We start from the raw sequence: 143,763 nt of genomic DNA, 5'->3' as shown, positions 1-143,763 counted from the left end.
AGACACAAAAGGTCACATGTTATATGATTCCATCTGTATGAACTATCCAAAAAAGATATATCCAGAGATAGATCACAAAGTGATGGCTGCCAGGGGCTGGAGAGAGGAAGGAACGTGGAGAAAATGCTTAATGGATGGGGGTCTGTTTAGGAGTGACGGACATGTTTTGGAACGACATAGAGATGGTGGTTGCACAACATTGTGAATGTACTAAACGCCACTGAATTGTGTGAATTCTCTTTAACATGCTACTTTTTAAACATTTCTTAAACAAAAACCAATAGACGCCATATGTAATCAAGATTTAGACGTGAATTGCCAATTAGTTAGGCTGTAATTAAGCTTTGTGATAACTAACACGATTTATTTTCTCCAGAAACCTTGATGGAAAGACTTACAAAAGATTAAATCCACAGTGGATGACAGTCGTCACTGCTAAAATATCATTGTCATTAACATAACAAGCAAAATTGCACATTTGTTTGCAGTTTGCAGATGGAACAAATATTGTCAAAAGAATAGTGAGGATTTGTTGGTGCTGAATCTCTGCCACATTTATATGGGGAAGCTTTGAAGCACCTTTATCTTTTTACAAAAAAAAATTGCTTTTTGATTTAACATTGCTACCATAACAAGTGGGAATTTCTCCTGCTTTAATCTTAGCCAAAGATAAGAATTATATCTAAGTGATAATGAATGAGAGCTATTTGGAAACATAAATATAAATATCCTGCAGCTTGTGGTCCAGTCCTTTTTTTTCAGCAGTTTATGCATTTGGCTTCTCCAGCTTATATTTATATTCTGCCTTTGAAGATAGCACCTGAATCTTTGCTTCACATATTGCAATGCTCTGAAGTATTGGAAAAGCTGGAAGATATGATTTCTGTGGTTTTAGTTTTATGTTTGTTTGAATGCAAATCCAAATGACATGGAAACATCACAAGCATTTTTGCAATCTGCATTTTCCATTATCTTTAACAACAAAAAAAATCAAACACTCGTTTCTTCCCTTGGATTTCAATAAAGAAAAGCAAGTAGGATTTGGGAGTCTGAGGACCTGGTTTGGCCCTTTATAAACTTACACCACAGCACACATGGTGGGTAGCTCTAATTAGTATCATTATCAAAACAAAAAAAAACCCAGAAGTATGAAAGAGAAGGGAAGCACATGAGAAAGAAAGGAGAAAGAGAAAAATAGAAAAAGGAAAGAAGCATATGAGGAAAGATAGAAAAGGATTTCAAGAGAATCATTGGTCACATATTCTGAAATGCAATGCCAGATTTCTAAATCTTTGTCCTGGTTATTCCTCTCATTTTACTGTGATGTTCCATTTCTTTGCTGTTTTCCCTCTTTAGGGATGTTAAAATGTCTCATCTCTTTCCATCTCTTCTTAAGTAGTGCCATATGAATACACAGCATTCATTAATGGGATAAAGGGACCGAAAACCAGTGATGTGAACAAGACTTGTGAGCCAAATTTTAACTAGATCTGAACATAATGGAACTCTTGTTCACGCTCAAAAACCAGGAAATAACGATTTCTCCTGGTGAATCTTTCCTCAGACTACTAAAGTAATAATACATGATCACCAGAGAGAGTTCAGAAACATAAGAAAGTACTAGAAAAAAAATTAAAATCGTATTAAACATCCCCACCCAGAGTTAACAGTTAACATTTTGTTTTACCTTCCAGTCTTTTTTACTAGCCTGTGGTCTCCATCTGTAGTATAATAATGTCTTCTGATTTTTTAGTTTTCATTATTTCATGAACATTTGCCATGTCATTATTTTTTTCCAAAAAGCCATTTGAGCTGTGCAGCTTTACCTTAGTTTGTTTAACATTAATGAAACAGTAAAGATAAGCCTTCTACCCTAACCAGTACCCCACCCCAAACACTTCCCCTAGGAATCAGACCATCGGACCATAGCTGTAAAACACATGCACGATGCAGAAGGTAAGTGGGCTTTGGGCTTAAGTGCTTTCATAGTTTTACAAGTAAAGCTTAAAGGTGTATCCGGAAAATCAAAGACATTGGAAGAGACTGACAAATCATGCTGCCTCGATTCCAAGTATTTTTTTAGTCTTTATAATAATACACTTGTCATTTCCACATCAATTTCATACCACATAAAGGTAAAAAAGGCTCTTTTCCCCCCAAATCCTTCTTAGACTTGAGTTTGTTACTTGTTTTAGAGGAAGCAAGGCCATGTCCTCCTGATACAAAGAGATCGTTCTGGCCACAGACACGATCAGGCCTTGACTTTTCCTTAGTCAAGGAGGCAATTTGCCAACAAAATGAACTAAGTCATGTCTCAGTCAGCTGCAAGTCAAATGTTTTCCTGAAATTTGATCCCACTTATGCCAGATCTGAAATGAAAACTGAAAATTAAGATGAAAGCTGAGACAGGGGCCACCTTGAGATTGCGCTGTCTTGTTTATTTCAAACAAGAAAGCGCACACTTCCTTTTTAAATCCCTGGAGACAAAAATTAGGGAGGCGCATATTAAATATTGCAACTCCCTTAAATATTTTAATCTCCTCATAAAATACTAGGCACTAAATAAATATTTGGGGGCAAATGAGCGAAGAAATAAATAAATGTTAGCATTTAATAATGTAGAGATCAGAAACCAGAGAACAGGAGTTGCCCATGTTGTGGAAAAAGGTGACGATAGAAAGAGATGACGATACGAACACGTCTGAGTCCTGCCACCGCTGTTTGCTCGTTTCGTGCTTCTGCAAGTCACTCTGAACGTTTTTTCTGCATGGGGAAAAAAAATACATCTCTGAGTCTTAATTTCCCCATCTATAAAATTACCTTATAACAGTTTGTCTTCACAGATGCAGCAATCAGTTGACATAGCAAGGACTGTTCATATACGTTATAAATGAAGAGTAAATGGACTTTGGAGACCAACAGAGCTCAGACCACATTCAGTTCTTCATTTTTAGCTGTATTGCCTTGGGCAAATTACTCAAATTCAATAAGCTTGTTTCCTCACCAATGAAATTGGGTAATATAAATTTAGGAAACTGCATGTTCTAATATGTCTAACATGCATAGCAGAGGCCTGGCTTCTCAGGCAATACTCAGATGAAAATAACATCCTCATCTCTCATAAAGGTATTCTTTTATCATAATTTAGCATGGTAATATTTATGCTATTGTACTGAATATTTTCTTTGTATTGAATTCTATTAGCCCTTGTTGGAGACTATAAGTTAGAAATTAAAAGACATTGAGTTTTAGCCCTCACCAGTGGGGCTCAATTGGTAAAAGTAAGGTCCCAAAGACCAAAGGTCACAGTTTTGATTCCCGTTCAGGGCACATACCCAAGTTGCACGTTTGATCCCCAGTTGGGGCACGTATGGGAAGGCAACCAATCAGCTTCTCTCTCTCTCCCCTCCCCACCCCTACCCTTCACCTCTCTCTAAAAATAATTTTTAAAAAACTTCCTCAGTTTAGAATTAAAAAAAAAATACATTGAGTTTTAGGCTTTTTCCAACATGACATGTCACTGATTAATGCAAATATTTAGAGTTTAGAAAGCTCCAGAAAAATTACAACTTCATTTAGAAAACAAGAGAACCTGCCACATAGTTATGACTTGTACCTATTATAACTATTTTGTCACAATTATCCTATCAATATTTTTGCTTTTTAAAAGGGAACTAGATATTGTGGTTTTATTGTACTCTTCTGATAATCACTTTTTATTGTGTTATTCCATTTCAAAGGATATTTTACTGCATTTCAAACACATTAAAAATAGATAAGCCTGGCTCCATGAGATGGGTTAGCTTTAATATCTTAAATATGCATTTTTATAGTCAGCTCACAGTCATTTTTATCCTCCAAACCCAACATGAAAATTAAGCAATTGTTTTAACCCAGTGTTCACAGATAGTAAAGAGAGCTTCCAACCTTCATTTTATACTTTTAAACACATTTTTTTAACACCTCCAAAATCTTAGGTTAAACCATTTGGATACTTGTGCATATTGGTTTCAAATATTTGGGCCTTGGGCGCTGTTTATCACTACAAATTTCTTCTCTGTCATGTGTGAAGCACAAGGGAGAATAAGCATCTTACTCCCTTGTTTTAAAAACCAGTCTCAGGGTAGATCCACTTCAAAAGCTTGAGGTTCAACTTTGAAGTTTCCTCTGCTTCAAAAGCTTTGCCTTGAAGTGCGTTATGGAGAGAAAAGCACACCAAGACATGCTGAATTTTAAAGCTTACTGAGAATTACTTCCTGTGGTGAAAAAGAAAAGCAAAATAATAAATGAGAAAAAGTCAGTCTAAAAGAAAACTTATAAAGATATAGAAATCAAATTTTCTTTTACTAAAAAAATGTATATTTTGGAAAAGTTTTAGCATTCTTTTTGTTCATCGTTTATCCTATAACAACTTTCAACCACAAAATACAAGTTAATCATTCTACAGAAGACAATACTGTAAACCGTTTGAGTATTCTTAAAATTCCTAATAAAATTTAAAACGGCATTAAAAAGAGAACACCACATAGAGCCAAGGATAAAAAGAGGAGGGCTATTTGTCTTCATCATGTAAAAATAATTTAAAGTGTTATTTTGTGAAATTAGGAACAGAAGAAAGGTAGTATAAAAGATATATGCCATTTTTTTTTTATTTAGAAGTTACACTTAAACTATGTAATTCCCTTAAAGACAGGGGTGTTTGTGTGTTTTGGTTGCTGGTATGTCTCTTTCACTAAAGTAATGCCAGCTTCACTGTAGGTGCTGGAAAAACAGTTGCTAAATGTTTGAGTCTCTAATAAACCAGAAAGGCTATAGATAAAAAAAAAAATAGAGAACTGTTTCAGGAACAAAACATGACAGTGTATTTAATTCATAGATCATTAAAATCTAGAGCTAGAAGGAGTCTTCAGAAATTTCCCTGGCCCGTGTGGCTCAGCTGGTTGGAGCATGGTCCTGGACACTGGAAGACTGCAGGTCTGCTCTGGGCACACACCTAGGCTGCAGCTGCGATCCCTGGTTTGGGTGCGTGGGGAAGGCAGCCAATTGATTTTTTCTCCCTCCCATGGATGTTTCTCTCTCTCCCTTCTCCCCACCCTTCCTACCCCCTTCCTTTCTCTCTAAAAGCAATGGGGAAAACAATGTCCTCAGAGAGAATAGAAAACTACATAAACTATATAAAGATATTCCCTAGATCTTTGTTCCTCTGTTTCTCAGAGTGTGGTTCGGCAGCATGGACACCACCTGAGAGTTTGTTAGACAAGCGGATTCTCAGAGGCCACCAGAGGTGCTGACTCAGAATGTGCATCTAATGAAACCCCTCAGTGATTCACACTCGAATAACTTTCACAAGCCCGAACTTAGATGACTCAGGTGCTCACGCAGAAGTCCTCTGGACCCAGGAGGCAAGTCTGGTAACCTACGGCAGGATGGGATAAAAACGAGAGGCTTCAGGGAAACTGATACCACAGCTGATATTAATTTAAAAAAAAAAGTGGATCTAAGACTGAACAAAGAGTCAACAAAATATGGCTGAAGACCAAGTACACATACTTCCCATTCAGATAGGTTTCTTAGAAGTCCAAAAAGGTAGTAAGTACCTTGTGGTTCTTTGGACTGTCCTTGTGGGTTATAGAGCCTCAGAAGTGGAGCTACAGTGTAAGAGAAGGGTGGTGAGGTTGGATGGCAAAAAGAAAGGAGAGTGGGAGGGAAGGGGAAAGAAGGAGTAGAGGGAGAACAGAAGGAAGGAGTGAAAGGATCCGGAACTGTGTGAGAAGACCAAATGACAACCTCAGAAGCAGAAGAAAAAAATAAACAAGTTCTATTAAAGATCTACTACGTGACAGAAATTGAACAAGATGCATTGCATGCATTATACGATTAAATCCCATAAGACAGGCATTATTATTTGGATTTTCAGATGAAAAGAAAAACTGAGGCTCAGAGAACAAAAAACATGAACAGTCATTTCAAAGGAATCACGTATGACCAGTACATATAAAGGTCTCAGGTTCATGACAAATCAGGGAAATGCAAATCGAGACCACAAGCAATCTCATTTTGTAACTATTTGATTGATAAAAATGAAGAAGTCTGACCACATCAAGTGACGCAGCAAATGTGGATTAACCGACTCTATACCTCACTAATAAAAGTATAAATTGGCATAATAACTTTGGAAAAAAAATTTAGCATTATGTTTTAATGTTGAAAATATGCATACCTTTCAACCTAGCAATTCCATTCTTAGACATATACATTTAGAGATAATCTTGCATATGTGATCAAGAAGACATTAAAAAGAATTTTCATAGCAGCATGACATAAAAATAGCAAAAAACAGGAAAGAACTAAAATATATATTGACTGAAGAGGAGGTAGATAAATTGTAGTCCCCCCTTATGTGTGAGGGATATGTTGCAAGACTCCCATTTGATGCTTAAAATTGTGGATACTACTGAACGCTACATATGTTATGCCTTTTCCTACGCATATATACCCATGCAAAAGTTTAATTTCTCAGTTAAGCACAGTAAGAGATTAACAACAATAAAAAATAATAAAAGACAAGGATTATAATGATATAACATAATAAAAGTCATGTGAATGTGGTCTCTCTCTCTCAAAATATCTTACTGTGCTGCACCTACCCTCCTTTGTCTTGTGATGATGTGTGGACCATGCGTAACTAAGACCATGGAAAGTGAAACCACATATAAGTGGACACCATGGTATATTCACATGATGGAATAATATATAGCAATGAAAATAAATTAAAGCCACATTTGGCAATACAGCTGAATCTTTGTGATATTATAGTGAGAGAAATGAACAAGTCTTAAAAGACAACACGTAATATAAAACCTTGGTGTTAAAGTTCCAAAGCAACCAAAGTAAGTAAAATATTGAAGCAAATGTGAAAAAAAATAAGGCAAGGGCATGATACACACAAAATGCAAGACAGCAGTAACAGGAAGAGTAGAAGCCGATGGCGAGAAGGCAAAGGAGCACAGACGGAGATGCAAGTAGTATGCAGGAGATGCAGGAGATGGCCCCCGAACTGCATCATAGATTCAAGGGTATCACTTATATCACAAAATAAATAAATCCAAAGGCCAATAACTAGACTATATCATGAGTAAGGGTGATGACTAACTCAGCACTGCATGTGGGACATCCAAATTCAGGAAGGAAGGGAGGGAGGGAGGGAGGGAGGGAGGAAGGGAGGGAAGGAGGGAGGGAGGGAGGGAGGGAAGGAAGGGAGGGACGGAAGGGAGGGAAGGAGGGAGGGAGGGAGGGACGGAAGGGAGGGAAGGAGGGAGGGAGGGAGGGAGGAAGGAAAGAAGGAAGGAAAGAAGGAAGGGAGGAAGGAAGGGAGGGAGGAAGGAAGGAAGGAAGGAAGGAAGGAAGGAAGGAAGGAAGGAAGGAAGGAAGGAGGGAAGGAATTGGAAAAAACGTCAAATCTTTTTGGCCAGGTTGCAAAAGTAAAACTTTTTGAGAAGATTATCACATCATACCATCATATAATGTAATCAAAAATACTGTATTAAAATTATTTGATTTATTTTTACTATAAGAATGAGTACATGTGTGCATTTAAAACCAGAATTTTGTTAATTTCCAGATAAAGTAAATTATGAAATTAATCATTTTAATTTTGGGACTCAAAATTTTTTTCCTTACATATTTCCTTACTATATTTTCTGTTCAAATAATATTACTTTATGTGGTGTTTCCTAGAATCAATAATTTTAAGCTACTATGGCTCTTCCATGTTAGAAAGAGTTCCCTTATATTAGGCCAAAATCTTCCAATTTGTAATTCCTCTGTTGACTTCAGTTCTGTCTTCTGAACCACGTCCCTACTTCTTAGAAACCACTTAACCCTATATCCTCCTTTTCAAATTCTCCTCGGAGCATGCCAGCCCTCAACGGTTGCCGTCTTTTAGGAGTCCCCGACTCCCTTGGTATGTTGACATTAACACACATACTTTAAAATTTTAATTGAATTTTATAGGCTCATTCTTGGCCACCTCAACTATATTATAAGCTACTTGAAGGCCCTAATTTTCCATGCTTTATATCCCATAATATTAGAGATTTGGGGGTATCCTGTACTATCCCCAAAAAGGAAACACTTTCTACCATCTAAGCCTTTCCCAGGAGAAAATAGACACTGGGAATCATATAGAGATATAAAAATCAATTTCCTTAATAATGATCTAAGAATAAAAGAAAGAGAGAGAGAGAGAAAGGGAGGATATGAGGGAGGGAGAGAGGGTGGGAGGGAGGAAAGAGCAAAGACTGACAAAGCTAGGCTAGAGATTGCAGTTAGAACTTAAGGCCCCTGTCAGACTTTGCCTCCTCTATCCCTAGTCCCTTACGAAGCCCCTTCCAGGGGCCTATGATATGGAGAATTGTCATGTAGGCCTATTTTGCATGAACACAGGCCACAGGCATTTCCCAAGAGAGGAATTTCCCATTGTCAGGCAGTGGCACTGACCAATAAAATTGGTTAATCCAAAGAGAAAGAAACTGAAGTGTTTACTCCACTAGTCCCCACCCAGTGGGAAAGGAGGAGCAGCACTCACCTGTGCTAAAAATACAAGGGAGACTATGGGCATCCTCTCTTCAATGGATGAATGAACTGAAAATGCTCGTGAGATAAAAAGTAAACTGTTTGTTATGAGACATGCCCCCATACAGACAGAAGCAAACAGAAATATTCAGATGCCTATGACCTCTATATGCAGCCTTATTGGTTCCTTGGACAACAGCTGAAGCGTAAGATGTTTTACGCTGGGCCGTCATTCTCTATAGGTACAATATTACAAACTGAGTTGTCATGTCTGGAAACACATTTCATACCCAAAGAAAGAAAAGTAAAGCACAAATATATGAGCTTTACAAACAACAAAGTACTACATATAAATGTTTGTTTTGGCCGGGGGTGGCGGGGGGCAGTTTCTCTAACTCATTTGGACTAGGTGAGCTTCTTTCAAATATGTGTCCGAGGATGTGTCTCTCTTCCAATCCTTCTCCCTGCATCAAACAAAGACATTCTTCTTTCTCCCAAGGAACTTGGATCTGTGCTCAAAATTGAGGTCATCTGCTCCACAATTATTATTGCCGATGCAGTGTGCATGAATGTATACAGAAGTTTCTGTACAGTAAATGGGAAGAGGGTGGAAAGTGAAGGGGAGGAGAGATCACAGTTTCCATTGTGACTTTTTCACTGTGGCCAATAGATGTCACAGAACAGCCATTCATCCTGGGTCACCGTCTTTAGGCTGTCATCATAAATAACGGTCAGGATCAGGAGAGTAAATAGCACAGAAGCAGCAACGGAGGGACTGTTCGATCAAACTATTTATGGACGTCTTGAGCCAGTAATTGATTTAAGATGTGCCTGTTATTTATATCTTAGTCTCTGCTTTTTAAAATTAACTGAGAAATTTTTAAATGGAAATGTATTCATATTTATGCTTCCCGGGGACCCACATAGTGACACTTAGTTCATCATTTCTAGCAAAATGATTAAACCCGTGATAATCTATTTAAGGTAGAGAGGAGTTTCAAATATCTTTGACAGGCAGCGAAACAACCATACGTGTGAAGCTATGGGATATTAAAATAAGAAATGGTAGCATGTATAGTTCTGTATAAGTCATTTAACTTCATTGGGTTGGGCAAACAGATATAGAGCTGGAATCAGCACTGTGTCATTATTTTCCCAGCCCTTTACAGCTTTATGGCATGCTTCCCCATAATGAAAGGAGAGAGAAAGTTGCTCAATGACTAGCTTGATATATGATCTGCATCAAAAGTAAGAATATAATCATCAACTTGCAAGTCTTAAGCTTTTTGTTTGTTCGATGGACCTCTTCAGCTGGGAGATTTATAGGATATGACTTTCTTGAGAGGATAATTCTTTACAGCCTGGTACAAAGAAAATCAATAATTATAGCCAACAATGACAACGATGCTATGTAAACATCAATTTTGTAATCTTCTACTGAGAATTACTAGTTCTATCATAAAAATGCATTAAGCCCTTACAGAGGTATAAAGTATCTTGGTAGATATGGTAAGGAGAGACAGTCTCAGTGAACTTACAGACTGGGCCGGAGGTGATAATAAAAAAGCATGACAGCTGACATGTCTGGAAGCAAAAAGATATTCTAAGAAATAACACCTGGGTTAAAGAAGAAATTTCAAGGGAAATTGTTATGTGCAGAAAGTAACAATGATTTGAAACAACTTCTGGGAGAAATGAAAGAAGAAAGTGCCAAAGCAGAGCTGCATTTGAACATCAAGAAGACAAAAATCTTGACTACGGAAGAAATATACAACATTAGCATAGACAATGAAGACACCTGAATTGTTCGACTTTGTTGACTCTGGGTCAATCATCAATTCAAATGGAGACTGCAGCTGGGAACGCCACAGAAAGCTGAGACTCCGAAGAGCAGCAAAGGGAGAATCAGGAAAGCTGACCAAGAGCAAAAATGCATCATTAGAGACCGAGGCTAAGATCATCCACACCCTCATATTCCAATCACTGTGTACAGATGTGAAAGTTTATCAGTGCAGAAAGCTGATAGGAAAAAAAATGGATTCATTTGAAAGATGGTGTTGGAGGAGAGAGCTCTATGGATACCCCAGACTGTCCGAAAGATGAACAAATGGGTCCTAGAGCAAATGAACCCTGAAACACCTCTGGAGGCAAAATGACAAAACTGCAGCTGTCCTCCTTTGGGCACATCATGAGAAGGCAGGGTTCTTTAGAAAAGACAATAATGATGGGTAAAATAGAAGGCGATAGGGAAAGAGGAAGACCAACTATGAGATGGGTTGACTCCATAAAAGAAACCATAAGCAGGAGTCAGCGGGAGCTGAGCAGGCTGCTGAGGACAAGGACACGGTGGGCCTCACTGGTTCATAGGGTCACCAGGGGGCAGAGCGACTCAGCAGCTCGTAACACACACAGGAACTGAACAATGATAAGACACTGCACGGCAATATTTGCAGAACACCCACGAGAGCCAGCTTTCAAGAGAAATTTTATAGTTAAAATAAGAAAAATAAATAAACTGCATGCTCAACATGAGAAGATAGAAAGAATGACCAGAACAAGCCAAAAAGTGCAAGAAGGAAGAAGTTAATAGCTACATGGGATCAGTGAATTATAAAAACAAAAGAATCAAAAAAATGATAAAAACAAATTTAGATTCTTTGGAAAGTTTAATAAGGTGAAAAATCTTCTATCAACAAGATGGGGAAAAAGAAGAGCTGAATAAAGAAAATTTTAATAGAAAGAAGAAATAACAAAAGGTATCTCAAAGTATCAAAAGATACTTTAAAATTATAAAAAGATAACATGAAAAAATATACACTAATATGTCTGTTAATCTAGAAAAGTAGACACAATTTTTGGAAAGCTATAAAATGCTAAAATTGGAAGAAATAAAAATCTTGAACAGACAAGGAAGATTGAACCAGAGAATTCCACCCAACTTTAGAGTAAAAGATGACTTCTATATTATAAAATTATTCCAAAAAACAGCACAAGAGAAATAGTCTACTTTGTCTTATGAAGTTAATCTTGATTCCAAATTGGAATTTTAACAACAGGAAGAAATAAAGAGAAAATGTATATATAATTTATATAGATATTTATATGGATATATATTTCACTTAAGAATATAGATGTAAAACATCCTAAATAAAATATTATGTCTATATAATTTATGTGGATATTTATATCAATACATATTTCACTTAAGAATATAGATACAAAACATTAACTGAATATTAAAATATTAACTGAATCCAAAGTTTTCTTTAAAATATAGTAATACATCATGATCAAATGGAGCTTATTACAAAAACACAGAGTTAAATCTCAGAAAATCAATGTGATTCACCACATTAATAGACTCTGGAGTAAAAAAAAAAAAATCACATAATTATCATGATAAACCCAGGAAACGTTCTAATACAATTTAATAAATTAATTTATAATTATTGGAAATTGGCAAAAGAATAAAATTCCCTTGACTTTACAAAGGCTATTTACCAAAATGTCAGTAAATATCATGGTAAAGAGGAACTTTGTTCGAATTCTCTTTAAGACAAGAAGCAAGACAAGAATGTCCTTAGCATGGTGGAGGAGGCTTTGTATGCCCAGTGACTAGAACAGTGTCTGGCATAGAGCAGATGCTCCGTCAGCATTTGTAGGACCAGTGGCTGTTGATACTGTGAAGTCCTGGGCAACACACTGGGATAAGCGCGGAGAGGAGTTCTCACCATGATTGGGAAGGGAAATACAGACTAGCATTATTTCTGTATGATTTGATCCTCTACATAGAAAACTCAAGCAAATCAATCCAACAGTCAAACCTAGTTATTTAAAAGAACTAATCAGAAAATTCAGCAAGTTATTTACACACAAGACCCATCTACATAAATTAAGTGTTCCCCTGTGCCAGCAATATCCAATTAAGAAATACATTGGAAAATAAGCTATATAGCAATTAAAGCTTTTGTTCAGCTACACATTCCAGAAAAACTCTGTATATAACAATTTAAACAAATAGGAGTTTAATTTTCTCACTATCTGAAGGTAAATGGCTGCTTGCAATCATTCAGTCATGGGTACAATAATGTTGTGAAGATTGTTTTGGCAACACTCTTTATCTTTTCCATTTTGGGTGCAAGATGGCCACTGTGGCTTCAGGCATTATATCCACATTTAAAGGAGAGTGAAAGGGGAAAGGTTGTGCCAGGTGCATCCACCTTGTCTTTCAGGAAAGCAAAATTTTTTCATGGGAACCCTCCCCACAGCTTAAATTTCATTGTCACAACTGTTATTATAGGACCATCCCTAACTAACAAGGACAAGGGACATTTATCCCTAGAGAAGAAGTAAACAAAGGTCTAGTAGCTATACACAGGGATGTTTAGGGACAGCAAGGAGGAAAGCTAAAGGTGTGTGATACAGAGCTCAGTCTTGTCTATAAAATTAAAGCCAAGGTTATTTGTTGAGAGAGAGGTGGATATAGATTAGTTGAAAACATTTAAAAGGCAGAAGGTTTTGAAATCTAATTGTCTACAATGTTTCATGAGCCCTAAAATATTTTTAAATAAATATCCTATATAGAAAAACATTAAGTGGGGGACTGAAAGCCAACCAAGTGGTTATGTTGCAATTTGCTAAACCAATCTTGCAAACGACCACTTGATTCATTTAATATGCAGCATGGATACTGCAGTTCGTAGACCTGTTATCTGGCCAGCCCAAGGCAGTTTGCACTGCTAGGGGGAGGAATGATCAGTAAGATGATACATATTTGCATTTATTTTGACTTATTTTGCACTTATTTTGCACTTATTTCTTAGGTGCCACAAGGATGTGACACCTAAAAAATAAACCAGAAATCTGTCCTCCAGAAAACTGTGCAACCAATTTCATGTTTATCTAAAATTATAATATATATTCAAATCTTAGTAACGATGGCCCTTTCTACATTTCCTTTAATATCCACGTGAGTTTAACTATTTTCTGGTACCCCAACTGGAAGCAGAGGACATCTCTGAAATGAATGTGATACAGCTTCAAAGGGATTCATATTGTGGAAGAATCAGGTTAACTTGACTTTTTTGAAGATTTGTCATAACATTTTTTCTTCTCGTACTCTTTTTGTACACAGACAATATCCGCAGCCTGGTGTGAGGTTACAATCTTGTACCTGATAGATACGCGGGAGTGAAATGTGCACAGCGCATGGACACTGAGTTGCAATCTGCACACAGTACAGGGACACCTAATGCACAAATAATCTGGATCCTTCACAAGGTCTCAATTAGTATAGAACTGATGTTTTCAGTGGTTGTTTAAATTTTAATTGGAAATGACATAGAGCAGCACTAAATAGTCTTTTAAGGAAAAATAAGGTGAAATCTTTTAAAGATCAGTTCATCTTTTTTGGCAGAAAGAAATCTTGTAGAAAGCAAAGGGCACCTGCAATGAGCCTGCCTCCCCCTCCTAGTTTGACTTCAGAAGTGGTCTCCTTTTTCTTTCTTTTTTTTTTTTTTGTTTACCCTTTTGAAAATTTTTTACTGTTATTCTATTACAGTTGTCCCGTTTCCCCTCCCCCCCTTTTTCCCTCCTGCACCCTGCCCACCTCCCACTCCCACAGAATTGTTCTCCTTTTAAACAGCGTCCCTTCCATGAGCGTTGATTTTCAACTGGTTGCTGTCTGGATCTTCTCGTAAAAGTCAGCATCAGACAATACCTCAGAGTCACTCAGAGTGAGACAAGGAGATAAACGCAACTCCTTTCCATAGGACATTGTGGCATATGTCTTTGGGATTTATAACTGTGTGTTAAATTTTTCATTTACTCTGTGCAGTCATTTTTCTCCATATACACTCCCTAGTGGACAAGGAAAGCTCCCTGCAAACCACTCCCACAGTCTGTATGGCTTCGTGTCTTCTTTGTTTTCCCCCTTCAACTAGGGTGAGCATAGGCAATGATTGAACGCTGCCAAAGAAACAACGTGACTGCTTTCCTTGTACCTCCCCGTTGTGCAGAGCCAGCGCGCCATAGTCAGGAGCAGTTTGTCGTCTCTGATGGACTTACTAAAACACCAAAGATATTGTACTGGGCAAAGAAGAGCTAACAGAAGTTTAGATCCAGGAGGTTGTATGATTTTTATTTAATTTTATTTTAGTGTATTTTATAGTATTTTATTTTAATCATCACCCAAGGATATGTTTTTATTGATTTGAGGGAGGAAGGGTGGGGGAGAGAAAGACATCGATGTGGGGGAGAGAAAGACATCGATGTGAGGGAGAAACGTTGATCAGTTGCCCCCCATATGCTCTCTGACCGGGTATTGAACCACAAAACCCAGGCATGTGCCCTCCCCAGAAATCAAACCCACAACCTTTCGGTGGGATGACACTCCAGCCCACGGAGCCACCCTGCCAGGGCAGCTGTGTGATTTCTAAAACTTACATGAGCTGCTTGTGCCACCAACTAGAACTACTCCTTTTAAAACCCTGCTATATTTCAAATAGAGAGCTGTGGTTTTGCTCCTCAGTGGAGTGTGTTAGTTCATAAATCCAAACCAGTTTCCAAATGATACAAGTACAGCCCACAGACCTGTCTATATCAGGTGGGGTGTCGGGGGGGTGGTGCAGAACAGAGCTTTCCGGGAATTGCTTTATAAAGCAGCAAACAAATACAATATGTCACACACCGGGATAGAAATAGATATGAGGCACTGCTCCCTTTACTGTACTTCTGTATCTTTCCATGATTACTTTTTTCAATTATCACGTTATTTTTTTTTCCTGTTGTTTTAGTATCTATTGCAGATCTGTGTCATCCTGGGAATGGCTGGTTCCTCTTCCTCTACCAGGAGTGTTCAACCTTTTGGCATCTCTGGGACACACTGCAAGAAGAAGAGTTGTCTTGCTCACATGTTAAATACATTGTAACATGTAATCACAAAAAAAAATCTCATAATGTTTTAAGTAAACTTAGGACTTTGGGTTGGGTCGCATTCATAGCCATCCTGGGAAGCATGCGGCCGGTGGCCACCCCTGCTAGACTGATCCAGACTCACCTCAGTGCACCTGTAAACACATCTACACAGAGGTGTTGGTGAGGGTGGGTGAGGGTGAAGTTTAAGAGTTGCTCAGCTTTTTGAAAGTTGCTCTCCTGCTATACAAAAGAGTTGCCTTCCTTGTTTCCTTTGTCACGTGATTCAGCACGCTACACCTTCTCTCCCCAACCTCATCCCTACGCACCCACCACAGTGAGAGCCGTCTGCGATTTTACTATTTAAAAACATCTTGTCCAATACATGTGGTCTGAATTTGACCTACAAAAATCGCAATTCCATATGGTTCCAACCTAAAAGCTCTGTTCAAACCCCACCTTCCAGTACAGTGAAATACAGTTAGTTCAAGAAACATTATTCGGCCTGTCAAATATTACATTACCATCACTTTTCCACAATTCAATAATTAATAGCATTGCATTACTTTTTTTTTTTGCTTACATCATGACATAAAGACATTTGGTAGCATTTCAGATTCTATCATTTGAGAAGAGAATTTTCCAGCCAGCTGTGGCTCATTTTGTTATTTTTCGCACCCAAAATTACATTAGCAACTGTCTCAGGAAATAGACAGGTAGGGGCAGATATAAATCAAACCCGTTTTCCTGATACTTCATAGTTGGGTAACTTTTTATTATGAACAAGGTTGAAATGAGGTTTAGTAGATTAATCCAGTGCCTATGTCCCCTTCCTTGGAGAAAACTGAATGCCAATTGCAGATATAATGGTGAAATAGATATCTACATTATCATCCATAAAATTTCCCAAATCTTCCAAGACCATTTTCATCCAGTCAAATAAAGTATATGTGATTATGTGGGGCCAGTGACACAAACCCAAGCAATGTAATCCTCTGAAATACTTCTCTGAGGAAACAAGCTATGCTGCAAACTCTCCAGAGCATTGTGTTGCAAAATTAATAGCCCATATAAAAAGCCCAGAAGAGGCTGCAGGCATCTTGGGAAACAGGAAAAGTAAGCCACTACCCTAAAAGGAAACATATTTAGACAATATTTCTTTCTTTATGTGGGGCCCAGTAATTTGGTGCCTTTAGTAAATTATAGCATGGTTCTCTTACACGCTAAAAAGATCACTTAATTCTCACTAAGACCATTTATCTTACCTAAATTTCCAAAATTACTCTGCACCTGTGAAAGGAACTCTTATCTACATACTTCCAGTGCTTTAATTTTATGCCTTTTTTGTGAGTTTCACAAAAATAACAAAAACAAAAAACAAAACCACTCTCTGCATCTCCAGTTTTAAAAGAATCTCTGGTAGCTCTATGATAGCCATGTAAATTGATAATTGCCATTTAGTTTATAAATATTTTCTTTTTTTTACAACTAGAGACATCACAGTAGGATGAAAAAACTGCTGGAGTTAACGTATATTTTTGTAGTTTCTTCTAACTACAGGAAACCATAAACTGATTCATATTTTACCAAATTTTTTCCATCAAGGCTTTTATATTTTGAACCATAACATTTGTAGCACTTCTATAATGTTGCTTCAAATTGAACTTGATATCAAATTTCATGTATCAGTTTTAGCCAGTCATATTTCTATGTTCATTGTCTTATGTTTGGTTTATAGAACAACCCAGGAGTTCTTTAAGGAGAAAATGGCTAAACAAACCGTGACACATCCAGTCCATGAAATACTGCTCAGCAATCGAAAAGCACAATCTGTTAATACACACAACCACCTAGGTGAGTATGCAGAGAATATGGTGAGTTCTTCTTTGTAAGTCTCAAGAGATTACAGGCCATAAGATATCACTTCTATAACATCCTTGAGGTGATAAAGTTAATAGAGAAAAAGATCAGTCCTTGTAAGAGGTTAAGAAGGGGGTGGATGGTACATGGAAGGCAGATGTGGTTATAAAGGTAACCTGGGGGTTTCTTGTGATGATGGAAATAGCACGGATTTTGACCGCATCAATATCCTGTCTTATATTTTACTACATTTTTGTACTATAGTTTTGCAAAATGTTACTATTGAGAGAAAATGGGTAAAAGAGGTATCATATTTCTCTGTATTATTTGTTACAACTGCAAGTGTGTCTACAACTACTGTGTTTTGTCATGTATAATGAGCATTGTTTGCCCAAATTTTTGAGGGGGAAAATAAGGATGTGCTTTATACATGGATAGTCCCTGAAATATGTTGTATCCGTTATGTTTTGTAATTATGTGTTACATAAAATTTCTTGTACCATAATATGTTCAAAACTAAATGCTAAAATTCCTTTATAATACAAAAAATAAATATCTAAACACAAATAAATAAATAAATAAGTTGAAAAATTTAAATGAAAGATTTTTTTTCCTTGAAGTTTGGGCCAAAGCGTGGGTGCACATTATACATGGAAGAGCGTTATACATGGTGAAATACGGTACCTCAAAATAAAAAGTTTATAAAGAAAAAAACACACTGAGAAATCAATTTTTAGAGTCAGTTCTGGCAGTTTTTTCTTTGTAGTTCTGGTGTTTGTGTCTGCTTGGGAAAACTCCCCTCTTCCCTTGTCAGGATTTAGAAAAGTCTTCCTCTGTCTAATACTTAGATAGTTTTATTTTGAAACTACGTAACTTCTCTCTGTTTGGATGTTCTAAAACCTGGCCCTCTATGGCCCTCCTCCTTCTGAATCATACCCCAGGCTGTGTGATAAAACACCAGATGCACAGACGGTCTTCTCGCAGCACCTGGCACCTTACCTACAGTCTCTGAGACAAGGGACAATATTGGCGCATTTATATTCTTTCTTAAACGCCATAAATAATGCCTTTGACAACTATGGTGGTTTTTATAAGTTCTTGAAGGAAATTGCTATTAAAATACTTCATTTTTCTAATGTACTAGAAGTGTTTTCATAAGCAAAACCTAAACCCTTTATGAGGAAGTTAGTTGCCAGTCCTAAGAGTAGACCAGTCAGCCTTGAAGCCTGAAGCTCTGCGGCTCCATCATCCTGGGTCAGTTTGCCCTGTGCAGTGGTGCACGTACACCCAACTCTAACAGCACCACGAGCGTGGGCTACACGCTGCACAAACGTGGACGGCAGCTCTTTGAAGTCAGCCAGGTCACCCCTGGGTCCGTTCCCTCTCTGACAGTTATAATACCAGGTGCTACAGACTATGACTCTGCCACAGAAGGAAAGCTTTGGGGAGAAGGGAGGAAGGTTTCCTAGGAAAGGCAACAAGAAAGGCTTGTGGAGAGGAGTGTGGCTGAGTGAACCTCCTTCCAAATCAGCCTGGGCAGGCATCTCACTGTACTGAGAGAGGGAAAGAAAGATCGCTTTCTCTACCACCTTCCCCTTCCCCCGAGTTCTTACTCTCCGAATCTAAGTGGGACCCCCCCGCCATGACCAAATGCAGAAAAAGAGAAAGGGGAGGACAGGAAACAGACCCAGGGCAGAAAGGCTGCCGCAGGGCTTGTCCTGCCTGGCCCTGGGGCTCCCTGACATTTGGAACTCAGTTTCTCTGACTTCCACAGCCAACATTGCAGAAGCGCAGCCTGTGGAGATCAAAGCAAATCCAATAACCCCAGGCTTCTGGTAACTGCAGAAACAAGAAACACGTGATTGTCATGAGCACACTGGTGACCACAGAGTTGGAGTCCTGCTAAATATGTGACTTAGATTTCTATGAGCAGTGGCAAAAACAAACAAAACAAAAAACAAAAATAAACTAAACTTGAGCTTAATTATTAATTACCTTGAGGAAACAAGAAAATGACATCGCATCAAGGATACATAACCAAAGAGAGTATAAATTGAACCAAGAGAATGTCCTCAGGATGTTTAATTGTGAAGACTGATTATAGTGGAACTGCCAAGAGCTCCTGGGATACAGCAAGCCCAGCCTATTCTAAACAGAGACAATCAGGTCGGTAGAATGGCTTTTCTCAACTTCATTTGCCCCCTGTTAAAAAGGACTGGGTACCCAATTTAAACAAAGAAATGAAAGTAAATGAAAGAAATTCTTAATGAAAATCTCGCTTTTTCATCCAGGTTATCATAGCACTAATGAGACATGTATTTCTCCTGTAATTTAAACATATCTTTTCCAGTAAACAAGATGCTGAGAATCTTCCGTTCATGTTTTACAGATTTTAAATCGAGGCTTATTTGTGCGAGGAGAGTATTTCAGAGGTTGCGTTTGATTGAAATGCCACCTGCACCTTTGATTTAGAACCTGCCTTCAGGACTCGGAGTTCAGAGCGCCTTCACTGGGAGGTGCCGGTATGTCTGTGGATCCAGAGATTGCTGGGGTTCAAACCACGCCGCGGGCCTGCAGCCTTGTTTATGCTCCCTACCAGAACTATCCGCAGTGAAGGTGATTTGAAATAAACAAGGGGTAGAAATATTTTTCAATTTTATACTGAGATGGGGGTGGGGACTTGGTTTCCTCCTACAGGGGGGTTCTGTCCAATCATCACATGCTAGTCACAACACTGATTGCAAAAATCATAGTCTCCCTGTGGAATGACTCCAAGTCGGCCTCCAAAGCAGAGTCCTTGTCGCCTGTTCTCCTCTGGTTTTAGTTACTATGATAGCAACAATATTAAGAATAGCTGCCCTTTTTGAGCATTGATGATATGCCAAACACTATCACATATACACAACCATGGAATCCTCACCCTGAGAGGTTACTATTATTATATCATTTGAAATGTAAAGAAATTGTGCCTTGGAGAAATTGAACAATTCCCCAGTATCACAGAGTCCTTTTGTGAAAGAGGCAAGAGCTAATTCTGATCATCAGCCTCCAAAGTCTGTGCTTAAGGACTAAGCGAGACTGCTCTTCTTTTTTTTTTTAATTAATTTTTTTAAATTCTCACTTTTTTTTTTAATTTTAGAGAAAGAAGAAGGGAGAGAGAAACATTGTTGTGAGAAAGAAACATGCCTCTCATACACACCCCGACCAGGGATCAAACCTGCAACCTTTTGGTGTAAAGGACAACGCTCCAGACAACTGGGCCACCCAGCCAGGACTAGACGGCTCTTCTCAATGTTCTGTCCCCAGCCTGTATATTGCAGGGACTAGGGACCACCTCTCAGATGCAGGACTTGAGAGATGACGCCACATTCCCTGAAACACACCACACTGGAGAGTTTTCCTAGACCGTAGCAAAAAGATTACTTTTTCTCAACTGAATGTTCTCTAAGCACACCTCCCTTGCTATTTAGACAATGCTTCTCTCATGTTAGTAGTCACCACAAACATGTTTAAAGTACTTGTTATGTGTACTTGTCTAAACATGTTATTTGTATTAATTTGGAAAATATCACCTAAGAACTGATACCACTGTTGTCCCAACTATACAGCTGAGGAAAGGAACTTTCCCAAGCGCCCTGGCTAGGAAGCAGCACAGCCAATATTCACAGAAGGCAACGTGGCATCAAACTGCACTGTTGGTCCCCTGACGTGTCTGAGTGGGAGCTGCACACTGCATATTCCATACTACGCGCCAAGGAGGCTGCCGTGAACCGAGGCAACTGAGCAACTGTCCTGGACGGAGCTAACAGTCTGGAGTGGGGGATAGAAATCAATCACATCAGTACGTGGTTGTGATTATCACCTGTCATAATACACGAAGGAAAGGAAGAGGGAGCTGAGAGAGTGCAACCGGGGCTGTGTCCGCCTGGGCAGGCAAAGCAAGTCTCTGTGGGAAGCTGCGTCTAAGCTGAGACCTGACACGAGGAGGGAGGGAACTGGGGACGTGAAGGCTCCGAGCCCAGAAGGAGGCAGCAGGTGAGGCCAGGGAAACTCAGGGGCCGTCCTGACAAGCCCGACTCATTCCTAATCACTTTCAAGGATGGAACGTGCCCCACTATGGCTTATTCCACCTGTTCATCCTCCCCATAGGCTGACAACAAAATACTAGATCCCACAGGACTCGCAAGGAGGTGACCCAGACACCTGTTTGTCAATCTCTAATCTGTCACCAATCCTGGAGGTACAACAGTTTCTCTGGAAAAGCTATCATTATGCTCTGCGTCCACTCCCGTGCCCTGTCTCTCTCACAAAAGGAAGAAGAGGGGTGTCTTATCCCCACACTTCAAGCTCTTGTGTGGGGCTCCTGGCAGCTACTCAGTGCACTGCTGTCCGGCTCAGCTGAAATATCTAAAGGCGAGAGGCCAGGGCTCAGCCGTGCCGTGGAGCAGCATTGCAGCATTCAGAGGAAGCGGGCTGCTCTTCCACATAGGCAAGGATGTAGCAGAGGTTCCCGTCCACCACACGTGGGTCTCATGGGAGCCAGGCTGGAGCCGGCTTCAAAGAGACATTGCTCAAGAGGTTTGCCAGAGAGAGTCTTGTGGGGTGGAGGCCCCATGCCAGGGGCTGAGAGTTTGAGCTGCTGAGCGAGCAGCCCATCCCACATCACAGGACTGGCCACGGGGGCTTCCCACGGGGGAGTGTCCTGGAAGCCGCCACATGGATCCCGAGGGAAAGGCCTGTCTGGCTTCATGAACAGGCAGATCATAAACATACCGGTCTCTGAGTGCTGTGTGTTTTCTTAACTTCTTCCCAATTCAGAAAGCGTCAGAAGCCTGGGATAGGGAGCAGGGCTTGGAAAAGTGGGAAAGGTGGGGATAGGGACAGAAGCATCCACTCACCCTCCCAAGTGAAGGATTTAGAAAGTGGGGATGGGCCCTGTCTGAGTGGCTCAGTTGGTTGGAGCGTCATCCCATACACCGAAAGGCTGAGGGTTCGATCCCTGGTCAGAGCACATACTTAGTTGCCAGTCCGATCCCCAGTAGGGGCACATGTGGGAGGCAACCTATTTATGTCTCTCTCTCTCTCCCCCCTGCCCCGTTCCCCATTCCTCTCTCTCTCAAATCAATATCCTCAGGTTAGAATTTTAAAAAAGAGAAATTGGGGACTGGGAACACTTTAAATCTGAGTGAAGTTCTGAGTTTTAGTAGTGCATAAAACTGGGTCACAGTAAGCCTTGAAATGAGACTGTCCGTGTGACAGTGTCCCAGGGCGGGAGGTCGTGGTGGCCAATGGTGGCCGTGGGGGAGGTGAGGAGTGGTCAGATTCCGAAGTTATTCTGAAAGAGACTTTCCTAACTGGTAGATTTGCGATGTGAGAAAAAGAAGTTCAGGTTGAGTCCAAGGTTTTTGGCCTAAGCAGGTGATTTTTTGGAACTACTAAAAACTGACACGGGCAGGCTTTTGGTGGCACAGATTTTGGGTTGTAGGGCAGCTTTGGACCCTTAACTGCGAGGTGTCCGTGGGCTCAAGCAGAAGGGCCGCCGCGGAGATGATTGGGTCCGCAGGTCCGGAGCCCAAGGAGGAGGTCTGGGCCAGAGCTGCAAACCTGGCCGCAGAAGCCAAGAGCTGCCTGTCCCTGCTGTGTAACGAGGGCCCTGGGAGAGGAGAAGGAGCAGCCCGTCGGTAGCTGCTATGAATGAACCATGAAATGTCCAGAGGCTGAGTGAAAAAGGGGAAAAGTTAATAAATTTGCATAAATCCAGAATAAAATCCAGAATTTCTGCCAAATCTCATTATTCAAAGAAATCCTTCCTTTCTGTTACATATGTGTGTATACACACACACACATACACTTGGGTAATTTAGAAAGTTTTTCTTCAATTAACAGTTATTTTTTTAAAAGATGTCCTGGGTCTTTTTGTGTAGGTTTTTGTCAAATTTCTAAATATGAGAAATACCATATATTTTCCATATGCAGAAGAAGGGCAGAAAGCCTAGGGTGAGGGCAGCTTCAAAATGTGCTAGAACCTCTCTACTCTCAAAAAAAAATTTCTCCCATTAAACCTCTCCCTGTTGTTTCATCTAGCCACCGTTCCTCTCAGTTGACATTGCACTCTGTCAATTACAAAACCGGCCGGCCGGCCTCGGGAAGGTACGCAGCCCCCAGCCGGCTGTCTTCCTGGGGCACACACAGGGCGCCCTCAGACAGCCAGCCTGTCTTACCAGGACAGCCTCTCCGTCATACCACCTAATAAGCTTTCATTAGAGCCCAGTCAGCTCTGTAGCTCTTGGCAACACAACCAGAACAACATTTTTCTGGTACAGAAAAAGAAATAAATGTCCAAATCACTGTTATCAGTGAAGCCAGATATAGTGACTTTTCTCCCTCAGGAGTTGGGGCGAAGTCCTTCTCTGGTGATGTCTTTCAAATTTGAGCACCACCTATCTGTTAAATACAGACAAAGTGATTTTTTAGGGGAGAGCGTTGATCTCTCTAAGCCAACCAGTCAGTTAAGAATACTTGTGGAGTCCCCTCTGTCGGGAAAGTGTTATTTAGTTATCCATAATTTAAGGACTCAGAGTTGCATTCCTGCCATTGTTCCTTGGCGAACCCTCTAACCACAATAAAAAGGAAAATTTCGTCTCTGTCCCTGTAGCCCAGACAAAGAAAATTGCAGCTAGAGGTCAAAGGGGCAAACGAAATGTCACCCTGACCCAAAGGTTTGGGAGGAATATAAAAATTCCATTATGATAAACCGAGGGGTCAAACTGCTAGGTCCATTTCTGGGCTGATGTTGTTCCCCAGAAGGATGGGGCCCAACACGCAGGAAGGATAGACAGTCTGTTCATCTGAACCCCAGACTGGAGGCAGAGAGACAAGCGAGACTATTCTGTCCTTAGCAGTCCTATAGCTCTGAGACAGTGAGTAATTGGGGTCCAGGAAACAATGAAGCAAGTACCAAAAAGTTATAGAAATGAGAATGCACATAGTCAAAGGAAACATTGGTAATATCTTTAAACTCAGAGGGTTTAGCTTTGACCTAGAGGCAGTGGAAGAATTGGTTTCAAGTCAGGCTGGAAGGATTGTTTATTTTGTCTTGCTCGAGTCAGAACTAATGAATCTAATGACTTTAAATGTTCCTAAATTATTCCCCAGGCTTGGTTAGGTTTTACATTCAGGCCACAGTTTAGATAGCAAATGCTTATTTATTTAGTATTCAATCAACCCAGCTCTCAGCTTGCCAGCACCGTGGCCCTCCATTGCAGTTTGTATTCCCATCTCTAAAACATTTCCAAATTACAACATCCTTTTAGAATTATCAAAGCACAGTTTCAGTGTTAACTATACTGACTTCTTTTCCCTTTTCATTTACTTGGTTTTTTAGGCATATGTAGTATCTCTCTGTTGACTGGAACCTTCTGCTGACTAGAATAGCTCCTTCCCCAGAACAGGGCTGCCCAGTAGAACTCTCTGCATTGATGAACACGTTCCGTGTCTGCACCGTCCAGTACAGTAGCTACCAGCCACATGTGACTGTCGGGCACTTAATATATGGCTAGCATGTCTAAGGAACTGAATTTTTAATTTAACAATTTTAATTAATTTAATTTAAACTTGATTTTATTTTATTTTAGGTCTAATTTATTTTTCTAAATAATTTTTTTCAATTACAGTTCACATAAAATATTATATTACTTTCAGGTATACAACCTAATAATTAGACATTTATATAACTTGCAAAGTGATCACCTCAATAAATTTAGTACCCGCCAACATCATACATAGAATATTATTGACTATCTTCTTTATGCTGTACTTTACACTTCCATGACTATTCTGTAGCTACCAATTTGTACTTCTTAATTCCTTCCCCTTCTTCACCCATTCCCCTAACCCCTTCTCATCTGGCAACTGTCAGAATGTTCTCTGCGTCTATGAGTCAGTTATTGTTCTGCTTGGATCATTTATTTTCATTTTTAGATTCCACATGTAAGTGAAATCAAAGAGCCACATGAGACTAGTGGCTACCAAATTATTGGACAGTGCTGCTCTAGAAAAACAGGGAAGGTACTATATATTGTTAGCCTATAAACAAATACTGCCTTTGTGTGCAAATGTATCTGCAAAACACAGTGGTTCTTTCCATACTGCAAGTAGAAGAAACATCTTTTTTTATATGGCTTGTGTTGGGCCATAGGTAAGCCTGCTGTGGGAATGTTGACAAAGTACGGAGTATTAGCTTCCTAGGGCTGCCACACCAAAAATGGAGAACTTAAAACAATGCAAATGTATTGTCTCACAGTTTGGAAGGCTAGAAGTTCAAAGTCAAGATGTCAGCAGTGCCACACTCTTTTGGACAGCTCTCAAGAAGAATCCTGCCTGGCCTCTTCTAGCTTCTGGCTTTTGCCAGCAATCTTTAGAATTTCTTGGCATGTAGATGCACCACTCGAGTTATATGGCTGTCTTCCCCTGCGTGTCTTCACATCGTTTGTCCTCTGGGTCTGTCTGTATGTCCAAATTTCCCCTTTTTAGAAAGACACTAGTCATATGGATTAGGTCAACTCTAGTGACCTCATTTTCCGTTGATCACCTCTGTAAAGGCCAATTTTTATATAAAGTCACATTCAGAGATGCCAAGGGTTAGGACTACAACATATCTTTTTTGGAGGGATACCACTCAACACACAACATTCCATATAGCGATAATTTCCTTGTATAGAGAAGTAGGCAGATTGCTGGAAGCTGACATGGCCCCTCTCCCATTCTAATCCTAAAGGCAGCAGGACCAGGTCAGAGGTCCATGTAGACAGCGTTGACCATACAACTCTGAGCAGAAGGTGTAGAGAGGCCTCATCCACTCATGGTTAACCCCCGCCCTGGTATGTTCTTTGCTTGGATTGGCAGTAAGCTGAGGAGCAAGGAACTTTGAATGGAACCAAACCAGCCTCTCTGGTCTAGCCTGCACAGTGCTGCTTTCAAAACTCACCACGACTCACAGCCTCTCCTGTAGGTGAAGGAAAACGTTTCTTTAAAAAAAATTAAGAAGTGCTCTTGCCCTTCTCTCTTTTTGCTTTCCCCTATTTTCCTCTACTAAGTCAGTCTGAAGTGTCTACTGGTTCTTTTTGTCAAGTAGCATCCTTCCACTACTGGACATGGTATTTCATGTTCATCCAGACCTTGGGAAATTTGTTAACATTATTACCAGCCAAGGGTACCAGTCTCCCCCAGATGAAGTGTCATCTCAGCTCAGAAAAACCCACTGGCCTTCATGAACTGGGCTGCTGCAGGTTTTCTGATGAAGTTGGAGACCTGAGACTGTATAGGGGTGGAGGAGGGGCAAGAGGTTTGGCATTAAGGAAGCAAGTTGGAAAGCCACAGAAGAAAGGAAGAAGCATGTGAAAGGACTAGAGAAACAACGTTTGCCAACGTAGCTCAACTTTGAAACACAGAACAAGAATGAGGCCCTAAAGTGAGATGAGATGCTGTGGAAACCCCTGTGGTAGCATGAGGAGAAGGGGAGGAGGTGAGGAACCAAATACGAGGCCATTCAGTCAACATCTTGAAGGGCTGAGGAAGATGGCGTCAACCAGAATCTCAAAAATACTTCATCAGTGTATAGTTGGGTTGAGTTAGACAGTGAGCTCCTTGAGAGCAATAAGAAAAGACTGTCTTATAAGCCTTTCTGTATCAGCAGCTAGTACAGTGCCTGGTGCATGGATGTGGTCCAATAAATGTTAAATAAGTAAACAAAAAATGAAATGAATTTGTGAATTACTGTATTCTGAGAAGTTCATTGGGAGATGGAGATGGATAGCTAAGAAAAATGTTCAGCAATAAGTGACAAAGTGTGAAGAACAAAAATAATCTTCAGGAGTATTGAATAAATAAATGAAGAAATGGAGAAATGAGTGAATAAAAAGGTCAAAAATAGCTGAGGTTTCTTACCTGAAACTTCGGTGTTATACCAGCTGTTAAGATAGAACCTGAGTATAAAGTCTCATGTGCTGACAAATGCCCACATTCACCCTGTAGGTGTCTTTTGTCTTACTCTGCAGGATAAAAGAATAGTTTTTATAAAGGAAATTTCCAGTGAATATAAAATCCATTGTATTGCAATTAATAGAGAGACTCAGGCATATCACAGTCTATATTACTCTCTACTGTCTCTTCACAGAGTCCACTTAACTTGGCCATGTGGGAAGGGCTAGTAATCCACCAGTACAGTTTATCCAAATGACTAGTTAGATTATTCAAGGACTTTATGTTGATGATAAATCAGCATTATCCTGTGCCTTCTAAATGCATACCTGCCTCTCCAGCTGTCCCAGACTCTCCCCTGAGGGTCCTCCAGATCTCCCTAAGACTCAGGAAATAAAGGAGAAATGCTAGGCATCAGAGGAGTCTGGTGGACCCTGTTCCACCTCTATAGCCAGGGTCTGCTTTGATTGGTTAAGTGTTGGTACCACATCAGTTGTTAAACGTTATTAATAGCATCCCTGCATGAGGTCACCGGCCTATGTCCTGCAGGCATTTGCATTTGCCACCTCTGCTCAAAGCTTGGCTGCCTCTCCACCTCATCTGTAAGTGTTCGTCCAAAGGTGCTGTCTTTCTTCAGCTCCCCCATATAGCTCAAAACATTTGGCTTATGTAGCCTTCAGAATATGGCTTTGTTATAGCCCGATTCCCGTGGAGGGCCTGAGCAGCTTCTATGCCAAGTTCTCAGCCTATCTAATCCTCTGCATTGCTGGTTGTCAATCTGCATGCCTTTCCCCCAAGAAACTCCCCCTGCTCCCTTCTCTGAGCCTCCACCCACCTCACGGTTGCTGCTTATTACGGGATTTGAATACTAAATTCTGGGGTGCTCTTTCTTTACCTAAAATTTAAGCAAAATAAAGCAAGAGGAGGAAGGCTTTATTGCAGAAAATGTTCCATAGATTAAAAGGTTACCGGCACTTTCCTAATAAAACTTGAATAATCAGCAGATACAAAATAAAATCAGAAATGTAATTTTTCTGTCCAATTTTCTGCATAAGCAAAGAAAATATCTAGAGAACTAGGCTCTCCATCTTAATGCTGGACTCCTGCGGTGGTCAGAGTTTGGCTGCATTACAAAATAATAAGCATTGCTTCAGAGGCTGTTTAAAGGAAATAAGAAGGCATAAAATCTCAATCATTCAATATGGTTTGTATTAGAATAAATTCATTACCCAAAATCTAACGTGATCAGAGCTCTGCTAAGAGGCTGGCAAGCAACAGCTGTTGACATGGTCCAAACCCTAATCAGTTATTTACAACAAGTGACTCTTTAATAACCATTCCCATATATCTTTGCTCCTTCAGCCGAATGGAAGAGGGAGAGAGGGAGAAGAACCCTCAGAGGGGATAAAAAGAGTTCCATACTCTTTTCTTTGCTTTCTTCTTCTTCTTTTTTTTTTTTTTTTTTTTTGCCTTTGTGAGTATAAGAAAACGTATCCATATGCAAAGAAAAATTCAATGTTCTCAGTCAGATCCTAAACAATGAAAATTAAGTCACTCTTTCCATCCCTGAAACTGATTTTAAAGAGGAGTGGACTTACTGATGTGGCCCCACACATGGAAATACTGGACGAGGAGACGGTGTCATCATGCATCTCTTAAAGAGGAAAACTCTTTTTCTCTTCTAACAGGTATAAAACTACAAAATTACAAGACAGCACATCAATTTAAAAAAGGTTCCCTTCTTTTTTAAGAAGAGTACTTGAAATATCGGGTGGAGGACCACTTTGTAAGTTGTATGGGTATCTGGACACTATGCTGTACATCTGAAACTAATACAAAATAATATTGAATGTATAAATAAATAAATAAATAAATAAAGTAAACTGTGGGTGGGAAAGGGAGGAAATGTTCCATTCTTTCTTGGCTGTACTTTATTGAATGAGGAATCCAGTTCAAGCTTCTAAATTTCCAAATGCAAGTATTTTTTTAAATTTTTATTTATTGATTTTTAGAGAAAGAGGAAAGAAAGAGAGAGAAAGAGAGAGAAAGAGAGATCACTTTGTTGTTCCACTTATTTCTGTATTTGTTGGTTGATTCTTGCATGTGCCCTGACAGGAGATTGAACCCACCACCTTGGTGTATTGGGACAAAGCTCAAACCAACTGAGCTACCAGGGCCTCCAAAAGCAAACTTTCAATTGAGTACACTGAATAATGATCAGCATGGCAAATTTAAAGAGGAAACTCTGAACATATTTAAAACACTGTATGATTGACTGATAAGCAATAAACTAAAAATAAAAAATAAAAATTACCGTAGTCTTGAACAAAGAGCAGCATTTTTGACTCAGTGGTATCCCAAAAGGAATCTCTCCTCATTTCTTCCTAGATCGATGTTGGTAAAGAAACATTTGAAGTTAGTTGTTTGACTTCCTAATCTTCACATTCCTCATAAGACAGCCCTCAACTTCCCAAGTTACTATCCTGACATTCCATGAAGGAAAAAAATCTTTTGTAACTGTCTTAAAATATGATAGAATTGTCAGAGCCATATGGAATCAGTTCTATAAATCTGGAACTACAAGTCAGTATTATTTGTTCTCTAATGGTGTAAGTTTTCAGTAAAACAGGTCATACAAACCAAGAAAAGCTATAAACGCCATTTGATGGAGAGACCAGACACAACTATGCCCAGCTGCCTGCGCAAGCACCCAGGAGACCGCCAGCGGGGTAACTTCTAGCAGCGCCACGGCCGCTGCTTTAGAACTGACCTCGGGGAGCTATTGACGCAGGCAACTCCCACTCGCAGTACGTACCTCCGAACGGGAGGGCGCTGAGAGCGGGGTCAGCGCCAGCGCACCCCTTTCCCACGTTTTCCCTGAGGAACTGTGCTGGGTGGGGCTGTCTGGCTGGGGCCCGAGGGAGCTGCTCTGAGGAGGACGCTGATGAGCATGGCTTCCTCAGGAAGTCTCGGGGCGCCATGAGCCGAGCCCAGATGTGAGAAAATTGCACCTGCCGCTGAGGTACCTCAGGTGTTCCTAATCTCCAGTATTTTGCCTTTTGATGCAAATGGAAAAAGCCTCTCTGGGAAGTTAAATCCATCGCGCTCCTTCCTTCCCCGGCCTCTGTTAGCTGGTGAGCCAAAGTCACAGGGCCCTCCCGTGCGCACTCCTGCATCCACACGTCTCGGCCAAGTCACGGCGCTGCGAGGGAGAGCTCTTTTTCCTTGTCTTTTAATTGAGCCTCTCGTCCTTCAAAGTCCTACTGAGAAATATTCTAACCCATAAAACTCCCCCCTTGACCCAATAAGTTCGTATTGCTTTAGTGATTATAGTTTTCTAAGGATGAATTGAACAACAAAAAGGAACACTATCTCCGTAGTATCAAATGCCATGGATGCCAATTCTGGGGTGCGCGATTGCAGGAAAACATTTAAGGTTTTGTGCCTCCATGTTCTCACCTGTAAAATGGGTATTTGAGTGTATTTTTTCATTCATTCATTTATTCAGCATTTATTTCATTTTTTAAATTTATTCATATATTCAGCATTTATTTCATGCCTAGGCATGGAAATCAATGATGGTTTTTATAAGCTCCTCTGTTGGGAAGGAAGGAGGAGGGTAACGGGGAAAAGAAGGAGCAGGGTCAAATCAGGAACATGCGTACAGGACCCATGGCCAAAGCCAAAGTGGGGAAGCATGGAGGGTGGGAGCTGGGGGTGGGTGGGGCAGGGGAAGTGGTGGTGGGAAAATGGAGACAACTGTATTTAAACAATAAAAAAAAAAAGCTCCTCTGTCCTTGAGAAGCTGATAGTTTACTAAGATTATCCCCAAAGGGTCCCGATTTATTTTCCAGGCTTTCATTTTATAAATATTTGATGAGTTCATACTATATTCCAAGCATTATTCTAAGCAGTACACGGGGGAGCGGGGGTGGAAGAGCAGGAGGCAGAGGAAGGGGGAGAAAGGAAGACAAAATTCCATAACCTCAGAAACTCACTGGAGAGAGAGAGAGAGAGAGGATTGAAAGAAAATATTGAGCAGGACATGAGTGGTAAAGTATAGAGTATCATGACCTAAAGGAATTGGAGGGAGGAGGGCATGCAATCGCCTGCCAAGTCGCCCCTGGCGGAGAGCCAAGCACATGCAAAGCCTGACACAAGGTTGCCTGGCACCTTTGAGGAATAGCAAGGAGGCCAGAGAGGCCTGGACAGCGTGATGGGGATGAGATTAGACGAGACAGGAACAGGGAACAGGACGGGATCAGCTCAGGAGGCTCCTGTGAGGACACTGACTTTCATTCTAAGGTAGACGGGAGCCCACTGGAGAGTCTGAGCAGAGGAACGACATAATTAAAGGAAAGGCAAGCACAGAATCAGAGAACCTAGTTAGGAGATGACTCTAAAAAGGCAGGCGCGCCCTGGCTGTTGGTTGAAGCATCGTCCCGAATACCAAAAAGTTACAGGTTCAGTCCCCGGTTGGAGCTTGTGCTGGAAACAACTCACTGATGTTTCTCTCACATCGGTTTCTCTCTCTTTCTCTCTCCCCCTTCTCGCTTTCTAAAATCAATACGGGATTTTTTTTTAATCTAGGTAAAAGATAATAGTGCTTTGGACCTTGATGGAAACAGCCATGATAGAGGCAGGAAGAAATGGTTGGATGCTATGTTTGTGTTCTGGAAACTAGGTACATTGTGCATACCTCTCTGTAGCAGTTACCAAGCTGTACAGTGGACACTTGCTTTGATAATGAAGAAAAAGCATTACGTAAGCGCAGTGATTTTCTCTTTCCTCTTTGTGCCTAAGCAGATGTTCATCGCCCCTGTAGCAGGTGTTTAATATACACTATCGGAAAAATGAATGAACCTAGAACAGAATGGAAGGCTCAAAAATAGACCCACCACAAATATAGTGAGCTGATCTTGAAAAAGGAGCAAAGATAATTCAATAGAGAGGACAGTCTCTCCCACAAATGCTGCTGGAAGAATTGGACGTTCATATGCAAAAAAAAAAAAAAAAAAAAAAGGAAAAGAAAAGAAAATCCAGACACTTTCTATCTTTCACAAAAATCAACTCAAAATGGATCATAGACCTAAAGATAAAACACAATATTTTAAAATTCTAGAAGAAACCATAGGAGAAAGCACCTTTGCGTTTGGTAATGAGTGTTTAGATACAATACCAAAAGCATAATCCATGGAAAGAAAGTGTGTTAAATTGACTTCATTAAAATTAAAAACTTCAGTTCTGCCAAAAATACCATTTCATAATGACAAAAACATGACAGAGAAACAGGAGGAGCTATCAAATGTGGGAGGGCAACAAGTGCCACCTCTGAGCACAGAAGTTCTCAAGGGAGACCTCTCCCTGTGACCTCTGAATAGCCAACTTCAAGCCACAGCATCTGCCCCTAAAATCTTGCAGTCATGCTGAGCAATGCTGCAAGGAATGTTTCAATCAATTCCGTGGCTCCCACTGGGGCTTCTTCTCCTCCCCCTGCCTGGGTAGAGAGGGGTAGGGGGCGGTGCTGGTTTGTATCCTGGCCTGTGTTGCTCCCTGGGATTTGCAAGGTGTCACAAGAGTGGGGCTGACTTGGATACACCCCTCTTCCTGGGGTGTAGTGGAGGTTGGCGGGACAGGGCAACACAGAACAATATCAACTCTCACTTGCTGGAAATGGAAATTTGTAGATTATTTTTTTGTTTTGAAGTATTAGCCTCAAGCCTGGTCAATAGGTTATGGTGAAGAGATGAAGGGTTTCTAGAACACATCATAAGTTCAGACACATTTGGGAGAAACTTAGAAAGGCAAAAAAATACGAGTTAAAGAATATTTAAAATAGCTGTATTACCTCCAAACACATAAGGCAGCCTCCACAATCCGTGTCAGTCAGGGTCCAGCCAAGGGACAGAAATGACACCAGTTCTTTAAACAGAGTGACTTGGATAAAGTATTAAGTATTCTAGAACCGACAGAGGGGGAAAAAATAGAATGCAAGCATTCACAGAGAAGAAGCAGTTAGCGTGATTCAGGCTGTGGGAATAAAGGGAAGGGGGGAAAATTACTAAACTGATGGAAACTGGAGGCAGGCACGGCTGGTGCTGGTGCTCGACAGGAGCTTGAGGAGGCTGGTGAGTGTTGGGAAAACGGTAAACGGAATCCCCATGCTGCTACTGAAACAACAGTGCCACCGGAGTGAAGAATGCGCCCAAGGGTGATGCTGAAAGCAAGCAAACAGGGAGGACCGAGTCCCTTCCTCCGCCAGCTCTCCAGGGTCCCTCCGGCACCCAGGACCAGAGCCCAGCAGGGAGTCCTGCGGCAAAGCAGAGACCTGGCTTCCAGAGCGCCTGCGGCGGCATGACAAAGTAGAGGAGGTTTGCGACCAAGAGAAAGTCACCTTAGAAGGGACCCTTCTACCTTGAGGAAAGTTTCATAAGCAAAGAAAGGAATGTTAAAAAATAAACTTCTAAAGTTAAATAGGCTGAACCTTCCTCCTGAGATGGGACACATTGTTTAAAATGCCCTTGGAAAACCTGTTCTTCCCTGATAAGGCAGAGGGACAGCAGTCTGACATTTTTACTGAGTCCAAACATAGGAGGAAAGGCTCCATTCGGGCCCACTGTGCCGCCCTTGGGGGGCCATGTGAGATCGCCTTAGTAAAAGGGAGACAATGGAAGTGCATACAAACCTCCTGGGCTTCGATTTCTTGACCTTTCTACGATTAGATCCTTGAACTATGGGCCATCACTATCTAGCTCAAAGAAAGATGGAAAGTGAGCTGGAAGTACATGGTTGGCAAACTAGTGGGATGAAAGTGCCCGTCTGGGTACCACCCTCATGGATGATGGACTAGCCCTGTGCATTCTGAGACAAGTTAATCACGTGGGAATTTCCTGTAAGACACACAGTCCATGTGCTGAAAGAGCTGTCGGTGAAAACTTAATTGCTTATTAAGAACGGTTTGGCCTTGATTTGTCAAAAAGAAGCCCAAGAGGATGGCTCTTGCTACCAGCCAGGGCTGAGGCCGAGAAGTCAGTACGCCTCTGCCAATTTCTCACCCTTCCATGTCCTGATAAAAGAGAGAAAGTGACAGTCCTCTGGGCGATGATCATCAATGAGTACTTCTAGGCTGGGCCCTGTGCTTGACCTGGGAGAATAAAAGGGCACTAGGACACGCTCTGTCCCCAGGGAGTCCTCAGATTGAGAGGAGGAAATAGGAATGGACATAAAAATACAGCTTACCTTACATTGCTGGGTTTGAACTGCTAATCAGGTGAGTCACTAAGTCAATCCCAGGAGGAGGAGGTGACCAAGGAGGGTGGTCAGGGCAGACTGCACAAAGGTGGGACTTACCATGGGCATGGCAGAATACGGTAGAACTAGGGATCTGCAAGAACTCCAAGGAATGGTGAAAAATAGTTTGGAAGCAGGAATAGGAATAGTGGATGAAGGCACCCTAAACCACTTAATTTGGTTGGACTGAAGGTTTAGTCTAAGGTATAGTGGGGGAAAAAAAAAGTTTTGAGAGGTGATCATAGTTATTGGAGCCTTAGAAATAAGTCTTTGAACTCTGGAGTTTTCTTCTTTTATAAAAATCTAAAAGACCACCATTGCAGTCTTGATTTTTCCAGCTGGAAAAAATAAATTTAGGAGCAATCATAGTTCTTCTTTTTTAATCAGTCATCTACAGGGTGATCAATAACCACTTACAGAAGCTTTCATGCAGGGCACTGTGTTGGGGATTCCTGAGTCTATGAAGAATTTTAGGATGAGTGCTATTTGGAGAGAGGTGTACAGGAGAAAGATAAGCAATAAAAATGTAAAGCAATGCGCAGTGATCAGGAAATCAGGGATTCCAACAGTGACACCTGCTGAAATGTACGGGACATATTTTTAGTAAGGGCAGCAATGTGCCCAGCCAAAAACGGGAGTTCTATAACAAAAAAAAAATGAAGCAATGAAAAATAATGAATATTGGGGTCAACTAATAATCACTGACATAAACTGTTACACAAGGTATTTTAAACGAGGTATTCCATGCAGCAGGACTCGGGGGTGAGAGAGGGAGGGTGGAATTAAAGGCGATTCCAAGGGATTCTGCCTGGAAGAGTGGCAGAGGGATGATACAATTGACAGAAATAAGGAAATAAGGAAATGGAAGTAAAGAGGAACATAATAAATTTTATTTTAAGGTGGCCAAGATCACTTTTCTCTGTCATTCAGGAATTAACTACATCTTTTGACTTTCCTCCTAATTGTCTCCTGGCCTACGGGAGACAGGACAGAACAAAGAATGTATGAAGAGGGTCACAGAGGAACTTCTTTTACAAGAGCACATAGGACTAGGGCATAGGAATGCAAATCAGTCCAAGTCAATGACAGTCCAAACAGAGGCAGCACAAGCTAAAACTACTGATAAAAGACAGAATGATCTGACTTAAGGTCTATCCTAGCTCCTTTGATGTAAGTGGAGGCCTCATGGCTGTGCCTGGGAAACAGGCTGGGCGGGCGAAGTAGCGAGGAGAGCACTGGAGTGGCCCCCGTGAGCCTATCATCATCCAACCAGGGCCTTTGCGGGGAACAGCTGTGAGATCGAGGTCCAGGGGCCTCCTGCTTGAGGTTAGCTGTCCTCCACAAAACCATCAAGCTCCCAGTTCTTGAGCTGAAACTGCAAGAAAGCAAATACCTCTCAGGGGTGTTTGGGTCCCAACCTTGAGCTCCTTTCCCAACCAAAGCTCTTCCCACTGCTCAGTGTCCCTTCTTCCCACCTTACTTTCCCATTTTTTTTTCTTTTCCCATCAGTGTTCCCCTCTCAACATTCCCCAACCTATCATGACCCCTAATACACTCATGACTGGTCACTGCAATGTGACAATGGTAGCCAGACCAACCAATCTTAGAAGGCCCCAGAGTTCGTTTACCTCAATAACTTTAAAAAATACTGTGAAGATTAGAAACCAGCTCAAGTGGGAATATATGAAACCAGCAAACAAGACTTTTTAAAAATGTTTATTTTTTTCAAACAAACAAAAATGATAATAAAGGAAGCAGAAAGTCTAGAGGAAACCATGGCCAACAGCCACCAAAGCAGGCTAAGTGTGTGCTTCATAATTCTTCTCTGAGGATGTGTTGGAAAAAATTACCTAAGAAATGTTTTCTCAATATATCTATTATAGATAAAAATAATTTTTGCGTTAGGGTGACTCAATAAACAACATCTCCTCCTTTTTTCTCAATTCTGTCATTATTACATTATTACATTGACTTAAAAGATATTTTGCTCTTTCAGTGACCAGTGAAGAGATTCTTCATCTGTATTTCTGCTTCAGTGCCCGGGATCCTCTAGTTCACCTTCCCGTTACGTGTCTCTCTAGAACTCGGCCTTTCTGCCAAGGAGTTAATTGTCTCTAACGTAACAGGGTAAGGCTCCCATCTGCTGATACTTAAAGGAACTATTTGGGAATGGTTTGGAGAGGTTGTTATCCTCCAATTTTGTGGTTTTCATATAATGAATCAAATTCAAGTAGGTTGTATGTGTGAAGGGAAAGAATCTGGGAGAAAAAAGGAGGGGGTCTTAAAATTCTGACAGGTTATATCAGAGGGTTGTTTTTTTTTTAATTTAAAGCCCAAATTATGTAAAAGGCACACACTGCCACATTTGAGCACTAGTAACAACAGAGCACATACAGAGGCAGCGAGTGTGGGCGCTCACTTGGGGAAAAGCCTGGCGAGAGAGACAGAGTTCTGTGATCCTGCCACCAGCAGCCTTGGATGTCATGCTCTATGTGTCTGTCCCCATCACTGTCCCACTAACATGCACACAGACACATCTCTCTGAGGCTGACCACCTCACTATGGCTTCCCTCATGGGGCGTCTGAGTAATATCGCTGGTCTTCAAGGTGAGGGCAGAGAGAGAAGGGATCGTCCCTCTGCATGGAACTGGGGACCCAATTTTCTGAATGTGGCCCAAATTTTCTACTCCTTCTGTGAATGATCGTTTTGGGGAAAAAAATGTGTAAATCATTATTCATGCTGACTGGATCAATGCTCTATTTTTTAAAAGCACCATTCTGGGTAGCTGGGACCTACCAAACTATTTGGGACATGTAACGTAATAATGACAGAATTTAGGTTTTAGGATATAGTGTGAGAGGCAGGGAAAGTGATTTCTTATTCAGAATCTCAATTTTTCCTCTCCAAAGAGATAAAGAAAACCTAGATAATTAAATTGCATTGTTATAATAGAAAATATGGGTGCTCTAAGAGCCATTTGGTTTTGGACTTGTAGCTATTATAAATTATCTGATGTTTAGGAAAATCACAATAGGCAGAATAATGACTAACTGAAGATGTTCATCAAGAGGCATGTGTTTTCTTCATGCTTCCCCCATGTAACTTAGGTTTCAGACAGGTGCTTGCTACCAATTTAAGCAGAATTGCTTTTCATGACAGAGAAAGGAAGATCATTAAGCAAATGGATTTTGAATGGCTCTCTTGCTCAGGCAGCAGGCCAAGCTCAAAGAAAGTGTAGGAGTAGACAGTGTAGTTGCTGACTAACAAATGGTGGTGGCGGGGGTGGGGGGGGAGGCGGGGGGAAGATGTGGGGGGGAGAAAGCAGAGAACAGACATTGCAATTGCGTCAGAAAGGTTGTGAGCGAAGTAACAGAATTTCCAAATGGAAGTTGCTTTTAAAAATAATGATATATTTCCTGATGCAAGAATTCCAAGGTTGGTTCCAAGGCTCAGCAAAGTTACAAGAGACCCATCCTTCTGAGGGGGTATCCGGTGTTTTGGAAATGCTTTGCGTCCTGTCTCAGAATCGGTTACTGCAGGTGGTCATCCAAACCAGTCCTGCAGAGAAAGAGAAAAAGAGAAAGGTGTGACCACATGGCATATGCTAACTACATTCCTTCCCTGGTGACAGGGTCGCATTTCTTAAGCAAATGCTGCCCAAATCTGGACAAAAGTGGGCTTCTAATGACAAGAAAGTAGAGGCGACAGTTGGATAAGCAATCAATCATTTCTACCACAGCAACCGAAATTTTCTGTCTGGGGATAACAACAAAAAAATTTGACTGGATTTGGTTAAAAAATAAGTCTTCATTGACTATAATCTATGTCGCATTTGGGAAATCAGTGTGACTCTTACAAGCAACATATTCTCTCCTTAAAATGAGTTTTTGACAACCTCAAGGGAGCAAAACATCTAGTTTTGTTATATATGTTGGACAAGATTTAAGATACTCACTTGGGCTTCTGGTTTTCATGACAACAGATTGGTAAGTGGAATGTGAAGTAAATCTCAAGAAGGAATGACAGATCTCTTCCATTAAAATATTTTACATGCGCCCTGGCCAGGTGGCTTAGTTGGTTGGAGCACCGTCCCATAGACCAAAAGGTTGCGGGTTCAATTCCTGGTCAGGGCACATGCTTAGGTTGTGGGTTTGATCCCCAGCTGGGGTGGGTATGGGCGGCGATCGATAGATGTTCCTTTCTCACATCGATGTGGCTCTCTCCCCCTTTCTCTAAGATCAATAAAAACATAATCTTTAGGTAAAAATAACAATTTTCCTAAAAAAAAAAAAATGGTTAAATGCACATCTCTATTCATCTGGTAGATCCACATGGAAGGAGACCCTTATGGTCTCATAGGAATGCCCAACCTTTGAAAACGCTAAGGTGGCTCACCTGTCTGCTCCAGCTGTAGCTGTTTCAGAAGGAAACAGTCTCTGCACTCACTGTACCTGTTTACAGATCACAGCATGGCACCTCTTTCCTCCACATGTGTCTGTGAGTCTAAGAAAAGCACCCACAGCCCTCTGTGTAGGCATGCAATATAGGCTGCCCGTGAATGGCACCGAGGGGAACAAGTGCTGTGGGCTAACACAGGGCACTGTCATGACCCTCTGCTGGCCCAAGTCCGAGAAGATGACCGATACAACAACCAGCAGGCAGTGTCCAGGACAAAGAGCACCCTCATGGGGACTGCCCAAGGTCTAGCGGGAAGGGGTGGGCAACTAGCCAGGAAATGCTCTATGAGATAACACAGCTGGGATTTCAAGGCCAAGAGGATCTGTTCATACGTAAGACCCCACATTGGAAAAATAGTTGAGGGGTGAAAAAATGAGTTTCTCATAACCCAATGCTTAAAATATACTTTTGCAAGACAGTGTTATGAATAGAAGTCCTGTATAGTGGGATAAAACTTCACTACCATTTTAACATATTATAAGCTAAATTGACTTTTCTGGACTTGAATTTAGTTAGACACAGTTTACAATGTTGTTTCTATAAAGAAATGTATTCTGAATTCCAAATGACCAATTTATATACAAACGAGCAATCCAATTCAATTGTAATCACTGTAATAACTGTTTTTCTTTGGGTATTTTTAAAAAGCCAAACAAAAAAACCAAAAATCTGTGGAACTTCATTTGTAACATCAGTAACTGAATGATACGTACATTATGATGTGTAATTATCTGTATAGACTAACCAACATTTTATTGAGGGCAAAATCACACATATAGCTAAATAATAACTAATTTAATCAATGTGACAGCTTCAAGAGATTATTACCATTATTCCCAGTATTACTAGAGGAAACTGAGGCATTGTGAATTAATTTGCCCGAGGTTACCTGAGAAGCCCAGGTGTTTTAACCCCTAACTTTCACTTTTAATGTCTATATTTATACTAAACTTTTGTATTCAAAGCCTTACAAATCTTTTAGATTTTGCAAGGTTTTCCAAAACAGACTCTTTAAAAGGATTTAAAGTAAATAATGCTTATGCACTAAGGTAGTGATAAATTTTAGAAGTTGAAATTTATAACTAATCTCATTTTGTATTTTTGAAAACTTAATACTGTAAGTCAGATGCCATCATCCTACACTTAAGAAAGTCTGCACTGCAAAGAGAAAACAGAAGCAATACAGCCCTGGCCACGTAGCTCAGTTGGTTAGAGTGTCGTCCCAATACACCAAGGTTGTGGGTTCAGTTCCGAATCAGTGTACATACCTAGGGTGTGGGCTCAATCCCTGGTTGGGGTGCATACAGAAGACAACTGATTAATATTTCTCCCTCTCTCTCTCCCTCCCCCTTTCTCTCTCTTTAAAATCAATGAACATATCCTAGGGAGAGGATTAAAGGATAAAAATAAACAATTTTTTTAAAAAGTGGAACAAAATTGTTGTTTCTCTCTCTCTGTTCTTCTCTCTCTAGAATCAATAAATTTTAAAATATTTAAAAACATTTTTTTAAGTAGAAATGCTTCTATCACCTGAATATCTGTACTACCAAGACTCTTCTGGAATAGCCAGCATCTAGGCTCTATATTCACAAAACTGAGGTTGCAAAATTTCTGAGACACATTATTATAATTAGGAACATGGTCTCTCCAGATATATGAGTCAGTTCTACCTGTGTCTTTTAGTTAATCCGAGCCTATAAAACAGTGATCCTACTATCTCCATTAGATCCAAAGGTGAAAGGTTTGAGCAAAAATGAAAAAATGCTTTGAAAAATGTATCTAACTTTCCACACAATGTTTTAAGTAGTTGATCCATACCTCACATGAGCGGTAGCATTGGATACCTAGATCGTCCAGCAGGCAGGATGCTAGCTTGAGGTCCTCAGACTTTTCTAATTAGGATGGTTGTCCTGAAGCACTTCAGGTTGCTCTCTCTAGTCAGCGTAGTTAACATAAGGCCCTTCCTCTATGCTGACATGAAACCAAGCGGGAGGGAGAACAGAGCTCGACTATCCTAACTACCAAGGCCAGGGCGTAGTATCCCCTTTCTCAACCACAAAAGAGAAAGAGGCAGTCTAAGCCAATGACTGCTACACCTTCTGACTTCGAAGAATCCATCCCACTTTTTTTCCCATTTCAGTTACTCTCACACGTGCTGACACAGCCTGACTGACTTTGGAAGAACTTGGAAGTTCTGAGACCGATGTTCTGTCGCACCATGAGCAGTTAGACGTCTGTGAGGACTCAGACTGTGGGGACGCGGAACACGGCGCCCCTGCTACTGTCGGGGGAGCCCCGGGAGGACGTGCCCTGACTTCTTCTCAGGTCCTAACAAATCTGCGCAAGAGACAGTTCCAACAGAGTCGCTTGGCATCAGCTGAGAAAAGCCGCATGTCGATCTCAGAGAAGGGGAGTGTGTGCGCCCGGCGGACTCTCAGGAAATCAGGCTCCATCACAAGTTGCCTTTTGTTTCCTTCTCAGTGAAGATGCAGCCCCTTGGGACTCTTGCGCATTCCCCACAACCGAGAACCCTCTCAGCTCCTACAGAACACTGAAGCCAAAGGAAACGGTCTCAGCCAAGCCCCAAACTGCACAGATGAGAATTCGATTCCTGGAACTCTGTGGACTTGCTCTAGTTCCCCTAGATTTCTCAGCTGGGATCGTCCCTGTGAACCAACTGCTTCTGTCACAGCTGGGACTGCGGGACGTTTACGTTTCATCCTCCGGGCAGCTCAGCTCTGAGTCTGAGTGTGTGTAAGCGTGAGAAAAATAACGTCCTGGCTGTCTGTCTGAAAGGTTGCGAAGTTGAAAATAGAAGGCGCGCCCTGCATTCCCTTTAACAAGGAGGGAGCAGCAGCTACATTCCACTCGGGAATGGAAGAGGTTTTCAAGGATGCACACAACTACTCAGCCAGGTCTCCAGAGTGGAATCTTCCAATAACTGGGAAAGCCAATAAAGAGTATGGCCTGGCCGCAAAGATGTGTGCTCGGGGACATGCCCTTGAGCACGGGGCACCCGTGGCGTCATTTAGGGCAAGGATATTATTGCGTCAGAACGCAACCCCGAGCGGTTGAGGAAACGGGAGGGAGGTCAGGATATCGACTTTCGGTAGATGAATACTAAGGAGCCGAGTATTAGCGGAGCGCTATACAACGACTGAGCCGCCTTGCGAAGCACAGATGTAAACAACAAATGAGAGGACTGGTCGACACTGATACATCTGTCTGAAGGGAAAGCCAAGAGCAAATTACCTTTTCCTAGCTCATGTCCTAGAAAACGGTCTTACCCTCATTCAAGGACAAAAGGACTCCTTCCACAATATTTTCATTTGCTGTGGCTCATAACGCCTGCGTGGTTTCAAAACCCTGTCATCAGAATGAGCCGGAAAATACCACATACCCGTGTCCTCGCTCATACGACTCAATCGGGACACACACTGTGTGACACTGCCTGGCCGAAGTGTGCTCCCTTGGAACCTTCGCCCCATGTTCCAAATCACCCTTCAACACTACGGAATAAGTTCACTACATGCACTAGTATCGCTCGTTGGAACGGTTTTACTTTTGTCAGAGGCTGTTGGAGTTCGCAAGAAGGGGTCATGCCTAGTGCTATGCAGAGGGAAAAGCACACGGCAAGCGCCCATGTGCCTGGCAACTGTTGGCTCGAGGTAGGAAATGTCTGGCATGTGTCTCAGTGTTAATCCACACGCAGACACAAGTTATCATACAGCGCTTGCGTCTCAAGCGTAACGTTCCCAGCAGGCTTTCTACACTGCTCTGTACACTGCTGAGGAGGCACATCAAGGAGGTAGATGATCAGGAATTCCAAACTTTTCCAAAACTTCTAACGGCAGAGCTAAAGGGTACAGGATATTGAGATTTGGGAGAAACTCCTTTCTTCCTACTAAGAATGTGTCCGAGACTACAGACATGCTCCTGTCGGCACGCTGCGTCCTATGCCACGACAGCCCCCTGCCACAGGCCCTAGCACACAAAGCCTCCTCTACTGGATCTGACAGTTCTCACGGGACTTCGGTGCCAGCCTGCGGGCCGGGCGCGAGGCGGCCTCACTTGGGCCTCAGGCCGGCCCTGGGGCTGCCAGCGCGCTGTCTCTTAGGTGGGTTCCGGGCCGACAGAGGTCTCGCAGAGGCGTCTTGGAGGACGGTGCCTGAATCGGAGGGGCTTTCTCGAGGGACCTTGACCTGCAACACAAGCATCTTTGTTAGAGGCTCCAAGCCCATTCACATTCCCACAGCATGCACAATACTTTGCCGTCAAACCGGACGTTAGATTCCTCTTCCCTAGGAGCCGCACACAGCGTCACCCCTTCTTCTTACCTGAGGGCAGGACCCACTGGAGAGCCACGAAGACGTATGACACGGCCCCTGACGAGGCACCTTATACACCCTCCCCGACACCTCTGATGGCCAGACACATGCTCCCAAGGCCAGCGTGACACTGTCAGACCAGAGGGAAGCTCTTTCATGGCAAAGACGATGGCCTCTCCACCACTGCGTCCCCCGACTACCTCACAAACATTCCATGCGCACGTAAAGAGAGCCCAAACCACCTTCCCTGTACCCTCCTTGCGCCGCTGCGGTCATTCAAAGGAACATCATCCCGAAGAGCGGCACCGCCTTCGCAGGGGGTAAGTCTTATGCACAACATGGAAGAGACCGACCGCCTGTTGCTCATGGAACATTTTAATCGCTCTCATTTCACCGTTTTCTCGTTTCCACGTTGGGCTTGCAATAGGGCAGAAGGGCCGCTATCCAACAGTAAAGTCAGGGGGCAGGAAATCCCCTTTCTGATGTCCTGCCTTCAACGGTCTCAGAAAACGGAGGGTGATAAGCAGCAGATGAGTGTCAAGACTTTTTCTCGGGTTTACATATTAGTGAAAGAAAATCAGGGGTCCGAAGAGAGAGAGGAAAAAGAGGAAGTACTCAAAAGCTCCACCTAACCAAAGACCAAGGAACCAGTGGGAGACTCCAGTAGGAAGATGTGGAAAACACATCAAAACAAAACACAGAAGACAGGCGCTCTACCAAGAGCAACATGGGCCCAGTCCGGGGCTCGAGGCAGCGTTGTGACAGAACACTTCCCGAGCAAGTGACTGCCAATGACCTCTTGGTGAGGCAGAGGGAAGAAAAATGGAAATCATTCCCCCATTTATATTCCTCCTATAGGAAGTATGTGGTTTTCAAAGACAGCTAAATACTTCGCATGACAGAAACCGAGCCAACGTACACAACTGAGCACATCCCCAGAAAGCCTGCCTCGACCTCGGATCACGCGCAGGGCCCTTAAAAGGGACAGCAGCCTGGAAGGATCAGGATCGGGACGGCATGGGGGATTACGGTCCATGGAAAGTCAATGGACAAAAACAGCTTGACTAGTCCTCTTTCTTGTCTTTCAAAGTAGAAATGGAAAGAAAAACAGGACTTCCCTTGATCCCGTCACCTGCTTGAGAATCGAATCTTTAGGTTCTCCAGAAAAAGAGACGGCAAGAAAGATCCCTCCGGGAAAGAGAATTTGAGCTAGGAAAACTCTGACTTAACCCCAATTCAATAGCCAAAGTCCATCCCTGGACTTCCCTCACCTTGAGACTCTGCTTCTCTGACGCTGAATGGAGCAAATTCTGCTCGGTGGCCTGGGTTTCTACTATGGATCTGATGCTCAGGCTGGTTAGTTCGCCTCAGTCCTGTGCATCACAAGGGGAGCTCAAACTCGCCACGTCCTTCAACTCTCAGGTCCACCCAAACCCTGTCTCAGAAACTACATCTGAGGCAACAGCGGGAGTGGGCGAGGAAGCGGCCGGCTCAGAGTAAATTAGCCCCATTAGTCGGGAAAACACACAAAGCCCCACGAAACTGCTCACGGACAACTGCTGCGGTGATGGCGTCACCGTCAGCCTCTGCCATTCTGTGGCCAATCCGCCCGCACTGACCTACCCCAGGTTCAGGCCAAGTCTGGACACACCACGCTCCCTTGTCCCTGCAACGAGGAGCCCCGCGTTTTCTTCGTCCCAGAGAATGCTCCTCACCAAACGGCATTCCACCTACTTGCCCCTTGGAACTTGTCACGTGGCACTGTCTTGCTCAAAACTCAAGCTGGTCACTTCAGGCGATGGCTACACTCCCGAGTTTCAACGCGACGGCCTGAGAAAAACGATACCTTCCTCTATATTTTTGAAACTGAATGAGGAAATATGCTTAACAGAGGGGCCAAGCATTTCATGAGGCGACTCAGAAAACCCTGAATTAAACGAAAATTCAGTCAGCTGCGTTTTGAAGTCGGCATCTAATCTCAACGTCTCCCATTACCTACTGTCCAGAGGAGGCCCATTCAATTGCGCACGTGCACAAAACTACTTAGCGACTCCTTACTGCTGGTGCCTCCTGCCGCCTGCAGCTCCTGCAGTGATCACAGGTATGCAGGGCGCCGGGGGGAGGACTGGGCAATCATGGATCAAAAAACAGTGTGGAGAGCGGGCCCCCTAGTGTGCAAAGCCTTCTTTCTGAGACAAGGATATGACCTCTACAGGCCAACTGCTTTACCGTCAGCTCCTCAAAAAGGAAGAGGGAAGAAAAGACCCGTGAGGGGATCGCATGAGATGATTTCCTAACGCACTTTTAAAACACCTATTTAATATCACAGTCACTTCAGGACAACATCAACAGCTCTGTTCATTAACAAGGATCTGTTGAATGCCAGGCGTTGCATGAGACGGGGCGACACAGGTAAACCGCCTCCAATCGGGAACCTCACAGAAACTCCTCTTGCAACTCAGAAGGGAGACTTTGGAGCAAGTCATTAGTCCAAAGGGAACTGGCTGGAAACAATGCAAGCAAGGGTGCTTCCTCCCTGTGTCACCATCTCCTGCTTTCAGAGCCAAATACCGCACTTGATCCCTGTCAGGGGGAGAGCAGCAGAGAGCTCTCGGCGTGGACTGCGCAGGAAGGGCAGCTCCCAGTCGCCCACCTTCGGAGGTGGCAGGTCAGGGGTCATCTGATGCTTCCCAGCTCTGGGGAACCTTCGACGCCGTGCTCTCTAGAAGCTCTCGATGCTCTTTGGGAAAGAAGCTGTTTCAATCGTCACGGGAACGTCATGATCTACCCCAGGACACTCTCCCCAGGGTCACGTTGTTACCGGCAACCAAAAGTTCAACTGAAATAGGATGGCAGGAGGGAGGACGCATGGAAGGGTGGAGTTGATGAGGGAGGAAAAAACATGGCACAAGCTGCTACGATATTTCTAATACAAGGAAAGGACGCTCCACTTTAATGAGTGAAAGGAAATCTCTGAACTTTCCTCCTCACCCCTCAATTTAGACACATTTTATTGTAACGTAAGTTCTGCACAAACTTCATACTCACTAAAAACTCCATAATAATTACACCTCTTCAGCGTCAACAAACAAGCTGGCAAATATGCACTTCCTCTGAGTCAGCGAATCACCAATGCCCCTGCAGTTTGGTCACCAAAATCCTACGAACCTGCTGCTCCCTTAGGACTGACCGCCTCACGCCAAGTTGGGATACGACACTTTCAAAGCTTCGTCCGCTGGCTCAAGTTGCTTCGATGCCGAACAAGTCCAGCGAGCAAAAACGTCTCAAAAGCTTCACAAGTCTTCAAGCTGTTCCGGCAACTTGCAACAACATTCCTGTGAGCCCCGGTTAGCAAAACACGGAGAGGAAACCAAGGCTGCGGCACCGAGAGAGAGAAGGCGATAACCCTGCGCGTGAAATGCCCGAGTCTTCCTTTCCTCTTCCTTCTACGATTCACCTTACAGTGAGAGTTCAATGAAGTGATCAGGTAAAATGGGAACGTTCAACACAAGGCGTACGTGCCCTGGATGGAGATGGCAGCTGCGGGTGGTGGATCTCATGACAGTAATGCAACAAAGACTCGCCGAGCAAATATTCTCTACGTGTTAAACTACATTTGCTGGGTTGTGTGCGAGGCACACAGGCATCACCGAGGTCCTCGCCCACAACAAGCAAAAGAGGGAAATCCGTAAACAGCTCCCCACTTTCGACACCTCGTGAAACGAGTGCTTTCTGTACAAAGGAAAGCACTGAGGAAGAGTGAAGAATGGGCATCGGGGTGAGAGGAAAAAGGACAGAACATCCACCACCAAGGCCAAAACAAAACCACCTCTTCCACTCCTTCAAAGGTAGTGCTGGAACTTCCTGCCAAGGCCTCTGAGTTCGAGCTCACGGGGCCATTTCCCATCAAACTCTGGCCTGCGGGGACAAGGGCCAGACGGCGGAAGGATCACGTACCGTGGAGCCTCAGGGCTGCTCACCGCGGACCGCTCTGTCCCTCGTGGAGAGGAGGGACTGACAGACGTTCAGGAGCCCCCGCGGCAGGGGCCTGGGTTCACACCCTCTCCCCGAGAACCCCATTGTCGCCTGGCTTTCTAGCAGCAGACGCTCATTCAGAGGACGTACCTTCTGTGACCTGCTGCCACCAGCTGTTGGCTTCGACGTCTCAGCCTGGTGTCCTTCGTCAGCATTTGGGAGGGACGGTGGTGACTTCTGGGCCGCGAGGCGGGCGCTGCTCCTGGTCATCAGGGTTGTTTTCCTCAGCATGTACCTGCCTGTCCTTCCCGTTGGCGTCTCGGCGACCCCTAAGGACAAGAGGGCTGCCTGTCAACACTTCTAAGTCCCGTTCTCTCTGTAAAGAGCACAATGTGCATGGGGTCCACTTTGAACACTGACGAGTGGAACTCCGCAAACGCTTTCTCCTGGCCACAGCGGACAGGGCTCAACTGCGCAGTCACCCTGGGACCTGTCACACTGAAGAAAGAACTAACAGCTTTTCCCTTCATAGAAACTTAAACCCCACAATGGGAAGAAAAGGGGAAAATAATATCACACAAAAAAGGTTTTCCTGCTACTTCTAGGACGATGTCTTCACTGGTGTTTTTCAAAAACCTGGGAACCCTCCGGGAAAATCTGGATCGCGGGAGGTCATCCGTAAAACTAATGACCGGAAAACATAAAGGAGAGAGGCCAGTTCTTGTTTACCTGGCGAAAATGGAAAATGCGAAGAGGTCCTCCAGGTGACCCCTCCCACGTGGAGACTTGCAGGGGCCCAGACCTGACCTCGCTACCACCCAGTTCCCTTTCACCCTCCGCATACACCGCCTCCTTCCAGAGAAGGGGTCGTGACCGAGAGGACAATCTCAATGCCAAGGACTCTTGAAACACGGGGTCTCACTCATCCCGCAGGGAGGCATCAAGGGCTACGGAAGGCAACGTTGGGATCCCTTCTGTTTGGAATCCTTTGCACACGCATACAATACAGAAATGAGAAAGACCCCTTAAGAGCTCACTCCTTGGGGGCTGGATGTCCCAAGGGCGAGGACTACTCAGGATGGACTGTGCATCTAACACCATCTAGGGCAGAGAATCAGTGTTCATCCTGGTTTGGCGGGGGCAGGGATGGGCTGACTTTTAATCTGTATGGAATGGCACTTTCGTAGAACATACTGAGAAGGAATCAACAGACAACTGATTATGTGCTTGGATGTTCAGACAATGCCATGCCGATACGACAATTTTTAACCCTTACTGTTGATTGCTGGATATTTGTTTCGGGATGCGGGGGTCACGATCCAGTAACAACCGTTCCCCGTCCCTGGGCCACACTTGGAGGACCACTGGGGTTTCCAAAAATGGGGTTTGTGGCTTCAGCTGGGGGGCCGCATCGTCGGGCCCCTCCTCCGGCTCACCTCCTGCCTGGCTCGCTAGTGGCTGCGCACAGGAAAGCTTCAAGGCACCCCCAACATATGGAAATTTTTCAGCACGGGAATAGCAAATTTGAAATAGGCTTGTCACAATGAGTTTGCAATTGTACTAGCATTTTTTGCAGCGCACCCTGAGTAACTAGACCCTATTAATGCTCACAGGACAGAGAAGAAAATACGTTATCTTAAAAGAGACGCATTTTCTGAACGTTAATTCGTACGACTGCACAGTAACCTACAGCGCAATGCTTCTGTCTTTTGGCACGTGAAATTCCATGTGCACTTTCTGAAGAACACAGGCCACTTTGCTTTAAGACTATGCCGCACCTTTCTTTAGCACTTCCGGCACTCCCTTGGGCTCAGACTCAATGGCTTCCGCATCCTCGGCAGGGGGGACAGCACTTTGGGCCGCCCTCTTTCTTCTCGGAGGAAACGTGTCTGCTGTGGAAGGGGCCGCGCCTCCTTCCTCCTCCTCCAGAATCCCGCTAGACCGTGGCCTTTTGCCGGAGGCTTTACGTTGGCCGGATGGTACCTTCTGTTCAGGAACATGAGGGACTGGAGGCGGCTTTTCCGCAACAGAAGGAACTGGAGGTGACTCTGGGTCCACTGACTTGAGCCCAGGAGAAATCGGGACAGGAGGTGCAGATTGTTGTGTGCTCAGAAGGGCGACTTGCGTCTCCAGCATCTCTTTGGCTCTCTCCAGCTTCTCGTGGCTTACCAGCAGGGAGCGGTACTTAGCCAAGTGTGCGTCCGCCTCCTTGCTTTTTACTTCAAGGGCCTCTTTCAGTTCTTTCACCTCGGTCATCAGTTCATCGACATGAGCATCCACAGCAGCACCTGTCAAAAATCACACCATGACATTTGACACTCGACACTCCTTCGGTTGACACTGGACGCCGGAAAGCAGAAAATCTTTACCTCGTTCCTCCTTGTTTGGTAGACATGGAGGAACGAAATCTCTGCACGTTCTTAAGAGTTCTGACAACCCTTGCCTGGAAGCGATCTTATCAGGATCAATACTCTAAGAGATTATGTAAGCCTTACGAGGACACCTTCAATAAAATGCACCCAAAACTCAAACTCGTGCTGCCGCTAACCCATGAAACGTTCTTGCGGGTGTGCCTAGCAGAGCAATGGATCACTTCGGCACAGCCCCTACGTTCCCTGTCCATTCTTCCCACTGCCCGGGAACGAGCGGCGTAAGGCGCTCAAGGATATGACGTCTCCTCCGTTGCTGTGGCTTTGGGAGGGAGATGGGGACCAGTGACCAGGCAGGTCCCAGAAAGCTCTGGAAACCATCGGCAAGCAACGGAGGGTCCGAGGGACAAAAGGTTGGGGGACGCGAGGGGTGGGACTCTCCGCCATCCTTTAGCTGCCATGCTTGGCGGGAAACCCATTAGAAAAACTCCCGGCAGCCCCGCTGCTCTGAGGATTCTCCTCCTTAGGAAAGACACTGAACCACCCTGCTGAGCTCCGGTCCACAAGAGCCGCTCACGGAAAGCGTAACATCACCTCTCCACACAGGAAGGACAATTCCACTCGGGCATGAGTGGACGCAAGTGGTCCTTTCTTTTTAATTTTATCTCCACACCCAAAAAGAGAGCCCCCACCTGCGACCGCCCTCCCAGGGAGCTGACCCACGAGCTGTGCCAAGGACAACCAGAACCGGCAGTCCGTAAACAGGCAGTGCCTCTCTGCCCGAGACGTGGGGTTTAGGTCAGTGCACATCACGGGAGCAACGAGTCTCGCAGTGGCCCGCTCGCACTCAGCGCTGCCACAGTGTTTGTACGTTCTCTGGAACACAAGATGTGATTGCTGCCTTTCAGAACGCAGGCTTCCTTCGGAATCCTGTGAATGACCCCACGCCGAGCACACCGTTCCGCAACTGGAAAACGGACAACTGCCGAGTAGCGGGCTGCGCTCTGGACCAGGGCGGGGCGCTCAGACGCTGCCCGCGCGCACGCCGGGCTTCCCAGGCCTGGGCGTGCGGCCGGGCCCCCTCACCTCACCTGATCTCTGCTTCTCTTGCGCAGCTTCTTCCAGGTGACACAGCTTTTTCTGCACCACCTCCTTCTCCTCTGCCAGCACCTTACAGCGTCTGAGCAACGACTCCATTTTCCCCCGGGCCTGTTCCTTTTCCTTTTTCAGCTGAATTATACATGTTCGATTGCGCATCTACAAAACAAAAACTTGACGTTAAAACCTTCCTTTCTTTTTTGGATAAGCACATAGAAAAGTCGTTACGATCCCTGACTGCCGTGGCTCAGTGGGTTGAACGCTGGCCTGCGAACCAAAAGCCTGCCGCTTGGATTCCTGGCTGGGGCACGTGCCTGGGGTGCCGGCCACGTCCCTCACTGGGATCCAGGTTTCTCTGGCCTGGCGCTTCTGTGTTTCTCTCCCTCTCTTTCTCCCTCCCTGCCCTTCTCTCAAAAGAATAAATAGAAGTGTAACAATTTAAAATTAAAGAAGAACAAGAAAAATCCTAAGGAGGAAGAATTAGGGGCCACGTAGGGAAAATTTTGTTCCATTTCTTATGATCATACTCAATCGTCACGTGAAGAAGAAGACACTGCACCTCTTCTACCCAGTTACCTAAGTGTCCCCGGTACGCACCGGTGTTGTGACCCCCCTTCTTAGCATCCACAAGCACAGAGCACGGTTCCTAAGACAGCGTTCTCTCTGGGCCTGTGGTTCTCCAGAGAGAGTCACAACCTGGGGGGCGGGCGTAGGAGGCCACGGATGTATTCTTCATTCGGAGTCAAACGTCCTGAGAGAAATAAGCTCCCATCGGGAATCTCGTGCCGATACAGAATGTTCATGCCTCACATGGCATTTGTTTTAGTCACGCCGGGTGAAGGCTAAACGATATTACGGCTCACAAGACACACTGAAATTTCACAAGTCGCTCAACAAGAACGTGAATGGAATGGGGGGAGAATTGCGACATCGTGCCCTCCTCAGACAGGAAACTTCCTGCTTCCTTAACCAAACAGAAGCTCTGCAAACGACGGAAAGGCAGAGTTGGATCTGATAACAGGGATGTACAGTCTATGTTTACTCCACCTTGGGTGAATGTTCACACATTTTGCGACAGAAATATGCATTGGTAGGAAGAATTACCCCAGATCCAGCTAACACAGTACATCCTAGGCGGCCTACGCGCTGCATTCTGGAGGACCTAACGATGTAGAATTCTACAATGATTTAGCTCTAAGAGCTTCTGCTAGCAGATCATCAGTATAGAAAAGCACACCAAACGATTCAGAAAGAACAAGAAATGGACCGGGCCATATTCACGATGCTCGGGGTTGCAACTTCTGCCTAGTTCATCTTCAAATTAGCGATAGTGCAGTAAACCTGCACTTGGGAAGTGTTCTATTTCTGATTACAACCGGCACTGGATTAGACATGGATTAATTCGGTTGCAAGAATGCTTATCAGGTATACCTCCTTAAAATTAGATGTGATCCCAAGAGACTCAACTCTGCGCCGTTTTGGCCAGGGGAGGAATAGAAATCGATGTTCCCCACAGTGAAATCCGCAGAGAACAGAAAGGCAGAGAAGTGTGTAAAAATGTAGGCCCGAAGCTACTTCTTTCTACTGTTAAACCTGTATCTCTCATTTACCAGAACACCATTGATCACTCATGTTATTCTGAATTTTGGGAGCCTGTACGGGATTGGTAGATGTCCTTCCTCTTGAGAGTTGTGGAAGAGCGATGCACCTGAGACCTTTACACCTCGTGCCCTTTTGGAATATATTCAATGTACGATTCCTATCAGAATTCTAAACGTGGAAATCATCTTTTACTAAACACCTTTACGGGAAGATACTTGTTTGGAAGGCTCATGATTATGCATTGTGGATGGCAGTCATTTTGGGAAAGGTCTCCGTAGGACTCCGAACTGCCTCCCTTTCCAAGTACGATGACTCAGGTGCCCTCTCCATTCTCAAATTCTTAAAATCAGGGTTCACCCCCGTTTCTCCTCAACAGAAAGGCTTTACCATCCCTCTGTGGGCAGGAAGGGGAGAGTGAACGCATACACGCGCCACGGGCCTGACCCATGCTCTGCCACACATGGACCTTCCCGGGAGCTGGAGGAGAGTGGGCTTGGTCCCGGCGGTGAACGTGGAGGCCCATCAGCCAAGACTTTGGAATGACCCCACCCCAATTGTATCTACAGCCCCAGGGCCTGCCCTCATCTGGGACTGGTTTCGTCTGCACATCCACCTCGAGAGAGGTCTTCAACACCCTCTAGCTGGAGCGCTTCGTGAGCACTGAAGACCATTTCAGCCATGAGACTGTAGGCCACCCGCTGATTTCTCCAAGGAGCTCAGCAGAGAATTCACAACAGGTATCATTCATCACTTTTTCATGATAATTAAATCTTGGAAATCAATGCCAGTACATCCACACTTATTCTGCACCAACCGTTCCAAGTATGAAATTATGACAAGGAAACAGACCTTGGTTTGTAGCAATTCCTTTAAAAGCTCAGCGTTTTCATTCAAAGACTCCGTGAGTTGTTCTTTCCTGGACGTCAAGAGGTCTATCTCCACCTTCTGGGAGCGGAGACATTCTTCTGCAGAAGTCAGTTTCTCTCTACACGTTTGGATTTCCAGTGCATGCTGGGGCAGAAAAAGGCTACTTCAGCAAAACAAACCAAGAACAAAACTGCTCTTCCAAGGACTGTTTCAAAGGCACTCTGCAACGCTCCTACTCTGCTCCTCCAGGACGGAAATGTATGTGGAAAGATTCAGTTATCAAAGGACACACGTGCAGGCAATTGGGGGAGACAGAGTGAAGCTACCTTGACGGCAGGCACCCTCCTTACACCTTACAGCATAATAATAATAATGCACAACTTGGACCCCCGTGATACAGAAAACAAAAAAAGAAGCCTCATTACCGTGGGCAACACACAGTCTCCAGCTCCCCCAGGAACCAAAATGCACTTTTCACCTCTTGGTTGGTATCCAGAAGCAAAGTGTGATGTTTCTTTTCCGCTTCCTGAAGCTGTCGCTGAGAAGCAGCTAGTTCTTCTTTCGCTTTCTCTTCCTTTTCCATCTGCTCTTGCTGTATGCGATCCAAGCTCCTTCTCAAGTCACTCTTTTCTAGCAGCAATTCCTTCACTTGACCCTGAGGAGAAAAGTCATGCAATCATGGGAAATCACGAAGCACCTTGATCTATACCTTTAGGAAACACCGCGCGCCGGTGGGGAAAAGGACTTGACGGTCAAGACAAAAACCTCTGCAGAGCAGGGCAATACACCGTAGCCACGGGTTCCCCTGAACTGCACCTTCGCCTCCAGTGACAACTACCTCGGTTCTGGCCACCCGCAAGGTCACATCCAGGCGACCGCAAAATCTCTGACCTCACTTCACCGGAACCACTCTGGGACTCCAGACTCCTGGGCTACCACGCCGGATTATTCAAGTGTTTCCATTGGCAGAATGCCTTGACCTCACCACCGGCACCACCGTTCCATCGTTCTTCACACTCGAGCCCCTTCACAGTTTGGCTCTCTCTTCCTGCACCGGCTTTAGAGCACTTCCGGGAGCATGACTATTTCGTGTTTCCTATCTAAGGAGGATTATTTCGCGATCCCTACTGCGTGCCTACACTGGAAGCTCCAGGAGTACAGGAGACACAGGAGAGCCATGATTCCACATTCTACCCCCTCAGCTTACTAGTGCTTAGTATAGACAGAAAGAATAAATAAATGAAGACAGACACTGCAAGATAATTCGCTTCGACGTAGAAAGTGAGGCTCAACATTTAGCTTGTCCTTCGAATAGAGCCTGGAAATCAAGTACAGGTAACAGGAGACTTGGGACAGTCCCAAGCTGCTCACTATCGAAGCATATTTCAGTAGACGCTAGACACAAACGTATCATCACTACAAACTATTTCCACACGGCATGGCCAAAACCCCACCTTCAGTCAACGGCTGACATGGAAGGCCCAGCCTTTACATTGTCTTCAACAGTGATTTGAGAGACACAAAGAAAAACATCACTTTACAGTTTCCCCTTCCTCGTCCTTATTGGCTGTTCCTTCCATGTGCCCTGACCTGGGATCGAACCCCACGGTCTGGGCCTATCGAGACTGCCTAACCAACTGAGCTACCTGGCCGGGACAAAGGCCAAATCGTTTCCGGTTTCCTCCGCTGAAATACGGTATTTAGACAAAGGCACAAATCTCCACAACTTATCATACAGGGTTTTACAAAAATCACTTCAACGTCCTGGGCTTCTTCTGGATCGTGGTCACCCCTCTCTCCGCCAGCCTTCCCTAAGGCTTCCTCACAGGGGAAGCTGCATGAGGACTGGAGGCACATAGGGAGGTTTCCCATTGGACCGGGTGTGGCAAACAGGTCTCGCTGCCCCGGGCAGCTCTGCCAGCCCCGGGCAGCTCCCGCAACTCAGGGCTGAGAGGGCAGAGGAGCGGCAGGGGATGGGAATCGGCACAGCCTGCTACGGGCACAGCGGCGGGGAGTGGAGGCCCAAAGGCCGCACACCGGCCACATTAACCCTGCTCTGAAAGGGCGCCCAAGGCTGCCCTCGCTCTACACCCTCCTGCCCCTTTCTTTCTCTCACTTTCTCAGCTCTGAGCACCATCAGGGCATCTGCCTCTCCCAACATTCTGCCTTGGAATCGGCGGCAGGCTGGGAGAGCAGCCCATCCAATGTTGCGGGAGATCGAATTCTGAGGGGAGCTCACGGAGGACAGGGGCCTCGTCTGGGAAAAAAGGTCTGGGCTCCCAGGCAGCACTGCTCCTGTGTTCGGAGGCGCCTCCGCGCTCCTTCCGGGCCCAGCACTGCGCTGGCTGGGGAAGACCACTGCCTGTCGCCTCCTCACACAGGCGCACACTGGTTCTTTACAAAAGCTCGACAGCATCCCCTGCCTGACACAAGGTCTTCCAGATACAAACAGGGAGAGTGTGCACACTCAGTTACCAGTCTGTCACCGGGAGACTCACTTCGCTCCGCTCCAGGGCTTTCGACCTCCCGCTCAGTTCTTCGCTCAGCCTATGTTTCTCCCCGCTGAATTCTGCTTTCAGGGCCGTCATCTTCTGGGTCATCTCGTGCACTTCGCGCTGCAGCTCCGTTTCCCTCATAGTCAAGGCGTTGACCTGAAATGGGATCTTTCGTTAGGATCTGCTTGCGGTGGCCTGCGGTGACCAAATCAATCCGTCCCGTACCGCAGTCGTGACGTCACGTCAGGCTTCAGGAACAGCGTGGAACGCGACTGATCCTCCCTTGGCTAATCTCTCAACTAATGTGCCAAATCCCACTCGGGAGCTTACCGTTTCTTGGGAGCAAAGATTTCACAAGGGACAGCAATCAGGGAAGGAATGACAAGGAAAGGTGCTCTCATTGAGGGTCAAAACCCTGCATAAAGGCATTCATTTCCATTCAACGGAAACGTCCGAGAATAGCGTACGAGGCAGCATCGTCGACTGCCATCACTTCTTGGATCTCTGCTAACCCTCCGATGTCCTACTGAGTCGCAAGAAACATGGCTAGCCTGAGGGAGAGCCTACTGACACTCTGCTGCTTGCATCTGCTCCTTGCCATCGAAACAGTGGCGTGCAGCTTTCCTAATCATCACCACAACCGCTGTCTCTTGCGAGCCATCCGCACCCTTGAAATGCTTGGAAAACTGGGTGCTGACTGCGTTTTTCCTGGCACACCCGTTCCCCTTTCACATTCGTCCCGTAGAAGCGGGATCGCGTGAGCCCCTTGATGGCAGATCCTCCCTCTCACCGGCAGCTACCAGAACAGGAGGCCGCACAGGGGCGGGCGGGGGGGTCGAGGTACAAAAGACGGGAACTGAAAGCACAAAGGCCCCGAGACACACACCGGGGGCCTTGCCGGTTCTCTTGGTGACCCTCACATCACCGTCTTTAATCGGCCTTTCTCCTCAAAGCCGTAACGACGGGACGAGGACAAAGGGGATGCCTTCTCATCCTGACTCGTATCTCTTCTACTCTCTATCGCAGGGGTTCTCAACCGGGCTGGGGGAGGCTACCATTCTGACGCGCTGTGGCAAACAGAAGTGGAACGAGAACCGAGAACTGCGCGGACACCACAGCTTGTGTCCGGTCCACGTGCCACATCAACAGCCTGGGCCAGTCCACGCCTCAGTCCCACGCACATGTGCGCCAAAGCCAAGAAAGGGCCGCTACGACTGCAGACACTCAACGTCCCCAAGCTCGGGACCCCGCAGACCATCGAGCCTTGACAAAGTCTGGTCCAAGACGCAGACGCCGTCCAGAAGGAAATGCAACTCACCCACTGGTTTCCCTCCCTCATGACAACATAGGCAAATACAGAAAAAACCACTTACTTTGTCAACAAGGGACCCTTTTTCCTCTTCTACCGCTTTGAGCTCTTCCTCCCGGTCCCTCGTGGACCTCTGCAGCACTTTGTAGCTGGCCTGCAGCCTTCCGATCTTCTCCTCCAGTTCTGCCTTCTGCTCCCTCAGAACCTGGGGGTCTCTCTCGAGCTGCGACAGCTTAAAGACCAGCTGCCCCTGCAGCGTGAGCTGCGTTTTCAGGTTGCTGATCTCTTTCTCCCTCCTCTCAAGTGTCTGCCTCCCAGCTTCTCCTTTGTCAACGAGGCCACTCACAGAAGAGCATAAGATAACGCACTGATTTTGGGCCTGCGCCAGGCCTTGCCGCAGCTGAACATTCTCCTGTGCCAGACAAGCTACTTGACCCCTCAGAACGTTCTGCTCCGTGGCTGTCCAGGGCCCCTGCTGATCACACGGGGCTGGCCGTTTCTCCTTCAGCTCCTTCAGTTGCCTTTGAAGGCCCTCCTCGACGGCTTTCGAGTTCTGTCTCAGCACAACGTTCTCCTGCTCTTTTTCGGCCAACGCCTTCTCCAGAGATGACTTCAGCGTTGCCAATTCGGCGGCTCGCCTTCGCTCTCTTTGGAGGTCTTTGCTCAGCTTCTCCTTCTCTGACCTCACGCTGCCGAGATCTTTTTCCAGCTCTTCTGTCTTTGTGCTGATCTTCTCCTTCTCTGTTTTGTACTTCTCCGCCTCCCGAGTCGCACGCCCCACGTTCTTCTTGGACTCTTTCAGGTCCTTTTCCAGCGTCTCCACTGTCTGCCCCAGCGAGTGTACTTGCTGCTTGCTTTCCTGCAGCATTCCCAGCATCCGGACCTGCTGCTTCTCGTCCTGCTCTATCTGGACTTTGAGCTTCTTTATGTTCCTTTGGAGCTGCTGCACTCCCTCCACTGGGAAGCCCAGGCCCTCTTCCGGGACCTTCCCGCTTTCTGGGTTCACGCACAAGGCTGCCACCGCCTTGTTCACCTCTGCCAGGTCTCTCGCAAACATCGCCACAGCAGCTTTCGTGTCTTCTTCCATCTGTCTCTTCTGCTGTTCCTGTTCTTCTAGCAGGCGTCGAAGGGAACTTAATGCATCTCCGACAGACGCCTGACCCTCTGGTGCTTGCAGCGGCAAAGCAGCTGATTCTCCAGATAGCTGGTTTCTCTCACTGGGGACTGGGTCTCGGTCGCAAAGCGCAGGAACGTCCCGCTTGGCTGTTCCCTCCTTGCTCTCCCAATGGCCTTCTTCGGATCCGATGCTGTCACTGCTCTCGCCTCCGCCCGGAAGAGCCTGTCGTTGGGAAAGAGAACGAGAATGTATTTCATTTCCCAAGAAAGAATCGGAAAAGATTCCAGAGGCTTCGTGATTGCTTTAGGGAAACTGGCTTCCGACCTCTGCTGAACACACCACTTCCAAGGACATCTCTCCTATCGCATCCTCCCCACTCCATCCAATGGCAACACAATGAAACACACAGTCAGGAGGTGTCCTCTCTGGGCAAGGCACTGGAGAAGGAGTCTATCCTGAGAAAAACCCTCCGCTCCGTCATCATCGACCCTGGCATACACCGCAATTTCAAATTCTTGTTCTCGCTAGGAATAGACCGCGTACCCTACGTGGGAAGGTTCTCTTTCTGATTATCAAACACGAGGCTAAGCGAGTCCACGGAGAATGCTCAGCCTCCCTCTTCAGCATCTCTCATCTACTTCCACAAGAGAAGGCGGTGAGGTGTCATGACCCCCCTTTAGCCCAAGGACTGAAGCCTGCGCTTACTATCTCTCTCTTAGGCAAACCACGTGTCTGGACGTCACCTCCTGTCGTCCGTAAAACAGGGACGACACGGGTGCCGTGACCGCTCCTGCTGCCTACTCAACCCCTGCCATCTCCATCACACAGAGGCGGACAGAGGGAAGGAAGTGACACCCTCCCACTCTCCAGCATCGCTCCTTGAGATGCTGGACTAGAAGGGCGAGGGCCTCAGTAACTAACACCTAAACATCTTTGATGTTAGACTCGATGTGGATTTCCATCCAACACACATTTACTGACTGACTACTGGACATGTACTTAGAGAAACAGCATGTGCACCCCTGGACTTACATCTTCAGCGTCGGTGCCCTGCACGGCCCAGGCGCTTAAGTCCAGACATTGGGGCTCGAGTGGCGCGACTCCCAGCTCCGGCGACAGGTGTTCCGTCGGTTCCTCTTCTGCCGCCATCGGGGACTCCCTCCCCGCCGTCAGGAATGCTGGCATCTCTGCACACTGTTCGATTTCTGACACACGCTGCTCCCTCAGGCAGTCGAGCTCTTTCCTCTCAGAGCTTCCAAACTGTCCGGGCTCTTCTATGGCCTTCTCTTCCATCATCTCCTGACTTCCCACGGTCTCTCCCGGCTCCTCGAGGGACTGCTGGCACCCCTCACACAGGATCTCCAGTTCTTCCACACTCTTCTCCGGGACGGGCGGCGTGGGTTCCTCGGGCAGACACTCCTCCTGCGGACCGCAGCGAGACGCCTCCTCGTCCTCAGACTGCCGTGCACAAACGTCCCCTTCTACACTCTTCAGAAGGGACGTTTCACCTGAAGAGAGAAAACTGTGATAAACGCAGCACTGAAAGGCTCCTACGCACGTCACTGAGCGGTAATTCTGCTTTCCCACAAGAAATAAGAAACTGTTCCGCCACGTCGAGCAGAATCCGTTGGACTAAGGACGACAGAGGAAAAGATGACTTACGGCAGTAACTCTCGACGCCCCTCTACGAGGAGTGCCGAGGAGCAACGTAACCCACATCCCAGCCCCTCACCGTGAAACCGGTGTCTATGGCTCCAAGAATCACCTGGCAGCGTTTTCAAACTCCGTTACCACCTTGTTCTCTGCCCAACAACACACCTGTACCCCCGGCCCCATCCGCCTGACAATCGCCTCAATGCTTTCCTTCAGCAGCGATGGGAAGCCTTCCAACTCCCCACATCGATTGAGGGAGAACACAAGCTGAGGATCTCAAGCACATGACAAGGGCAGCATGAATGCCAAATGCAGGGGGCACAATCAGTGGCAACCACCTCCTGTTGTGAACCCGCTCATCTCGGTCTCCCTACCGAGGGGTGGCCCTCCACAGGGTGGCTCTCCACAGGCCCCGGGGCTATCGGTCAGCTCGCCTCACGAGCGCCTCCGACCATCACCCTGGTGACCAACGCTGGAACACGCCCCAGCTGTTCCCTTCTCTTCGCGCCTTCTGTCATGGAAGACGGACAGTGCTCCCTACTGCGGTCGAATCCCTGAAAGCCGTCTGGGGAAGGGGGGCATTGCAAAAAGGAAACAGTCACACCGGAGCGTCGCACATACTTCTACCATTTACGGGGAAGGTTAGGAGAAACCCTGGATGTGCACACGCCCGAGGGGAGAAATATCCACGTGACCAGAAGAGCTGTGGGGCACAGAGAAATGGGTGACTCACGGTGGACTCCTTGGCTGTGTGGAGCATAAGAGTAAGGAAATCAAAGCACCCAGTGCAGTCAGTCCTCCAACACCCACGGGGGCGAAGGGCTGAGACAACATGCGCTGCATCCCGGGGCTTTCCTTGCTAAGCTCATCACCGAGGAGGGGAGCTGCCCGAGTGCAGCCAATCAACGCGCTGGAGACAAAAAACAGCCCTCTGGGGCGACAGACAGCGCCGACAGTTGACATTTGTGTGGAAAACCTTTACCTCTCTCGTTTCAAAGTGCTGAAAACCAGGCATTTGCCGGCGCTTTGTGTTCCAGTTTATTTAAAGAACACACAAAACAAAAACACCCCCCATCTATCACCCTGGAAACTAAAAAGTTTCCCGGAAGAGAGAAAACTGTCTCCACATCTAATGCAGACATCTTCCTGGGAGGCTATATGGAAAACGTCAAAGCTTCCAATGTCATCCACCCTCCCACATGGGACCGCGAGCTTAGGAAATCCCTGCAAAACACCCCCTTTCACTTACCCCTCATTTCCTTGGCAACATTCTGGCTCTCACTCAAACCCCGCTTGCTCTTCTGCAGTTCTTCCTGCAGGTGGCACACTTCTCTGGCTCTCTGGGCAGACTGTCTCTTGAGGAACCTTATTTCCTTCTTCATTTCCTGAAGCACACACACATTGACTTGCTTAGAACCCAAACAAATGCTCGGGCAAACTACGACTGCCGCCTCCCTCGCAGTGGCCAAAGGAACTGATGGCGCAGCTCTCGGGCGGCGAGAGTCACACTTCCCCTTCGAGGGCTTTAGACAATTAGACAGTCTTACTTCGACCAAATGACTTTATCCGCGCAAGTTCACACTACAGCCCAAACCCCCAATCTGATGATCATTGTTTTCCTTCCAGAAATCGCCTCTTCTGCACTTTCTGGTTGTCCCTAAGCTTCTTGAAGACTTTGCTCACAGGGAAAATCCTGCTTCAATGATCCCTAAGGAGGTGAGCTCCAAGATCTTAACACACCTCAACCATTAACTATCTTTGCAAAGGTCTCAGGGGTGAAGGAACAAGAAAAAATCACCCAAGACAAAGTGTTACTTCACAAGGTAATAATGTCTTAAGGTTCACTCTTACAGGGATGTCCTTAGGACTCCATCACCTTGCAGAAGGGTTTATCAAAAAATCGACAAGGAGCCATGAGCTGCAATGGGCGTCATAAAAGATGTCATACAAGTCAGGCCGAGTCTCTGCCCTCAGCAGAGTGGGATACCATCACTTAGTAACACGCGGATGTGCTAACGACCAGAGGCCCAGCGTGCGATGGGGAGCAGGGCTGGACCGCACAAGGAAGAATTCCTTCTACGTGGAGGCATCCGAGCATTGACAGGCAAAACGGACTCTCTGAGTCCCCGCTCAAAGGAAGCACCCATGCGCCGAGATGCCAAGAGACTAGCAGAGACGCAGGGGCATCCCCACGGTATTCCCCAGGGAGACGTGTATGTTTTTTGGAATCTTAAAACCACGTAATGCTTATATGCCGAATGAAAGTGCTCTTGGGTATTAACCACATAGGACACAAAATAGCATCAGTCCCCTATTTCCTCAACCTGTTTCCCAACCTTCCACCACGTTATACAGCACGTAAGTCTCTCCGCTGACGGACGCTCGGCTCTGCTCCTCACTCACCTCACTGCTCCTCCTCAGCTCCTCTTTCCTGGTCTGACTCGCCTGCAACGCCTGTTTGGTTCGGCCGCAACGTTGCTTACATCCTTCCAGTTTCTTTTCTACCTGCTGCTTTCCTGATGAGACCTGCAAAGAGAAAAAGTAGGCCCACTCTCATTTTCTGTGCTCTCCTTATTAAATAACCACGTCTTATCACTAATGGAAAAGTCGCCGCAGGGAAGAACTGACGCCCTTGGGGTGGGCGAGACTCCCACTCTGACAGGCCCCAGCGTGGCCGCAGCGCAGAGGCTTCACTGGGAACTCTGAGTATGAGAGGACGAGGACAGAGGAGCACAAGGAGCCTGCGGCCTGAGCCACGTGAAGACCGGAAAGGGTGTTGCTGGGATGGGAAAGACCAAGGAAGGAGCGGGTCTGGACAAATGCTGCCGTGGCGGGACTAAGGCCGGACGCTGAGTCGCCTGCTGGAAACGCCCAGAGGAGACGTCAGGCACGCGCCCAGAGTCTCGGGTTCAGCACAGAAGGCCCAGCCGCAGACAGGCGCGGGGGAGTCTTTCCTGTTGGGGGGAACGTCAAGGGACAGAACACACATGCGCAGGGAAGCGCAGAGGGGGTGCAGGGAGGGCGCCTACCTCCTCCAGCTGCTCCTGCAGGGCGCCCAGAGCGGCCCTGACCCGCCGCAGCTCCTCTGAGAGCCTGCCTTTCGCCTGCGCGCTCTCTCGCTCCAGGCTTTGGAAGGCGCGCTCTTGTCGGGAGAGCTCCTGGAAAGCAAAAGTCACACGTCTCCCACTGATGAGGGCTCACAGGCGGATGCCAGGGTGACACGGACGTCCCACGGATTAGGCCATGACGGAGGCGGCCACAACCGGGAGCCCAGCGGACCACCCACGCGCAGAGAAACAGCATCAGCCTGAGTCCAGGCGCCAGACGTCAACTCCCCCTCTCCCACGGCCAGGGAAGGGGTCCGCCCTTTGACCGCAGCCCCACTCTTCAATCGGTCCTCTCTCTTCCGAGGATCCAGGGCCCAAGGAGAACACAGCTGACCTGCCACCGTCACCATTCACCCGCCACATCGAATGCACTCCGAAGGGGATTCAAAGGGCAAATACCAGACACCACTTAGGACTGAGAACGATACAAAGTGTATGTCACCTATCAACCTGGACAATCGCATATGGATACGGCAGGACCATCTGCACTCGCTTTCCTTTACGTGCATGTGTGCTTGTGAGTCTTCCGTGGCTGTGTTTTGGTTTTCTACCAACCTACTGCTACGCCACGTACTGACAGCTGTGCTACCACTCCTAACTTGGGCTGGGGACGGTGCTTTCTCTAAGGGACTCTCGCGTACTCGAAGACAGTGACCGGCAGTCCTGGCCACTAGCCACTAAATGCTCGTAGTCCCCCAGTCCGCTGGCACACTTCCGACAAGAAAAAATGTCCCCAGATATTGCTAAATAACCCCTGGCAAGAAAACAAACTCACCCCCACTTGCTCTCGCCAGACTGACTGAGGAGGTTGGACCACTGTCCCGTGAACCCAAGGGTCACTGGTTCGATTCCCCGATGGGGCGTGCGCCTGGGTTACGGGATCGGTGCCAGGTCAGGCGGCAAGTGAGAAGCCACCCGTTTGTGTTTCTCTCCGTCATCTATGTTTCTCTCCTCTCCTCTCCTCCCTCCCTTCTCCTCTCCCTAATTCAGACAGCATGTCCTCAGATGAGGGGAGAAAAAACAACCACCCCAGGTTCAAAACCACCCTTCTACACTATAAAACCCATGGTCTTAAGTCACCACTTTCACCCAGGAACTAGCACGATGCCTGGAACCTTATTTGCTCCAGAAATGGGAGCGACCATACTCAAATACTGTTTTACCAGGGGACCACTCTGTCACTTAGAGACATGGCTAACGCCTGTGCTGATCACCTGAAACCAACAGACCATCAAATGCTATCTGGAATGGCAGCAAAAATATACTTAAATTTTTTTTAAAAAAAGTATTTCACTGCACAATGGGTTACAATTCCTCCAGGAGGCAGAGTCGCTTCCTTCTGGTCCTTCTCGGCATCTTGACCATGGTTTCTAAGGACATCCGGTGAGAGACACAGCAAAGGCACAGACGGCCGAATGGACATGCGAGGCTTCGCCAGACCAAGAGGAGGCCCAATCTGAGGCGCTCCCATTGGAAGTTCGGAGACCTCGCCCCGCCCGACACGCTCTCAGGCCGGCTCACCTCGCCCTGGCGGCTCTCCTCAGGGGCGGCCATCCGCAGCCCCAACCTGTCTGCCGGCGTCTTTCCCCGCTTCCTTCAACGACTCTTCTCCTGGAGTGGCCAAGCCACAGGCTTTCAAGCCAGACAGACAATGGGAAACCATTTCCTTCACAACGGGAGGGCATCAGAGCAAGACACGGGACCTTTTCCCACTCAGAACAACAATCGCAAACAAATCAGGACACACGGCTCAAAGGGAACACACGGGCTGCTGGGTCCCTCCTCCAATCAAAAGCTGAAAGACTGACAGTAGGAAGGGCAACACACAGAGACCTTCTCCTCACACAGCCTTACCCTAGGAGAACTTCCCAAATGATGACACGCGGCTCCTCGTTTCAAATGAGGACACTGGGACGCCTCCGACAAACCCACGTCGATCCATGCACCTTACCTCTTGAAACGCCTTCTCTTTTACCTTCAGTTTCTCTTCCAGAGAACATCTGACACTGTCGGCATCCTGTCGCTGACAGCTCAAATCTTCACTCAGTTTTTTCAGCTTTTCTTCCAGGACACCACACTAACAACAAACAAAAATGTGCATGACAAGACAAACTTGGTCAAGGAAAGAAGCGATATTTCCACCATGAGAGAAATTACTCCCAAATTCTGGTTCAACGTTTCCATTGTGTTCTGACGTTTTCATTCCATAGAAACATCGATTTAAAACGAGGAACGAGAGTGGAAAGTCACAGTAATAATTTGAGGACAGATCAAATTTACCTTTGGGACACAGTAAGAAGAAAGCAAAGGCTTACACCATGTCAATACTTCCTCGTTTGCACTATAAGAAAAAGAAATCGGCGAGTCTCCGGAAAGAGACATCTACACTTTGGCTGCATGGGTCTGCTTGATAGGCAGTGTTGTGGACTTGTGTAATTTAGAGGCTCTAAAATAATAATTGGGTCCCCTTCCTCTCGAGGGCTCGTGTCTTGCAAGCATGATACATTTGGGGAGGGACTGTAAATATCAAAAGGCGTCTTTGCACACTGCTCTCGCTGCGCCATTTTCCATTGCGGGAGGTTCACGGCACTCCAGGGAATATCACCGCTGGTTTTTCGCCGGCCGCCATGAGCGACACCAACACCCTTCCTTCGCCTTCGCGTAGCCAATTTCCCTTCCCATAGCTCTTCCCACGTGAACTCCATCAAAACTGAGGATGCTCTTCTAAAACGGAATTGCAACCAAATAGTCTGAAATCATCAAGCACTGAAACCCGTTCCTCATTCATCCGCACGTGTCTGCATCTCCAAGCGGCACCCACACAACAACTCGGAACGTCCAGGGAGGCGTAAGAACACTTCCCGGGGGTGGGAGAGAACTGCCTGGTCCAAGGAAATTTGCCCCAAGTCGGCACATCTCTCTCCTAAAGCAGCGCCCTGAGATTCCTCATACTCTCACGGAGAACGAAAAAAAGACTGCAAGTTTCACAGACAACTCGGAGGAAAAGAAAACACGATGTAATGCTTTGCAGAAGACCAGTCCAACACCAGTTACTCACCAAGCAAAGATTCAAACAGCACAGCTCGTCATCAGTGACTGAATGGTTTGACAAAGAGCATGTTTTTAAAAACACCTAATTGAAAAAGGACACCGGCGAGCCAATGGTTCCGATCAACCCACTGCCTTGGACAGCAGGACACCTCTGCCATTATCCTTAATGCTCCTGAATGTTGAAACCCCCAAGGAAAAGGATTGCAAGCAATTATTTACAATACATAGGAATTCAGTAAATATTGACGGAAGCCTGCCACAGGTCAAGCACTGTGCTAAGTACTGGGGATACAGCAGTAAGCGAGTCAGATGAAAATCACGTGGACCACAATTGCTGCTCTTTGGCAATCTGTGGGAAAAAACCCAAAGGCGGTAGTGGAGACGAACGGGCCCGCGGCGCCCTCTGCCGGGCCCCCTTCAAACTGCCACCCGGTCCCGTGAAGGATCTCCGAATCAACCGTGTTTTCTGACAGGGAACACTGGGTGAACAAAGAGCTTCGGGATACATTCTGGTTATTTCACTTCAGATGTTTTCAAGTGACATTCTGCTATGGACGCTGCACAGTCGTGGAGGATTAGCTACCCACCAGGTGCCCCGCTGTTCCATCACGTTCCCAAACAGCGTCCGGAGCTCCAGTCCTCGAAAGTACCTAGCGCACGAACCTGACCATCAGCATTCTAGGACTGACGTCACCATTTGTAACATGTGCGTGCGGAACTCCAGGCTTGCTGCAGGCCCACAGCTTTGTTTCCACATGACTTCTACACCCTTGGACCCCACGTGGGCCATAAGCACTTGGAAGACAAGCACACTAGAAACGTCTTCTGAGCACCGAAGAGCACGGTGTGGGTTGGCTGAAATGTGCTCCATTTCATTTCACGGGTAAGTCTCATGGCAGTTCAAGAAAGAGCATGTTCAATGCCTGACTTGATGTCAGCAACACCCAGCACGCATTCCAGCACGAGGCTGACGCCTCGAGAGAAACGACGTCGATCTCCACAACAATCCCATGGCACAGGCCTTATTCACACCATTGAATTGATTGGGGAATGGGGCTCACAAGTGAAGAGCTGCAAAAGCAACAGGACTGGGAGGTGGCAGAGCCACAACTCAAACCCCAGTCTTTCTCACTTCAAACACCAACTCAGACCGCACAAGACGTGACTGCACGCATCAGAGCAGGCCACGGCCCCACCGCCCCTGCACCGCGGCCTCAGCCATCCAGTCAGTATTGGTCCACAAGTTCTCTGGGCGACGAAGCGCTGCACTAGGCGAAGAGCTAAGAAGGAACCCACACGACTACATCCACAAAGTCAAAAATACGTAGACATTTCCCTATCCCTCCCGTCAAGAACAACTCGGAGCCTGCACGTGACACCCAAACACGCATCAGAAAGCTCGAAAAGGAGAGAAGACAGACTGACTGGCCGCTTCGGGGCCCAAGGGGAAAACCGGACTTTGGTGTCAAGAGAACAGCGCTGTCCTCCCAGAACCCGGATCCCCGGCCACACTCTGATCCAGGAATGACCTGGGATCACGACATTCTCAGAGAAAGGAAAACGGAAGGCACCCTGGGGCTTGCAGAACACTCACACGAAGTTCTCTCTCACCAGAAGCAAATGAGGAAAGGAGCACATCTGAAAGGAAACAGGAAGGAAGGGGAAGGCCGGACAGAGCAATTTAACTGGATTCCCTTCTTCAGGTTTCATAACCAGGTTTGACGGTTGAAGCGAACGTTCTAACACTATCTCATATGGTTCCATATACGTGTAGAGAAAATACTTACAATTACATTAAAAAGAGAGTCAGAGACAACATGAGAGCAGAATTAAATGTTCAATAATTCATTCGAGCTGCTAAAATGACAACACCAAAGGATTGTGGTTAAGTGGTGCGTACGTACACTGTAATGTCTAAAGGCTCTACAGAAAAGGACATTGAATAACGCTCCCGCTCAATAACAATGGAATTCCCCACAACCCATGAACCCTCGAGTACCTTGGTGGACGCCTGGGCGCACTGTGCTGTCATTCTCACTAGTGCTTCTCTCCTTTCCGTCGAAACCTTCTCTTTCTCGTCCAATTCCATTTTCGCCTTCTCCAGTTCGAGCTGCAGCTCTTCCCATGTATTCACTTGGCCTTTCGGTTCTTGCTCTTGTCCTTGCGCTCGCAGTTCCAACTCTCCAATCTTGCTCCTTAGCTCTGGAATCACAAAGAAAACCCACCCTGCGATCAACAGGCACTTCTCAAGACCATTTACAGCTCATTCACAAGATAAGATTTCTATTAATCTGCTCTGAAATCTTGGCTCAAATAGAAGTCGATTCGCATTAAACACAGAAGCGACTTTAACTGGACTGAAATTCAATGTTTAGTCTCTATCCTTATTTACCATCCAATGTCCTGCAGAAAGCAGGACAAACACATTTTCTAGATATCACAGAGAAACTTGGGGAAGAAACTGCTGTTCTCAAAATGGGAACATTTTCGCACTGAGCCTGCGAGAAGTGCGCCACATAAAACACCCTCATTGAAATCCACACTGGGTTTTACACATTGGCAGGCTCATAGCACTTTTGTGCCGGCATCACAGCAAGTAAGTGATGACCTGGGAAATCTTCTGCCTCCTATATCCTGGAGTCCCTTTGTCTCCGGGAAAGAGCAAGACAGTGTGAACCTCCTCCACTGCCAAAAGGAACCATACTTGCCTCTCATTGCCCGGCCCCCACCCCGCCCACTACACGCGATATCGGATCCCAGGGCACTGGCAGCGTGACGGCTCTCACCAGTGAACACTGACGGTCATTTTCCATACACCAGAGCACTGGACATCATCATAGCCTGCAGAGTACATTCCAGACCACCGCCGGGTACCCTTGGCTGCCACCTGCAGCCTGGCACAGCGGCCAAGGGTACAGGTTTGCTCCCGCACGGACAAGCTGGCAGAGCAGACAGCAAAGCTGTTCTGAGGACGCATGTCACACCTCTGGCCAAAAGTGGCCACGGCACGGGCTTCTATCCCGCACAACAAAGGAGTCAGAGGAGAGGCGTGGGGAGTGTCCACTGTCACCATCCTACTCCTGCTGCTTCCGGAAGGACAAGACAAAGGCATTCACCCTCCTTTGGGAAGCTTCGGGGTCCCCGCTTCTCCGGACAAACAAAGGGACCCTCCAAACCTGGCACATCTTTTCTCATCATCAAAGAGACAGCATTTCCACATCACCAGCCTGGCACGCGCAACACGGGGGCGGCTACCCAAACCCACGAGCACATTCGAGGAGTCAAGGTGCCTGGCATCGCCTCGCAAATTATCTCAGGAAGATGGACATTTGATTTAGCTCAAAAAAGTACCGTGACGCTGGGCTTTTAGTTGATCCGAAAGACGAGACCCTCTGGAGGTCCCACCGAAGCTGCTGGCAGCATCTCTGTGCCCCGCCTGCAAAGCGGATCTGCTCGCAGTCCCTTCCTCTTCCCCACAAGTGTCAGACGCGGAGAAGCCTCTCCCCAGCAGAGCCTGGACAGCCTCAGAAGAAAGACCACCTGGGGTCTTCTCTCGTGGCCGTGAGAACACAGTCGACGAGGCCTGCTCGCGGGCGACGTCCCGGGGACTCGTCATCTCTTCGGGAACGACCTGGCCCGCTTTCTGGAAAGACAGAAACTCTTTAGAGCCCCTCAGAAATCATCACTTTCAAGACTCTTCTCAAGGAGAACAGAAAGCCGTGCCAGCAGGTTAGCATGGCCACTTGGGTCCCGGGAAAGGACGGTCCCCAAGCCACAGGAACTCCTCAGTCCCAAGACCCGGGAACACTTTCTTATGGTCGCACTTCAGCGGTGAAGGGTTGAGCCAGTGCTGCTGAGGCCCAAGCCATTCCACGGCGGCTCCGTTCTGCTATTCCCGCCGCATCCCTCAAGTACTCCATTAAACACGGCAGTGCCCTTGGAATAATGACATTTCATTTTCCTTGGCCTGCACTTGGTCACCACCAACAACCCCACCCTCCGTGGCTTGGCACAAAGACCCTCAAAGTTCAACATTAGCCCTGGCTGGTGTGGCTCACGGGACTCAGTGCCAGCCCGACAATCGAAAGGTCACTGGGTGCATTCCCACCCAGGGCACGTGCCCGGCTGGCAGGCAGGCGAGAGGCAACCGATCGCTGCGTGTCTCACGCTTCTAGCTTTCCCTCCCTCTCTTTCTCCCTTCCTTTCTCTCTCTCTCAAAGGAAATACATGAAATCTTTCAAAAGATTTTTTCACCTAATGGGAACCTGATGAACTCCTTTACGAATCTCACTGTCCACGAGAACACGCCCCCGCCCCCAAATGTCCTACAAGGTACTTTATGTTCTGGAATAGACACTTGGGGATTTTTCAAATGCCTTGAACCCTTCTTTTTGTCTTCCCGCCTCCATTCTGACAAGCAAAGCCACGGCTGGAGACGCTCCGCTGCACTCTTCGTCCAAGCGCTTTTCCCGCCACGGGGACGGGTGCAATGCCCACGCACTCACGTGCCGCCACTCCGTGACCCTGGAAGCCAATGTCAGGGGCAGGACTGGTGCACATGCCCGGAGTGGACAGCAAAGCACAAGACGTTTCCAGGATGAGCTACAGAATTATTCATTCATTTCCGCTCATCTTGAGAGGCAATGCCTTTGTCATCTAAGAAAACCCTGGGGAGTCCGAACGGCGGTGAAAAGCACAAAAGGAATGAAAATGGTTACATCTCTGATACGGGCTTTTGGGCCTCCACATTTAAGGTATCTCCTTAGAGACTCGGCCTCCTGCTGTTTGTGAAACTCTGCCATCTTACCAACTTCTTCTTGTGCGGAAATACACTGGCAATGTGCCCACATGGACTTTTCTTTTTTTAACAAATAATATCATGTGAGCAAAAATGGAAAGGAAAATACCACAGGCACCAGGCATTTTCAGAGTCAGTCCCTCAGCCAGAAGGAGAGGTTTCTCAAACACGCACTGTGTGTATTTTGTCGACCTGAAGCAAATGTCTTCACCCACCTCTCTCTGCCCATGGGAACGCATCTAAATGAACTGCACAACCCCTGTCAGCAACTGACTTCATACAACTGGGGAGATGACTGAAAACACCCTCCTCGGAAATGAACGTTTCATGAAGTCGGACCCTCACGCCCCGTGCCCACGGCAGCCATCCCCACAATCCCTCAGGAACACGGCACACGGAGCAGGTTCCTCCAGGCGCCACAGCCAGTGTCAGGAAGGCGTCCGTGCCCACCCTCTCCACCCCTGTTCCTTCTCCTCGGATCTTAACAGGCACATCGAGGGATGCCTGCCGTTTCCATGGAATTCGGTGAAATCTGAACACGGAGGGAGACAGTATTCTCCCCATTCTCTTTCATTCACTCTTTACCTATTTCGAAACTTACAAACTATCATCGCTGCCCTGGCCAGGTGGCTCACTGCTTGGGAGCGTCGTCCCGTTCACCAAAAGGTTGCGGGGTCAGTTCCCGGGCAGGGCACATACCTGGGTTGCGGGTTCCATCCCGCTCGAGGTTTAAATGGGAGGGCAACCCATCAGGGAGGGAGGAAGGAAGGGAAAGGGAGAAGGAAGAGAGAAAAAAAGGGGGAGAGGAAGGGAGGGAGGCAGGGGGGAAGGGAGCGAGGGAAGGGAAGGAGGGGGGAAGGGAGGGGCGAAGGGAGGGAGGGAGGAAGAGAAGGAAGGGAGGGAGGAAGAAACATCATGACCAATGAGAACATTCATATTCTCAATGGAATGAAAATGCACCAGTTCTATGGGAAGCACAATTCCCTGGAACCCTCTTCTAGCCTATAGACAAGCACTTTCTCAACTGCACGCTGCTATAAGGCCCACAATTTACTTATTTTTGCCTGCAATGCTTTCACCTCTGCCTCTACTCTTTTGCGTTCTTCAACTTCGTCATTATGTTTTTCTTTTACATCTTCGTATTTTGAACCTAAACACAGACAAGGAGATACAGGTTTACTTTGATCGTTGGCTTGGGGAAGGAACTCACAGATCAAGAATTACAATAGGTACTTCAGAAACCAGTCTCTTTCTACACCAGAAGGAACATTTCATTTAGGACAACAGAGAGCAGTCAAATGATTCCAATATCAGCATCCATGGAAACACAGGCGGTTTCGACAGTCTGAAATGGAATGATTTCTGAAACACACCACAGAGGCATAAAGGGAAAAGTACAAGCTGCCCAGGGAGTCTGCGCATGTGAACGTGTTTCCGCAGACATTTAGAAAGGGCTGGCAAGAGTGAAGACACCGAAGGCATCAAGGTCCCTGAATGTGGATATGAGACACTCATGTGGGGATGCATTTTCTTGGGCCATGAGCTAACTCTCGGAAGATTTACTGGAACTACAGTTAAAGCTTGGTGGAATTTCTAAAAGGGAGCCAAAACAAAAACAAAAACAAAAAAAATAAACTATCTGAAAAGTATAAGGACTTACTAACACTATGGCTCAAAGAGTTCAACAGATACACAAATATATATGTTAGAGCAAGTAGTTGCACTGTTTAAGTGCCTAGATTAGGAAATGAATTTCAAGGTGAACCGCTTCATTGCTTTGACAGAAAGGACTGGAATCTCATTCAAAGAGCTATTTCTATGGAAGGGAAAACTCCTTACCGCCATAAGACCAAAATGGTTTCATCAGAATTGTAAAAAGTTTCCGGAGTAGACTGCATGGATTCAGAGAGGCATGTGCAGACGGTGCAGCTTCCTCTCTTCTTTCAAGTCTACACTTACGCCTGTAGGAAAAGGACACAAGAGGATGCCAAATCAACGCAAAAGCCACACGATAGACACACCCTACTGTTCCCACAGAGGAACAAGCTCATCAAAGTCACCCTGTGAAAATCCTTACCGCTTCACTTACCCAAAAGACACGTGACGCACATACACTCAGAGACCTGTCTTCAAAGGAACTTGGTCGCGTTCGGGAAACAGAAATAAACCAATACTTACAACGTCACAAGGTTACAATAAACATCTCTCAGGACTTCAATAGCACAAGAAAGAGTAGGGAGGTTGGGGCTAGTTTCCAAGGAAATTGGATGGCATTATTTAAACAGGTATAAAAGTCAAGTTAACGGCACACACGGATACACGGCTGAAAACAGTTACAAAGAGATGGGGGATATAAACGATACAGTGTGCATTGGTACAGAATACGCCTGCCATCTAACTTCTGAACACCTTTCTGAATCAAACAACCTAAAGGAAGACTCAATTCTTGCCTCTATCGCCCGATTTTACCTTCGCACAGAAATACAATGAGCACCCTACGAGGACGGCTGATGCGCACCGTTCCCTTGGCCGGGGACGCGGCCCTCAAAGCACACAGTGAACTGGACACACAGTGAACACAGCGCCGGAGGGCCCTCGCTCCCCCTGCCTCGTCTCGGAAGAAGCAACGCCACGGCTGACGATGACCACTCAGCACACCAATCTGTCACATCCACGCTCACGGTACGTGGCGGCCCTGCCCAGGAACAATGTTTGATTATGATGAAAAGAGGAACGAAAAATACGGGAATTTCATCTTCAGGTTTAAGTCAATGTTTTCAGAATACTGGCATTTCAGCGTGTGAGGAATGCAACTCTTTGTTTTCTCTTTCTCTCTGTACTGACTCTTCAGACTTCAGTGCACATCTCAATTGCCACTAGCCGCATTTCATGGGCTCAACGGCCACCTGGAGCCAGCGGCTACGACACTGGACAGCGCAGGTCTAAAGGCTGCCCCACCGGTCACAAGCCTGGGGATTCTGCAGGTGAATTTGGAAGGGCCTTGCAAAATCGCTGTTTCTTCTCTCTCTCCAATTCACCTCTTAGCCCCACTTTCCCTATCTTTTCATGAAGAAGAGGAAAAGTTCGTTTCTTTTCAATATAAGGAAAAGGATACACTGCTATTGTTTTTTAGAAACACTGGTTTCTCCTTTCTCTCAGGGACAACAACACGCACCACTACCATGGAGCTCTGGTCCACTAGCTTTAATGCAGGAAGCTGCCAAAAGGAAACAGCTGTGGAACCTTTCAAAGGGTTCAACCGAACTTGTTCCACACTTTCCTCAAACATAATCAGGGGCCGCTCATGGGGAAAGCAGGTTCCTGCCCTGCACTTGAAGGATATTGGTGAGCATTTCAAAACTACACTCAATACTTCTTCTCGTGTAGTATTTATACGCTTGAACACTTCTCATACTAAGGAAAACTAGACCCATCAGAGTTCTTGCAGTCTACTTCATAGAGCCTACAATCTTTTATAAACACCTATGTCCACATCACAGAAACTAAGACTATTTGAAACTCAATGCGCTACACGGCTCTCCTAACCCCATGACAACGGTGACAGCTAATAACAATGGAAAACAACGATTATAAGACCGCTAACATTTCACACGTGCTCTGTGTCGTGGACAACCCTGGGCAATGCAGACCCACCAAAGGATTGCTAACATACGGCACTCTGCAGTGAAAAATACAAACTCATACACAGGCATCCTGAACCTAAATGTTCAAAATAGAAACCTCTTTGTCTAAATTATTAAAACCCCTGTCTCCAAAGCCCGCGGCCTAAACATGCTTTCCATTCAAATGACTATCCCGGCACACGGAGGTGAGCTCCCTCCTTCCCTAGCAATTGCTCTTCAAAAGGAATGCCTGTCCCTCACTCACTCCTTCCGCAAGAGCTGCAGGGCCTACAATCGCCAGCTGCTGAGGATACGCTGACCAACAAGACAGACAAGACCCCTGCTCTCATGGAATTTGCCACGGCAGACAACAACCGAGAAAACCAAAAACTCGATGAGATAGAAGTTTATTCTTAACATGCAATTTACACAGAGCCACCTTCCCACAGGAATAAGAAACAAAACCAGAAGAAGATCTCTGAGCCGAAGAAAGCATCAACTAAAGGCAATGTGGAATCCTGGGTCAGGCCCTGAAACAGAAAAAAGACATCACAGGAAAAGCTATTCAAATCCTCTTAAAGTCTGTCCTTAACAGCGCTGAATCAAGTGCTTCCTTCAGGCTCCCTCATTGTACTTTGCATTGATAAGATGCTAACAGCTGTTTCTGGATCTCTCCCATTATTTCAAGTATTCCTGTTGAAATGTCTCGCTGTGCATTTGCAGACTCAACACTGTGACACTTTCCTAAAGTACCTTTTGCTTTTAGCTTCTACCATTCCTCGTTATTTGGACAAAATTCCACTACCACAACAAGAAGATACCGTTCTTCCACGAGCAGTGTTTCTGCCCCACTAAAGTTCTTTTGATAATGCCTCTGGGAGTTGGTCAGTGGAAAAGAAGGAAGAAGCACTTGTTTTACTGCTCACACAGGACCCCGAAATTCACAAATCTGCTATGTACCGCTTCAGCTCCCTCTCAGGTAGAAATCTCAAGAGGACACTCTTCTTCACTTGGCTTCCCTCCCCCGCCCTCCTAGCTTAGATCCCTCCGCCCCGGACTCTAACCGCTCTCTTCCCAATATCCTCACCCTTTCCATGTCTCCTGCCCCATCACCCTGGCCAAAAGCCAATCCTAAATCATTCCTCCTCTTCACCTTTTCAGCATTTACGTCCCATAGGCTAAGGGGGGGAATAGAAAACAATTCATACAGCTTTAGGGATTGGACCCGCTATCCATTCCTTCCGGGTCTCCCACCTCAGCCGGGTTGAGGATGGTGTGGGGACTATTTATTACTGTAGCACATGGTAACAGAGCGTCCGCTTCGGGAAACGGAATAAACGTGGACTGAATGAACGAAAGAAGGGAGCAACCACTGAACCAACTTGTACAATATTGAGTTCTGCAATGAGAGGACTCAAGTATGTAAGAGTCCATTTTCTTTCGATCATTGTTTTTACCACTGGAAACAAAGATATCGCCGTGTATGGTAATCACCTCACTAAAGGAAAAGATATATGCGTCTGATGAGCACACACAACAAACACATAAACACCATTCCAAAAAAGTACCTTGGAAGTTCCTGTTCCCGTTTCTCCACTGGCTTTTCTGTTGAACTCAGTCGTCCTTCGTGGAACTTCACTTCGGACTCCATGACTTACTTCGTCACAAAATGCCTTAGGAAAGACGCGAGGATGAATGGCAAGTTGCATGCTTTGCCATTTCAAACCCGAAGATACATCTAGACAGAAGCGGTAAAGGCTACGACTTGATTCGAGCTTATTTGGACCACAGCATCTGATTAAGGCATCGAGAATCTGTACGAGGCCATTGAGGACAAAGACCCAAAACATATCTAAACCTCAAAGGTAAGACGGAAGGGGCAAAGCAAAGGTGGGGGCGTGGGGAAGCAAAGTCCTGGAGGTCCCCATTCCTGCACAGAGGGTTTCCAGGCCCTTCCTCCTGCCCGGAAAGTGCTCCTCCTGCCTCACATACACACAGGACACTATCCATGCCCGAATCACCAACCCCGGTCAGTGTCCCAGGCTGCTCGCATGTGAACTGCGACTCCTCTGGCCCCCACACTCCAGGCCCGTTTTTACACTTTCCCTTTATCAGAATATCCCTTCTCCACCCAGAATCCCCAGCTCCCGCCTACAGCACCACCGCTGAGCCTGACAATGAAAACTGCCCGCTCCTCTAGAACAAGCTCAAGGATAAGATTCGGGGCACCTACGCCTGCATCCTCATAGCACAGCAGAGGCAGGCGCACAGGTGCGTCCCAATTAATGAAGGGAAAGGCAACAGAGAAATGCTCTCACCACTCACCACGAGCACACCAACCGGCCCTCGCCTGGACCAAAACCCAAGCTCGTATGGCCTCCGAGCACAAAGGACCCACTTCCATGGACCAAACAGGAGCCACTGCAGCCTATGGGAAGTTACTATTGATCTCCAGTTCTTCTCCCTTCCGAGCGGGAAACGGATTCCCAGCATTCGGGCTCATGATCCATCCGGGCTCAGGACAGGAGTGCCAGCACAGCTTACCTGGGACCTACCTCTCCAGTTAGGTCAGAGGGGAGGGGGCGCTCTGCTGCACCCTCAGGGCCCGGTCGGGCACTCCCACAGGCATGCCCTGCCGCTATCCTGGGGCACATTTCCGGCATCACCCCCACGCCCGCAGCCCTCTCAGGACCCAAGGACACTCACCTGGCCACGCCAAAACGAAACACACCCTTCAGTGGATCCTAACCCGCGCAGCCGCCACCACTTCCATCTCCTTTTCCAACTCCCACTACCGGTCTCCACCAAAGTGGCTTCCAAACTCTGCGGTTGCTATAGCAACGGTCAGCCAATCCGCTTCCAGCTAGCCTGCAGCTACCTCTGATTGGTCACTGAAAGGGATTTAAAAAGAAACCCCTCACCACCTCAGCTGGCGGGGGAGGGGCGGTGGCTGAGCCCAGGTCCCATGCTGGAAAGATAGGAGTCTAGAATATTGTAGCATATCAGGGAACCAAGGAGCTAGCAAAGACTACAAGGCTCAGAGCAAAAGCAAGAAGGAAATCAACTCAGGAGGCTCCCACTAAGGCAACTAGGAACATCTGGTCTTTGAGGACAAGAAAAATTACCCTGCCCCGAAACGGAATGAGTATATTTCAGTCTGTAGATCACTAAAAACACTTTTGAAAAAAATTTCCTTGTTCATCTCTGGAAAATGTTAGGGAGCCAATACTACTTTCAAAACCGGAAAAGTAAAGGGAAAGCGTTACGCAATTATTCTGCCTTCCCTCCCTACAAGTCTGTACAGCTGAGCGTAAACAGACACTGAACGACGGCAACGTTCTCTCGGCAGAAGTCTGGCCAAATGACGCAGGAGCCTTAGGCTATGCCTATTTGGTAAACCTTTGAGTTCATGAATCCAGGGCTAGGCAATCATCATCAAGAGCTGGGAACATAACAGAGACAGGAACACTCTGCTCTATCAGCACACATAGAGTGTTCTGGGGGGAAACAGGTATGCACATCGCATGGATTCTGAGTCACAGCAGGTCTCTAGACGTCCCTGACAATTTACGGCAACTGTAGAAAACTGAAACCCCCTGTTCAGCTAGAGGACGCCACACAAGCGCGACTCAGTAAAATCCAGGATCTCGAAGACCGAAAGAAGCAAACAAGCCGATTTCTCCTACCTAATAATAACAATAACAACAATCATAATAAATATGCGTCAGGGACTCTTAAAAAATGCATGAAAAATAAAGAGAGTTGGAACAGAAACGTATCGATCAGATCTGACCCACAGAACTCTCTTCAAGGACACAAACGTTCTGTGCTGTTCAATACAGGAGCCCCTACCCTCATGGAGCCACTAAGCACTTGAGATGTAGGCACTGGGTCTGAATATCAGAATATGGCACTTCAATTCATTTCAATGGAAGGAGCTACATGTGGCCAGCGCTTATCGGAATGGCTCCTGACTCTAAGATCAACGGACGACTAAGGGGCTGCTCCTCATTCACAATGTATCATTTCATGAAGGTTGTTTGGGCCCCTATTCAAGCTAATACATCTTTTCTTGGAAAGCATCAAAGAATACACTAAGTAGGGAAGTGTGAACCCTGTCAGATATGTAATAATATTGAGCGATTACTAGTACCATTTTTATGGGTGATGGGGCAGAGGCTATCCTTGAGAAATATTTACGGGTAAAATGATGTAACCTCTCAAATTTCCTTCTAAATAATCAGGGGCGATGAAACAAGATTGGGCGCTGTACTGAGAAGGGATCAAGCTGCCTGATGCGTAAACGGGAGTGTGAACACAGGCCCTTTTGTTTTGTAGGCCTTCAACAGATTCCATAATCCCAACGGCGAGGGGGCGTTGCGGGAGAGGACACTTAACCTGCATGCAAGGCCGGCATCTGCTTTTTTCTGTCCCCAGGAAGAATACTGGAAACATACAAGAAGTTCAGAGAGTTGGTTGGGAATATTTTCCCGGTTACTCTCCTTCAAGGCAGGGAAACTGTCCTTTCCTACGGCACATACCGTGGTATGCACTCAAGCAGGACCATCTGTTGGCCAGGCGCGTGCTTTCTGGCTACCGTACCGGACTTTTTCTTTGACGCCATTTGACTGCACCCTTCCAAGCGGATAGAGCACAAAGTGAAAGCAATACCTCATTTGGACTTCCAGCTCCGCTTCACAATTTGAAGAGAGAACACTACAGTGTATTTGTTTTCAGTCCACATTTAGGGATATGCTAGGTCAAAACTAGACTCTCCCAGAAGCTATCCATGTCAAAATCCTGGAACCTGTCATCTTATCTTATTTAGGAAAAAGCCCATGCAAGGTCCCTAAGATCCCAAGACGAAATCATCTTCAATCGTCTAGGTGGCCCTCCATCCAGCAGCAAATGTCCCTAGATGCACGCGGGAGGACAGACAGACGGAGAAGAAGGCAAAGTGAAAAGGCAGAGCTTGGAGTAAAGCGGCCACAAGCTAAGCAAGCAGCAACCGCTACAGGCACGAACAGCAGATTCTCCCCCCACGGTTCTAGGCTTGCGGCCCTGCCAACACCTTCACTTCAGGCTCTAGCCTCCAGAACTGTGGACCAAATAAATTTCTCACAGTTGAAGTCACTCAATTGGTGGCAACTTGTTACAGCAGCGACAGAAAACGAAGGAGGGAGTAACTACTCTTTCAGTAATGACTACCACAGGCATGCTCTTCCAGTGTCCTCGGGCGGAAAGCCAGCGCCTCTCCCACGCCAGACGCGGTACCCGGGACCCACGCAGGATGCTCACCTTGCCAGCCGAAAGCGAAACACACCCCTCAAAGGGGCCTATTCCGTGCAGCCTCCAAGAAATGGAGCCTCTTTCCCAGCTCACACTGTCAGCAGCCACCACGCCTTTGCCGCTAGCTACTGGTCTCCACCAAAGGGGCTTCCGAAGCTCTTCTGGTTGCTATGAGCGACGGTCAGCCAATCCGCTTCCAGCACCGGTAGGGCCGCCTCTGATTGGTCACTGCAAATGGCTTTAAAAATCAACCCCTCAGCAGGTCAGGGATGGCGGACTAGAACAGTGATTTTTCTGTTGGGGGGGGCAGGGCGGAGACCACGTGCTTTGCTTGCAGGAGGTGTGGAACCCCTTTTCCTGCAGTTACCCTGCAGCTGGGCCCTCCATTCCGATGGTGTGGTCTATTGCCAGCAGCCATCTGGAGTGCGCTCTCTGCTGAAAACACTCGCTATTGTGATCAAACCTTTGTCCTTGGTACCATTGGCAAATATGTTTTCCCGGACGGTTGCTTCCCTTTTCATTGTGCTCATGTTTCGTTTAGCGGAGCAGAAGCTTCAGATTTGGATGAAGCCCCGTTTGTTTTCTCTTTCCTTTCTGTCCCTTGCTCCGCGGGACAAAACGGTCTATATATTGCTCCATAGCGTATCTGAGACTTTCCTGCCTATGTTCTCCTCTACGACATTTATGGTGTCACGGCTTATTTTGAAGTCTTTTACCCGCCTTCGGGTGATTTTTCTGTACGGTGGAAGTGGGTGGTTATTTCAGTTTTTCCCATGTTCCTCCCCGGCCCTCCCAACGCCGGTTATGGAAGAGGCCATATTTACTCCATATTATGCTCCTGCCCCCTTGGTCGAATCTTAACTGACCATGGACACATCGGTTTCTTTCCGGGCTCTCTATTCTCTTCCACCCATCTATGTGTGTCTTCTTACGCCAGCACCAGACTGCTGGGATTACAGGGGCCTTGTACTAGAGTTTGAGGACAGGTGCTGTGGTACCTCCTACTTTGTTCTTCTTTCTCAAAATTGATGCAGCTGTTCAGCGCCGTTCAGGGTTCCATGATATTTTTGAAATGTTTAAGTCCGTGAAATATGTCATTGGTATTTTAATAGGGACTGCATGGAATCTCTACATTGCTTTGGGCAGTATGGGCATCTTGATGATGATGACTCTTGTAATCCATGCACACGGTACATGATTCCGTTTATTTCTGCCTTCCTCAATCTCATTCTTCACAGTTGTGTTGTTTTCTGAGTACGTTCCGTGACCCCCTTGGTTAAGTTTATTCCTACGGACTTTCCTTTTCTTATTGCTACGGCCGATGGGATTCTTTCCCTGACTTCTGATTCTGACCTTTCCTCGTCAGTGTACAATAATGCCTGCGATTGTTACATAGTGACTTCCTATCCCACCGCTTGGCAAAATTCACTTCCCAGGGAGAGTCGTTTTTTGGTAGAGGCTATGGGGTTTCCTTTGTACGCTGTCATGGCATGTGCAAACAATGACAGTTTCACTCCTCGTTTCCTAACCCGTTGCCTTTTATTTCTTTTTCTTGTCTCATCACCGTGGCTCGCACGTCCAATACTACGTTGGAGAGAAGTGGTGAAAGCGCAAAACCTTCTCTTGTTCCTGATCTTTGTGGTGAAGTTTGTAGCTCTGGCCCATTCAGTATGATGTTGGCTGTGCGTTTTTCATATACGGCCTTCATTTTGTGGAGGTGTGCCCCGTTTATTTCCTCACGGTTGAGTGTTTTGATCATAAACGGATGCTCTATCTTATCAAACGCTTTGGCCGCATCCATTGATATGATCGTGTGGCTTTTGTCTTTCCTTTTCTTTCTCTGATGGATTACATTCATTGATTTCCAAATACTGTACCATCCTCTTGCGTCCCTGGGATGGATCCCACTCGATCATGGTGGACGATCATTTTGATATAGCCTTGGATGCGGTTTGCCAAGACTTTGTGGAGGATTTTACTGGCTCCGTTCATCAGCGATAGTGGCCTGTACTTTTCTTTCTCTGTTGTGTCTTTACCTGGTTTGGGGATGCAAAGGATGCCGGTCTCGTAAAATGGGTCTGGGCGTCTTCCCTCTTCTCGGATCTTTTTGGAATACTCCGAGAAGGACAGGGGTTAACGCCGCCTTCCAAGTTTTCTAAAAATTCTCCTGTGAAACAGACCCATCCAGGGCTTTTGTGTGCCGGGACTTTTGATTACTGCCTCAATTCTACCAGCTCTTTCCACTTCAGGCTTTCTCCTGCTGCTTCACTCAGTGTTGCGAGGTTGTATTTTTCTAGAAAGTTGTCCCTTTCATCGCGGTAATCAAATTGCTTGGCATAGAACTGTTCGTAGTCATTTCTTACAGTCCTTTGTATTTCTGTGGTATCACTTCTTATTTCTGATATTACTTATTGGGGTCCTCTCCCTTTTTTCCTTGATGAGTCCACTTAAAGGCTTCCCCATTTTGTGTCTCCTGTTGAAGAACCAGCTCTGGGATTTGTTGAGCCTTTCAACTGTTCTTTTAGTCTCTATGGCATTCAGTTCTGCTCTTGTCTTGATTATCTACTTCCTTCTGTTCGCTCTGGGCTTCGTTTCTCATGGTTTCTCCAGTTCTTGAAGATGTAGGCTTAAGGCATTTGTTCTAATGGTTTCTTGGTTAGGCCTGTATTGCCATGAACTTCCCTCTCGGGACTGCCCTCGCTGGGTCCCGTTGGTTTGGAACGGTTGTGTGTTCATTTTCGTTTGTTCCCAGAAACGTTTATATGTCTTCTTTGATCTCATTATTCACCCATCCGTGGCTTCACAGCATGCTAGCCAGTCTCCATGAGGTGGAATGTTTTTGAGTTTTTTCCCTGAGGTTGGTTTCCAGTGTCAAGCCCTGAGGTCCCAGAAAATGCCCGATAGGATTTCAGTGTTCTAGAATTTGTTGAGCCTTGTTTTGTGTCCTATCATATGCGCTATGTTCAAAAACGTTCCATGTGCATTTGAAAAGAATGTGTACTTTCCTTCTTTGGATTAAAGGTTCTATATGTCCCTTGAGTCCATTTCATCCAATGGGTCTTTCAGTTTCACAATATCCTTGTTGATGTGTTGTTCGGAAGATCTATCCTTTGTTGACAGTGCGGCGTTAAAATGCCCTATGATCAGTGTGTTGCCGTCTACATCTTCCTGGAAGTCCTCTGAGGTTTTCCTTTCATGTCTGGGTACCCTGATATTGGCCTCATACGCGTTTATGACATTTATGGCTTCTTGATGGATTAATCCTTTGAATATTATAAAGTGTCCTTCAGGGTCTCTTTTCATGGCCTGTGTTTTGAAATCTACTTAGTCTGGTATGAGTATTGCAACCCCTCCTTTCTTTCCCAGTCCATTTCTGTGCAATCTTTTTTTCCATCCCTTTCCTTTCAGTCAATGTACGTCCTTTGCTCCGAGGCTGGTATCGTTTGCGGTCCATTCCTCCCAGTTTCCCTGTGGTTTTTGGTAATTCTCTCTGAGCTCACTGAGCTCAGCGAGCCTCGTTTCAACCATTGTTTTAGACTCCATAGCTGCTCGTATACTTGCCTCTATTTCATTTAGTTCACTTTCTGGGGATTCCTCCTTTCCATTCAACTGGGGCGGGGGGTGTTTCTTGATCTTCACATTATTTGGAAAACTCTTCTGTTTTGCTTCTGCTTCTTCAATTGATCTCTCTTGGCTTCTAGACTTTCGTGTGTGAAAGTGGATGCTAGGGACCGCTTTTCTTCTTTCTGGATCTGCCTCTGATGATGTCAGACGCTGGCCCTGTCTCACCTCAGGCAGTCTCTTCGAGACTTCCAGGAAGCTACTGCCTGTGGCTGTCTCCTCCAGTTGTTAATCTAGTCCTTCCGCACTCAGCAGTTACACTGAGGCATCCCAGTGCAGGGCAGAGACCCTCCTAGGGGCAGGGTTAGTTTGTCCTCTGCACTGCTGCCAGGCAGAGGAGTGGTCTGCCTGAGCAACATGGCTGCTGCGATACGGGGGAGAAGTCAGCCCCGGCATCCTGCCGGATGCTCTCTCCGTTCTCTCCACACAGCCTCCGGCCCCAGACTCTCAGCAAGCGTCTCGGGACCAGCTACGCCCCGTTCAGCCACAGACTCTACGATCAGTGACTGCCTCTCTAGGCTCAGCAGTCAGGCTCAAGCAGCCCCGGCCAGGGCACCGTCCCTCCTGGGGCGGGGATACCTTTTCCTCTGTCGCTGCTGTCACTCCGGGGAGAGGTCGGCCTGAGCAAGATGGCTGCTGCTGTATGAGGGAGAAGACAGCACCAGGATCCCGCCTGCTCCTCTCTCAGTCCTCACCCCAAACTCTCCATGTCCGGTCTCTCCTCAAGCATCTCCCTTGGATAACTTGTTAAGTGTTAGCTATTGTTTTTTTTCATTCCAGTGTGTCAGAGCATTTACAGTTGCATGGAATACCAAATGTAGTCTGTTCTCTTTTGTCCCAATTTTCATTACCTTTTCTTTCTAAACAAAATTCAAACTTCTTTCACTTATTGATCCCGTGAAACATTCTTGGTGTGATGGGCTTCCAGCCCCCTTTAACATAGCAGAGTCTACACAGGTCGGTAAAACATCTTGCATTTGACCCAAGTGAAAATGTAGTGCGACAGAAATCCTCACTTCTCCGAGTAACAGAGTGTCCGTGTAGGGGAAAGAAACCAAAAGGAAGCTCAACTGCTCTGTGATGCTGTTTCCAACGCGCCTGTGAAAACCCTTTCTACTCCATGGGTCTCAGACCACTTCACCGTTCCTGTTTCAGTACTGCGAACCCTTAGGAAGCTAGGTATTCTCTCTAGGCGAATTACCGCCTGTCATCGGTCACACACGCTACAGGGCCCAGCACAACGCTCGATAAACTCTTCTTAAATAATCGAAAGATACATCTGAATCTTCCACGGCAGGAGAAGTGACCGAAAACAAAAAAGATATCCAGAACTCCTGCAAGAAAGCACCTCCCAAGGCCGACCGAGGGACAATTTTCATTGAACAAAGAACATCCGGGTCGACAACTGGACCTTTGAGGTCCATTGAACCGATATTCCTCAACCTTCAAGAAAGGCTTCATCTCTATTCAGCATATTCAGCTGAAGAGCACAGAGGGACCCCATGACTACTTTTTTAAAAAGCACGGCAGCAGAAAATAGATACCTAGAGGCAAAACAAAAGTCTTTAAAACGGTAAAAACATAAAACGGGCTATTATCCAGCACTTTGGGTACCCAGTGTCCTAAAGAGCTGGGCTTTTCCCAAACTGCTAACTCTGGTTAGTGAATTTTCAGTGTTGAAATCTAGACTCCTCAAGGAACTCTGGAAGTCTCCTGAAGGCAAGTCTCATGATGCTCCTGCTTCTTTGCATTTCCTGCAGTCCTAACACCCAACATTTTGCACTGGAAAGACGCCCAACAACTACTTGTTGCTCACCGTAAAGCATCTGCTTTCACTCAATCATGGTGGACGATCATTTTAATATAGCCTTGAATGCGGTTTGCCAAGACTTTGTGGAGGATTTTACTGGCAACGTTCATCAGCGATAGTGGCCTGTACTTTTCTTTCTCTATTAAGTCTTCATCTGGTTTTGGATGCAAAGGATGCTGATCGCGTGAAAAGGGTCTGGGAGTCTTCCCTCCTCTCGGATCTTTTTGGAATACTCCGAGAAGGACAGGGGTTAACACCGCCTTCCAAGTTTTCTAAAATTCTCCTGTGAAACAGATCCATCCAGGGCTTTTGTGTGCCGGGACTTTTGATTACTGCCTCAATTCTACCAGCTCTTATCGGTCTGTTCAAGCTTTCTCCTGCTTCTTCACTCAGTGTTGCAAGGTTGCATTTTTCTAGAAAGTTGTCCCTTTCATCGCGGTAATCAAATTGCTTGGCATAGAACTGTTCGTAGTCATTTCTATCGGTCCTTTGTATTTCTGTGGTATCACTTCTTATTTCTGATATTACTTATTGGGATCCTCTCCCTTTTTTTCTTGATGAGTCCACTTAAAGTCCACTTCCCCATTTTGTGTCTCCTGTCGAAGAACCAGATCTTGGATTTGTTGAGCCTTTCAACTGTTCTTTTAGTCTCTATGGCATTCAGTTCTGCTCTGATCTTGATTATTTCCTTCCTTCTGTTCGCTCTGGGCTTCGTTTCTCGTGGTTTCTCCAGTTCTTGAAGATGTAGGCTTAGGGCGTTTTTTCTAATGGTTTCTTAATTAGGCCTGTATTGCCATGAACTTCCTTCTCGGGACTGCCCTCGCTGGGTCCCGTTGGTTTGGAACGGTTGTGTGTTCATTTTCGTTTGTTCCCAGAAACGTTTATATGTCTTCTTTGATCTCATTATTCACCCATCCGTGGCTTCACAGCATGCTAGCCAGTCTCCATGAGTTGGAATGTTTTTGAGTTTTTTCCTTGAGGTTGGTTTCCAGTGTCAAGCCCTGAGGTCCCAGGAAATGCCCAATAGGATTTCAGTGTTCTTGAATTTGTTGAGCCTTGTTTTGTGTCCTATCATATGAGCTATGTTCAAAAACATTCCATGTGCATTTGAAAAGAATGTGTACTTTGCTTCTTTGTGATGGAAGGTTCTATATGTCACTTGAGTCCATTTCATCTAATGGGTCTTTCAGTTTCACAATATTCTTGTTGATGTGTTGTTCGGAAGATCTATCCTTTGTTGACAGTGCGGCGTTAAAATCCCCTATGATCAGTGTGTTGCCATCTACATCTTTCTGGAAGTCCTCTAAGGTTTTCCTTTCATGTCTGGGTGCCTCGATATTGGCCTCATACGCGTTTATGACGTTTATGGCTTCTTGATGGATTAATCCTTTGAGTATTATAAAGTGTCCTTCAGGGTCTCCTTTCATGGCCTGTGTTTTGAAATCTACTTAGTCTGGTATAAGTATTGCAACCTCTCCTTTCTTTCCCAGTCCATTTCTGTGCAATCTTTTTTTCCATCCCTTTCCTTTCAGTCAATGTACATCCTTTGCTCTGAGGTGGGTCTCTTGCTGACTGCATGTATGCGGGCTATGTTTTCCTATGTCTTTGGATTGGAGCATTTAATTCAGGTACATTGAACGTTATTACCGATAGGTACTTCTCTGTCCCTGTGTTGCCTGGTTTCTCACTCTTTTTCTTCATCTTCTTCAAGAAGACCCTTTTGCATATCTTTAAGTGCTATTTGGTGCAGGTGTATTCTTTTAGCCCTCTTCTCTCTTGGGAAACTCCTCATTTCATCTTCCATTTTCATTGAGAGCCTTGCTGGGCAGAGCAGTCTCCACTGAAGGCCTTTCTTTGCATTCCAGGGAATACTGCTTGCCATTCCCCCCTGGCTTGCAGTGTTTCTGTGGAGAAGTCAGCTGCTAGCTGTATCAGGGCTCCCTTGTATGTCCTGTCTGTTTCTCTCTTGCTACCTTGAGGATTCTCTTTCGTATTTGCCATCGAAATTAGGATGTCTTGAAATGGGCCTCATTGTCTTCCTCTGGAATGGGACCCTCTGACCTTGAGGACTTGTGTCACTTTTTCTATCATGTGAGGGAACTTTTCCATTGTTACTTTTCCCCACAGGTTCTCTATCCCTTCATCCTGTTCCTGTCCTTCTGGTGTTCCAAATATATGCATGTTAGTTAGTATTTTGCCGATTATCCTGTTTTCCCTCAAGGCCTCTTTGCTCGTTTGGAGGTTTTTTGCATTTTCTTGCTCTTGCGGTGAGTTTTTTCCAACCTTGCCCACCAGGTCCCCGATTCGACCCTCTGCTTCATCTACCGTGCTTTGGATTCCTTCTACTGTTTCTTCAACTCAGAAGTTGTACTGTTCATTTCCTCTTGTCTCTTCTTCATCGTTCCCATGTCCTTTTTCAGGCTGCTATCGTTTGCGGTCCATTCCTCCTAGTTTCCCTGTGGTTTTTGGTAATTCTCTCTGAGCTCACTGAGCTCAGCGAGCCTCGTTTCAACCATTGTTTTAGACTCCACAGCTGCTAGTGTACTTGCCTCTATTTCATTTAGTTCACTTTCTGGGGATTCCTCCTTTCCCTTCAACTGCCGGGGGCGGGAGGGGAGTGTTTCTTGATATTCACATTATTTGGAAAACTCTTCTGTTTTGTTTCTGCTTCTTCAATTGATCTCTCTTGGCTTCTAAACTTTTGGGTGTGAAAGTGGATGCTAGGGACCGCTTTTCTCCTTTCTGGATCTGCCTCTGATGATGTCAGACGCTGGCCCTGTCTCACCTTAGGCAGACTCTTCGAGACTTCCAGGAAACTACTGCCTGTGGCTGTCTCCTCCAGTTGTTAATCTAGTCCTTCTGCACTCAGGAGTTACACTGAGGCATCCCAGTGCAGGGCAGAGACCCTCCTAGGGGCAGGGTTAGTTTGTCCTCTGCACTGCTGCCAGGCAGAGGAGTGGTCTGCCTGAGCAACATGGCTGCTGCGATACGGGGGAGAAGTCAGCCCCGGCATCCTGCCGGATGCTTTCTCCGTTCTCTCCACACAGCCTCCGGCCCCAGACTCTCAGCAAACGTCTCTGGACAAACTATGCCCCATTCAGCCAGGGATTCTACGATCAGTGACTGCCTCTCTGGACTCAGCAGTCAGGCTTAAGCAGCCCGGCCAGAGCACCGTCCCTCCTGGGGCGGGGATACCTTTTCCTCTGTCGCTGCTGTCACTCCGGGGAGTGGTCGGCCTGAGCAAGATGGTTGCTGCTGTATGGGGGAGGAGACAGCACCAGGATCCCGCCTGCTCCTCTCTCAGTCCTCACCCCAAACTCTCCATGTCCGGTCTCTCCTCAAGCATCTCCCTTGGATAACTTGTTAAGTGTTAGCTATTGTTCTTTTCATTCCAGTGTGTCAGAGCATTTACAGTTGCATGGAACATCAAAATGTAAAGTCTGTTCTCTTTTGTCCCAATTTTCATTACCTTTTCTTGCTAAACAAAATTCAAACTTCTTTCACTTATTGATCCCGTGAAACATTCTTGGTGTGATGGGCTTCCAGCCCCCTTTAACATAGCAGAGTCTACACAGGTCGGTAAAACATGCTGCATTAGGCCCAAGTAGAAAGTTTGTGTGACATAAATCCTCACTTTTCTGACAAACACTGTGTCCGTTCTTGGGAAAGAAACCAAAAGGAAACCCAAATGCTCTGTGATGCTGCTTCCAACGCGCCTGTAAAAGCCTTTTCTAATCCAGGGGTCTCAGACCACTTCACTGTTCCAGTTTCAGTACTGCAAACCCTTAGGAAGCTAGGTATTCTCTCTAGGCGAATTACCGCCTGTCATCAGTCACACATGCTACAGGGCCCAGCACAATGCTCGATAAATTCTTCTTAAAAAATCGAAAGACACATTTCAATCTTCCACGGCAGGAGAAGTGACCGAAAACAAAAATGATATCCAGAACTCCTGCAAGAAAGCACCTCCCAAGGCCGACCGAGGGACAATTTTCATTGAACAAAGAACATCCAGGTCTACAAAGGGATCTTTCAGATCCATTGAACCGATATTCCTCAATCTTCAAGAAAGGCTTCATCTCTATTCAGCATATTCAGCTGAAGAACACAGAAGGAACCCCATGACTACTTTTTTAAAAAATACGGCAGCAGAAAATAGATACCAAGAGGCAAAACAAAAGTCTTTAAAACGGTAAAAACATAAAACGGGCTATTATCCAGCACTTTGGGTACCCAGTGTCCTAAAGAGCTGGGCTTTTCCCAAACTGCTAACTCTGGTTAGTGAATTTTCAGTGTTGAAATCTAGACTCCTCAAGGAACTCTGGAAGTCTCCTGAAGGCAAGTCTCATGATGCTCCTGCTTCTTTGCATTTCCTGCAGTCCTAACACCCAAGGTTTTGCACTGGAAAGACGCCCAACAACTACTTGTTGCTCACCGTAAAGCATCTGCTTTTTCCTTCTGCTACTTCAACCGATGAATCTTTGAATGACCAATTAGATACATCTCCGATGACATTCTTATCATTTCTACTTCCAGACTTCCAAGTAAAGTTCAGAGCCTTACACCCAGGAGCTACCAGCTAGCTCTCATTCCTACTGACTGCTCTGCACAACCTTAGGCACGTTACCTGCTCCGCTTGGGAATCCCTTCCCTTTTCCCTAAAGAAGGGCGTTATTTCCTCTGCTGTTGCGCAGCTCTAGACTTTTTATAATTGTATCCGACAGACAGAAGCCTAGATAAGCCCTAAGGCATTGAGGCTTTAAAAAAAAAAAATCACAAGCATAAAAGTAATGATACTTTCTTCCGTATGCCATCACCCTTTTTAGTACAATCATCCCACTCTCCTGAATCTCAAAGTAGGTTTTTCACAGGACAGCCATGTGACCTTTCGGCAACACTGAACGACAAATCTTACTTTGCCATCCTTATTTGGGAAAGGTTCCCAAGCTGCTACAAGCACAAGCGCAAGGTGCCTCAGCAACTCAGGGAAGACAGAAAAACTGTCCTTCGGCGTCCAGCTGAACATTAAACATCACTCCTAGGAGAGCAGACAGGCCCTTTCCGTGTCCGGACCGATACTGACCTCCAACGCATGATGAAAACGCACACAAAAGAGAAGCCACACACCCTTGGCCACTACTTTTTAACAAGCACCTTTACTGTTAGTTTCGATGGACAAGACAAAACCTCCTGCCGCTGCCGGCATCCGCCGCCCCTCCCTGCGACCTTACCTGTTTCGACCTGGCACACAGGGGAGGGGCTCCTCCCCGCCGGCCGCGCCAACCCAGCCCTGGAGGCGCGCTGCAGCCCTCTCCGCGGCTCAGCCAGGCCCCCAGACGCCCGGGTCTCCGGGTTCGGGTGCGGTTGCACATGGCCCGAGTCGTCCTGCCAGCGGAGCTCCCGGCCGCGGTCTCCTGCGGTGGTCCCAGCTGACAGGAACGGAGAGGCCATGGGTCCTTGCCCAGTGCGAACCTCTGTGCCGCCCTGTCCTCGTCAGGTCGGGTGGAAGCGGCTCGCGGGCCGGGCCCGCCACACGGGTCCCAGGCCAAGCAGAGCTCGGGTCCCAGCTCACTGACTCAGCGCTCCCTTCCCAAACTGCGCCCGCCTCCTCTTCTCCTGGCGGGCGGCGGGCTAGCGGCGCTCTGCTCCCCGCCCCAGCTCTCCCTGCTCCGCTGGCCCTCCTCCGTCTTCCTGTCCATCCCTGAGGCGTCGAGCCAGGCTGGGAGCGGCCCCTGCGGGAGGTGCTGGTCTGTGTCTGAGTCAGCAGGGCCGGGGCAACGTGACCACGACGGCGGCGTGCCCGAGCACGCGCACGAGCACGCACCCGCGGCCTCAGCGCCGGTGAGGCAGAGTGTGCGCGTTCCCGTGACGGGGTCGCTTGTCGAACCTCCTTGAGGAGGCACCTGTTGCAGACTCTCCCGTCCTTCGGTGCCCTGCCCCGTTAACTCCCAGTGGTGGTCACAGACTCCGGAACCCTTCCCAGAACAGGCCCCGAGGATGGGGGAGGAGGCCTTGGATTTGGTGGTGTAGCCTGAGGAGTGGGCTGGCGGGAAACGCAGGGGCGGACGAGGGTTCCGCCTGCGCGCCCGCCTGCTCCATTTAGTGCTCCAGGGCGCCCCGAAAGAGGCCTGGGATCCCTGCAGCTGTGGTTTGACGGTTTGGCCTGAAGAAATGGAACGGAGTCACTCGAGTGGACTGCTAATTTCCTGAAATCTAGAAGGTGGAGTTCTGAGGAAATGCTTCTATCCTTGTTTTTAGCTGGCCTTCCAGCCCAGTCTTGACACCTGCCAGTCCGGCCAAAGTGCCTGGATACACATTGAACTTTCAGAGAAACTTCGAATAACCCCCTGAAGGGCAAATAAAAGAGTGTCTGGAAGACTTCGTGCTCACTCCTGGAGGTAGGCAGAGTGATTTCCACATTAGCCCTAGGAAATCAGCAGGGAATGGTTAAGCACAGTTAACCTGAGTAGGGGAGCCAGGTAGAGAGGCTGATAGGAGAGGCTGTGAAGCAGAGAAGCTAATAAGGACAGACACCTCTCATATTCAGAAGCCGCCCTGCCACTTACTCCCAGCTAAGCCTTGTTATTCTCCTGTTAGACAGATACCATCCCATGAAATCCCGAACTGCAACAACGTCATTCTGAAACGTGATGAAATAAGAGAAAGCAAAGCACTCCCTCAGTTTCCCGAAGCACAGACAGAAGCAAGATCGATCTGCCAGCCATCAAGTATCCAATCACCCTTTTGTTGGCCGCGCTGAGTGCTTACTACCCCTCTCCCCTTACCGCTTTCTTGTCCTGCTCGTCTTCACTCCCTGCACTAAGGTTTCTTAAGATCACAGGGTTGCCCTGGCTTTCTGACCCCATGCAGTCCAGAGCAATTCCTTGCCTCCTTGGATCCCTCCTCAACCTGCCACCCAAACGCCAAATCCCATCGTAGGTTCTCCCTGAACACCTTCTTATGGGCACAGCCCATGGTTCCCCGGGGTGTGTGTTCTTCCTCCCAGCCACGAGGAACAAGTACAACCTGGGGTGCTACAGATTGATGCCCTTCTACAGGCCTCGGCTGGAGGGTGTTCACACTTGCAAACATTCTGTATCTTGGGGAGTCAATGAAAACTCCAACGCTATCAGCATCTGGCGGCTTTGAGCAAATAGATCTTTTACACTGAGTGTTCCCATTCAAGAAGTGTTCCTGCAGGTGAGCCAGGTTGACCCAACTTGGTAAGTGAAAAGCTGCCTCTGGGCAGAGGGCCCACAGAAGCCTTTCTGTTGACTTTGGGCTCTGGGTTGGTTAGTTCAACAAACTAGGTATTATTCCCTGATTCCTTCTACTTGGGACAGTGCATATGGGAGTGCAATGCAGATGTTACCAAGTCCAGTTCCCTTCCTGCCTTTGACATTTAATGCGAAAACGTTACTGCCTCGTTAACATATCCACCCATTGGCTCCAGCTTTATTTTGCGACTTAAACTCTGCAATCTCCCAACCTCTAGCTCCAAATTTTCTAATTGACTAGATTAAAGTCCCCACACAGAGCAAGGAATTAAACATAGATATTCTAGACCCATGTCTTTATTTTGAGTTTATTCTTCATTTAACTTCTAAAACACTACTATAGTTGAATAATAAACCAAAACCAATCACAAGTAGTGGCATATTATGATTACAGTGCTTCACTCAATCACTACTGTATGTAAAATGCCAGCAGTGCGTGTCATTCACTGGCCTCATTAAGAGGCCACAACCTGAACACCACCCCTGAACACCACCCCTAGGGTGAGGTTCATTATCCTCACATGCTTTTCCATTGTAAAGGCATCATCTTTCTTGATTTGGATCAAAGCCCACCAGTTCTACCTGGTCCCTTTCAACAGTCTCTTCTATTTCCTCCCTTTCAGGTAGGAATTTTTCCAGCAAAGACAGTTTATCAGGAGAGAGAAAGGCACTCTCAGGAAAGTATACCTTAAACTTTTGATGGTTAGGCAGCCCTTTCCATATGGTGTATGAGAAATTGGCATGCCTTCATTTGGCACACACTTAACATCTCCACGCTTGACAATCTGACCTGGATGAGAGGTGATGACTATGGTTTGGTTGTCAAGAGTAGTTATTGGCTTTTGGAAGCCACACAATGCTTCAACCAGCTGTATGCTCATACACATGAAAAGGTCTTCTCCTCGCCAAATGAAAACAGTATGGTCCTTCTGATCTAAAATAACGATAATATCGCCAGTCTCCAGTCCTTGTTCTTGGTCTCCTTCACCATAGAATGTTATCCTCTGGCCACATTTCATGCCTTTTTCAATTTGAACTTCTAGAATCTTCTCTCGAACTATCGTCCTTCCATTGCAGCTTTTTGCACCTGTCTTGAGGACTGATCTGTTCCCCATGGCCCTGGCACTCCATGCACACAGACTGAATTTACTGAGCCATTCCAGGTCCTATCTGATGAGGTCTTATTTGCATCCCAGTACCTCAGGAATTGGGACAGCAATGTACTGCTCCTTTCTTACCACCTTGGCCTTCACATTTGTCACAAACCACATTTTTTTGCAGAGCCAGTTTTCTTGTTGCACCATTAAATACATCTTCTAAGGTTACTTAGAAGATACACAAAATTTTTATACCTCTCCTTTCTCTCTGCAACCTTCCTGCTCCTCCAAACACCATATCAAAGATGTCCACGGGGGAGCCAAAACCACCTTCTTTAATTGCCTGTTCTCCTTTGTCATAAATTGCCTTTCCTTTGCATCAGATAGCACTTCGTAAGCTTGAGAAATCTGCTTAAACTTCTCTCCTTGATTTGGATTCTTATGAGGGTAGAACTTCAAGGCCTTTTTCAATTCTTCCTGGGTGGCATTGGGTTTGACCCCCAAAACATCATAGTAAGTGGTTTCTTTCACCATTTTTGACAGCCAGTGAGCAGGCCAAAGTAGGTGTACAGGAGAGGGAAAGAGCAAATTACTGCGCGCAGCTCTGAAAGCCACCGCTCTTCTACTTCTGAGTGTTCTGGAAAATACTCCAAACCCATCTTGTTTTACCTTTGTCCTATTTTTTATTTTCTGACACACCTAAGATTGGGATTACATTTTCTTTGGGTGTCTTACTCTAGTGAGAGTTTTTTCTTCAAGAGGTTTTTATGGTAAAGTCCGCCTCATGTGCTCCATGTTTTGTTGAATAATAAGCCCATCTTAATGAGTTAAGTTTTAGAGACAACTTGTCTCATTTCAGTTTTGCAACTAAAACACAAAGAGAACTTAGAGTTAGTCAGGACCCACAGAGAAAATCAAAGGGCGATGTACAAGTACCTAAGAGACGGTAAGCCGGGCAGGAATGTTTAGGTTGAGGCCCTTGGGAAGTGTCACAGTGAGAGTGTTAAATGCATGTAGGCGGGAGGTAGAGGGCATGGGTCCCAGGTGCCCTTTTCAAGGTGAAAGACTTTAAGGAGAAATAGGTAAAATTAGCAGGAGAGATTTAAGTATATTTAAAGGAGACGTCTCAACAGTGACGGTTGTTCCTGAAACGAGCCATCCAGGTATGGTCACCTTGAGTCATTTTTCTCTTTGCTGTGATTAGCCACCATCTAAAAATTCTTAACTCTGTAGAGAAGTGACTAAGTGCCATTATGTTTTTTCCAAATTAGAGCATTTTTTTCTGAGAGCATTTAGGCACAGGTAGTAGAAGGAAATCTTGACTTTTTATTACTTGCCTACTTAGGGTGCTGTATTAGAATCCTCATTTACCAATCGGATTTAATGTAGCAGTGTGCTTGTGAAATAACGAGCATGGCTCAACTATTGGCTTACATATATATTATTTTAATGTTCCATGTAACAGTAAGATAGAACATTTTCATTTTTTTTCTTGTCTCGTGCCATATTTGTTTGGACCTCCCATTGCTTGTTTCAAATACTGCATTTATGAAAATAAAATGTTTGGACATAACATTTAGCCCAAACACATCCATACTTGAAGCTCTTTGTTTCTTCTTGAGTCACATACCTTTGCCATCTTCCTTCTTTCCTTTTGGGGCATATTCTGGGCCCTGAAACAGTCTCCAGGTGGTTGGTGTGCATCTTCGTCCATTCCTGGTTTCTCGCCTTTGCCTCCATCTGGGCTGAACTTTTCCCAGTGTCCAATCATATCCATGGCTCTTCGTTTTTGTCCTTACCCAGCATTTGCCAGGACTTGGTGGGCAGAGAGGGCATCTGTACTTGTTATCTGGGATTTCCCCATAATCAGTAGCCTATGCTGAGTGAATAATTATTTTTGAGGAAATGATATGTAAATATAAGTACAGTCATTTGATGTTGGGGCCAACTCATTTCCATAGTTACCACTTATGGAAGGCAGCATGCTCTGTCCCTGCAAGGCACTCCTCAGAACTGCCGCTTCTGAGGCTGTGGGGGTGGGACATTGCTACCCAAAGAGAGGACACTGTTTCCTGCAGACTGGATGTTGGGTGAAGGACTGGGCTTTGGAGGCAGCCTCTGCCCCCCGCTAGCTTTGGGATGTTGCCTAGATTATAGTCTGTGTTCTGTAAATGGGGATTGTGAGGATAAAATGATAGAATGCATGTGAATCACTCTGAAATAATTGTAACAAAAATGATATATAATACTGCTCCTAAGGGAAGGTTTATTCCATATATACAATATTAAGAAAAGGCAGAGATAAGTGGTTTAAAATAATTTTTTTTCCTGATACATTAATACTCCAAAGGCTGCACAGGGGCAGGGTGGAGGTTTCTGCATCCTATTCCTCCCTCCGAGGATGGACGTGTTCCACACTTTTCCTCAAGCCAGTAAGCACAGACACACGAAAGATGACTGGGTTGGCTTTTGCTTGCCTTACGTGTTACTCCGCAGCTTTTCCCTCTTACCAGCACACCATGGGCATCGCTCTGAGTCAGCAGATTTAGACCCAACTAATGTTTAATAATGACGTAATACCCTAAGTAATATCTATGCCAAGATTTCTTTGGCCATTACTCCACTATGGATATTCAGGGTGTTTGTTGATCTTTTATATAACCCTTAAGATTCGCTGCTTTTGTTTCCAGTGAGTTATCCAAAAGTGGTATTGCTGAGTCAGAGAACATGTTAATTGTAGTGCAGATGGATTTGGGGTTACAAAAGCTGTATAAAACTTTGTTGGCTCCTGCCCTCTTACAACCTACTGGAAGAACAGATGTGTGTTCTTTTCCCACAGATTTTTTCCTTTTTTTTTTTTTTTTAATTTGTGTACAAAGATTCCAGTAGGTGGTGATTTTTTTCCCAGGGAAGTTTGAAATCCTTAACGTTCTGAAACCTAGGTATAAGTCGAGAGAGCGGAGGGAGCCTTTCACACTAAGTTCATTCTGTGTAACATTTGCTGTATTTATGAGAGATGCATTTGTCAGACATTGTTCCTGTTGAAGCTTTCAGCCTTTAAGAGCCAAGAGTCCAGCTTGAGAACTGAGGCACCGGGCATCTACCCCCTGCTCCTGCTGTGCTCACACCCTGCAGGCTGCAGGCAGCCCCGCGCCGGGGGAGCCGTCCGCACACAGGGCATCCTGCCTCCAGAGGCCCGGGCTGGCTCTGGCCCAGGCAGCAGCTGAGCAAATCTTCAGCTGGAGGTCGCCGAGGGTGACGGGAATGGTTGCTTGCTAATAAGTGCTTTTTCCAACTGTAAAGTTACTGCAGTAGAGGTAGACAGGTAATGCCATTTCTTCATGATGCCAGAGAGCTACTTAGCACAACGTAAGTTTTTCCACCCACACCCTTGGGTGGCGTGAGGAGTCTCCTAGGCAGGAGGCGGAGGGAAGAAAGGACATTGAGGGTGGCTTTGCTGTGCTTGTGCACACGGGTGTTTGTAGTCTATTTACATGGAAGTATCCACATGTTCTCGCTCTCAAACTATTTCATGTCTGGTGCTATACATAAGAAAAAGCACAAAGCAAGTGTGCATTTTCCCGGCAACTGTTCTTTGAGAGTAGAAAATGTTTTGCATGTTTTTTAGTGTAAAATCCACACACACAAACAGAAGTTATACTACAGTGCTTGCTGCTCAAGTGTACCGTTCCCAAACATTACTATGTACAATGCTGAGGAGGAACATCAATGAGGTAGGTGACCAGGGATTCGACACTTTTCCAATACGTCAAACAGGAGAGCTAAAGGGTACAAGATATTTCGATTTTGGAGAAACTGCTTTGTTCCTACTGAGAATGTGTCCCAGATTAAGGACAAGCCACTGTTGGCACACTGCGTTCTACCCAACGACAACCCCTGGCAAAGGCCCTAACCCACAAGGCCTCTTCTACTGGATCTGACAGTTCTCGTGGGACTCCATATCAGCTTCCAGGCTGGGTGTGAGGCAGCCTCGCTTGGACCTCAGGCCCTCCCTGGGGCTGCCAGCCCACTGTCTCTTAGGGAGGTTATTGGCTGAGAGTGGTCTCGCAGAGGGATCATGGAAGACGGTGTCCGAATCTGCAGGGCTTTGTTGAGCGACCTTGACCTGCAACACAAGCATCTTTGTTAGAGGCTCCCTTCACATTCACATTCCCACACCATGCAAAATACTTTGTCATCAAACTGGAAGTTAGATTCCTCTTCCCTAGGAGCCACACACAGCGTTACCCCTTCTTCTTACCCGAGGGCAGGTCCCACCGGAGAGCTACTAAGACGTATGACAAGGACTCTAACAAGGCACCTTACAAACCTTCCTCAACACCTGTGATAGGCCGAGACGTGCTCCCAAGGCCAGTGTGACACTGTCAGACCAGAGGGAAGCTCCTTGAGGGCAAAGACTATGGCTTCCCCACCACTGCGTCCCCCGACTACCTCAGAAACGTTCAACGCGAACCTATAGAGAAAATCCAAACCACCCTCCATTTATCCTGCTTTTGCCAATGCTGTCATTCAAAGGAATATAATCTAAATAAATGACACTGCCTTCCTAGGGTGTAAGTCTTATTTACAACATCGAAGAGAACTACCGCCTGAAACATTTTCTCATGTAACATTTTAATCATTCTCATTTCACTGTTTTGTCGTTTGCATGTTGGGCTTGCATTAGGGCAGAAGGGCCACTATACAATAGTAAAGTCAGGGGACAGCAAATCCCCTGATGTCCTGCCTTCAAGGGTCTCAGAAAACGTAGGGCGATAAGCAGCAGATGAGTGTCAAGACTTTCTCTCATGTTTACATAATAGTGAAAGAAGATCAGGGATCCAAAGAGAGAAAGTAACAAGACAGAGGAAGTACACAAAAGCTGCACTAACCAAAGATCAAGGAATCAGTGGGAGACTCGAGTAGAAAGATCTGGAAAACAAAACAAAACAAAACAAAACAAAACAAAACACAGAAGACAGGCGCTCTACCAAGAGCAACAAGGGCCCAGTCCGGGCCCCTGAGGCAGCGCTGTGACAGATCACTTCCCGAGAAAGTGACTGCCAATGACCTCTTGGTGAGGCAGCAGGAAGAAAGAATGGAAATTATTCCCCCATTTATATTCCTACCATAGGAAGTATGTGGTTTTCAAAGGCAGCTAAATACTTTGCATGACAGAAAACAGCATGTGCACAGCACAGCATATCCCTGGAAAGCCTGCCTTGACCTCAGATTACATGCAGGGCCCTTAAAAGGGACAGCAGCTTGGAAGGATCAGGATCAGGATGGCATCAGAAATTACGGTCCAAGGGAAGTTGATGGACAAAAACAGCTTGACTAGTCCTCTTTCTTGTCTTTCAAAGTAGAAGCGCAAAGAAAAACAGGCACTTCCCTTGAACCCGTCACATGCTTGAGAATCAAATCTTTAGGTTCTCCAGAAAAAGAGACGGCAAGAAAGATCCCTCCGGGAAAGAGAATTTGAGCTAGGAAAACTCTGACTTAACCCCAATTACATAGACAAAGTCCATCCCTGGACTTCCCTCGCCTTGAGACTCTGCTTCTCTGACGCTGAATGGAGCAAATTCTGCTCGGTGGCCTGGGTTTCAACTATGGATCTGATGCTCAGGCTGGTTAGCTCGCCTCACTCCTGTGCATCACAAGGGGAGCTCAAACTCACCAGGTCCTTCAACTCTCAGGTCCACCCAAACCCTGTCTCAGAAACTACACCTGAGGCCACAGCGGGAGAGGACGAGGAAGCGGCGGGCTCAGAGCAACTGAGCCCCATTAGTCGGGAGGACACACAAAGCCCCACGAAGCTGCTCACAGACACTTGCTGTGGTGACGGCGTCACCATCAGCCTCTGCCATTCAGTGGCCAATCCGCCCGTACTGACCTACCCCAGATTCAGGCCAAGTCTGCACACACCACACTCCCTTGTCCCTGCAACGAGGAGCCCAGTGTTTTCTTCGTCCCAGAGAATGCTCCTCACCGAACATGCATTCCACCTACTTTCCCCTTGGAACTTGTCATGTGGCACTGTCTTGCGCAAAACTCAAGCCGGTCACTTCAGGCAATGGCTGTACCCTTGAGTTTCTAAGTGACCTTCTCAGAAAAACGATACCTTCCTCTATATTTTTCAATCTGAATGAGGAAATATGCTTAACAGAGGGGCCAAGCATTTGATAAGGCGACTCAGAAAACCCTGATTAAATGGAAGTTCAATCAGCTGCGTTTTGAAGTCGGCATCTAACCCCAACGTCTCCCATTACCTCCTGTCCAGAGGAGGCCCATTCAATTGCGCACGTGCACAAATCTACTTAGCGATTCCTCACTGCTGGTGTCTCCTGGCGCCTGCTGCTCCTGCAGTGGTCACAGGTATGCAGGACGCCACGGGGAGGACTGGGCACTCATGGATTCAACAACAGTGTGGAGAGCGGGCCCCCTAGTGTGCAAAGCCTTCTTTCTGAGACAAGGATCTGACCTCCACAGGCCAACTGCTTTACCGTCAGCTCCTCAAAAAGGAAGAGGGAAGAAAAGACCTGTGAGGGGATCGCATGAGATGATTTCCTAACGCACTTTTAAAACACCTATTTAATATCACAGTCACTTCAGGACAACATCAACAGCTCTGTTCATTAACAAGGATCTGTTGAATGCCAGGCGTTGCATGACGGGGCGACACAGGTAAACTGCCTCTAATCGGGAACCTCACAGAAACTCCTCTTGCAACTCAGAAGGGAGACTTTTGAGCAAGTCATTAGTCCAAAGGGAACTGGCCGGAAACGACGCAGGCAGGGTGCTTACTCCCTGTGTCACCATCTCCTGCTTTCAGAGCCAAATACCGCACTTGATCCCTGTCAGGGGGAGAGCAGCAGAGAGCTCTCGGCGTGGACTGCGCAGGAAGGGCAGCTCCCAGTCGCCCACCTCTGGAGATGGCCCGGCCTCCTCCAGCACCGAAGCCTGACTCCTGGGTGGCAGGTCAGGGGTCATCTGATGCTTCCCAGCTCTGGGGAACCTTCGACGCCGCGCTCTTCAGAAGCTCTCGATGCTCTTTGGGAAAGAAGCTGTTTCAATCGTCACGGGAACGTCAGGAGCTGCCCCAGGACACTCTCCCCAGGGTCATGTTGTTACCAGCCACCAAAAGTTAAATTTAAAAGGAAGGGAAGAAGGGACGATGGAAGGTAGGAGGGAATTGATGAGGGAGGAGAAAACATTGCTCAGAATGGTACAATATTCCTAATACAAGTAATGCACAGTTGACTTTGATGAGTGAATGGAAATTTCTGAACTTTCTCCTCACCCCAGGATTGAAAAGAATGTTATTGTAACCTCAGTTATGGACAAACTTACTACTACTAGGTATAAATTCCTTAATACTTAAACCTCTTATACATCAACAAACAAGTTGGCAAATATGCCCTTGTTTTGATTCAGCTAATCACCAATTTCACTGTAGTTTGTCACCAAAATCCTAAACACCTGCTCACTTAAGAATGATTGCATCATATGAATATGTGTCATGACACTTTCAAAGCTTCATCCGCCAGTTCAAGTTGCTTCGATGCCATACAACAACTCCAGCCAGCGAAACGTCTCAAAAGCTTCACAATTCTTGAAGCTGTTCTGGCAACTTGAAACAACATTCCTGTGAGCCCCAGTTAGCAAAACACTGAGAGGAAACCAAGGCTGCGGCACCAAGAGAGAGAGAAGGCAATAACCCTGCACGTTAAATGCCTGAGTCTTCCTTTCCTCTTCCTTTTATGATTCACCTTACAGTGAGAGTTCAATAAAGTGATCAAGTAAAATGGGAACGTTCAACACAAGGCATACACACCGTGGATCAAGATGGCAGCTGCAGGTGGTGGATCTCATGACAGTAATGCTACAAAGACTCGCCGAGCAAATATTCTCTAGGTGTTAAACATTTGCCGGGCTGTGCGCGAGGCACACAGGCATCACCGAGGGCCTCGCCCACAACAAGCAAAAGAGCGAAATCCATAAACAGCTCCCCACTTTCGACACCTCGTGAAACGAGTGCTTTCTGTACAAAGGAAAGCACTGAGGAAGAGTGAAGAATGGGCATCGGGGTGAGAGGAAAAAGGACAGAACATCCACCACCAAGGCCAAAACAAAACCATGTCTTCCACTCCTTCAAAGTTAATGCCGGAACTTCCTTCCAAGGCCTCTGAGTTCAATCTCACGGGGCCATTTCCCATCAAACTGTGTACGTGGCCTGCTGGGACAAGGGCAAGACTGCAGCAGGATCACGTACCGTGGAGCCTCAGGGCTGCTCACCGCGGACCGCTCTGTCCCTCGTGGAGAGGAAGGACAGACGTTCAGTAGCCCCCGCGGCAGGGGCCTGGTGTCACACCCTCCTCCCGAGAACCCTGTCATCGCCTGGCTTTCTAGCAGCAGACACTTGTTCACAGGACGTACCTTCTGTGACCTGCTGCCACCAGCTGTTGGTTTGGACATCTCAGCCTGGTTTTCTTTGTGAAGATTTGGGAGAAATGGTGGTAACTTCTGGGCTGCAAGGCGAGGGCTCGTCCTTGTTGCCATGGTGGTTCTTCTCAGGATAAAGGGGCTTGTCTTTCCCGTTGGGATATCAGCAAACCCTAATGACAAAAGAGCTGCCTGTCAACAATGCTAGGTCTTTTTCTATATATAATAAACACAACGTACATTAGGCCAAATTTAAACACTGGAAAGTCCAAAAATGCTTTCTCCTGGCCACAGCGGACAGGATGAACTGCACAGTCACCCTGGGACCTGCCAAACTGAAGAAATAACTAAAAGGCGTTCCCTTACTATAAACATTAAAACACCACAATTAGAAAAGAAGGGGAAAATAATATCAGACAGGAAAAATTTTCCTGCTTCTCTATGAAGATGTTTTAAATTGTTATTTTCTAAGATCTGAAGAACCTCCAATAAATTTGGATGGGGGGAGTCAAATGCAAAAATAAAAAAAAAAATGAACATAAAAAAGAAAATAAAAGCCAGCTCTTGTTTACAGGGGGAAAATGTATAATGAGAACAACTCCTTGAGGTGACCCCTCCCACGCGGAGACTTGCAGGGGCCCAGACCTGACCTCGCTACCACTGATCTGTTTCACCCTCTGTATCCACCACCTCCTTCCAGAGAAGGGACTAACGGCACTCATCGTGACCAAGAGGACAAAGTTAATGCAAAGGACGCTAAAAGACGGGGTCTCACACATAATTCAGAGCAGAATTAATGGCTAACTAAATCAATATTTGGTTTGTTTTTGTTTTTAACCCTTTAACGAGAAATAAAACACAGTAATGAGAAAGACACAGCTCACTATTTGGAGTCTAGATGTCCTAAGGGCTAGATTACTCAGGATAGTGATTCTCAAACCATCTATGACAGAGAATCAGTTTTGGTCAGTTTTTGGTGGGTGCAGGGATGGGAAGATTTTGAATATGCTATGGAACAGTACTTTTGTATAACACAGTAAGAATTAATCAACAGAGAAATATTGTGTGCTTGGATTTTCAGACAGTGTTGTATTGCTGTGAAAATTTTAAGCTATTACTGTTGAATTCTGTACTTTTACTGGGAGTGCGGGGGTTCATGAATCAGTAACAACTGTTCCTGGTCTCTGGGGTTTCAAAAAAAAGGGGTTTGTGGCTTCAGCTGGGGGGCCGCATCATCGGACCCCTCCTCCAGCTCACCTCCTGCCTGGGTCACATGTTACTGCTCACAGGATGTCCCAGATTTGGGGATTTGTCAGCACAGGAATATCAAATTCAAAGCAGGTTTGTAACAGTCATTTTGCAAATTTACTAACACTTTTTGTAGTGTGACTTGATTGACTAGATCCTATTCAGTCTCACATGACAGAAAGGAAAATATGTATCTTAAAAGATGAATGTTAATTCATACAATTGTATAATAACCTAAAATGCAATGCTTCTGTCTTTTGCATGTGAAGTTCCATGTGGACTTTCAAAAGAACACAGATGACTTTGTTTTAAAATTATTCCGCACCTTTCTTTACAACTTCTGGAAGTCCCTCAGGCTCAAACTCAGTGGATTCCGCATCCTCAGCAGGGGGGACAGCACTTTGGACCACCTTCTGGCTTGGTTTTGGAAACATGTCTGGTGTGGAGGGTGAGGTTCCTCCCTTGTTCTCCCGAATCCCACTAGACCTTTGCCTTTTGCCTGAAGCTTTACGTTGGCCGGATGATACCTTCTTTTCAGGAACACAAGGGACTGGAGGTGACTTTTCCATAACATAAGGCACTGGAGGTGACTCTTGGTCTACTGACTTGAGCCCGGGAGAAATTGGGACAGGAGGTGCAGATTGTTGTGTGCTCAGACGAGCAACTTGCGTCTCCAGCATCTCTTTGGCTCTCTCCAGCTTCTCGTGGCTTATGAGCAGAGAGCAGTACTTATCCAAGTATTCGTCTGCCTCCTTGTTTTTTACTTCAAGGGCCTCTTTCAGTTCTTTCACCTCAGTCATCAGTTCATCGACATGAGCATCCACAACAGCACCTGTCAAAAATCACACCATGACACTTGACACTCCGTTAGTTGACAGTGGACATCAGAAAGCAGAAAACCTTAACCTTGTTTTTTAATTGTTTTTTGGTAGAAGTGGAGGAGTTATATCTCTGCATGTTCTTATACTTCTAACAACCCTTGCCTGGGTGGAATCTTAGGGTAAATACTCTAAAAGATTATGTAAGCCTTATGAGGACACCTTCAATAAAATGCACCCAAAGCTCAAATTTGTGCTGCCGCTAACCCATAAAATGTTCTTGCAGGTGTGCCTAGGAGAGCAATGGATCACTTTGGCACAGCCCCTACATTCCCTGTCCATTCTTCCCACTGCCCAGGAACATGCGGCATAAGGCGGTCAAGGATATGATGTCTCCTCCGTTGAATCGCTTTGGGAGGCAGATGGGGACCAGTGACCAGGCAGGTCCCAGAAAGCTCTGGAAACCATTGGCAAGCAACGGAGGGTCCGAGGGACAAAAGGTTAGGGGGCGATAGGGGTGGGAGTCCCAGTCAACCTTTAGCTGCCGTGCTTGGCGGGAAACCCATTAGAAAAACTCCTGGCAGCCCCGCAGCTCTGAGGACTCTTCTCCTCAGGAAAGACACTGAACCACCCTGCTGAGCTCTGGTCCACAAGAGCCACCCACGCAACGCGTACCATTACCTCTCCACACAGGAAGGAGGATTCCACTCGGGCATGAGTGAAGGCAAGGGGTCCTTTCTTTTTTATTTTATCTCCACACCCAAAAAGAAAGCTCTCGACCCCGACCACCCTCCCAGGGAGTTGACCCACGAGCATGCGCCAAGGACAACCAGAACCACCTGTCCGTAAACTGGCAGTGCCAGCTCAGATCCATCTCTGCCCGAGATGCGGGGCCAAGGTCAATGGACATCACGGGCACAGTGCTTCCTGCAGTGGCCCACTCGCACACAGCACTGCCAGAGTTTTTGTACGTTTTCTAGAACACAAGATGTGATTGCTGCCTTTCAGAATGCAGGCTTCCTTCGGAATCCTGTGAATGACCCCATGCGGAGCACACAATTCAGCAACTAGAAAATGGACAGCTGCTGAGATGTAGCCCGCGGGACCAGAGCAGAGTGCTCAGATACTGCTTGCCCACACAGTGGCCTTCGTTAGCTTGGGCTCACGGCCGGGGCCCGCTCTCCCCACCTGATTTCTGCTTCTCTTGCGCAGCTTCTTCCAGGTGACACAGTTCTTTTTGGAGCAGTGCTTTCTCCTCTTCCAGCAACTTATGACGTCTGAGCAATGACTTGATTTCCCCTTGGGCACTTTCCTTTTCCTTCTTCAGCTGATTTATATATGTTTGACTGTCCATCTACAAAACAAAAACTTGAATTTATAACCTTTCATTTTTGTTTTTAATAAGGACATAGAAATAATCATTATGTTCCTTTGCTGGTGTGTCTCAGTGTGTTGAACGCTAACCTGCAAACCAAAATGTTGCCAGTTAGAGTCCTGGTTGGGGCACATGCCTAGGTTGCTGGCCATGTTCCTGCTCGGGGCTGCGTGAGAGACAACAGATTGATGTTCTTCCGGTGTCACCCATCAATGTTTCTCTCCCTCTCACCCTTGCTTCCCATCTCTCTAACGAAATAAATATAATTTTTAAAAATTTTAAAGAAAAAATAAAACATAAAAAAATCATCATGAGATATAATTACAAATAATATATTTTATATTTAAGAATTGTTATGTTCAAATAGGAATTTCTGGTGGAAGTCACTAGGAATCAGTGTTTCAAAAGTTCTCCAGTTGGAGGACTTCTGGTCAGATGGAGGCGTAGGCAGTTACACTTTGCCTCCTTGCACAACTAAATGAAGGACAACAACTAATTTAAAGACAAAGAATAACTGGAACTACCAGAAAATCAAACTGTTTAGAAGTCGAACAACCAAGGCGTTAAAGAAGAAACATTCATTCACACTGGTAGGAGGAGTGGAGACGGACAGCCAGGTTGGAGACAATGAGCATCAAGGCTGTTGTTGGAACACTGGGCTGGAGAGGCAGCAGCTGGTGGACTCAGTGGTCCCACATTTGCATGCAGATAAACTGGGAGGAACAGTTGGGGAGCAAGACAGACCACACCGACCAGGGATCGGCTGGAGGAAAAACTCCCTGCCTCACAGGAGAGTCCGTTGGAGAGATCCACAGGGTCCTAGAATGTACAGAAACCAATCCACCCATCTGGGAATTAGCACCAAAGAGTCCAATGTACTTGTGGCCAGTGGGGGAAGTGACTGGAAGTGGGACAACAGCCAAGTAAGCAACATTGTTCCCTCTTGGACTCTTCCCCTACATATAGCGTCACAATGCAGGGACATACGTTGCCCCCGCCCTGGCGAATACCTAAGACTCTGCCCCTACCAAAGTAACAGGCACAATGAAACAAAGAAATATGGCCCAAATGAATGTACAGATCAAAGCTCCAAAAATAAAACTAAGCAATGAGGAGACACCCAACCTATCAGATGCAGAGTTCAAAACACTGGCAGTCAGGATGCTCACTGAATTGGTTGAATATGGTCACAAAATAAAGGCAAAAATGAAAGCTATGCAAAGTGAAATAAAGGAAAACCTACAGGGAACCAATAGTGAAGGGAAGGAAACCACAACTCGAATCAACATTTTGGAGCATAAAGAAGAGAGACATTCAACCAGAACAGAATGAAGAAACAAGAATTCAGAAAACGAGGAGAGGCTTAGGAACCTCTGGGACAACCTTAAATGTTCCAACATCCGAATCATAGGGGTGCCAGAAGGAGAAGAGAAAGAGCAAGAAATTGAAAACTTATTTGGAAAAAATAATGAAAGAGAACTTCCGCAATCTGGCCAAGGAAATAGACTTCTAGGAGATCCAGGAAGCTCAAAGAGTCCCAAAGAAGTTGGACCCAAAGAAGCACACACCAAGGTCCATCATAATTACATTATCCAAGATTAAAGATAAGGAGAAATATTCAAAGCAGCAAGAGAAAAGGAGGCAGTCATCTACAGCGGGAATTCCTAGAAAACTATCAGCTGATTTCTCAAAAGAAACCTTGCAGGCAAGGAGGGGCTGGTGAGAAGTATTCAAAGTCATGAAAGGCAAGGACCTTTCCAAGAGTACATCCAAGATTACACTATCCAGCAAAGCTGTCATTTAGAATGGAAGGGCAGATAAAGTGCTTCCCAGATAAGGTAAAGTTAAAGGAGTTCATCATCAACAAGACTTTATTACATGAAATGTTAAAGAGACTTATCTAAGAAAAAAAGAAGATCAAAAACTATAAACAGTAAAATGACAACAAACTCACATCAACAAATGAAGGGGAAAAAAGCAAACTAAGCAAACAAGTAGAATAGGAACAGAATCAGAACAATGGCAATCACATGGAGTGTTATCATTGGGGTGGGGACAGGCACAGAATAGGGGAAAAGGTACAGAGAATAAGAAGCATAAATGGTAGGTACTAAATACATGGGGAGTTTAAGAATAGTGTACGAAATGGAGAAGCCAAGGAACTTTTATGTATGATCCATGGCTATGAACTGGGGAGGCGGGGAGTGCTGGTGGGAGTGAGGGTACAAGGTGGAGGGGAATAAAGGGGAGAAAAATTGGGAGAATTGTAGTAGCATAATCAATAAAATATATTTAAAAAATTAAATTAAAAATAAGAATTATTATGTTCACACTAAAACATCTAATTAAGAATAAAACAAAACACCTTTTCTATGCAGTTACCTAAGTATCCCTGGTGGACATGGGTTATGTGACTCCCCTCTTAGCATGCACAAGCACAGAGCATAGTTCCTCAATCAGTGTCATCTCTGTGCCTGTGTTTATCCAGAAGAAATCGCAACCCTGGGGGGTGGGCGTGGGAGTCCATGGACGTATTCTTCATGGGTCAAACATTCTGAGAATTAAGTTCCCATTGGTAATCTCGTGCCGATACAAAATTTCAATACTTCAGATGCCATTTATTTTAGTCACACTAGGTGAAGGCTAAACCATGTTATGGCTCACAAGACAAATTTAAATTTTATAAGCAGCTCAACGAGGAAGTCAATAGAATGGTGGGAGAATTGTGACATTGTGAACTACTCAGAGATGAAAATTCCTGCTTCCTTAACCAAAGAAAAAGCTCTGCAAATGATTGAGAGGCAAATTTGACCTGATACAAAGGTATTTACAGTCTGTATTTACCCTATTGGTGGGATATTCACGTATTTTGCTACAGAAATATGAATTGGTATGAAGTATTTCCCCAGATCCTGTTAGGATATTATATAATATGTGGCATATGCACTGTATTATGCAGTATCTAAAGATGCAGAATTCTAATACAGTTAAGCTCTAAGAGATTCTGGTAGGAGATCAGGAATATTTAAAAGCACAACAAACTATTAAAAAAGAAAGAAAGAAAGAAAGAACCTGAGCACTACATTCATGTTGCTGGTGATTTCATCCTTTGTCTATTTCATCTTGAAATTAGCAATGTTGCAATAAATCTGCACTTCTGAAATTTTTTCTTTCTGATTTCAACCACAATGGGATTAGAGATGAACTAATTCAATTTCAAGAATGTTTACCAAGTATACCTCATTAAAATGAGATGTGATCTGAATAGCCCCAACAATGCACTGTTTTGGACGTGGTATGAATAGAAACAGACATTCCCCACAGTAAAACTGTCAAAAAATAAAAAGGCACAAAATGTGTAAAAAAGTAGACATGAAGCTACTTCTTTCTACTATTATACCTAATATCTCCCACGTAACAGAACATCATTGATTATTCATGTTATTCTGAATTTTATGAGCTTGTATTTTTTGGGTGTATTTCCTTGCTCTTGTAATTGCAGAAGAGAAATAAACCAAAGAAGTTTATACCTTGCTTTTTGTTTGAATATATTTAATGTACAATGCATATCAAAATTCTAAACACATAAATCATCTTTTACTAAAGACCTTTACTGGAAGATACTTGTTTGGCGGGTTCATGATCACCCATTGTGGATGGTTGTCACTTTGGGAAAGGTCTCCGTAGGACTCTAAACTGCCTCCCTTTCCAAGTACAATGACTAAAGCACCTTCTCCAGTCTCAGATTCCTGAAGCCAGGGTTCACCCCCTTTTTCTCTTGAACAGAAACACTTTATCATCCCTCTGTGGACAGGAAGGGGAGAGTTAACAAATACACCTGCCACGGGACTGACCCATGGTCTGCCACACATGGACCTTCCCGGGAGCCGGAGGAGAGTGGGTTTGGTGATGGCAGTGAACGTGGAGGCCCATCAGCTAAGACTTTGGAATGACCCCGCCCCCAGTATCTACAGCCCCAGGGCCTGCCCTCATCTGGGACTGGTTTTGTCTGCACGTCCACCTCGAGAGAAGTCTTGAACACCCTCTAGCTGGAGCATTTCCTGAGCACTGAAGACCATTCTAGCCATGAGACTGTAGGCCACCCGCTGATTTCTCCAAGGAGCTCAGCAGAGAATTCACAACAGGTATCATTCATCACTTTTTCATGATAATTAAATCTCGGAAATCAATACCAGTACATCCACACTTATTCTGCACCAACCGTTCCAAGTATGAAATTATGACAAGGAAACAGACCTTGGTTTGTAGCAATTCCTTTAAAAGCTCAGCGTTTTCATTCAAAGACTCCGTGAGTTGTTCTTTACTGGACGTGAAGAGGTCTATCTCCACCTTCTGGGAGCGGAGACATTCTTCTGCAGAAGTCAGTTTCTCTCTATACGTTTGGATTTCCAGCGCATGCTAGGGCAGAAAAAGGCTACTTCAGCAAAACAAACCAAGGACAAAACTGCTCTTCCAAGGACTGTTTCAAAGGCACTCTGCAACGCAGCTACTTTGCTCCTCCAGGACGGAAATGTATGTGGAAACATTCAGTTATCAAAGGACACATGTGCAGGCAATTGGGGAAGACAGAGTGAAGCTAACTTGAAGGCAGGCACCCTCCTTACACCTTACAGCATAATAATAATGCAGAACTTGGACCCCCTTGATAAAGAAAACAAAAAAAGAAGCCTTGTTACCGTGGGCAACACACAGTCTCCAGCTCCCCCAGGAACCAAAATGCACTTTTCACCTCTTGGTTGGTATCCAGAAGCAAAGTGTGATGTTTCTTTTCGGCTTCCTGAAGCTGTTGCTGAGAAGCAGCTATTTCTTCTCTCGTTTTCTCTTCCTTCTCCATCTGCTCTTGCTGTATGCGATCCAAGCTCCTTCTCAAGTCACTCTTTTCTAGCAGCAATTCCTTCACTTGACCCTGAGGAGAAAAGTCATGCAATCATGGGACAATCACGAAGCACCTTGATCTATACCTTTAGGAAACACCACACGCCGGTGGGGAAAAGGACTTGACGGTCAAGACAAAAACCTCTGCAGAGCAGGGCAATACACCGTAGCCACATGTTCCCCTGAACTGCACCTTCGCCTCCAGTGACAACTACCTCGGTTCTGGCCCAGCCACCCGCAAGGTCACATCCAGGCGACCGCAAAATCTCTGACCTCACTTCACCGGAACCACTCTGGGACTCCAGACTCCTGGGCTACCACGCCGGATTATCCAAGTGTTTCCACTGCCAGAATTCCTTGACCTCACCACCGGCACCACCGTTCCAACGCCCTTCACACTCGAGCCCCTCCACAGTTTGGCTCTCTCTTCCTGCACCGGCTTTAGAGCACTTCCCGGTGCATGATTATTTTGTGTTTCCTATCTAAGGAGGATTATTTCGTGGTCCCGACTGCATGCCTACACTGGAAGCTACAGGACTACAGGAGCCACATGAGAGCCACGATTCCACATTCAACCCCCTCAACCTACTAGTGCTTAGTATTGACAAAAGGAAAAACTAAATGAAGACAGTCATTGCAAGCTAACATGCTTCAACATAGAAACTGAGGCTCAACATTTAGCTTGTCTTTTGAGTAGAGCCTGAAAATCAAGTACAGATGACAGGAGACTTGGGACCGTCCCAAGCTGCTCACTATCGAAGCATATTTCTGTAGATGATAGGCGCAAATGTATCATCACTACAAACTCCTTCCACATGGCATGGCCAAAATCCCCACTTCAGTCAATGGCTGAGATGGAAGGCCCAGCCTTTACATTGTCTTCAATAGTGATTTGAGAGACACAGAGAAAAACATCATGTTGCAGATTCCCCTTCCACGTCCTCATTGGGTTTTCCTTCCATGTGCCCTGACCTGGGATCGAACCCCACGGTCTGGGCCTATCGAGACTGCCTAATCAACTGAGCTACCTGGCTGGGGTAAAGGCCAAAATGTTTCCGGTTTCCTCAGCTAAAATACAGTATTTAAAGAAAAGCACAAATCTCCACAACTTCTCATACAGGGTGTTACAAAAATCACTTCAACGTCCTGGGCTGCTTCTGCGTCATGGTCACACCTCTCTCCGCCAGCCTTCGCTAAGGCTTCCTCACAGGGGAAGCTGCATGAGGACTGGAGGCACACAGGGAGGTTTCCCATCGGACCGGGTGTGGCAAACAGGTCTCGCTGCCCTGGGTAGCTCTGCGAGCCCGGGGCAGCTCCCGCAACTCAGGGCTGAGAGGGCAGAGGAGCGGCAGGGGAAGGGAATCGGCACAGCCTGCTACGGGCACAGCGGCGGGGAGTGGAGGCCCAAAGGCTGCACACCGGCCACATTAACCCTGCTCTGAAAGGGCGCCCAAGGCTGCCCTCGCTCTACACCCTCCTGCCCCTTTCTTTCTCTCACTTTCTCAGCTCTGAGCACGATCAGGGCATCTGCCTCTCCCAACATTCTGCCTTGGAATCGGCGGCAGGCTGGGAGAGCAGCCCATCCAATGCTGCGGGAGATCGATTTCTGAGGGGAGCTCACGGAGGACAGGGGCCTCGTCTGGGGAAAAAAGGTCTGGGCTCCAAGGCAGCACTGCTCCTGTGTTTGGAGGCGCCTCCGCGCTCCTTCCGGGCCCAGCACTGCGCTGGCTGGGGAACACCACTGCCTGTCGCCTCCTCACACAAGCGCACACTGGTTCTTTTCAAAAGCTCGACAGCATCCCCTGCCTGACACAAGGTCTTCCAGAAACAAACAGGGAGAGTGTGCACACTCAGTTACCAGTCTGTCACAGGGAGACTCACTTCACTCCGCTTCAGTGCTTCCAACATTCCGTTCAGTTCTTTGCTCAGCGTATGTTTCTCTCCACTGAATTCTGCTTTCAGGTCCGTCATCTTCTGGGTCATCTCGTGCACTTCGCGCTGCAGCTCTGTTTCCCTCAAAGTCAAAACGTTTACCTGAAATGGGATCTTTCATTAGAACCTGCTTTTGGTGGCCTGCGTTGACCAAATCAATCCATCCCGTACCGCAGTTGTGACGTCATGTCAGGCTTCAGGAACAATGTGGAACGCGACTGATCCTCCCTTGGCTAATCTCTCAACTAATGTGCCAAATCCCACTCGGGAGCTTACCGTTTCTTGGGAGCAAAGACTTCACAAGGGACAGCAATCAGGGAAGGAATGACAAGGAAAGGTGCTCTTACTGAGGGTCAAAACCCCTCATAAAGGCATTCATTTCCATTCAACAGAAACGTCAGAGAATAGCGTACAAGGCAGCATCTTAGATTTTCATTATTTCTTGGATCTCTGCTAACCCTCAATGTCATAATGACCCGCAAGAAACGTGGCTAGTATGAGGTAGATCCAACTGACACTCTGCTGCTTGCATCTACTCCTTGCCATTGAAACAGTGGCGTGCAGCTTTCCTAATCATCACCACAACCGCTGTCTCTTGCCAGCCATCCGCACCCTTGAAATGCTTGGGAAACTGGGTGCTGACTCATTGCATTTTTCCTTGCACACCTGTTTTCCTTTCACATTTGTCCCACAAAAGTGTGATCGTGTGAGCCTCTTGATGGTGGATCCTCCCTCTCACTGTGAGCTAACAAAATGGAGGGGGGAGTAGGGGGTGGTGGGAAGGTACACAAGAGGGGGACTGAAAGCACAAAATTCCCGAGACACACACTACGGGCCTTTCCGGTTCTCTTGGTGACACTTACATCACCATCTTTAATTGTTCTTTCTTCTCAAAGTCATAAAGGCGGGACAAGGACAAAGGGGATGCCTTCTGATCCTGACTAGTATCTCTTCTACTCTCTATCGCAGTGGTTCTCCCCTGGGCAGGGGGAGGCTACCATTCTGACGCGCTATGGGAAACGGAAGCAGAATGAGAACTGGGAACTGTGCAGAAACCAGAGCTTCTCCCCGGTCCACATGCCACTTCGACAGTTTGGGCCTGTCCACGAAAGAGTGCCACGCCCATGTGCACCAAAGCCAAGAAAGGGTCATTACGACTGCAGGCAACTCAACCTCCCCAAGCTCAGGATCTCACAGACCCTCAAGCCTTGACAAAGTTTGGTCCAAGACGCAAATGCTGTCCAGAAGGAAATGCAACTCACCCACTGGCTTCCCTTGTTCATGAAAACATATGCAAATGTAGAAAAAGCCACTTACTTTTTCAACAAAGGATACTTTTTCCATTTTTATCAATTCCAGCTCTTTCTCCAGGTGTGTGTAAGAATTCTGTAGCACGTTGTAGTTGTCCTGCAAAGTGTCATTTTTGGACTGCAGCCTTTGGATCTTCTGTTCCTGTTCTGCCTTTTGTTTCTTCAGAACGTGGAGCTCTCCTTCTAGCTGGGACAGCTTAGAGACAAGCTGCTCTTGTTCTTGGATTTGATATTTCAATGCCCTGATTTCTTCTTCCCTTTCCTGGAGTTTCTGCCTGCCATCTTCTACTTCTTGAATGAGGCCATTCACAGAAGACTGCAAAATAATATAATTACTTTGGGTCTGGTCAAGGCCTTGCGGCAGCTGAATCTTCTCATGTTCAAGATAAGGTATTTGACCAGTCTCAGAACTTTGTCCTGTGGCCTTCCAGGGCCCTTGGTCATTACACAAGGCTGGTAGTTTCTCCTTCATCTGTTCAAATAGCGTTTGAAGCCGCTCCTCGACAATTTTAGATTCTTCTTTCAGCCAAATGTTTTCTTTCTGTTTTTCTTGCAATTGATTTTCAAATGAAGACTTTAATATTTCTAATTCAGATAATTGCTCTTGGTCCGTCTGTAATTTTTTTCTCAGATTTTCTTTTTCGGACCTTATGTTGACAAGATCTTTTTCCAGATCCTCTATTTTTGCTTTTAGCTTCTCCAGCTCTGCTTTGGAGTCCTCTGCCTCCTGAGTTGCATGTTCATGTTTCTTTTCTGACTCCTTTAGTTCTTTTTCAAGGGCCTCGACTGTCTGCCCCAGCAAAGAGGCTTGCTGTTTACTTTCCTGCAGTTCTCCTAAGATTTGGATCTGCTGCATTCCTGCCTCGTCCACCCAGACTTTCAGCTTCTGTATGTTGGTTTTCAGCTGCTGCACTCCCTGCATTGGGAAGCCCAGGCTCTGTTCTGGGACCATCCCGGTTTCTGGGTTATCACACAAGGCTGCCACCTCCTTGTTAAGCTCTTCCAATTCTCTTTCAAGCATTTCTACTGTAGCTTTAGATTCTTCTCGCATCTGCATTTTCTCTTGCTCCTTTTCTTCTAATAGGTTTTTACATGAAGAAAGTAATGCATCCAATTCAGACATCTGATCCTCTTTTTCTTGAAGCTGCTTGGTTCGATTTTCTTTTTCGGATCTTATCATGACAAGGTCCGATTCTAAGGCTTTCAGGGATTCGGTCATTGATTCTATTTGTGTTTTTAGGGTCTCCACCTCTGCTTTGGAATTCTCAGCATCAAGAATCACTATCTCTTGGTTTTCTTCTGCCATCTGCAATGCTCTTTCAAGATTCTCCACTTTATCCTGAAGCAAATCGTTCTTATGCTCACTTTCTTTCAGTTTCTCCAAGACATGGACCTGCTTCCTCTCGTCGGCCTCGATGCGGACCCTCAGTTTCTCAATGCCATTTCTCAGCTGATGCACCTCATCTTGCGTTGAGCTCAACCTCACAGCGACCTCGCCTTTTTCCATTACTGCAGCCTCCAAGGATTTAGTGGCAGTCAGCTTTTCCTGCTCCAATTCATGTAACTTGTTCCACAGGCTTTCAGATTCCCTCACAAGCAACTCTTTCTCATTATTCAACTGTCTGATTTGGTTTTCTAGCTCGTTTTTGCCCAAAGACAGGGCGTGTGAGTCCTTTTCCAAACGCTGCAGCTGCTCCTGGAGGTAGGCTTTCTCTTTTAAAAGCTCACTTACGTCAGAGGACAAAGTCTGAAGGAGCTGTCTCTTGCCCTTCACCTCAGTTTCCACAATGTCAGAGTGATACGGACACTCTCCTTGATGAAACTCCAGCTCTTCTATTTTCTCCTTCATCTTTTTAGACATCAGATCCAGTTCCTTCTTTTCTTTTGACAAAGTATCTACTTCTGAATGAAGCCAGCTTCTCCCATTTATGACTACAATTCGGTCACAAAGCGAATGAATGTCCCTCTTTGGTGTTCTCTCCTTCCTTTCCGTAGTACCTTCTTCTGATCCGTTTGTATCACAGCTCTCACTTCCACCCTGAAGAGCCTGTAGTTGTAACAGAGAATGAGAATGCATTTTATTTTTCAGGAAGAATCAGAAAAGATTAAATAACCTTCATTATTGCTTTATAGAAACTGGCTTCTTGCCTCTGCTAAACACATCACTACCAATGACATATTTCCTACCACACTCTCCCCATTGCATCCAATCACAACATGAAACACACAGTCAGGAGGTATCCTCTCTGGGCAAGGCACTGGAGGTGTCTATCCTGAGACAAACCCTCCGCTGTGTCATCATCTACCCTGGCATACACTGCAATTTCAAATTCTTGTTCTCACTAGCAATAGTCCGTGAAGCCTAAGTGGAAAGGTTTTCTTTCTGATTATCAAACACGAGGCTAAGCGAGTCCACAGAGAATGCTCATCTTCTTCCACAAGAGAAGGCGGTGAGGTGTCATTGACCCCCTTTAGCCCAAAGACTGAAGCCTGCGCTTACTATCTCTTTCTTAGGTAAACCACGTGTCTGGATGTCACCTCCTGTTGTCTGAAAAACAGGGACTACATGGGTGCTGTGACCACTCCTGCTCCCTACTCAACCCCTGCCATCTCCATCACACAAAGGCGGACAGAGGGAAGGAAGTGACACCCCCCCCCCGCCCCCCACTCTCCCGCATCGCTCGTTGAGATGCTGGACTAGAAGGGCGAGGGCCTCAGTAACTAAAACCTAAACATGTTTGAAGTTAGATTCGATATGGATTTCCATCCAACACACATTTGATGACTGACTACTGGACACGTACTTAGAGAAATAGCATGTGCACCTCTGGACTTACGTCTTCAGCATCGGTGCCCAGCACGGTCCAGGCACTTAAGTCCAGACATTGGGGCTCAAGTGGCGCGACTCCCAGCTCCGGCGACAGGTGTTCCGTCGGTTCCTCTTCTGCTGCCAACGGGGACTCTCTCCCTACCGTCAGGCCTGCTGGCATCTGTGGACACTGTTCGATTTCTGACACATGCTGCTCCCTCAGGCAGTCAAGTTCTTTCCTTTCAGAGCTTCCGAACTGTCCGGGTTCTTCCATGGCCTTCTCTTCCATCATCTCCTGACTTCCCACGGTCTCTCCCGGCTCCTTGAGGGACTGCTGGCACCCCTCACACAGGATCTCCAGTTCTTCAACACTCTTCTCCGGGACTGGCGGCATGGCTTCCGGGGGCAGACCCTCTTCCTGCGGACCGCAGCGCGACGCCTCCTCGACGTCAGACTGCTGTGCACAAACGTCCCCTTGTACACCCTTCAGAAGAGATGTTTCTCCTATCTCTTCCAAAAGACCTTTCCAGAATGACAATTCACCCAGACTTGGAGGACTAGGGCTGTCAGCCACACAAGACAATGACATGAGCAACGAATGCCCATCTGAGGGTTCCATCTTCCCCTCCTTAACCAGGTCACCTTGAGAGCTTCTAAGTTTCATTGACAAGACCGAATTTTCAGCCTTTAATATGCCAACATAGGACTGTAGCTCTGACATCTTAGTTCTCATTTGGCTGTGTTGATCATGTAAAAGTTTGTGTTCCCTTTGTAAACATGAGAATTTGTCCTGCAATTCAGCAAAGCACATTTGAACTTCTTTGTGCGACAATGTCAAATGCTCGTAAAAGTTTCCATCACCCAAAGAATTTAAGAACACAGATGTCTCTATACTTTGTTGTTCACCAGGCTCACCTTCTGGCACCTCTTCTACTAACTCATCTTGGCAATGGCTGTGTTCATTATTTAATATTTTAACTGCATCAAGTAGTTTCTTGAAATCGTCTGTCATTTTACTAGTTGCTGTGATACGTTCTGATCTCGAGTCATTCAGCTCAGACATTGATTCAAACTTTTCAACACGCAGCGTTTCACACATTGTCTCTAGCTCATGCAGCTTGTCTATTGCTCTCTGTAGAGCACGCTGGAACCGCGTATCGTCATTTTCACTTGTTGACAGCATGTAAAACTCAGGCAGAGGCTTTCCCTCTGTATCTGTTTCACAGTCTTTAAGACCACTAACATCTCCTGACTGAGTGCCCTCCTGCCCATTTCCAGATTCCAATTCTGTTCTCATTGTCTGTAACTCAAGCTGTAGACATTGTAAAAGGGCTGAATTTTCTGGACTTTGGTCTGCTCCTACGTGGCCGCCGCCCCTTTCTGAAGGCATGCTTCCTTGTTCTCCAACTACATCTACAAAGGAATTTCTCACTTCAGACTGCTCCTCAGAAGTCAGAAGACGTCTGCCACGAGCTTCCCTCGTCACCAAAGGATCACCAGGTTTTAGCAGATCCCTGAGACTCTCATATTCAGAGTGCAAGTCTTGGTAACGCTGGTCTTTGTCCGTTATTTCTCTTGACAGTAACTGAAGCTTCTGCTTTAGATCTTCAACTTGCTCCATAAGTTCAGAAACTTTCAAACACATATTTTCTGTTTCCTTCTTATGTTTCTGATCTGACAGGTTGGCTTTCTGCTGCAGTTCTACATAAGCTTGTTTCTGTGTCTCCACCTCCACTGTCTGGCTATCGATGACACTGTGAAGGTTTCTCACCTCCGCACTAAGGTTTTCTCTTTCCATCTCCAATGTGCTTACTCTCTCCTTGTATTCATTGCTTTGTATTTCTTGTGTCTTACGGCAAGTTTCCAGTTGACTGATTTTACTCTGCAGGTTTTCATGTTCTGATTCCATCTGCTTTATGAGTTGTTCATTTTCACTTTTCCAGTGAGAAAATAGAGTTTTCTCTTCTGTCAGTTCTTCAAACTCTTTCTTTTTTAACTCCAAAGCACTTGATAAAGCTTCAGACTCTCTTTTTGTTTTGCTTAACTTTTCACTCAGTTGTTCAATGTGGTGTTCCCTTTTCTTCAAAAGGTCCTGAGAACAATCACGCTGCTTTTCCAGATCAGCCAAAGCAAGCTTCAGTTTCTCTACAGTCAAGGAATTCTCTTGCTGATTTATTTTTTCTTGGAGATCTCTTAACATGCTTTCCTGAGATGCATTCTTAGCTGTTCAAAAGAAAAAATACCAAGCACTGTCAGTGTTTTTAATATTTATTTTATAAGAATTCTGAACTGAAAACCAAACTCTACACAAACCAACAATCTCTCAGCCCTGTAAAAACTGGCATTGCTGTCCAGCTACCTCCTGAAAGTGGATCACCTGACAGTCATTGAGGCTTCTTTAAAGACAGTGAGAAACATGGTACTTCTGGGAGGGGTGGGGGGAAGGCAATGCATTTGTTCATCTTCTTCCTAAGCCCCTTAAAAAAGTGTTATTATATAAAACCAAGGGGTTATTTTCCTAACCACTTGAAACTTTTCCTTCTGCCACATATATGGGGACAGGAATGGTCATTTTCTTATGCTTCACGGATGGTGTGTGTTTTACAAACTGAAGGCGAGACCCTCCGCCAGCACAAAGGTCATGACTCACTTCACTGCGTGTAATACTTGCTTCATTGCACTGGTTGGGACTGAACCTGCCCTACCTCTGAGGTATGCCTGAAATTTCACCTCTTTTCAAAGACCTATTCTAAGAGAGAAAACTGTGACAAAAGCAGCACTGAAATGGAAATACCTACTTCACTATGGAGTAATTCTGATTTCCCACAAGAAATATCACTGTTCTGCCATTTCAGCCAGAATCCATTGGACTAAGGACAACAGAGGAAAAGATGACTTACGGCAGTAACTCTCGACGCCCCTCTACGAGGAGTGCCGAGGAGCAACGTAACCCACATCCCAGCCCCTCACCGTGAAACCGGTGTCTATGGCTCCAAGAATCACCTGGCAGCGTTTTCAAACTCCGTTACCACCTTGTTCTCTGCCCAACAACACACCTGTACCCTCAGCCCCACCCGCTTGACAATCGCCTCAATGCTTTCATTCAGCAGCGATGGGAAGCCTTCCAACTCCCCACATCGATTGAGGGAGAACACAAGCTGAGGATCTCAAGCACATGACAAGGGCAGCATGAATGCCAAATGCAGGGGGCACAATCAGTGGCAACCACCTCCTGTTGTGAACCCGCTCATCTCGGTCTCCCTACCGAGGGGTGGCCCTCCACAGGGTGGCTCTCCACAGGCCCCGGGGCTATCGGTCAGCACGGCTCACGAGTGCCTCAGACCATCACCCCGGTGACCAACGCTGGAACACGCCCCAGCTGTTCCCTTCTCTTAGCGCCTTCTGTCATGGAAGACTGACAGTGCTCCCTACTGCGGTCGAATCCCTGAAAGCCGTCTGGGGAAGGAGGGAATTGCAAAAAGGAAATGGTCGCACAGGAGCATCGCACATACTTCCACCATCCACGGGGAAGGTTAGGAGAAACCCTGGATGTGCACACGCCCGAGGGGAGAAATATCCACGTGACCAGAAGAGCTGTGGGGCACAGAGAAAAGGGTGACTCACGGTGGACTCCTTGGCTGTGTGGAGCATAAGAGTAAGGAAATCAAAGCACCCAGTGCAGTCAGTCCTCCAACACCCACGGGGGCGAAGGGCTGGGACAACATGCGCTGCATCCCAGGGCTTTCCCTGCTAAGCTCATCACCGAGGAGGGGAGCTGCCCGAGTGGAGCCAATCAACGCACTGGAGCCAAACAACAGTCCTCTGGGGTGAGAGCCAGCGCCGACAATTGACAGTTGTGTGGAAAACCTTTACCCTTCTCATTTCAAAATGCTGAAAACCAGGCATTTGTGGGTGCTCTGTGTTCCAGTTTATTTAAAAAAAAAAAAAAAAAAAAAAGTCCAATTATCACTCCGGAAACTAAAAAGTGGAAGAGAGAAAAGTTTCTCCACACCAACTGCAGACATCCTCCTGGGAGACTATGTGGAAAAATTCAAACTTTCTAATGTCATCCACCCTCCCACATGGGAACGTGAGCTTAGGAAATCATCGCAAGACACCCGATTTTACCTACCCCTCATTTCCTCAGCAACATTCTGGCTCTGACTCAAATCCCGCTTGCTCTTCTTCAGTTCTTCCTGTAGGTGGCAGACTTCTCTGGCTCTTTGCTCAGACTGACTCCTGAGGAAGCTGTTTTCTTTCTTCATTTCCTGAAGCACACACACATTGCTTGGTTATAATCCAAACCAATGCTCTGGCAAACTAGGACTGCTGTCTCCCTAAGAGTAGCCAATGGAATTGATGGTATATCTCACGGTTGGCAATATTCACACTTCCCCTTGGAGTGTTTTCGACAATTAGACCTTCTTACTTAAACCAAGTGATTTTATGAATAGACATTAAAACAAAAGCATGTTCCAAAATCTGATGATAATCCTTATACTTCAAGAAATCTATTTATTGAACTTTCTGTTTGTCGCTAAGCTTGTTCAAGAGTTCGCTCACAGGGAAAATCCTGCTTAAATGATCCCTAAGGAGGTGAGCTCCAAGTTCTTAACACACGTCAACCATCAACTCTATCTTTGCAAAGATCTTGGGTACTAAGGAACCAAAAAAATTTCACAAGATAAATTTTTACCTCACACAGTAAATCTGTCTTAAGGTTCCCTCTTACAGGGATGTCCTTAGGAGTACATCACCTTGCACAAGTGTTTATCAAAAAATCGACAAGGAGCCATGAGCTGCAATGGGCATTATAAAAGATGTCATACAAGTCAGGCAGAGTCTCTGCCCTCTGGAGAGTGGGATACCATCACTTAGTAACACGCGGATGTGCTAACGACCAGAGGGCCAGCTTGCGATGGGGAGCAGGGCTGGACCACACAAGGAAGAATTCCTTCTACGTGGAGGCATCCGAGCATTGACAGGCAAAACGGACTCTCTGGGTCCCCGCTCAAAGGAAGCACCCATGCGCCGAGATGCCAAGAGACTAGCAGAGACGCAGGTGCATCCCCACAGTATTACCCAGGGAGACGTGTATGTTTTTTGGAATCTTAAAACCACGTAATGCTTGTATGCCGAATGAAAGTGCTCTTGTGTATTAACCACATAGGACACAAAATATCATCAATCCTCTATTTCCTCAACCTGTTTCCCAACCTTCAACCATGTTATATAGCACGTAATTCTATCCACTTACATGAGGTACCACCTGATGGAACACAGAGGATGGGCTTTTACGGACAGAGCTAAGGGCCTCACATCCTTGGTGCTGGGCGAGGGGGCTTCATTAGGCTCAGTATAAAAAACCTGCATTTCAAAAATTACTCCTGGGAGAAGCAGGGGGAAACTTTTCACCTTAAATAAGCAATTAAGACCTGGCCTCCAAAACCCCACTGCACCGTCAGAACACAGGCGGCCCTGGCGCCGCTCCGTTGGAAGCTGCCTTCGGCCATCAGTCCGCCTGCTGCCAGCAGATGGGGACCGAGGCAGCAAAGCCCAATTCAAGATGGGGGAGAATCGGCCCAGCAGAACGTGCTGGAAAACGTCCTGGCAGATGCTCTGCCCAGGCATATGTGCTCATTTCATCACCCAGAGAAGACAGAGCCCACTGCACTTAAACGCCCGACTCGGTCGTACTCTGGCCTCCCTCCCCTGCTGGCAAACGAGGACATCGGTCAGACAGACGGGTCGCTCCAACTGATCCCACGACTGACAGGTTGACAGTCACATGAGTGTCTTGCAGACAGTGGCGTTCGAGTCTGCAAAGAGAGATCATGAAGATACAATGATCTGACTGGCTTTAACGAGCATCATTAAATCACAGACACTACAGACTCCTGTTTGCTCTTCAAACTCAGGAAAATCAGCATGACATGAGAGCGCAGGTGGGAGCAGAACAACACCGTCGAGCACTTGAACGAGTGCTCGTTCAATGCAATGGGGTAGCATTAGTATCACCTCCCAAAATCTAACAGCAGCCAGCCCTGTGCGATCAGCGCTAACACTTGTTCAGTGAGCACGTCAGAGAGTGACTGGAATTCAACCTCCTGGTGTGACTTAGCATTCTTACTTTGCAGCCTATACAATACTTTTTCTAAAAGAATCAAATCCAAGGGCATCTACATTGGGATAGGACAAGAGAACTGAGAAGGCACCGTGTGCAAAGCTGTGGGTACCCCAGAGCGGCAGGGTAAACTTATGTTTATGTGTCTGCTGGTTTCCATCCACCTCTGTCTGAAACTAGGGACACTTGCATGACTAGGCAAGGCGGTTAAATGGAAAGATTTCCATGTCTTTCTCTATTCTGGCATTAGCTCCGTAAATCCTTGTTTCGAGCGAAGAAATATTCAGCCAGTCCTGGGACCCAGCAAGCTTCTAATGCTACAGCTATGACCAACTCAAGAATTTTAAAAGGCCAGCATTCAGAAAAAGAACATCTAAAAATGGAGCTCTAGGCTGCCATCCATCAGCAATTCTGTGAGACCACGTCGACTTAAGACTTGCCTGGGTAGCTCATTATCAACAATGGGTTAAGCATACAAGGATACATTCTCCTAGGCATCTCTTGCATCCTGACATTATTTTCAAAATCGGGCACAAGCCTCGAAAAACACAAAAATCCCTATAACCAGAAGCCAGCATTAGAGCTTAGCCAGCTATTCCACCCAGATGAACTTTGGTTTATGAGTAGCAAGGGAGGAATCCTTTCCTAGGGCCGGAGAAAAGAAATTTCAGTTCCCGTGTCCTATTTCACGATCCCATCCATGAGTGAAGCTTAAAATGTCCTCTGCTGGGGCCAAGTGTATACTGTGAACAAGGGACACAGGCAAAGGATATGTTTTTCCCTTCCACTCATCCTTCTTGCATGTCAGACCAAGCTCCTTAGAGGACCTGGTATAATATACAGCCCTGTGTTCAGGAAGGTCCCCAAGCTAGCGATGCCCGATCTTGGCTGACCAACGATGGTACGTGATGGCTCAACCCCAGTTTTCCAGGGCTGGCAGCTGACGTGGGACGAGCAGTTTGATCTAAACCTTCCATTCACTTTCATATGAAATGGTAACTTTACCCTCTTCTGGGCCATTAAATCATACTGCCACCACTGATAATTTCTCATCATGAGCTGCATATCAGTTTTAAAACACAAACAAGGAAAATTTCATTACAACTGTCACACTATTTCACCATCCAAAACCTATCAGCGTGCTAACTTGTTCGTACTTATTCATAATTAGAGACAGAAAGAGAATCTAAAACCTCTTCATCTGACATTATGTTTGCTCATTTCAATCACTGACTTTCCACCAGGTTTTCAAATCTGAGGACTCCTAAGTCAACCCTGGGAAAGGGACTGAAATTAAACCCCCAGCCCCTACTTTCTTTCCATTTAGAAAATCCCTTGTTTCCTTACATTCTTCCATCTCCCAGGTGGTCTAAAAGAACCTTTCAAACAAAGAGTAGGGTCTGTTCTTCATTCTAGTCATATTTTCCTATCAGTGCTATGAATGCTAATTATATCACAACAGAAAGTGAAAGAAAAAAGCACTGTGTTCTACGTCACTGGTGACACACAAAACACTTTGGACGTAATTCCAGGAAAATAAATAGAAAATGATATGATCGTGACAAGCTCCTGAAAAACAGTGTAGAGATTCCCTGTCACTGCGTCCTGAACAGAAGCTGACGGACGCTCGGCTCTGCTCCTCACTTACCTCACAGCTCCTCCTCAGCTCCTCTTCCCTGGTCTGACTCGCCTGCAACGCCTGTTCGGTTCGGCCGAAATTTTGTTTACACCCTTCCAATTTTTTTTCTAGCTGCTGCTTTCCTGATGAGACCTACAAAGAGAAATATAAGGCCAAACTTAGTTTTCTGTTCTCTACTTTTTAAATAACCACGTCTTCTTCACTAATGGTAAAGTCACTGCATTAAAGAACTGATGCCCTCAGGGTGGGTTGAGACTCCCACTCCAACAGACATGGGGCGCGGGCACAGGGCTCTCAGTACAGGGACATGCTGTGACTGGCACATTGAAAGCCTCCCTCTGGCCGCTGGTTATAAAGAGACTGAGGAAGAAGTGCGGAGCATGGAAACAGTCAGGAGGCAAGGCCAGTAACCCAGGTGGGAGACGCCGCGGTCGTGACCCAACACAGCCATAGATGTGGTGATAAGTAGAGACATTCAATATAAAACACAGACAGACTTAAAGTCACCTGTGTTCTTAGCAGGGAGGTATGTAGCACATGAAGAGTTTCTGCGGTGGCTGATGACACTGTCCTGACAAGAGCAATGGTTGTGAGAGCGGGCCTGATACTCATCTTCCATTAAATGTTTACTTTAAATAGATTGTGTTTTAACAAAGAGTTTAAATGTGCTCTGTGTAATGTACACACACATACCCACTCACCCATGCAGAGAAATATACATGTGCACACACATATACATCAATACACTTACATGAACGGGCCTGTCAATAAATAAAGGTAGAGTAGGCAGAGTCTTAACGACTACCTTTGAGGCACAAGAGAATGAGAGTTGAAGAGGACAGGGAGTCTTTGGCCTGAGCCACGTGAAGACCGGAAAGGGTGTTGCTGGGATGGGAAAGGCCAAGGAAGGAGCGGGTCTGAACAAACGGCTGCCGTGGCGGGACTAAGGCCAGACGGTGAGTCGCCTGCTGGAAACGCCCAGAGGAGACGTCAGGCACGCGCCCAGAGTCTCGGGTTCAGCACAGAAGGCCCACACGCAGACAGGAGCGGGGAGTCTTCACTGTGGGGGGGGACGTCAAGGGACAGAACACACATGTGCAGGGAAGCGCAGAGGGGGTGCAGGGAGGGCGCCTACCTCCTCCAGCTGCGCCTGCAGGGCGCCCAGAGCGGCCCTGACCCGCTGCAGCTCCTCCGAGAGCTTGCCTTTCGCCTGCGCACTCTCTCGCTCCAGGCTTTGGAAGGCGCGCTCTTGTCGGGAGAGCTCCTGGAAAGCAAAAGTCACACGTCTCCCACTGATGAGGGCTCACAGGCGGATGCCAGGGTGACACGGACGTCCCACGGATTAGGCCATGACGGAGGCGGCCACAACCGGGAGCCCAGCGGACCACCCACGCGCAGAGAAACAGCATCAGCCTGAGTCCAGGCGCCAGACGTCAACTCCCCCTCTCCCACGGCCAGGGAAGGGGTCCGCCCTTTGACCGCATCCCCACTCTTCAATCGGTCCTCTCTCTTCCGAGGATCCAGGGCCCAAGGAGAACACAGCTGACCTGCCACCGTCACCATTCACCCGCCACATCGAATGCACTCCAAAGGGGAGTCAAAGGGCAAATACCAGACACCACTTAGGACTGAGAACGATACAAAGTGTATGTCACCTATCAACCTGGACAATCGCATACGGATACCGCAGTACCATCTGCACTCGCTTTCCTTTACGTGCATGTGTGCTTGTGAGTCTTCCGTGGCTGTGTTTTGGTTTTCTACCAACCTACTGCTACGCCACGTACTGACAGCTGTGCTACCACTCCTAATTTGGGCTGGGGACAGTGCTTTCTCCAAGGGACTCTCGCGTACTAAAAGACAGTGACCGGCAGTCCTGGCCACTAGCCACTAAATGCTCGTAGTCCCCCAGTCCGCTGGCACACTTCCGACAAGAAAAAATGTCCCTCGATATTGCTAAATAATCCCTGGAAAGAAAACAAAATCACCCCCACTTGCTCTGGCCAGACTGACTCAGTAGGTTGGAGCAATGTCCCGTGAACCCAAGGGTCACTGGTTCGATTCCCAGAAGGGGCGTGCGCCTGGGTTACGGGATCGGTGCCAGGTCAGGGCACATGCGAGAAGCCACCAATCACCCACAATTCTTTCCGACATCGATGATTCTCTCTCCTCTCTCTGTCTCTCCCCCCTTTCCCCATGCCCTCTGTCTAAATCAATGGTGTGTCCTCAGATGAGGGGGAAAAACAAATCACCCTTGGTTGAAAACCACCCTTCTAGACTCAAAAACCCATGGTCTTAAGTCGCCCCTTTCACTCAGGAAATAGCACAATGCCTGGAACCTTATTTGCTCCAGATAAAATAGCTACCATATTGAAATACTTATTTTACCAGGGAATCACTCTGTCACTTATATAAGTGTCTAACTGCTAAGCTGTACACCTGACACTAATAGAATAGTAAATGTCAACCAGAATTAAAACAAAATTAATTAAAAGAAAATTTAAGTGCACGATCAGTTACAATCCTCCAGGAGGCAGAGCCGCTTCCTTCTGGTCCTTCTCGGCATCTTGACCATGCTTTGTAAGGACATCCGGTGAGAGACACAGCAAAGGCACAGACGGCCGAATGGATATGCGAGGCTTCGCCAGACCAAGAGGAGGCCCAATCTGAGGCGCTCCCATTGGAAGTTCGGAGACCTTGCCCCGCCCGACACGCTCTCAGGCCGGCTCACCTCGCTGGCCGCCCTAACCTGTCTGCCGGCGTCTTTCCCCACTTCCTTCAACTACTCTTCTCCTGGAGTGGCCAAGCCACAGGCTTTCAAGCCAGACAGACATTGGGAAACAATTTCCTTCACAACAGGAGGGCATCTGAGCAAACATGGGACCTTTTCCCTCTCAGAACAATAATCGCAAACTAATCAGGACACAGGGCTCAAAGGGAACACACGGGCTGCTGGGTCCCTCCTCCAATCAAAAGTAGGAAGGAAAACACAGAGACCTTCTCCTCACATAGCCTTTTCCTAGTAAAACTTCCCAAATGATGACACGCGGCTCCTTGTTTCAAATGAGGACACTGGGACGCCTCAGACAAACCCACGTCGATCCATGCACCTTACCTCTTGAAATGCCTTCTCTTTTACCTTCAGTTTCTCTTCCAGAGAACATCTGATACTGTCGGCATTCTGTCGCTGACAGCTCAAATCTTCACTCAGTTTTTTCAGTTTTTCTTCCAGGACACCACACTAACAACAAAGAAAAATGTGCATTACAAGACAAACTTGGTCGAGGAAAGAAGTAATATTTGCAGCATGAGAGAAATTAGTCCCAAGTTCTGGTTCAAGTTTAGCATTCTGTTCTGACATTTCTATTTCATAAAAACCTGGGTTTAAAACTATTAACCATATAGGAAAAATACAGTAATTATTTTAGTACAGATAAAATTTATGTTTGGGACATACCAGAAAGAATGTAAAGGCTTAGATCATTCAAATACTCCCTAATTGGCAGTATTAAAAAAACAAAAAAAAAAATCGGTGTGTCTGAATAAAGATTCATCTAATATTTGCCTGTAATAGGTTAGGGTAAAATGCAGTGATGTTGACTTGTGTAATTTGGAGGCTCTAAAATAATAATTGGGTCTCCTTCCTCTCGAGGGCTCGTGTCTTGCAAGCATGATACATTTGGGGAGGGACTGTAAATATCAAAAGGCGTCTTTGCACACTGCTCTCGCTGCGCCATTTTCCATTGCGGGAGGTTCACGGCACTCCAGGGAATATCACCGCTGGTTTCTCGCCGGCCGCCATGAGCGACACCAACACCCTTCCTTCGCCTTCGCGTAGCCAATTTCCCTTCCCATAGCTCTTCCCACGTGAACTCCATCAAAACTGAGGATGCTCTTCTAAAACAAAATTGCAACCAAATAGTCTGAAATCATCAAGGACTGAAACCTGTTCCTCATTCATCCGCACGTGTCTGCATCTCCAAGCGGCACCCACACAACAATTCGGAACGTCCAGGGAGGCGTAAGAACACTTCCCGGGGTTGGGAGAGAACTGCCTGGTCCAAGGAAATTTGCCCCAAGTCGACACATCTCTCTCCTAAAGCAGTGCCCTGAGAATCCTCATACTCTCATGGAGAACGAAAAAAAGACTGCAAGTTTAACAGACAACTCGGAGGAAAAGAAAACACGACGTAATGCTTTGCAGAAGACCAGTCCAACACCAGTTACTCACCAAGCAAAGATTCAAACAGCAAAGCTCGTCATCAGTGACTGAATGGTTTGACAAAGAGCAGATCTTTAAAAACACCTAATCAAAAAGGACACTGGCGAGCCAATGGTTCCGATCAACCCACTGCCTTGTACATTAAGACATCTTTGTCATTATCCTTAATGTTCCTGAATTTTAAAATCCCCAAGGAAAAATATTACAAAACATTTTTATAATAAATATAAATTCAGTGAATATTTATAGGAAGCCTGCTATATGCCCAACACTGTGCTAAGTATTGGGGATACAGCAGTAAGCAAGTCAGATAGAAATTACTGCCTAAGTGGACCAGAATTTTTTATGTTTGGCAATCTCAGGGAAAAAAATACCGACACATTGTATTGTAGATGAATGAGCCTTTGGCTCCCTCTGCTGGGCATCCTTCAAACTGATTCATTAAAGGATCTCAGAATCAATGTTTTCTCATTGGGAACACTGGGCGAACAAAGAGCCAAAGAGCTTTCGGGAAGTATTACTTATATTTTACTTAATATTTTTAAAGTGACATCCTGGCATTGATGATACACAATGGTGTAACAGTAGCTGCCCACTAGGTATCACGCTGTTTCATGTTCTCAAGGAGCGTCCGGAGCTCCAGTCCTCGAAAATACCTAGCACACAACCCTGACCCTCAGCGTTCTAGGACTGATGTCTCCGTCTGTAACATGTGCGTGCGGAACTCCAGGCTTGCTGCAGGCCCACAGCTTTGTTTCCACATGACTCCGACACCTTTGGACCCCACGTGGGCCATAAGCACTTGGAAGACAAGCACACTAGAAACGTCTTCTGAGCACCAAAGAGCACGGTGTGGGTTGGCTGAAATGTGCTCCATTTCACGGTGAATTCTCATGGCAGTTCAAGAAAGAGCATGTTCAATGCATGACTTGATGTCAGCAACACCCAGCACGCATTCCAGCACGAGGATGACGCCTCGAGAGAAACGACGTCGATCTCCACAACAATCCCATGGCACAGGCCTTATTCACACCATTGAATTGATTGGGGAATGGGGCTCACAAGTGAAGAGCTGTAAAAGCAACAGGACTGGGAGGTGGCAGAGCCACAACTCAAACCCCAGTCTTTCTCACTTCAAACACCAACTCAGACCGCATAAGACGTGACTGCACGCATCAGAGCAGGCCACGGCCCCACCGCCCCTGCACCGCGGCCTCAGCCATCCAGTCAGTATTGGTCCACAAGTTCTCTGGGCGACGAAGCGCTGCACTAGGCGAAGAGATAAGAAGGAACCCACACGACTACATCCACAAAGTCAAAAATACGTAGACATTTCCCTATCCCTCCCGTCAAGAACAACTCCATAGCCTGCATGTGACACCCAAACACGCATCACAAAGCTCGAAAAGGAAAGAAGACAGACTGACTGGCCGCTTCGGGGCCCAAGGGGAAAACCGGACTTTGGTGTCAAGAGAACAGCGCTGTCCTCCCAGAACCTGGATCCCCGGCCACACTCTCGTCCAGGAATGACCTGGGAATCAAGACGTTCTCACAGAAATGAAAACGGAAGGCACCCTGGGGCTCGCAGAACACTCACACGAAGTTCTCACCAGAAGCAAATGAGGAAAGGAGCACATCTGAAAGGAAACGGGAAGGAAGGAGAAGGCCGGATAGAGCAATTTAACTGGATTCCCTTCTTCAGGTTTCATAACTAGGTTTGACGGTTGAAGCGAACGTTCCAACAATGTATCATATGGTTCCATATACATATACAGAAAATACGTACAATTACATTATAAATAGAATAAGATAATAAATGGAAAGAGAAATAAATGTTCTATACTTTATTAGAGCTGGTAAAATGACAACACTAGTAGACTGTGATAAGTTTGTGTGTACATGTAATGTAATACCTAAAGGCTCTACAAAAAAGCACATTCAAAAACACTATAGTTAAATAATAATGGAATTCCCAAAAATGTTAAACACATAGCAAAGTAGGAAAAAAGGAAACAGATGAAAACTGAAAAGAAATAGAAAACAAAAAAATAAGACAGCAGAGTTTAGGCATGGCCTATAAATGACTACATTAAATGTAAAGCTCTAAATATATTAATGAAAAGAAAGATAGTAAAAAAGTGGATTTAAAAATATACTGAAATATATGCTGCCTACAAGTAGAATAATATAAAGAGGCTGATAGTAAAAAGACAGAAAGAAATGTATTGTACCAATATTAATTAAAGGAAAGCCGTAATGACTGTATTACTCTCAGATAAAGTAGACTTCAGAATACAGAAACTTACCAGAGACACCAAGGCATATTATATAATGGTCAATCCACCAAGAAGGTATAGTGATCCTAAATGTATATGCACCTGACAATGGAGCTACAAGCCATGACAAGGAGGAGCAGATAAAATTGAAAGGAAAAATAAACACATCAACAATTATAGGATATTTTCAACATCTCCGTCTCAACAACTGATAGATTTAGACAGAAAATCAGCAAGGATTTAGAATTCAACAACACCATCAACCAACAGGAGGTAATAAGTTTTAGAACACTGCCAAATAACAATTTTTTTTCCAAGTGTCCCTGAAAACATATATCAAGATAGACCATACCCTACACCATAAAACAAACTTCAACAAATTTAAAGGACTTAAGGTCACAGAGTATGTCCTCTGGACATGATGGAATCAAACAAAAAATCATTAACAGAAAGAGGAAAATCTCCAAACACTTAGAAACTAAACAAAATATTTCTGGGTAATGCATATGTCAAAGGAAAAAATAACCTTAAATACACTGAACTGAATAAAAATTAAAATACAGTATATCCAAATGTGTAGAACACAGTTAAAGCAGGACTGAGAGGGAATTTAATAGCATTAAATATCTCCATTAGAAAACGAAAAAAGTCTCAAATTTATAATCAAAGTTCTCCACCTCAACAACCTAGAAAAACAGCAGCAAAATAACCCAAAGCAAGCAAATGAAAATAATAGAACAAAAATCAATGAAATCGAAAACAGAAAAGTAATAAAAGCAATGGATCAAAGAGCTGGTTTGTTAAAAAACTCAAGAAAAGAACAATAAAAGTGACACATATCTAGCAAGACTGACAATGAGAAAAAAGAGTACATACAAATATCAGAAACAGAGTATGCTGACACACAGACTTCAAAGAATAATGAAATGCTGCATACAACTCTACATATATAAATTTGACAATTCAGAGGAAATGAACTACTACTTCCCTCTAAATACATAAACTATCCCAACTCTTTCAATATGAAATAAGTTATTTTAATAGACCTGTAACTATTTTTTTAAATGGAATTTGTAATTTGAAAACTCTCAAAAAACAAAATCTCCAGGCCTAGATGTTTTTATAGAGAATTCTACAAAATTTATAAAGAAATAACACAAATTCTACAAAACATAAATAACACAAAACCTCTTCAAAAAATTGGAGGGAATGCTTCCCAGCTCATGTTCTGAAGTAAAAATTATTATAAATTATCTCTGAAACAAATACCAAAGACAGTACAAAAAAAAAAATAGCTAACCAAGATCTCTCCTGAGTATAGCAACAAAAATCCTTAACAAATTATTAGCAAATAAAATTCAGAAATCTATAAAAAGAATTATACACCAGGCCAAGAAGTGCTTATTCTGATGACACAAAGCTCATGCAAATATTTAACAAGCAATCAATGTAATCATCCATGTTAACAAGGCATTATTTCATAAATCTACGTACAAATCTACAATTATTTTAAAATTAAAAAGATTAGTTTTTTAAAAAGACAGAAAAAATCTGCCCCCAGGAAATAGATCAGACATACAGGAAGATGTATATGGTACATTGGTATTGACCTACTGCCTTAGAAATTTCTAGAGTTTACAGAAAGTAAATCCCTTAAGTCTAACAGGATGAAATGTGCAAGGTTCTCTGTGATTCTGACAATGAGCCAAGCATGGGAACCCCAGGACTCGAACACAAACAAGGGGATGCCTGGGGAAAACATCTCACCCCACTAAGAGGAGAGGGAAAGCGCTCACAGGACGAGCAGCCGCTCAAGAGTATTGTAGGAGGAGGGTATGCCACGCAGAAGGAGACGGGGCTCAGAGGGAGAGATTAGGTCCAGGAGACCTAATCAAATAGGTATGTGTGGTCCTATTTGTGTAGGTAAAAGATAATTCATTTTTACCTACACTTGTCCTCAATACATCGTTCTATCTGTGACTTCTCTATCAATGTTCTATCCTGCGTTACGATGAAGTTCCAGAAGGGCGATGAGTTTTGTCTAATTCCTCACTGCTGCATCCCCAGGTCTAGAACAGTGCCTGACACCGGAAGCAGTCTATAAGTGTTTGTCGAATGAGTCAGTGAATAAACAAACAGAAAACAGAAGACTAGAGAGATAGGTTGGAGACAAACCAACAACCACCCCCCTACACACCCCCCAAAAAACCCTCAAATAACAGGCCTTCATTGGATCTTTAGGATTACATGGATACTGCATCTCAAGAGTAGATCAATTGCATTCCATCCTAATTCTTGAACACCTTTTAAAGCTCCATTACTTTAAGTCTCTTCCATGGGCCAGAAAATGTGCCAGAGGCTACAGATCCATGACCTTCCCTCTCCGCCCTCTGAGATGTAGGATTGAAAGACTTGCTCAAGCTCCTTGGCTGGGAAAATGTGCAGTCCAAGATTGACCCCAAATCTACCCATCTCTTAAAGCACTTACCAGTTCAATGGCACTAGTATTGCCTAAAATACACTAACAAAGCGCTTTACATCATTTACCTCATAAATGTAACTGTCAAGTATGCTCTCGCAAAAATGGCATGGAGAAAAGCGGAGATTTTTCAAAACCTCATGAACAGACAAGTACCTTGGTGGACGCCTGGTCACACTGTGCTGTCATTCTCACTAGTGCTTCTCTCCTTTCCGTCGAAACCTTCTCTTTCTCCTTCAGTTCCATGTTTGCTTTTTCCAGTTGGAGCTGTAGCTCTTGACATTTATTCACTTGGCCTTTCATTTTTTGTTCTTGTCCTTGCAGTTGCAGTTCCAACTCACCAATCTTGCTCCTTAGCTCTTAAACCACAAACAAAACCCACACTTCAATTAATATATACTAGTCACAAAAAAATTGACAACTAAATTCAGAATACATGATTATGTTACTTTGCTCTGAAATCTTTGATCAGACCAATATAAGTCAATGCACATTAAACACAGAAGGTACTTTAATTGGATTGAATTTCAATGTTTAGTCTATTGTTAATTACCGTCAAATATCCTGCAGAAAGCAGGACAAACCCATTTTCTGGATATCACAAAGAAACTCGGGGAAGAAAATGCTGTTCTCAAATTGTGAATATTATCACAATGAGCCTGCAAAAAGTTTATCACATAAAACACCCTGATTTAAATCCCCACTGTGGTTTACACACTGGCAGACTGATATTTGTTTTGTGGCAATATCAAAGCAAAGAAGTGAAGCAGTGAAAAATTCACCCTCCTGTATCCTCCACTACCTTTTTCACCGGTAAAGATCAAGACAGTGTGAACCTCCACTACCAAAATTAACAATACTTTTCTATCATTTTCCCCACTGGCAGCGTGATGGCTCTCACCAGTGAACACTGACGGTCATTTTCCATACACCAGAGCACTGGACATCATCATAGCCTGCAGAGTACATTCCAGACCACCGCCTGGTACCCTTGGCTGCCACCTGCAGCCTGGCACAACGGCCAAGGGTACAGGTTTGCTCCCGCACGGACAAGTTGGCAGAGCAGAGAGCAAAGCTGTTCTGAGGACGCATGTCACACCTCTGGCCAAAAGTGGCCACGACACAGGCTTCTATCCCGGGCACCAAAGGAGCCAGAGGAGAGGCGTGGGGTGTGTCCACTGTCACCATCCTACTCCTGCTGCTTCCGGAAGGACAAGACAAAGGCATTCACCCTCCTTTGGAAAGCTTCAGGGTCCCCGCTTCTCCAGACAAAGAAAGGGACCCTCCAAACCTGGCACACCTTTTCTCATCATCAAAGAGACAGCATTTCCACATCACCAGCCTGGGATGCTGACCACAGGGGCGGCTACCCAAACCCATGAGCACGTTCGAGGACTCAAAATGCCTGGAATTGCCTCACAAATTATCTCAGGAAAATGTACATTTGATTTAGCTCAAAAAAGTACCTTGATTCTGGGCTTTTAGTTGACCTGAAAGAGGAGAACACCTAGAATGATTGCAGCAGCTGCTATCAGCATCCCTCTGCCCCGCCTGCAAAGCTGATCTGCTAGCAGTCGCTACCTCTTCCCCAGGAGTGTGACAGGCGGAGAAACTTCTCCCCATAAGACTCGGGAGAGCACTGGAAGAAAGACGACTTGGAGTTTTCTCTTGTTGCCATGAGAACACAGACGATGAGGCCTGCTGTCGGGCGATGTCCCGGTGATTCATGATCTTCTCTGGAATGACCTGGTTTGCTTTCTGTAAAGACAGAAGCTCTTAGAAATCATCGTATTCAAGACTCTTTTCACGGAGAACAGAAAGCCATGCCAACAGGTTAGCATTGCCACTGGGTCCCGGGAAAGGACGGTCCCCAAGCCACAGGAACTCCTCAGTCCCAAAACCCGGGAACACTTTCTTATGGTCACACTTCAGTGGTGAAGGGTTGAGCCAGTGCTGCTGAGGCCCAAGCTATTCCATGGTAGCTCCGTTCGGCTATTCCCGCCACATCCCTCAAGTACTCCATTAAACACGGCAGTGCCCTTGGAATAATGACATTTCATTTTCCTTGGCCTGCGTTTTGTCACCACCAGTCCCTCCTCCCTCCATAGCATTGTACAAAGAGAATCAACATTGAGTATGAGCCCTGGCTGGTGTGGCTCAGTGGACTGAGTGCCAGCCTCAGAACTGAAAGGTCAGTTGTTTGATTCCCAGTCAGGGCATGTGCCTGGGGTGTAGGATGCGAGAGGCAACCAACTTATCACTACATGTCTCACACATCTAGGTTTTTCTCCTCTTTTTCCCTCCATTACCCTCTCTCTCAAACTAACACATGAAATCTTTAAGACAAACTTTTCAATATTACCCTAAAAAACTCTTCCAATAATTTTACTTTTCACCATACCACGCCCCCCACACCAAACGTCCTAGAAGGTACTTTATGTTCTGGAATAGACACTTGGGGATTTTTCGAATGCCTTGAACCCTTCTTTTTTTCTTCCCACCTCCATTCTGACAAGCAAAGCCAGGGCTGGAGACGCTCCGCTGCACTCTTCGCTGAAGCGCTTTTCCCGCCACGGGGACGGGTGCAATGCCCACGCACTCACGTGCCGCCACTCCGTGACCCTGGAAGCCAATGTCAGGGGCAGGACTGGTGCACATGACCGGAGTGGACAGCAAAGCACAAGACGTTTCCAGGATGAGCTACAGAATTATTCATTCATTTCCGCTCATCTGGAGAGGCAATGCCTTTGTCATCTAAGAAAACCCCGGGGCGTCCCCAACGGCGGTGAAAAGCACAAAAGGAATGAAAATGGTTACATCTCTGATACGGGCTTTTGGGCCTCCACATTTAAGGTATCTCCTTAGAGACTCGGCCTCCCGCTGTTTGTGAAACTCTGCCATCTTACCAACTTCTTCTTGTGCGGAAATACACCGGCAATGTGCCCACATGGACTTTTCTTTTTTTAACAAATAGTATCATGTGAGCAAAAAAGGAAAGGAAAATACCACAGGCACCAGGCATTTTCAGAGTCAGTCCCTCAGCCAGAAGGAGAGGTTTCTCAAACACGCATTGGGTGTATTTTGTCGACCCGAAGCAAATGTCTTTACCCACCTCTCTCTGCCCATGGGAACGCATCCAAATGGACTTCAGAACCCCTGTCAGCAACTGACTTCATACAACTGGGGAGATGACTGAAAACACCCTCCTCGGAAATGAACCTTTCAGGATCGGACACTCACGTCCCGCGCCCACGGCGGCCATCCCCACAATCCCTCAGGAACACGGCACACGGAGCAGGTTCCTCCAGGCGCCACAGCCAGTGTCAGGAAGGCGTCCGTGCCCACCCTCTCCACCCCTGTTCCTTCTCCTCGGATCTTAACAGGCACATCGAGGGCTGGCTGCCGTTTCCATGGAATTCGATGAACACTGAGGGAGACAGTAATCTCCCCATTCTCTTTCATTCACTCTTTACCTATTTCTAAACTTACAAACTATCATCGCTGCCCTGGCCAGGTGGCTCACTGCGTTGGAGCGTCGTCCGTTCGCCAAAAGGTTGCGGGGTCAGTTTCCGGGCAGGGCACATACCTGGGTTGCGGGTTCCATCCCCGGTCGTGGTGTATATGGGAGGGCAACCCATCAAGGGAAGCAGGGAGCGAGGAACTTCATATTCTCAGCGTAAGAAAAATGCACCAGTTCTACGGGAAGCACAATTCCCTGGAGCCCTCTTCTAGCCTATAGAAAAGCACTTTCTCAACTGCACGCTGCTATAAGGCCCATAATTAACTTACTTTTGCCTGCAAGGCTTTCACCTCTGCCTCTAATCTTTTGCGTTCTTCAACTTCTTTATTATATTTTTCTTTTAGATCTTCATATTTGGAACCTAAACACAGACAAGGAGATACAGTTTTACTTTGATCACTGACTTTGTGAAGGAAGTCACAGATCAAGAATTATAATAGGGAGTTCAGAAATCAGTCTCTTAGTACACCAGGAAGAACATTTTAGTTAAGGCAACCGATAGTGATCAAATCATTCCAATATCAAAATCCATAGAAGCACAGGTGGTTTCGATAGTCTGAAATGGAATGATTTCTGAAACACACCACAGAGGCATAAAGGGAAAAGTACAAGCTGCCCAGTGAGTCTGCGCATTTGAACGTGTTTCCGCAGACATTTAGAAAGGGCTGGCAAGAGTGAAGACACCGAAGGCATCAAGGTCCCTGAACGTGGATATGAGACACTTTAATGAGGGGATGCATTTTCCTAAGACATAAGCTAAGTTTTTAAAGCTTCACTATGACTACTGCTAACAACTTGGTGGAATCTCTAAATGATAAATAAGATAATAATTAAGTGAACACTATAGAAACTAACCTGATGGCTCAATATAGTTTAACAGATGCACAAATGTTTATGTTATAGCAAGTAGTTGCATTTTTTAAGTGCCTAGATTAGAAATTGATTCAAAGTTTTATTAATTCGTTTCTTTCACAGAACTGAAATCTTCATAAAAGTACTATTTCTGTGAAATGGAAAACACCTTACCGGTATAACACTGAACTGGTGTTATTGGACTTGTAAAATATTTTTGTGGTGTATTGCATGGATTCACAGAGACATGTGCAGATTGTGCAGCTTTCTGGCTTCTTTCAAGTTCAGATTTACATCTGTAGGAAAAGGACACAGGAGGATGCCAAATCAACGCAAAAGCCACAGGAAGATAACACCCTACTGTTCCCAGAGAGGAATTAAGCTTATAAAAATCACCCTCTGAAAATTCTTACCACTTCATTTATCCAAAAAACATAGGACAGACATATATAACTCAGTGATCTGTCTTCAAAGGAACTTAGTCTCATTCGGTAAACAAACCAATGCTTACAACGTCACAAAGGTTACAAAGAACATCTCTCAGGACTTCAATAGCACAAGAAAGAGTAGGGAGGTTGGGGCTAGTTTCCAAGGAAATTTTATATTCTACGCCAAAGAAAGAGACAGGAACAGAAAAGAACCCAGAACTCAGAAACATAAGGAAAAACTGCTACCTTGAAGCATCGGCTGAAAATCGCAACACGGGATGGCATTACTTAGCTTATTAACTCAGGACAAAGCACAGACGTGATCCATGCACCCTGTATTTGATGGCATTATTTAAACATGTAAAAGTCAAGTTAACGGCACATACGAATACATGGCTGAAAACAGTTACAAAGAAATGGGGGAAATAAATGATACAGTGTACATAAGTACAGACTACGCCTGCCATCTAAGTTCTGAACACCTTTTTCAGAATCAAACAGCCTAAAAGAAGACTCAATTCTTGCCTCTTTCGCCTGATTTTACCTTCGCACAGAAATACAATGAGGACCCTACAAGGACGGCTGATGCGCACCGTTCCCTTGGCCGGGGACGCGGCCCTCAAAGCACACAGTGAACTGGACACACAGTGAACACAGTGAACACAGCGCCGGAGGGCCCTCGCTCCCCCTGCCTCATCTCGGAAGAAGCAACGCCAGGGCTGATGATGACCACTCAGCACACCAATCTGTCACATCCACGCTCACCGTAGGTGGCAGCCCTGCCCAGGAAGTATGTTCAATTACGATGAAAAAAGGAACAAGAAATATGGGAATTCCATCTTCATCTTCATATTTAAATCAATGTTTTCAGAATACTGGCATTTCAGCGTGTGAGGAATACAACTTTTTGTTTTCTCTCTCTGTATTTACTAACTCTTCACACTTTGGTGCACATTTCACTTGGCACTAGCTGCATTTCAAGGGCTCAACGGCCACCTGGAACCAACTACATCAGACTGCGGAGGTCTATAGGCTGCCAAACCTGTCACAAGGCTGGTGATTCTGCAGATGAATTTTCAAGAGCCTCGCAAAATCAGTGTTTCTTTTCCGTCTCAAAATTTACCTCTAAGATCCCCTTTCCCTATACTTTCATTTTAAAAGAAGTTCATTTATCTTAAATATTTTTTAAAAAGCACATACTGCTATTGTTTCTTATCAACATTTATTTCTCCTTTCTCTTAGGGACAACAACACACACCACTACCACCAAAAAAGCACTAAAATAAGATGTTTTCTACTAGGTTTAACTACATGAGTTTGCCAAAATGCAACAGTTTTTTAATCAATATTTCAAATGGTTCAACAAAAGTTCCTTGAGACCTTCCTGAAATGTAATCAGGGGCCGCTGATGGAGAAAAGAAAAGAAGTTCCTGCCCTGCACTTGAGGTGATCGGTGAGAATTTCAAAAGTACACCCAATACTTTTTCTCATATAGTATTTATACCCTTTAACAGTTTTCATACTGAAGAAAACAATACTCTTAATAGTTGTTATACTGTAAAGTTTATACAGCTTATAAACTTTTATAAACATATATCCCTACATCACAGAAACTAAGAATATTTGAAACTCAATGCGCTACACGGCTCTCCTAACCCCATGACAACGGTGACAGCTAATAACAATGGAAAACAACGATTATAAGACCGCTAACGTTTCACATGTGCTCTGTGTCATGGACAACCCTGGGCAATGCAGACCCACCAAAGGATTGCTAACATACGGCACTCTGCAGTGAAAAATACAAACGCATACACAAGTATCCTGTACTAAAATGTTCAAAATAGAAACCTCTCTGTCTAAATTATTAAAACCACTGCTTCTAAAACCTGCGGCCTAAACATGCGTTCCATTCAAATGACTACCCGGCACACGGAGGTGAGCTCCCTCCTTCCCTAGCACTCGCTCTTCCAAAGGAATGCCTGTCCCTCACTCACTCCTTCCGCAAGAGCTGCAGGGCCTACAATCGCCAGCTGCTGAGGATACGCACACCAATAAGACGGACAAGATCCCTGCTCTCGTGGAATTTGCCACGGCAGGCAACAAACAAGAAAAAACTCCACGAGATAGATGTTTATTTCTCAAATGCAATTTACAGATAGCCACCTCCCTACGTGGATTGGAAACAAAATCAGAAAACTATCTCTGAGCCTAATAAAACATCAACTAAAGGCAATGTGGAATCCTGGATCAAATCCTGAAACAGAAAAAAAGATAATACAGGAAAAACTATTCAAATCCTAATAATGTCTGTAGTTAACAACACTGAATCAGTGCTTATTTCTGGCTCGGTCATTGTACTTTGGTTATATAAGATGCTTATAGGTGTTTCTGTAACTCTACAGTTATTTCAAGTATTCTTTAAATTTCTGAGTGGGCACTTGCAGGCTGGACAATGGAACACTTTCCTAAAGTTTGTTTTGCTTTTAGCTTCTACCATTCCTTGTTATTTTGACAAAATTACACTAGCAGAACAAGATACTATTCATCAACTAGCAGTGTAAGCCCCACTAAATTTATTCTGATAATGCCTCTAGGAGTTTTTAAATGGAAAAGTAGTATTAAGCACTTTTCTTAATACTTAAACATGACACTGAAATTGGCAAGTTGACTATGTACCGCTTCAGCTCCCTCTCAGGTGGAAATCTCAGGAGGAACCTCTTCTCGACTTTGCTTCCCTCTCAACTTTCCAGCTTAGATCCCTCCGCCCCGGACTCTAACCGCTCTCTTCCCAATGTCCTCACCCTTTCCCTGTCTCCTGCCCCATCACCCTGGCCAAAAGCCAATCCTAAATCATTCTCCTATTCACCTTTTCAGCATTTACGTCCCAAATACTGAGGACAAAAACAAAAACTCCTATACCTCTATAGATTGGTCCCACTATAAATTCCTTCCTGGTCTCCAACCTCCACTGGGTTGAGGACAGTTTAGGGACTATTTATTATTTTATCACATAGCAACACAGTGTCTGGTTCATGAAACTGAACATGGACTGAATGAACAAATGAAGTGAGCAACCATTTAACGAATTTGTATAGTGCTGAGTTATACAATGATAGGACTGAAGTATATAAGAATCAATTTTCCTTAGATTATTTTTCTTTCCCACAGGAAATAATAATATCACAATGTATATTAAGTACACAGTTAAAGGAAAAGATAAACGTGTCTGATGAATACATATACAGAGATCTGTATAAACACCATTCAGAAACTTACCTTTTAAGCTCCTGCTCCAGTTTCTCTATTTGTTTTTTGGTTGAACTCAGTTGTCCCTCTTGGAAATTCACTTGTGACTCCTTGACTTGAAGTTCGTGAGAAATCTTCTGCTTAGCCTTCTCCAGGTTTTCACATACCTCCAGCAAGCTCTGATTCTCCCTCTTCAGGTTTGTCACCTCCACTTTTTCATTCTCAACCTAGAGGGGAGTGTTCAAAAGGAAAGAGATCTCTTACTTTGTGAAGTGACCGGGTGCTATTGGTGAATCTGAGCCCAACGTGGACGGCCGGCTTTCTGACAGGGACTGTGATGACCTCGATGTCTCTGCTTGAGGAACGCAGAGGCTTCTATGACCTTGCTTTCAAGTCTCTAGAGAGAAAAGGTCTACAAAGTCATGTCTTCTATTGTCTTTGCTCAGGCCTACACGTACCCACACGATGAAGAGAGGCTTTCGTATGCTTTCAAGAACTTAAAATAAAAATAAAAATGAGCCCCCTTATTTCCCTTAGCTAGTCCTTCTCAAGTTGGACTGCTGAAGCCAGTAACTGTAAGGAACTGAAAGATTCTCCCACTAGCAAAGATATTTCAGAGCAGTGACTGCATCACTACTTTGCTGGTACACAAAGAGGTAAGAAAGAAGTGCTGTTGAAGTTTTCCTTTACTATTCCTGAAGAGATGAGGCCCGGGAATGTCAAGGTGAGAAGTCTACTCTCAAAAACTGACAGCCATTTATCATAAAGTGTTCTATACTGTGCCCCCACAGTGTTAGCAGGTGAGCAGAATGGAGGGCAGAGGATGAAGAAAACCAGGTAATTGAAAGTAAAATGTCTCAGAAAGGCCCTGACCTGTGTGGCTCACTTGGTTGGGTGTTTTTCTGCAATGCAAAGGTCGCGGGTTTGATTCCTGATCAGGGTACATGCCTGGGTTGTGGGTTCAGCCCCCCGTCAGGGCACATACAAGAGACAACCAATCTATGTTTATCTCTCATATCGATGTTTCTCTCCCTCTCTTTCTTCTTCCCCTCCCCTCTGTCTAAAAATAAATAAATAAAATCTTTAAAAAAAAAAAAAAAGAATCAACAAAGGAGAGAGATCATTCCCACCAAAATATAGCAAAACCATTTTTCCCTCCGTTGAACAGGCCAAGGTGAAGTGATTCAGGCAGAGAACGAGTGGACAGTTGTGAATCCCAGCGTTTCAGGGCTACCTTCTGTTTTTCCTTCTGCACTACAGCCTCCAGAGTTTCAAGCTGAAACTGCCTTTGTTGCTTTTCTTTCTTCAGCTTGTCCAGTTGTCCTTCCAGCTCTTGAATTTTCTGAAGAGCTCTGCTGGGCAGGCCTTCTTTCCATTCTTCCACTGCCCAGCTCATTTTGCTCTTTTATTGATCAAAGATTGGTGAAGAAACTGAAAACAATAACCAGACCGTTAGTCTTAACAGAGTACAAGGACACTTCAAAGTCTCAGAGACTAATGAGGCTACAGAACCACGTCTAAAATCACATTTGAAAACCCCTTCTTTCAAACCTTAACGAAGCATAGAGAGCATCTGTCTTCCCCGGCCTCTCCAAGGTGCTACCACTCACTGCAACTGAAAAGTACGGAACACGCTGGGATGGCATCCCCTTGCTTCCTGTTGTTCTCTTTCTCTTTTCTGACTTCCTACAGGGCTACCTGCTGTCTCCTGATCAGTTTGCTTCCATTAAAAAACAAATGAACGTTGTGCCATAAGCTTTTGGGTGAAATATGTCCTATTAACAAATAAAATACACAAGATATTTTGCAGAGACTCTTCTTCCCCCCTTCACGACCTTCATTCCCACCACCTCTTTGAGCCCCTTCCTCTGGGACATCCACAACCTGGTCACATCCCCTGCTCACAGTCTCTCATGACCCAAGAACGCTCTCGCCTTCCAAGTTCTTCTCATTCTTTGAATTAATGCGTGCACGAACAAAGCTTGGATGACATCTGAGAACTAAAATCACTGCAAAATGCAGTGAAGTCACACTCCACACAGACCTTGAATGGGAAATAGGCACATAACCGCAGTGATTCAAATCCTAGCTCAGCAACCTCTCAGAGGTGTGGCCTTGGGCATGTCATTGAGCTGCTCTGTGCCTTGGTTTCCTCATTTTCACGATGGGGGTGTAATCACGCTGCCAACTTCCCAAAGCCTCAGAACACTTTCTAAAATCTCTGCGTCAGCCTGTGGTCCCAAGAGGCGAGTGGCGTACCTCCTTCTCAGTCACAGCTGAAGACATTTCAATCAGCTGGGAAAGCCTGGCAACTCTTCATCATTCACCAGCCTCGAGCACTGAAGTGAAAGATAGCACCCATTTTCCACTTATTTTGGCAATGGGGGAAGAGGAAGAAATCCCTCCATGCAGTCCACAGCCGTTTTACTGGTGTCTTTTAATCGACTCTATCAATGCATTCTGTAATCAGCACAACTAATGAATAGCAGGTGAAAGTACTAAGAATGATAAAAAAACATTTTCAACAGTTACAAGAGAGAAGCAAAGGTCTAGGAAAACTATTTAGATATCAAGCTTTGGAAAGC

General features: G+C 45.8%; 4 protein-coding genes and 1 pseudogene across 4 annotated transcripts; all 5 read right to left on the bottom strand.

Annotated features, from left to right (window-relative positions):
* Positions 1-47,367: 47,367 nt before the first annotated feature.
* On the bottom strand, positions 47,368-60,729 carry LOC129081850 (centromere protein F-like). Its single transcript, XM_054587515.1, has 11 exons — positions 60,669-60,729; positions 60,326-60,451; positions 60,052-60,161; positions 59,266-59,865; positions 57,181-58,455; positions 55,811-55,963; positions 53,791-53,967; positions 53,295-53,456; positions 50,837-51,002; positions 49,155-49,664; positions 47,368-47,705 (listed from the first exon to the last, which is right to left on the bottom strand). The coding sequence occupies exons 1-11, from the start codon at positions 60,727-60,729 to the stop codon at positions 47,368-47,370; spliced, it is 3,678 nt and encodes a 1,225-aa protein (XP_054443490.1).
* A 372-nt stretch (positions 60,730-61,101) lies between these two features.
* Positions 61,102-63,343, bottom strand: LOC129081849 (centromere protein F-like). Its single transcript, XM_054587514.1, has 4 exons — positions 63,173-63,343; positions 62,916-63,044; positions 62,290-62,412; positions 61,102-61,271 (listed from the first exon to the last, which is right to left on the bottom strand). The coding sequence occupies exons 1-4, from the start codon at positions 63,341-63,343 to the stop codon at positions 61,128-61,130; spliced, it is 567 nt and encodes a 188-aa protein (XP_054443489.1). The 3' UTR covers positions 61,102-61,127.
* Positions 63,344-64,848: 1,505 nt separating this feature from the next.
* LOC129081848 (centromere protein F-like) lies at positions 64,849-79,876 on the bottom strand. The gene is made up of 7 exons (XM_054587513.1): positions 79,764-79,876; positions 76,034-76,138; positions 72,682-72,803; positions 69,396-69,687; positions 68,044-68,246; positions 66,365-66,523; positions 64,849-65,070 (listed from the first exon to the last, which is right to left on the bottom strand). The coding sequence occupies exons 3-7, from the start codon at positions 72,685-72,687 to the stop codon at positions 64,849-64,851; spliced, it is 882 nt and encodes a 293-aa protein (XP_054443488.1). The 5' UTR covers positions 72,688-72,803; positions 76,034-76,138; positions 79,764-79,876.
* Positions 79,877-93,005: 13,129 nt separating this feature from the next.
* Positions 93,006-94,093, bottom strand: LOC129081847 (dnaJ homolog subfamily A member 1-like; annotated as a pseudogene).
* Positions 94,094-97,487: 3,394 nt separating this feature from the next.
* On the bottom strand, positions 97,488-142,574 carry CENPF (centromere protein F). Its single transcript, XM_054587512.1, has 19 exons — positions 142,413-142,574; positions 141,209-141,405; positions 137,676-137,797; positions 136,919-137,010; positions 134,596-134,887; positions 133,286-133,488; positions 127,268-127,393; positions 125,288-125,416; positions 124,162-124,284; positions 120,522-120,657; positions 116,418-118,612; positions 113,588-115,627; positions 112,220-112,372; positions 110,193-110,369; positions 109,700-109,861; positions 105,256-105,421; positions 103,575-104,081; positions 101,996-102,174; positions 97,488-97,685 (listed from the first exon to the last, which is right to left on the bottom strand). The coding sequence occupies exons 1-19, from the start codon at positions 142,572-142,574 to the stop codon at positions 97,488-97,490; spliced, it is 7,359 nt and encodes a 2,452-aa protein (XP_054443487.1).
* Between the last annotated feature and the right edge of the window lie 1,189 nt (positions 142,575-143,763).

The sequence above is a fragment of the Pteronotus mesoamericanus genome, unplaced genomic scaffold (genome assembly GCF_021234165.1).
Source record: "Pteronotus mesoamericanus isolate MK-2021 breed Mesoamerican mustached bat unplaced genomic scaffold, CSHL_Meso_final scaffold_1186, whole genome shotgun sequence".
NCBI lineage: Eukaryota > Metazoa > Chordata > Mammalia > Chiroptera > Mormoopidae > Pteronotus > Pteronotus mesoamericanus.
The sequence above is the reverse complement of the archived record's forward strand: the minus strand, read 5'-3'. Positions and strand labels throughout refer to the sequence as shown.

Bases quoted from the DNA above. Each gene is read 5' to 3' on its own strand.
- LOC129081849 (XM_054587514.1), bottom strand. From the start codon at position 63,343: ATGGTGACGGTGGCAGGTCAGCTGTGTTCTCCTTGGGCCCTGGATCCT. The intron at 63,045-63,172 runs GTGGGTGGTCCG...TTTGCTTTCCAG, and splicing joins CTGATGCTGTTTCTCTGCGC to GAGCTCTCCCGACAAGAGCG. The intron at 61,272-62,289 runs GTGAGTGAGGAG...TGTGTGCTTCAG, and splicing joins AGCTGAGGAGGAGCAGTGAG to GAAATGAAGAAGGAAATAAG.
- CENPF (XM_054587512.1), bottom strand. From the start codon at position 142,574: ATGAGCTGGGCAGTGGAAGAATGGAAAGAAGGCCTGCCCAGCAGAGCT. The intron at 133,489-134,595 runs GTACTTTTTTGA...TTGTGGTTTAAG, and splicing joins ACTAAAAGCCCAGAATCAAG to AGCTAAGGAGCAAGATTGGT. The intron at 124,285-125,287 runs GTAGGCGCCCTC...TTCTCTTTGTAG, and splicing joins TGCAGGCGCAGCTGGAGGAG to GTCTCATCAGGAAAGCAGCA.
- LOC129081848 (XM_054587513.1), bottom strand. The intron at 68,247-69,395 runs GTACTTTTTTGA...TTGTGATTCCAG, and splicing joins ACTAAAAGCCCAGCGTCACG to AGCTAAGGAGCAAGATTGGA. The intron at 66,524-68,043 runs GTACTCGAGGGT...TTGTTCACCCAG, and splicing joins GCGCCCAGGCGTCCACCAAG to TGTTCCCTGTCAGAAAACAC.
- LOC129081850 (XM_054587515.1), bottom strand. From the start codon at position 60,729: ATGCAGCGCATGTTGTCTCAGCCCTTCGCCCCCGTGGGTGTTGGAGGA. The intron at 55,964-57,180 runs GTAAGTGGTTTT...ATCCCATTTCAG, and splicing joins AAGGGTCCCTTGTTGACAAA to GTCAACGCCTTGACTATGAG. The intron at 53,968-55,810 runs GTGAGTCTCCCG...TTTTCTCCTCAG, and splicing joins AAGCCCTGGAGCGGAGCGAA to GGTCAAGTGAAGGAATTGCT.